General features: G+C 46.9%; 3 protein-coding genes across 3 annotated transcripts in view; 1 reads left to right on the top strand and 2 right to left on the bottom strand.

The window, feature by feature from the left end:
- The window catches only part of alg9 (ALG9 alpha-1,2-mannosyltransferase), a gene marked incomplete in the record, with an annotated part of 39385 nt that extends 37454 nt beyond the window's left edge, over positions 1–1931 (top strand). The window contains 1 exon segment of the mRNA XM_042343911.1: positions 1563–1931. Coding sequence (XP_042199845.1) covers positions 1563–1686 — 124 coding nt within the window.
- A 20052-nt stretch (positions 1932–21983) lies between these two features.
- On the bottom strand, positions 21984–59855 carry ppp2r1ba (protein phosphatase 2, regulatory subunit A, beta a). Its single transcript, XM_007907293.2, has 15 exons — positions 59737–59855; positions 51284–51374; positions 50525–50625; positions 49112–49344; positions 48288–48435; positions 46094–46249; positions 45724–45838; positions 43929–43999; positions 40729–40863; positions 38958–39131; positions 36849–36909; positions 27380–27534; positions 25197–25339; positions 24183–24274; positions 21984–23022 (listed from the first exon to the last, which is right to left on the bottom strand). Exons 1-15 carry the CDS (start codon positions 59812–59814, stop codon positions 23006–23008), a joined length of 1770 nt encoding a protein of 589 aa, XP_007905484.1. The 5' UTR covers positions 59815–59855; the 3' UTR covers positions 21984–23005.
- Positions 59856–83759: 23904 nt separating this feature from the next.
- On the bottom strand, positions 83760–143652 carry sik2b (salt-inducible kinase 2b). The gene is made up of 15 exons (XM_042343855.1): positions 143473–143652; positions 117096–117212; positions 115773–115836; positions 103759–103920; positions 98245–98369; positions 96380–96503; positions 96009–96229; positions 94213–94365; positions 92504–92665; positions 89617–89845; positions 88814–89083; positions 87992–88152; positions 87091–87207; positions 85478–85569; positions 83760–84415 (listed from the first exon to the last, which is right to left on the bottom strand). Exons 1-15 carry the CDS (start codon positions 143605–143607, stop codon positions 83818–83820), a joined length of 2730 nt encoding a protein of 909 aa, XP_042199789.1. The 5' UTR covers positions 143608–143652; the 3' UTR covers positions 83760–83817.
- Between the last annotated feature and the right edge of the window lie 527 nt (positions 143653–144179).

Here is a 144179-nt window from a genome sequence, read left to right as displayed (position 1 = left end):
GCTCTCTCAGCCTGGCTCAGTCAGTAGCTCTAGTGGCTCTCTCAGCCTGGCTCAGTCAGTAGCTCTCTCAGCCTGGCTCAGTCAGTAGCTCTCTCAGCCTGGCTCAGTCAGTAGCTCTCTCAGCCTGGCTCAGTCAGTAGCTCTCTCAGCCTGGCTCAGGAGGTTGTGTGTTCAAAGCTCCCCTTTCCATCTTGAGCTCACTGTTTAGGCTGATGCTCCAATCTGGAGGGGGGGGTGGAGAGCAAAGAGACGTCTCAAAGCGCTTCACAGGACATACTGTAAAGTGTAGTGACTGTGTATTTTGTGGGCGAAATGCAGCAGCCAATTGGGCACAGGAGTGTTCCACAAACATACATTCCCCTCCCTAAAAAAATTAACAGGGCAGTAAAAATAGACAAGACTGTCTTGTCTATTTTTACTGCCCTGCTAATTTTTTCCTGTTACACAGTTGTATAATAATAATAATCCATAATAATTAATCCGCGCTCCCGCTATAATGTAGAAAAGCCTCAAAGAGCGTCCGGGGGCAAATGCGGCTGACAGTTTGCGCACGGCAACAGCAACAATAAATTGCATTTATAGAATAGCTCGAAGGAGACCCCGTTCACCTACTCCCCCCAACCTCTGCCGCTCAACTCCCCTCATCCCCCCCCCCCCAGCACTGCTCTGGAGCATCAGCCTGAGCCTGTGAGCTTTTATTTTATTTATTCTAATGTGTCCCCTGAGAATCTTGTATGAAAATTGGTGATATCGTTTGAAACTGTTTTGTCGGTGTGAGTGTGGTTCCCAGAGATTTCCTGATAATTGATATCCAAGCCGGAAAACGTGTGTTTTTTTTCGAGAGAAATCAAAGGCTTTAATGAGCGTGCGTTAATTAACATTTTATCTTGCAACCGCGAGCTTAATGATGAGCCGGAGACACGCGGCTTCCTGAGCTCACGCACGCTTCTCATTTATAAAACTGAAGAGAATTAGCGTGAGAGAGAGATTTCCCCACAGAGAGGAGGGGGAGAGGGAGGGGGAGGGAGAAGAAATGGTAGTTGCTGTAACTGGCGCAGTTAGCTGGCACAGCGAGCTTCTGTCAAGAGTATCCACTGGCTTTGAGTCATGGTTTAATGTCTCTACCGAAGAGCAGCAACTCCCAACAATACAGCAATAAGATGCATTATATATCTATATTGGGCGTCTGTCACACAGGGTAGCGACTCGGAGTGCGTATACAATGCTACATTGGGGTGTCAGCCTGGACTGTGGGCTCATGGGGTTGAACCCACAACCTTCTGACTCCGAGCCGAGAATGCTACCAACTGAGCCGGGCTGATTCTCCCGTGGCTATTTGTGCAACGTCTCTGTGCGCAAATTGGCTGCCTCGTTAGCCCACAAAATACACAGTCAATTCACTTTACAATATATTCCGTGAAGCGCTTTGAGACTTCTCGACGACTTGATAAGGTGCTGTGTCAAATCCAAGGAGTTAATGTTATTATATCAAATGCAAGGATTATTATTACTATCAATAATATAATAATAGATACTTTTTTTTCCATTTCTTTCTATTGTAGATCTTCAAGATTCTTCCGAGCTTTCTTCATTCCCTTTTTATCTCACCAACACACGATATACGCAAACTATACCATCCTGAAGCCCAGGAGAGCGAAACAGCCCAGAAAAAGGAGTGGAGGATAGATGTCGGGGAGAGAATGGAAACACAATCTCATAGAGTGACTGCATACCACCATCCAATTCATTTATCTCTCGACCACCTTGTCTCCAGATTTATGAATACTTGTTCGCATTCTTCTTGTCTGTTTCGTAATAATATATCGCAGCAAAAAGCATAATAATAATAATAATTCTTCAGTGTGGGCGTGCGTATTTGTGAGCTGGAATTTTATTTGAAAAGAAAATTAAAAATATTATTTTTTAAAAAATCTATCTGTTGGTCGTCTCTCCTACTGAGAGATGAGATGTTTTGGGGCATGAAGGGGTGGGGTGGGGGAGTGAGGTGCAAGATCGAGGGACCATTGGTTTAACCCACAGAGCAAATTTAGAATTTGTTCTGTGATACAGTGCAAGACAAGTGAAGAATAAAGCTGCGCCTGTTATTCTACGTCTCTGCCTGAAGTGATGGAGATTCGCTTCCATCTCCTCGGTTTATCGCAGCAGCTGCAGCATGTTTTAACCAAGTTATTTACCAGAAGCTATTTGTGGGGTCCTGTAGCTCAGTGGTTAGAGCGCTCTCCTGGCCAGCGAGAGGACCTGGGTTCGATTCCCGGTCGGGGCGAACCCTGAGGCAAGTTTCCTTACTCCACACATACACTCCTCTATTTACCTAACGGTAATAACCCCTCCAAAAAAAATAATGTAGTCGCTCAATCCACGACTGTTTGTAGGACGCTGCTGTGTGCAATTGGCTGTCTCCTCGCCGGCCTTCCCGGCCCTCCCTCCACACTGCAGGTCATTCAGAGCTCTGCAGCTCGTGTACTGTCCCACACCAGACACCGCGATCACATCACTCCCACCCTCGCCCTCGCCCTCGCCCTCGCCCTCACCCTCGCCCTCGCCCTCACCCTCACCCTCGCCCTCGCTCGCCTCCACTGGCTCCCCATCCCCCAGAGGATCGAATTCAAGATCCTCATCCTCACCTACAAGGCCATTCACGGCCTCGCTCCCTCCTACCTCTCCGACCTACTATCCCCCTCCCTACCTGCCCGTACCCTCCGCTCCTCTGGCTCCGGTCTGCTCCACATCCCCCGCCCCAACTGCCCGACCATCGGTGGCCTTCAGCCTCTCAGCCCCGAGGCTCTGGAACTCCATCCCCAGTGCCTTCGCCGCTTCCTCCCTTTCCTCCTTCAAGGCCGGTCTCAAGACCTTTCTCTTTGACCTTCAGCCTTCAGCTCCCCTCTCGACTCTCTACCCCTCCTCGCTCCCTCCCTCCCCTCACCCTGACCATTTCCCCCCTCCTCACTCCCTCCCTCCCCTCCCCTCACCCTGACCATTTCCCCCCTCCTCGCTCCCTCCCTCCCCTCCCCTCACCCTGACCATCCCCCCCTCCTCACTCCCTCCCCTCCTCGCACCCTGACCATTTCCCCCCTCCTCGCTCCCTCCCTCCCCTCCTCGCACCCTGACCATTTCCCCAATGCTCGGGTCCTGACCCAACTGTCCATCGCCTTGGGATGTCCTCCCGACGTGAAAGGCGCTCTATAAATGAAATCTTATTGTTGTTGTGTTTCGCCCACAAAATATATAGTTACTGCACTTCACAGTATATTCTGTGAAGTGCTTTGAGACATCTCAACGACGTGCTAAGGCGCTGTATTAAATGTAAGGATTATTTTTATTAAAGCAGAGTTCTGCCTCGCTGGAAATTCACCCGTATTAAGGCGCCGTTCTTGAGCCGAAACCCATTTTGTCCCGGAGTTCCAGAAAAACTCTTTGGGGGTTGGAGGGGTTGGAGATCGAGCAATTGGGGGAAGGGGTTGCAGGGAGAGAGGAGGTGTGAGGGACAGGGCAGAAGGAAGTCTTTTATCTTTCCGAGAACTGCAGAAATCCCCTCCCACAATAAAGGCAGAATGTAAGGATTTTTCAAAATTATTGGCGAATAAATCTCAAATCCTCACATGTTGAGGCTAGGAACATGAGGAATTTAAGGCCTGGGAGGGGATCTGTGTTGACCGATGTTCCTTTTACACTTGAATAATTATTTGTTAATTATTGTGAAGAGCAGTGGGGAATGATGGCTTCCAAATTACAACAATAACTTGCATTTATTTAGCGGCCCTCAGCCGCGTTAGCAGCCCAGAGCGCCCGGGAATTAAGGAAGAAATAAAAATAAAGACTAGAGTTTGAGTCGCAGCAGTGGGGTGGGAGCAGGGGGCATATAATAGTAAAAATAAAAATAATCCTTAGATTTGATGCAGCGCATTTGACTTCACGAAAATGTCTTGAACCACTTCCCAGATTACGTTGTAAAGTGATTGTGTATTTTGTGTGCGAACAAGGTTTTTTTTAACGAAGCAAATTTTGATTTTTTTATATATACGGTGTGTGTAAAAATAAAACCATTTGTTTTTTTTCTCTCTCTCTTTCCCTCGCTCTCTCTCTCTCTCTCTCTCTCTCTCTCTTTCCCTACATTACGAAACAAAATACCCTCCGCACATCAGCTTCAAAGGTCACTGGGGACTTTGGAAACAAAGCGATAAGGGAAATAAGTTAGCGTTGACGTTCAGAGCAAAGCTCTGCCAAATGCAGATTACAGCAGGTGAAAAGCCGACATAGAGATAAAATAATAAAATATAGATTTAGTTTGAAAGGGACGTTGAGATTCCAGCCTCAACAGGAAGTTATGTCAGTTTAATAGCACGCAGGCTGACTGATTCATATACTGGTTCCCGGGCAGCGCGATACCTTAAGCAAGTCTCCTTACTGCAGACACAGCAATGATCCCTGAAAAGAAATGTGGTCACTCAATCCATGACTCTGTGTGAGGACGCTGTGTGTGCAATTGGCTGCCGCGTTTCGCCCAAAAAATACACAGTCACTCCGCTTTGCAATATACCCAGCGACTAGAAAAAACTGATTGTTCCGATGTTTAGGGTGAGGATGTTCTAGTCAATCACTTTGCTGGTGCAAATTGGACTCAAGCCCCAAGGATTCGGGGTTGCAAAGCTGGATGGACACCAGGAAGTATTCCCGAACCCAGAGGGTAATTATCGACTGGACCAGGTTGCCAGGAATTAATTAAAAACAGAAGTTGCCAGGAACTCGCAGCAGGTCAGGCAGCATCTATGGAGTGAGGCGCTGTTCGAAAAGAGAAAGGGTGATTCTCTCGGTGTCCTGTCAAACACTGCCAACCCCCCCACCTCTGCCCCAGTAAAAATAAATCATTCAATTTATGGACTGTTGGACTGTTTGCAAGGTATTGCTTGCGCAAATTGGCTGCTCCGTTTCCCTGCAAAACAAATATCAACCGTGCATTTCATACAGCGCCTTATATCACGTCATTGAAACGTCTCAAAGTTCTTCACAGTATTAACTGTAAAGTGAATTGACCGTATATTTTGCGGACGAAACACAGCAGCCAATTGCGCACAGCAGCGTCCCACAAACAGTCGTGGACTGAGGGACCACAATTTTTTTTCAAAGAATTATCACCCCCTGAAAGTGATCCGTCAATCGACTGACAAGCGGGTTCCTCCTGATTGCTGGGTAAACAGACGTGTGGAGTAAGGAAACTTGCCTGAGGTTTCGGCCTTCCCGGGAATCAAACCTACATTTCACAGTAAATGTGATGAAGGCCTGTGAGACGTCCCAGGCACTGTATCAAACGCGAGGCTTATTATCTTCGTGCAATGCTGGATCGGGTGCAAAGGGTTTTTCTGAGTAACCTCGGATGCATCCCGTCCGGACCGGATGACTTATCTACCTTGAGGATCGACAACCTTTTTAGTACCTCCTCTTGGTTTATTCTTATCTTATCCAATTTCTCTCCCCTCTCTTCCGATACTGCGGCATTGGCTCCATCCTCTTCTTTTGTGAAGACAGCTGCAAAGTCCTCATTCGGTACGTCAGCCACACCCTCTGCCTCCACAAGATTTTCTCCCTTGTCCCTAATTGGACCCACCCTACCTTTGAATGATCTTTTATTCTTTATATGCTTTAAAATACCTTAAGCTTCCCTTTTATATTTCCCGCTAACCTTTTCTCATACAATCTGTTTGCCTCTTATTTCCTTTCTCAGTTCTCCTCTGTACTTTCTATCTTCTATTTGATTATCTTCTGTGTTTGGACCTGAAATTTATCATAAACCTTTTTCTGTTTGATTTTAATCCCAATTTCCTTAGTCATCCAGGGAGGTTTGGATGCCCTCCTTTCCCTTTGTGGGAATGTATTTGTTCTGTCCCTTGATGGTGGAGAGGAAGGGCAGAGCTGATGGTGGAGGGGAGGGTACGATGGTTCGGGCAACTCGCAGGAAGCCCCTGCTCTGTTGGCCAAGCAAAGGGGACGGGGTGCAGGAGTTGGGTGTGAGCAGGTTGGAGATTCTACCAAAATACACAGTCCTGTTGAGTTCTTTAAGACCTCTCAACGACGTGATCAGGCGCTCCATCAACCGCGAGGATTATTGTTACTGTTATTATTAATAAAATCAAGGAAACTGTCCTTTGTCGAGGAAAGCGTCTGTCGGGTTCTGAGGTGTTCTTTGGAGTGAAGTCCAGCAGATGGGGCTCAGGAGCAGCACAATTGTCAGATTTTGTCTCAACTCCAAGTCCGTAGACTCTGAAGGCAAAACCCAACACAATATCTCGGGCTCCAAAACCCAGGACATTCCCTAATACAGCAACAACAACAACTTGCACTTATCCAGTGCCCTCCACGCTTAACAGTGGCAGAGCCTGACTCCGAGCCGGGGGGGGGGGGGGGCGGGGGGAGGTGGCCGTAATCACGGTCGAAGAGGAAGGTTTTCAGGCGGGACTTGAAAAAGGGGAGGGGGCAAGGCGGAGGGACTGAGGGAGAGCGTTCCAGAGTTTCAGGGCGTAGTGGCTGAGAGAACTGGTAATAATAATAATATTCCTCGCATTTGATACAGTACCTCATCACATGTTCGAGCCGTCTCAAAGCGCTTCACAGGATCTACTGTAAAGTAAATTGACTGTATATTTTGTGGGCCAAACGGGGCAGCCAATTGCACACAGCAGCGTCCCACAGACAGCCGAGGAATGAGTGACCAAATTATTTTAAATTATTTTGAAGGAATTATTATCCCTGAAAAGTGATCCGCCAACCGGGTTCCTACTGATTACTGGTAAACAGAGGCGTGTGGAGTAAGGAAACTTGCCCAACATTTCACCCCCTGTCCGGGAATCAAACCCAGGTCCTCTCTCGCTTGCGAGGCGAGTGCTCTAACCACTGAGCTACAGGACTCCACAAAGTCATCACTCCTCAGCTATGAAGAAGCCTCAAACCAAGAGGTCCATCTTCGATGCAATGTTGGACGTTGAAAGACTTTGAGTTTGAGCTCACAGTCCAGGTTGACCCTCCAGTGCTGTTGTGGGGGAGCATTGCATTGTCGGAGGCGCTGTCCTTAGGGTGAGAAGAGAAAATGAATTCCCCCTCCCCCACCCCCTCCCCCTCCCCCTCCACGTCTCAAAGTGCTTCACAGGATACACTGTAAAATGTAGTGACTGCATATTTTGTGGACGAAATGTAGTGTCCTTCAAGTGAGGCAGTTTTTTGGGGAAGCGTTTAGAGATAAAGGGAGCGCACGTGATACCAACCGCCCGTCAATGCACAAAATCAAGGACACTGCTGTCTCTGGTTTTAAGAGGAAAAGCAAATCCTTAACCCCGGGAGGGGGAGGGGGACAGGGGGACAGGGGACTGGGGGTTAGCTCTAACCCTGTCCCAGAGCCGTCCTGCCCTCGCACCGTTACCGATTCATGTTCGGCGGTAACGGATGACCTTGACCTTTTTTTTCTCCCGCAAAACAATAAGCGGCAGCCGTGTGTGTGAGTGTGAGCGAGGCTTGAGGCTTCCTAATTAATTACATCTCGAGGGAGCGAACACGGGCTGGAATCAGGAGCTTCCATTACCCGGCAAAGTAAATCAGCTCCATATAACCTCAGCCCCCCCACACCTCCCCCACCCCCCGCGGGCTCAATAACAGGCACACAAACGGTACTTCAAGTGCTTTACAAGTGTTCGGATTGTTCCCTCTTCATTATTAATTAAGCGCATTCAGCAGCGATGTGTGTGTGTATTTTGCTGCGGTTTCGTTCACTCGTTTCTGCGCCGTTTCAATTCAATTACTCCCTTCCTCTGCCTCACCTCTCGCCCCCGGCTCCACACTCCCCCCCCCCCCCACACCCCCCACACACCCCACACACACACCCCCACACCCCCCCCCACCCCCCCCCACACACACACCCACACACACACCCACACACACACCCCCACACACACACCCCACACACCCCCACACCACACACCCCCCACACACACCCCCACACACACACACACCCACACACACACACCCCCACACACACCCCACACACACCCCACCACACACACCCCCCACACACACCCCCACACACACACCCCACACACCCCACACACACACCCACACACACCCCCCACACACACCCCCACACCCCCCCACACACACCCCCACACACACCCCACACACACCCCCCACACACACCACCCCACACACACCCCCACACACACACCCACACACACCCCCACACACACCCCCACACCCCCCCACACACCACCCCCACACACACCCACACACACACACCCCCACACACACACCCCACACACACACCCCCCACACACCCCCACACACACACCCACACACACCCCCACACCACACCCCCCACACACACACCCACACACACACCCCACACACACACACCACACACACCCCCCCACACACACACCCACACACACACCCACACACACACCCACACACACACCCCCCCACACACACACACACCCACACACACACCCCCACACACACCCCCCCACACACACACCCACACACACCCCCCCACACACACCCCCACACACACACCCCCACACACCCCCACACACACCCCCACACACACCCACACACCCCCCACACACACCCCCACACACACACCCACACACACCCCCACACACACCCCCACACACACCCCCCCACACACACACACCCACACACACACCACCCCCACACACACACCCCACACACACCCCCCACAGACACCCCCCACACACACCCCCCACACACACCCCCACACCCCCCCCACACACACCCCCACACACACCCCCCCCACACACACCCCCACACACACCCCCCCCACACACACACCCCCACACCCCCCCCCACACACACACCCCCACACACACCCACACACACACACCCCCACACACACCCCACACACACCCCCCACACACCCCACACACACACCCACACACACCCCCACACCCCCCCCCCACACACACACCCACACACACACCCCCACACACACCCACACACACACCCCCACACACCCCCCCACACACACACCCACACACACACCCACACACACACCCCCCCCACACACACACACCCACACACACACCCCACACACACCGCCACACACCCCACACACCCCCACACACCCCCCCACACACACCCACACACACACCCCCACACACCCCCACCACACACCCACACACACCCCCACACACACCCACACACACACCCCCCAACACCCCCCACACACACACACCCACACACACCCCCACACACACCCCCCCCACACACACCCCCACACACACACACCCCACACACACCCCCCACACACACACGTACCCCCACACACACCGCCCCCACACACACAGGTACCCCCACACACACACCCCCACACACACACCCCCACACCCCCCCCCCCACACACACCCCCACACACACCGCCCCCCTCACACACACCCCACACACACCGCCCCCCACACACACACCCCCACACCCCCCCCCCACACACACACCCCCACACACACCGCCCCCCACACACACCCCCACACACCCCCACACACACCCCCACACACACCGCCCCCCACACACACACCCCCCCACACACACCGCCCCCACACACACACCCCACACACACCCCCACACACCCCCCCCACACACCGCCCCGCAAACACACTGCCCCCACACACACACCCCCTCCACACACCGCCCCCAACACACCGCCCCCCCACACACACACCCCCACACACACACCCCCACACACCGCCCCACACACACTCCCACCCACCCCCACACACCCCCCACCCCCAGGTGGTGGGGGATGGAGGGGGTGGGGAGGGGGTGGGGGGGATGGAGGGGTGGGGAGGGGTGGGGGGGGATGGAGGGGTGGGGAGGGGATGGAGGGGGTGGGGGGGTGGGGGGGGATGGAGGGGGTGGGGAGGGGTGGGGGGGGATGGAGGGGTGGGGGGGGTGGGGGGGGGTGGGGGGGGATGGAGAGGGTGGGGAGGGGGTGGGGGGTGGTGGGGGGGGATGGAGAGGGTGGGGAGGGGTGGGGGGGGGTGGGGGGGGATGGAGAGGGTGGGGAGGGGGTGGGGGGGGTGGGGGGGGATGGGGAGGGGGTGGGGGGGGTGGGGGGGATGGAGAGGGTGGGGAGGGGGTGGGGGGGGGTGGGGGGGATGGAGAGGGTGGGGAGGGGGTGGGGGGGGTGGGGGGGGATGGAGAGGGTGGGGAGGGGTGGGGGGGATGGAGAGGGTGGGGAGGGGGTGGGGGGGTGGGGGGGGGATGGAGAGGGTGGGGAGGGGTGGGGGGGGTGGGTGGGATGGAGTGGTGAGTGTTGGTGGTTTTCAGTCAATGCTAAAACAGCAATTGCTGATCGGAAACAAAGGTGAATTTACATCACGAAAATGCCCTGAGCTTTGGCTTTGCAATCAGTACAATAACAACCACAGTGCCCCTCACACAGTGGGGTGTGGGGGGTGGGGGGGGGGGGTGACCGAGGGTCTTCTCAGGCACAACTTGAAGATGGGGAAGGAGGTGGGGGTGAGGCGGAGGGAGGGATTGAGGGATTGAGGGAGAGTGTTCCAGAGTTTCGTGGCCTAGTGGTTGAAAGTGCGGCCACTGATGGTGGACAGAGGTCTCGAGGGACAGGGAGGAGGCAGTCGTGAGGCGGCAGCGGTTAGTGGGATGGGGAGGGAGCGGTTAGTGGGAGCCATTGAGCTCAATGCTGTGTGCGATCCTGGCCTTGGGCCGCACCGCTTCCTCAGTGGGGTTGAGGGGTGTTTAACCTGTGTGTAAGTGGACGCTCAGTGCACTATTTTCTCTGTATTTTCCGCTCGGCCGACTCTCTGAAAATGGCCGCGATCGCACAAGGCTCAACATGGCCGTTGTCCTCTGCGACTGTTAATGGACTTTATCTGGAGGTTTGTTGCTGTTGACGAAATCTCTGACGGCAGCGGTTCCCTCGTGAACGCAATAATAATAACCCTCACATTTATTTGATGCAGTGCCTTATCACGACACGTCTCAAAGCGCTTCACAGACTAGACTGTGAAGTGCAGTGACTGTGTTTTGTGGGCAAAACATAGCAGACAATTGCGCACAGCAGCGTCCCCACAAACAGCCGTGGATGGAAGTGACCAATTTATTATTTCTTTCGGGCGGGGGATGGATTATTACCTGTGGATAAGTGAGCTGCCAATCGACCGTCGATGTTGGGATGGGTAGGGCGGGGGACGTGGAGGAGACCGGAGCCGCTGAGCGGAGGGGATGGTCAGGTCAGGATGGTATACAGTCAGGAGTCACCTTGAACTTCTGGACCAAATAGGGAGTGACTCAGAGACCTCGGAGCTTGGCCTTCACTGGGGGGGGGTCACACAACTGCAATTTGGCGCAGATTTACATGAGAGAGAGAGAGAGAGAGCGATGTCCTTCGGGGATGTCTGATCGCTTTCCAAGACTGAAGACTGAACTAATTACATTAATGAACAACAACAACTTGGATTTATATAGTGCCCTCCACACCGGACGGCGTCTCAGAGCGCTTCACAGTAATGGGTCCCGGGGCCGAGCCGGGGGGAGGGGGAGCACCCGGGGGGAGGGGGGGAGCACCCGGGGGGAGGGGGGGGGAGGGGGAGGGGGAGCACCCGGGGGGAGGGGGTGGGAGCACCCGGGGGGAGGGGAGGACCCGGGGGGAGGGGGAAGGGGAGCACCCGGGGAGGGGAGCACCCGGGGGGAGGGGAGCACCCGGGGGGAGGGGGAGCACCCGGGGGGAGGGGGGGAGCACCTGGGGAGGGGGAGCACCCGGGGGAGGGGGGGAGCACCGGGGGAGGGGGAGCACCCGGGGGAGGGGGGGGGAAGGTGACCAAAGGCACCGTCGAAAAGAAAGGTCTTGATCCAAGACCTGAAAACGTGAAGAGAGGGGAAGGGAGTGAGAAGGGAGTTCCAGAGCCTCGGGGCTGAGTGGCTGAAAGCCTCAAAGTTATAATAATAATAATCCTCTCATTTGATACAGTGCCTTATCACATTGTTGTGATGTCTCAAAGCGCTTCACAGGATATACAGTAAAGTGGAGTGACTGTGTATTTGGTGGGCAAAATGGCCACAGTCGTGGATTGAGTGACCAAATTATTATTATTTATTTTTGGAATTTGATTGATCCTGAAAGTGCGCACATACACACACACACACACACACAAGGCACATACACACACACACACACACACAAGGTACATACACACACGCACACACACACACACAAGGCACATACACACACAAGGGGCACACACACACACAAGGCACACACACACACAAGGCACGTACACACACGCATACACACACACACACACAAGGCACACACACACACACACAAGGCACACACACACACAAGGCACACACACACAAGGCACACACACACACACACAAGGCACACACACACACACAAGGCACACACACACACACAAGGCGCACACACACACAAGGCACACACACACACACAAGGCACACACACACACAAGGCACACACACACACACAAGGCACACACACACACAAGGCACACACACACACACAAGACACACACACACACACAAGGTGCACACACACACAAGGCGCGCACACACACACACACACACAAGGCACACACACACACAAGGCACACACACACACAAGACACACACACACACACACAAGGCGCACACACACACATTACACACACACACACACACAAGGCACACACACACACAAGGCACACACACACACAAGGCACACACACAAGGCACATACACAGCAGCACACACACACACACAGACACACACACACAGACACACACACACACAGACACGGACACGGACTCGCGTGGACTCTCGGTAGAAGGGGTAACAGACGGTGCTTGAACTCTGAACTCTTTGGCAAGAAGCACCAATACTTAGGCACTGACCGTGACACATCCTCTCGCCATCGCTCCGCCGCTGGTGAGGCTCTGATGCCGACACACACACACAGATCAGCTGAACACTGAGGGGGACACAATCTGCTCACTTTATATTTAATGAGCCGAGCAGTCGAGTGGAACTTTTCGGTCCAGCGTCAGTTGTTTCGAGCACTTTGGGGAAGTGTAGAATATTGGGTGTCATACAAAATTACAAAATAAAATAAAAATAAAATACCAAATAAATTTGGTCACTCACTCAATCCACGGCTGTTTGTGGGGACGCTGCTGTGCGCAATTGGCATTTTGTCCACAATGTTCACAGTATATTCTGTGAAGCGCTTTGAGATGTCACGAAGTCTCGATGAGGCTCTATATCAAATGCAAGGTTTATTATTATTATTACAGCTCCTGTGGGGTGGAGAGGGGGCGGGGGGACAATTTATGGGTTTCGAGCATTTTTCTGTGTACAATAAACACTGGATTGTGTAGGAATTTGGAGCCATTTTGGGGGGGGGTAGCGGTTCGGGGAGTAGCGGTTCGGGGGTAGCGGTTCGGGGGATAGCGGCTGAAGGCGCGGCTCCTGATGGGAGACATCTTCCCGGTGTGAAAGGCGCTGTATCAAATGCCAGGATCGTCATTACAATTTGACGCAAGGAAACTCGTATTTCATGTCAGTCGCAGCAAAGCTCTGCGGTTGATGCAGTCCCAGATACCTTCCGTGCGTCATCCAGCAGCATTGTAATAAATGTACATCTACCCCAGGGACCAGATCCCTGCTCTCACACTATTTCTGTTGAGCTATCTGCCATCTTTTAATTGACACTGATTCACAGCAGGAACCAGTGATAACAGGAGCGGGAGCCCCTGCAGGAACCCGACTCGCTGACTCACGGCACAGCCTGTGACAGGGTTTCACGTTACTCTGCTCGCTCTCTCGCTCTCTCTCTCGCTCGCTCTCTCGCTCGCTCGCCGGGTTGGGCCCCCAACTAAAAGGCTCTATCGCTTCCTTACGAAAGATGCGGCTGCAAATTTGTGACATTTCGCAACGCGCTCAACACGAGATTCAGTCATTTCACATCAAGCTCAAGCTCGTCCGTCTCGAAGGGAGACTTTGTGGAGATGAACAGCACTCGATCAAATAGGAGAATTATTCATCCTGTCTGCCTATCTGTGTGTGTGTGCGCGCGCGTGTGTATGTATGATTGCATGTGTGTATGTATGTCCAAAGGATGAGATCAAATTGGCCAAGGTTAATAATAATAATAATCCTTGCATTTGACCCAGCGCCTTATCACGTTGTCGAGACTCCTGAAAGCACTTCACAGGATTTACTGTAAAGTGCAGTGACTGTGTATTTCGTGGGTGAAACGCAGCAGCCAGTTACGCACAGCAGCGTCCCCACAAACAGCCGGGGGTGAGCGACCAATTTGGGGATTGACACCATGACACCAAAGAGAGAAACTCCCTTCTTTTTTGAACAGCCCCACAGGATCTTTAACGTCCACCTGACCAGGCACAGACAGGGCCTCGGTTTAACATCTCATCCAAAGGACGGCACCTCCGACAATACAACACCACCCCCAGGACTTCATTGGAGTGTCAGCTTAGAACATGTGATACAAGTCCCAACGTGGATGAGAGCAAATTGGCTAAAGGACCTTTTTAATGGCATCAAATGGGCCAAACAGTTTTCTTCAACTGAACCCATTTACGCAGGCACCACAGAACGAATAATCCTTGCGTTTGATCCAGTGTCTCTCAAGTCAGGAGGGAGGACATGGTAAAGCCCTTCACCAGACAGGACTCGCTGTGAAACGTATTGACTGCACGCAAGCGCAGCAGCCAATTTTGTGCGCAGCAATGGGAGGACCAACAGGACCAAGAGAACAATGTTAATCTTACATTGTTCTGGTCTCTGATGAGTGGCCTTTAGGGAGTTTGTGTTTCAGAAAACGTGGAAGAATTTGGGCAACAGATAGATGAACAGATGAAGCTCCCTGCAGAGGCTCCTAAATAGAAAGGTATTTGTTATTCTTTAAGCAGTTGGTTCACCTCCTGTTTGACAACCGCTCTTCCCCCGACTCCAGATGGCAAAAGGGGGCAGAGAGGTCAACAAGTATACGAACTGAAGAAGCCAACTGAGATAGGCCAGCAGCTGTGTCCCATTGACTGGAGCACCGTTTAACAAACACTGAGACACGGAAAGGATCATTAGTGACGCACACAGCCACAGCTCAGAGACCCGCGAGCCTGCGGGCGGAGAAATGGTTTAAGACACGACACGAATAACGGATAAAAAGTGGAGACTCCAAGGCACAAAAGTTGTTAAACAATGTTAGCTCAACAACCTCCACCTCAAAGGTTGTGAAAGCTCAGGCGAGAGGTAAAGAATAATTGATAACAGACGGGCTGTGGTGTGAGGGTGTCATCCGATACAGGAGTTTAACTGAGGTCACCAAAGTTAGTCCCAGTTTTCATCGCAGTCATCTGAACCCACAGATAAAATTACATACAGCCCTTAAAGCTGTTAGTTATTTATAATATACATTGTAGTTTCTCATTAAGTTTATTACAGTTTTAAGCTTTACCTGGAAGCAAGCCGGTGTCAGGGCATAGAACACAACCGTGCAAGTCGCTTGTGATAAACTGGGAACCGTGTGAAAGAATAAGAGATTGGATGAAGGTATCAAAATAGGAGCAGAGGAACTTCTGGACAAAAAGAGACCAAAGTTCATCTGGTTCACCTTCTACCATCCTGGTAATAATATTAATCCTTGCATTTGACATAGCGCCTTATCACATCATTGAGACGTTTCAAAGCGCTTCACCAAATACACACAATATACATAGACTATACATTAAAGTGAAGTGACTGGGTATTCTGTGGTGAAATGCGACAGCCAATTGCGCATAGTGGTGTTTCACAAACCGTCGTGGATTGAGTGAACAAATAGTTATTATTTTAATTCCCCCCGGAAAGCGATCTGCCACTCGACTAACAACCGAGTTCCTACTCACTGTGAGGTAAACAGAGGCGTGTGTGTGGAGTAAGGAAACTTGCTTAAGGTTTCACCGTGTCTGCCCGGGAATGGAACCCGGGTCCTCTCGCCTGCGAGGCGAGTGCTCTAACCACTGAGCTACAGGGACTCCACGATAATCACATGCTACAATAATGGAGATGTTGGTAGCAATTAACCTCTTTCTCCAGCCCGCAGCTCGGGTGCAAACCCTGGAGTGTTCGGCGCCTTGAGACGTCCTCCCAATATGAAAGGTAATTTATTGTGTTATTCAGAACTCCCAGTAGTTTGGTTTGGAGACTCTCAAGCCTGGCGAGGGGTTTCAGTGGGCCTCAGACACTCGGTCGACCAAAAAATAAATCAGGTTGTGGAGAAAGCAAAGGGTTAAGCCGTATATGTTTAATTTCCCTGGTGAGCAACTTGAGCCGAATACTATCCAGTGAGCAGAATTCATCGCCCCGGGGAGAGAGGGCACATTCCATTCCAATAATTCCAATCATCCAACAACTTGGGTTTACCCAGTGCCCCTCACTCACACAGGGGAATGTCCTGGAGAGCTTGACAGTGGCGGAGCACGACTCCGAGCTGGGGGGAGGGGGAGGTGACCATAGACCTGGGCGAATAGGGAGGTCTTCAGGCACGAACTGTGAATGGGGAAGGAAGGGACAAGGTGGAGGGACAGAGGGAGAGCGTTCCAGAGTTCCCAGAGTTTAATCTACGATATTTATATTTCAAAATTTATAAATCTATCTCTGGGATTTCCCTGTGTCAGTGGGATGGATGGAATTCTCAGTTGGGTTTGGAGACTCTTAAGCAACGGTGACAGGTTTCCGTGTGTGTCAGACACCCGGCTGGTCACGGTGATGGGTTTCCGTGCGTGTCAGACACCCGGCTGGTCACGGTGACGGGTTTCCGTGTGTGTCAGACACCCGGCTGGTCACGGTGACAGGTTTCCGTGTGTGTCAGACACCCGGCTGGTCACGGTGACGGGTTTCCGTGTGTGTCAGACACCCGGCTGGTCACGGTGACGGGTTTCCGTGTGTGTCAGACACCCGGCTGACCCTCAAAAATCAAGTGAATATCACACTGCACAGAAAAACTGCTTCATTTGTGTATCCTTCGTATCATTTTGCCCACAAAATATACAGTCACTACACTTTACTGTGAAGCACTTTCAGACGTCTAGAAGATGTGATGAGGCTCTAAATAAAATACAAGGATTATTATTATTATTATAATTATCCTTCACGTAGACACGTAGAGACCCTGTCGAAGAGAAATTGTAAAATATCACTTTTTTTTCCCCCTCTTAAGATTGTGTAGAATCTAATGGGCTCCAACAGTCATTTGAAAACTCCCTGTGGGATTCCTTCCTTCTTTTTTTTCCCTTTCTCCAAACGTCTTCAATTAAGCGCGGCTGAAAACATATTAAGGCCCAGGAGTTGGTTTGCAGAGATTGACGTGTGTTCAGCGATGTGTTGTAATTGCATGACTGGGAATTTGCAAAACGCTTTAACGTTAAGAATCAGAGCCCAGATTTCTCTCCAAATTACCTGCAGTGAGACTTTGCGGAGCTGATGTTCTGTTTTGATGGGTCCTCGCGGTAAAAGGCTTAATTACCAACAGCTCCGGAAATGGGAACAAATCTATTTGCTCTTTTCAACGCTGTTCATTTTCAGAATTGTGACTGTCTCTCCTCCCCATCTCCCCCTCCCTCCCTGCGCACCGCACCCCCCCACCCCCACCCTCTCACCTTCATCCTCACCCCCCACCTCGAGGTGCAATCGGGAGCTGTTATTTGTGTCAGACTCACTGTGTAAACCTCCACATCAGTTCCTGAGTGTCAGTAAAAGCATTTATATTAACAGGAATGACGTTCTTGATATGCAAAGAGCAAAGAGAACCGAGAGAAATAGTAATCCTTCTTGCAGTTCACAATTCAGAGTCCTGTGGCTGTTTGTGGGACACTGCTGTGCACGACTGGCTGCCAGGTTTTGCCCACAAAATACACAGTCACTACACATTACAGCATATGCTGTGAAGCACTTTGAGCCATCTCGACGACCTGCTAAGACGCTATATCAAATGCAAGGCTTATTATTATTCACGTATGAAAAGCACTTCATAGGATTTGCTGCAAAGTATAGTGGCTGTGTGTATCGCACGTGATTTTGTACACAAACTGTCAAATGCATTGATCTCTCTCACTTTGTCATATTTGGTTGCAAGAGTGCAGTAGAACATAATTTCCCTTTGAATGGACTCTCTCTCTCTCTGTTTCTCTCTGTCAGTTCCCCTTAGGAGAAATTGCACAAATACTGTGTCCCGTAGCTTGTTACTTAAAGCTTTGAATAACGTGTCTCGCAATTTTATTTTCACAACAGGTCTGATGGTTTCTAAATCGGACTTGTAACTTTCGCCCTTTCAGTAATAAGCAAACAAGGACACGATGCGACTCCTCGAGGTATGAAAAGATCAAAGTGTTGGCAATTTGTGTCTTTATACAGCCAAGACGTTAGCTCTGGATAAAGAAAAATTCAACTCTAAAAGACGTTTGAAGCAACTTTGTCTTGTGTAGTGTTGTGCATTACACAGACCCCAAGAACATCAACTAGTGTCACTGAATTAATCATTCGGGCCAAACCCGTCATGGAAATACAGGGGTGAATGTGTCCCCTGCCCTGCCCGCTCCAACATCGGAGGTCAAGCCTTCAGCCTTTCTGCCCACACCCCCTGGAACTCCACCCCTCCACCTCGTCCCCCCCCCCTTGACTTCAAGGTCCGTCTCAAAACCTTTGTGTTCGACTGTGCCTTCGGTCACCCTCCCACCACCAATAACCCCCAACCCACCCCCACTCCTTGCCCTCCACCCCACCCTGAATCCAGCCTGCAACTTGGATGCAAACGCTTCACTATCCAGCGCCTTGGGGGACATCCTCCTGATGTGAAGGCGTTGTGTAAACGTAAAGTTGAATGAGTTTCCTGGTTTTAACCAACATAGAAACTTGTGGAGGAAAAAGTTTGCTCCATGGAAACATTTCCGCACAAAGGGATAAGTTGGGTCAGTGGCTCTGCTCAGATGCAAGTGTCTAATTGACTGCTGTAACCAGGTGGAATGAACGTTAGCCTTTGATTTAATGCATCTTTCAAACTCGATTACTCAAGGATGAACTCACCCTGTTTCCATGTGCGACACAAACCCCTGACTCATTGCAGACGTTATTTCCGGGCACAGACCAAGATTATTTTGGTAAAATGGAACAGCCTAGGGAGACGTCAGAAGCAGAAAGTGTCAATCCTTTCAAGGACGAATGAGATAGATTTCTGTTAGGTAATAACATCACGAGATACAGCACATAGTTTGGGACACGACATATACAAGCGACTGTGGGATAGTGGAAGGTAAACTTCTTTTGTCTAGCAATTAATAATAAAAATCCTTGCATTCGATATACAACTTGCACTTATATAGCACCCTCCACGCTGGCTAGCGTCTCATTATCACATCTAAGCATCTCAAAGCGCTTCACAGAAACACACCGCAAAATGAATTGACTGTTTATTTTGTGGGCAAAATGATTATGTTATTCTTATATTCTTCCATGAAATGACTGAAGGAAGACTGAACGCAGCTAGGAAGGGATGTTTTAAACATTGCTTGCAAGTTATGCAATAGTTACTGCACTACACCACAGGGCAGTTATCAGGGAGATAACCTTATTATATGCATCACATGAATAGCAAGGAGATTTGTGAATTACCCTGGAGCTCAGTGTTATATTCTGCAGTGAATGTGTAAGGGATGACGTATGCACTTATGTAACTTTTTTTTTAACAGGATGATGCAGTCAAATTGCGCACAGCAACATCCCACCAAGAGCCAGGGAGTAAATGACGAATATACCTGGAGGAGATCGTTGGTCAGGTCACTGGAGAAACTCGCTTCTCTTTCCACATTTGCCCGCACACAGTCACCCTACTTCACCTTAAATCCTGTGAGAGCTTTGATATGTCCTCCCCAAATCAGAGGTGTCATACTAATCTGCAAGGACGATTATTTTACGATTATAGTGTCACTATTTATCCTTAACATCTATCTCATCTAACTGAACAGGCAGACGGGACCTCGGTTTCACATCTTAGCCGAAGGACAGCATCTCTGACAATGCAGCACCCTCTGTGCACTGCAATTGTAATAAAATAATAATCCTTGCATTTGATACGGTGCTTTATCACGTTGTTGAGACGTCTCAAAGTGCTTCACAGAATATAGTGTAAAGTGAAGTGACTGCGCGTGAAACATGGCAGCCAATTGCACAGCAGTGTCCCACTGTAATAGAGAGGCGGCCTGGACCTGAAGCACAAAGTGCTCAATGTGGGAATCTTGCCTACCTTCATGGTATCGCAGACGGTGTTGCGTCTCAGCCAGAGAATGGTGTGGGGAGAAAAGCAACTTTAACAAAGACTCCAAGAGCAACTATTTCTGAAAGAGCGAGTTAGTCACTGACTATGTGCAGTGATTTGATGTGTCCTTAAATTGTAATTACAGAACTTGCAGAGTTTTGTAGCTCCGATCTCCTTTCCATCTAGTAATTGAATTTTGTTTGGCGATAAGAAATATTTATGGTCAAACCAATTAATGGCAGCTGCTTTCATCAATGTCAAATGAGTTCTGTGCCTGCTTAAAGCATTAACTAATAATAATCCTGGCATTTGATACAGCGCCTTATCACGTCTTCAAGACGTCTCAAAGCACTTTACAGAATATACTGTAAAGCAAATTGACTGTATATTTTGTGGACTTAGATTCTGGTTTGACTTATGAACAGTAACCAGCGGCAGAATGACATGCAGCAGCCTCCCCCGTTCCTCTCTTCGGCTCGTGCTAACATTATTGCTTCTATTGTGTACCAGTGTGGAAAATTGTATCTTGTAACAGCTTAACCTCTCAACAGAGGCTTTGGTCAAGGTGCAACTTTGGAGTCCTGTAGCTCAGTGGTTAGAACACTCGCTTTGCAGGTGAGAGACTTGGGTTCGATTCCCGGGCAGAGCAAAATGTTGGGTAAGTTTCCTTACTCTACACTCCTGTTTACCTAACAGTAAGTAGGAACTTGGTTGTTGGTCGATTGGCGGATCGCTTTTCCAGGGATAATAATTCCTACAAAAAATGATTTGGTCACTTCAATCCACGGCTGTTTGTGGGACACTGCTGTGCGCAATTGGCTGCCGCGTTTTGTCCACAAAATACAGTCACTCCACTTTACAGTATATTCTGTGAAGCACTTTTGAGACATCTTGAAGACATGACAAGGCGCTGTATCAAATGTGAGGATTATTATTATTTATTGTAACTTGGATTCTGGTTTGACTTATGAACAGTAACCAGTGGCAGAATGACATGCAGCAGCCTCCCTCGCTCCTCTCTTCGGCTCGTGCTAACGTTATTCCTTCTATATGACTGTCATTGGTTTGCCCACAAAACACAGGGTCAATCTATTTTGCAATACATTCCGTGAAGCACTTTTTGAGATTTTTTCTCAACGACGTGATAAGGTGCGATATCAGATGCATGGATTATTACTACTACTACTCTGGGCCCAGAATACCAAAACTGAGGTCAGTTTTATATGAATGATCATACTGTATACACATCACCTCTTTAATCTTCCAGTTCCTCCCACCCCTACTCTAACCTGGACATGAACTCCCCCCCTCCCACCCCACTGTTCATGGACAAGCCCTCAGCCGCTTTGTGCCTGCTCTCTGTTACTCATCCCAAATCCCTCGGTCTCTCACCCTCACTCAACCTATCTACCCCCTTCCCAACTCATGCTCCCATTCAGCCTCTCCAAGGCCCTCCCAGGCCTGGCTTCTCATGATGCGGCTGTACAAGTGGTTGCATGTTCTGCATGGATTACATTGGGGCAGTAGGTAACATTAACCAATTTACTTTGTGGTTTTGCTTTTAGTTGATGAGTAATCCAATTCAGATGCTTTTTTTTATATACACAGCGAGTCATTGAGAACGTACAACAAAAGACAAACGTTTCGCATTTTCCACTTTATTTGGAGTATTCCCGAAATAACTGCCCGTATAATAACGAGGAAACAGATATAAAACAAAGCCTTTTGTGGGGAACAAACACGACCAACAATTATTCACAAGACTTCGAACGAGGAATGCAATTCCCAATTGTGATTTTCACGTTATTTCTCATTACTGACGTAGTTGGTGATTAAACTGCCTTTTGCAAACTAATGGATTCCCCGTGGTTACCTTCCACCAGGGAGACTCAATTGAAGAGACTCTGAAAAATATACACTGAGCAAAACACAAGCTACCAGTTACCGAAACGAAGACCGATTCAGCGTGTGACAAGGTAAAAGCATTAATAATATTAATCTTTCATGTCGCCCATTGGCAGAAATGTGGTAAGAGTGATAAGTTACAACTTAATGAAAGTGAACAAACTTAAAAGTTAAATATAAATGCCACCGAGGTCCACTTTGATCACACTGCATCCCAAATCAATGCCTCGGCTCCTTTGATTACAATGGGGGGGGGGGGAAGAGGAGGGAGAGACTTTATCCTGCCAATAGAAACCAAATATCGGTAGCTTTTAAAACAAATTGTTTTGCCACGACTTTTCGTGTGGACTACAATGATTAATGGCAGCTTGTTGGAACTCATTGGGCTGGGGTGTGTCGCTGACTGTTAAAACATAGGTGTTCCATTCCCTCTTTTAAAGAGATCGCAACTTTTCCAATGTTCAGCAGTCAGCAGCTAAATGATGGCGCTCTCACTGGGAGGTGTACAGCCAATAAGAAATAACTCACAATCTTGAACACTCCACATTTTAGACAGCCAACAAAACACCGATCAATTTTTAAAACATAATACTCATTTCCCAACAGAATCCAGTGACTCTCTCTCTACCAGTGGTAAATCTTAATTTGTTAAATACAGATATATTTAATTATGCTTGGATGGGACACTTGGAAGTTTTCATCACAACAGCACTTGCAGGCTTACGGCGAATAGAAGCCATTTTCTTTAGCTCTTTTTTTCTATGCCAGGGAGAGCCCTACACATGGAAAAGAGAAACCAGTATTAGCACACAGATAAATTCAATACGACTTTCGAACCATTTTTACACCAAACGCCATTTGCTTTACGTTTTGGGACAACAACTACAGCAATGTAGCGCCCCAGAACCCTTATACAAGTCAATACTACTACTCATTCCATTTAAGTGACAAACTGGAGGAGATTATATCCGCTGAAATATTTTCACAAATGCTCAGAAAGGTGAAGAGCAGGGAGAATCGTTAGGAAATTGGTGAGCAAGGTCAGTCCAACTGATTCAAGCAGGACACTGATCGAAGTGACCAATTCATTATTATTATTTTTTTGAAGGGATTATCATCCCCGGAAAAGCGATCCACCAATCGACTAACAACCCGGGTTCCTACTTACTGCAAGGTAAACAGAAGCGTGTGGAGTAAGGAAACTTGCCCAACTTTTCAGTCTGTCGGGAATCAAACCCAGGTCCTCTGCTTGTGAGGCAATTGCTCTAACCGGGACTGCAGGACTCCAAATGGTATAAAGTTGTCCCTTGAAACCATTTTGAATTACTATTCCAAAAGGAATGCGTATTTGGCTCTCAATTCTCTCTCTGTTACATCATGGTAGCTATCTCTCAAAAAGACATGTCGAGTCTGAATCATCCACTTCTGTCTATTTTCAAAATACTTTCTGAATATCTTGATACCCAGTGGCAGTTAGCTATTTTGAAATACAGGGGGACAGTGTGTTACAGTAAAACTCACATAAGTCTGATCTGTATAAATGGTATAATGGCCTAAGTCGTACATCGGCCCAAGTCAGGTTCAAGAGTTTATATTCTGTGCAACTTTGGCATAACTCGTACTTTGCAGAAGTCATATTAAACTGATACAACTTACTGTACCAGGAGGGACATGAACACTCCCTTTGAATTGTGTCCTTCAGCAACCTTCAGTTGACATCTCCCAGTTGAGAGGGTTAACTTGCTCTCTGGAACCCAGAACGGATCGGGAACTGTACACTTGGCACCGCCAACATCAAACCGAAGTGCAGTGCGTGCACAACCAGGGTCTCACAGCTTCAAAGAGAAACTACATGCCCACACGCCAGTTTAGTCCATTGACTTCCTTATTTTACCCTCTGTCCTTTAACCCAAGAATGTGACTGCACCAAGCTTACCAGATATGGCCTCCTGTGCAAAATATTTCACGTCCATGTCCTGGTCCTGACTCAGTTTCTCCAGCACCGGCTTGACCTCAGTCTGTAAAGTGCTGCAATTATAACCACAAACAAAAAGTTGCAATTTTTTTTATAAAGAAATATCCTTTTTTGAAAAAAACACAGTAACAACTTGCATTTATATAGCGCCCCTCAAGTGGGGTGGTGTCCCAGAGCGCTTCACAGTGGCGGAGTCTGACACCTAGCCAGGGGTAGAGGGAGGATGCTTAAAAAAAAATTAAAGCCAAAAAAGCGCCGTCACAGCTTTGATTAGATTATCGTGTTAAACGAACAGCCACAATCACAATGAATATAGAATTCAAGGTTAGAAGTGCAGGTCAGGGGAGGTTAGGTTACATTGCAGTTCTGTGGAAACCAATGGAATATAGGAACAGGAGGAGGACATTCAGGCCCTCGAGCCTGTTCCGCCATTCTATTAGATCATGGCTGATCTCTACATCAACTCCAATTACCCACCGTTGCCCCATATCCCTCGATCCTCTGACCTAACGAAAATCGATCCACCCGAGTCTTGAAAATGCGAATGGCCATAGAAAATAATAATCTGAGCATTTGATACAGCGCCTCATCACGTCTTCAAAGCGCTTCACAGAATATAGTGTAAAGGGAATTGGCTGTATATTTTGTGGGCGAAATGCGGCAAACATGGCTCTCAATTCTCATCGTCCCACAAACAGCCGTGGATTGAAGTGACCAATTTATTATTATTTTTTTTTGGAAGGAATTATTACCTCCGGAAAAGTGATCCGCTAATCGACTAATGACCGGGTTCCTACTCACTGCTAGGCAAACAGAGGCGTGTGGAATAAGAAAACTTGCCCAGCGTTTTGCCCTGCCCAGGAATCAAACCCAGGTCTCTCCATAGATCAGTTATCCTCACAGAAGTCTCCAGATCACTTTGCAGTGGAAGCTCCAGGAACAAGAGAATTTATAATCATTTGTAGGAATACTTACTTAGAATCTAAAACGGGTCCTATTTTTTGCAAGGACTTAGCTACGTTGAAGCGAACGTTTGCTACCTGGTCACCTGCCATCTGTAGCACTGTGGGCAACATCTGCTTTGCTGTGATATCCTGCCCGCAGGCTTCAGACAGCACCTGGAATTTCAACAGAAGAAAAAAAGCAACATTTACCGACAAAGTCACTGGCAATTCTGAGACAGAATAGCACACGCATTAACAAATTACATACACGTTATGCACACACACATTACAGAAACGGGAAAAAAGTTGCAGTGCTGTGGGGTAAAGAGTGGGGGAGTGGGTCTAGTCGGGTAGGTCTTTCAAAGAGTTGTCATGGGCCGAAAGTTCTCCTTCTGTGCTGGAAGATTCTATAACAAGAGTCCAAGCCTGTACATGAGTAAATTAATCATTCGAATCATTTACATGGATCACTGACTATTGACGAAGCCAGTAGAGTTCAGAGTATTTATTCAAGTCGCATTTCATTTAAACTGTGCACTCAAACAGCAGCAGAAGGAGCCATCACACAATGGCAGAGCCCTATGGTCCTCACAACGTTCACTTCTCATCTTTAGTTGGAAGAGATGCAGAACCAGAGAGTGATGGGAATGTGGAACTCGCTACCACAAGAACTAGTTGAGGCAAATAGTATAGATGCATTTAAGGGGAAGCTAGATAAGTGCATGAGGGAGAAAGGAATAGAACGATATGCTGATAGGCTTAGCTGAGGAAGGGTTGGAGGAGGATCAGGAAAAGCATAAACGCCGGCATAGACCAGTTGGGCTGAATGGCCTGTTTCTGTGCTGTATATTCTATGTAATTCTATGTAAGAACAGTCAGCCATGAATGGAGACCCCTTGGTACAGATGGCCCTGACTTTCAGTTGCTTCACAAGCGCCACAGTCAGAACACCAAAGGGATTTGGATTTGAGGAAGATGGGGTATAGAGAGGGAAATAGGAGACGATAATAATAATCCTTGCTTTGATACAACAAAAACAACAACTTGGATTTATATAGCTCCCTCCACACCGGACGGCTTCTCAGAGCGCTTTACAGTAACAGATCCCGGGGCCGAGCCCAGGGGGAGGGGGACGGGCCGGGGGAGGGGGAGGAAGGTGACCAAAGGCGCGGTTGAAAAGAAAAGTCTTCAGCAGAGACCTGAAAATGGGAAGAGAAGGGGCGAGGGGAAGGGAGTGAGGAAGGGAGCTCCAGAGCCTCGGGGCATAGTGGCTGAAGGCACAGCCGCCGAGGGTGGAGCGGAGGACTCGGAGGAGGCCAGACCCGGAGGAACGAAGACAACGGGCACTGTTGTGAGGAGAGAGGAGGTCAGAGAGGTCGGGGGGTGCAGAGGAGTGCAGGGACTTGAATACAAAGGTGAGGATCTTGAAATCGGTCCTCTCTGGGACAGGAGCCAGTGCAGTCTGGCCAGGACTGGGGGGATCGGGGAGCGGAGTTTGGTGCGGGTGAGAATGCGGGCGGCAGAGTTTTAAATGATTTGGATTTTGAATGATACAGCACCTTATCATTTCGTTGAGACATTTCAAAGCACTTCACAGAATATATTGTGTTCTATCTCCTAGGCACATTGCAGCCCTCTGGACTCAACACAGATTTTAACCACTTCAGACCTGAGTGAGCCACATCTCCCATATTCTCTCAGCCTTGCCTTCCCCCTCCTCCTCTTCTATAACCATTCACACATCTTTCGAGTCTTAGACACATCTTTCCTTTCTATAATCTCCCACTATTGCCTTCCTTTGTCTTACACCATCAGCATCTCTGTTCTCATCAGCTTCTGTCTTCCACCTCATTTTTTCCTGTCTTTCTTTCCCTGCCCCTCTTCTGTTGGTCCTTATAAACTGCTCCCTTCCAACATCCCCATACCTGATGAACGGTCATTGACTTGAAATGTTAACTCACTTTCCTCTCTCCATAGCCTGAGTGTTCCCAGTGACTTCTGGTTGATCTCTACATCAACTCCAATTACCCACCGTTGCCCCATATCCCTTGATACCCTGATACTGTAAATGAATGACTGAATATTTTATGGTTGAAAATATACATTAAGTAGTTAAAATATAAATATTGTAAATAATGGCACAGGTTAGTTGGCCCACATGAGCTGTTTCTGTGGCATATCACTGTGTAAGCCCCAAACAGGTAATATACTCACGTTGATGCAGAACAAGGTGGTCATCCTGTGAAGATAATTGGGATCGTTGGCCATGGCGAGCACTTTAGGGACAATGGTTGACTGAGCCCAATCTTTGCCGAACTTCTCTACCAGCTTTGTCAAGTTGTTGGTGGCAGCCTCTCGAATGGCGTACACTAGAGAACCGAATTAAGAAAAAACTAGTCAGCAACAACTTTAGTTTATGTAGCACCACTGAGGCAGGGGAGCGTCCCAGAGGACTTAATTGGGCTTAATGACCCAGAGTAACCAATGTTATTAACGCAATTAATTGACCAGATGCATCCTATTGTCCAAGAAAACTTCAAAGATCATTTGTAACTCGCATAAAGTGTTTTCAAACACAAAACTCATCCTTTTTTTGTATTTTAAAAAAAACTTTCCTTGTCTGAACTTCTGACTGATGGCTCTCAAACCCACTAACCTTTCCCATGTGAATTACGTTACACTCACAGTAGGAGAAAACATTCCTTAAATTCTTGGGAAGTAAGAAGGATTAAGAGACCCACTTTAGAGTGAACTGTGCATGACCGCAGTATTTCTATTTCAGTAGTAGCTGTTAAGAGCACTAGAAATTCTCTTTTAAAAAAAACGCTTACAATTGCATTTAGTACAATTGTATTTCTTAATCACCCATTCCTGAATGAAATGCGAAACGCCTGATGTTAAATCACAAAGATGAACTGATTGAAGATTATCTACCCTTGAACAAGCACGTCTCAAATCAGCTCCCAATCTGAACTTGCTTGTATTTGACCAAGGGAAACCCAAACTGTGTTCAAATCCAACACTTTGCCGACAGATTAAAGCTGACATTGTACTAGTAAACCACAGAGATCAAATCACAGCTGTGATTCCCAGTCTGTGTGAACAAAAGGCGCTATACAAATGTAATTTTGTTGTTAGATAATCCAAGCACTATAACTGGGCCCCCTTCATAGCATAAGAAATAAAACATGTGAGTTAGAAGTACAAATTCAGCTTAAAAGGTATGATGTAATAGCCATTACAGAGACCTGGTTACAAGCTGGGCAGGACTGGGAGCTAAATATTCCAGGCGATAAGATCTTTAGAAAAGACACGGACATTGGGAAAGGAGGAGGAGTAGCAATATTGATAAAAGATACGATTACAGCAGTGGAAAGGAAAGATTTCAGTCAGGCAGTGGAAACACTGTGAGTAGAATGAAGGAATAGCAAAGAAGTAAGACTGTTGGGAGTAGTCTACAGACCTCCAGAGAGTTGTGATGCAGTGGGCAAATGTATAAATATGGAGATCATGGAAGCATGTAGCAAAAGCAGTGTGGTTATAATCGGAGATTTTAATTTTCACATAGACTGGGAAAAGCAGGACACCTCAGGTAGTAAAGGCAATGTATTTCTAGAATGTATTCAAGACAGTTTTTTGGAACAATATGTTTTAGAACCAACAAGGGAACAAGCCATAATGGATTTGGTGATGTGTAATGAGCCAGAACTAGTTAACAATCTGACAGTAAGGGAACATCTTGCATATAGTGATCATAATATGATTGAATTTGACATTGGATCTGAGAGGGAGACGGGAGAGTTTTAAATTGAAGTAAGGCAAACTTCAGTGGGATGAGAAATATATTGACCACAGTAAACTGGGCTGAACTGTTAGTGGGTAAACCTGCAGATGAACAATGGGAAGTATTCAAAAAAAGTATTTGACAATACAGTACATACTCCTAAAATGCAAAAGCTCCAATCGTGTAGTTAAGCAACCATGGTGCACAAAACAGGTTAGAGACTGTATCAATCTAAAAGAAAAGGCTGACTCAAATGCAAGAAAAAGTAGGAATGCAGAGGACTGGGAGAACTACACAAGGCAACAAAGGGAAACAAAGAAATTAATAAGAGGAGCGAAAAGTGAATACTAAAAATAACTTGCAAGGGATATTACAACCAATAGTAAAAGCTTTTATAAATATATTAAAAGAAAGAGAATGGTCAAGGGGAACGTGGGTCCGTTAAAGACAGATGTAGGTGAGACTATAACGGAAAATAGGGAAATGGCTGACTTGTTAAATAAATACTTCACTATCATTTTTACACTGGAGGATGAGGACAAAATACCAGCCGCACATGGGAACCTAAAAATAAGTCAAAGAGAAATGCTTAATAAAATTAATATAAATAAAAAAAAGTAATGGGAGAAAATAATGAGACTCAAGATAGACAAATCTCCAGGACCTGATAGTTTCCACCCCAGAGTGTTAAAGGAAATAGAAGAGGAAATTGCAGATGCATTCGTCATAATTTTCCAAAACTCACCAGATTCAGGAATTATGCCCTTAGATTGGAAAATTGCAAATGTCAGCCCTTTATTGAAGCAGGGAGGGAGAAACTAGGAAACTTCAGACCTGGCAGCTTAATGTCAGTTGTAGGGAAAATATGGAATCCATCATCAGGGACAGAGTGACTGAATACTTGGACAGGTATGAGCTAGTCAAAGGGAGTCAGCATGGGGTTGTGAAGGGTAGGTCGTGTCTGACTAATCTAGTTGAATTTTTTGAGGCAGTCTCTAACATGGTAGATAAGAGTGTGTCTATGGATGTCGTTTATATGGACTCTCAGAAAGCATTTGATAAGGTTCCACATAAAAGATTATTAGTGAAAATTTTCATGGAGTCAGAGGTAACCTTGTGACGTGGGTTGGTAATTGGATGGGAGGCAGGAAACAGAGAGTAGGGATAAAGGGAACGATCTCTGATTGCGGGTCGTGATAAGTGGTGCCCCCAGGGGTCTGTATATATTATAGATATAATAAAAATGTCTTGGATGAAATAATAGAAAGTTTTATATTCAAGTTTGCAGACGATACTAAGCTAGGAATGTGCTGTGTAGATGAGAGTAGGAAGTTACAAGGGGACTGGATGGATTAAATGAGTGGGCAAAGCTGTGGCAGATGGAGTTCAAGGTAGGGAAGTGTGAGGTCTTCCACTATGAACGGAAAACAGATAAAGCAGAATGTTTTCTTAATGGGGAGAACTGTGGAGGAGCAAAGAGATATGGGTGTTCATATCCACATCACTAAAAATTAGCTCCCAGGTGGAAAAAGGTAATCAAAAAGGCGAATGGAATGTTGGCTTTATCTCAAGGGGCTCGGAATACAAAGGGGAAGAAATTATGCTTCAGCTGTATAGAGCGTTAGTCAGAACCCATCTGGAGTACTTTGGTCAGCTTTGGGCACCACACCTCAGGAAAGACATATTGGCCCTGGCGGAGGTGCAGTGCGGGTTCACCAGAATGTTACCAGACGCCAAAGGGTTAAGTTACAGGGGAAAGTCTGCATAAACTTGGATTGTATTCCCGTGTGTTTAGAAGGTTGAGGGGTAGTTAAGGTAGTTAATTTCATTAGTAGTTAAGATGATAAAGGGATTTGATAGGGTAGATGTAGAGGAGCTATTTCCCCTGGGGGGGGAATCCAAAACAAGGGGGAAAAGTCTTAAAATTAGAACCAGGCCATTTAAGAGTGAAATGAGTATCATTTTTCACTCAAAGGGGGGGGGTTCTCTCCCCCAAAAGGCCGTGGATCCTGGATCCATCCACACCTTCAAGAGTGAGGTTGATATATTTTTGGTAGGTCAGGGTATTAAGGGATATGGAGAAAAAGAGGGAAACTGGAATTGATGGGATTAGTTGAGGTACAGATCAGCCATGATCTAATTAACTGGCGGAATAGGCTCGAAGAGCTGAATGGCCTCCTCCTGTTTCTATGTTCCTATGTTGAATGTCTCTGGGTCAATAGGAAATTACTGATCCATTAGAGAGTGTGCTATACGTGAACCTCAGGTGAGAACATGATCAGCCTCAAATGTGATGCCCTTATAGCTAAACAATGCTCCATCCTGTCCATTCACCCACTGCCATTCCTGCACATGTAGAATAGACACTAGGTGTGAAGGGTTTCCAATTCATGTGTTTGTGTCTTCAGTAGAAAATGAGGCAAGAAATTCAGGAGCTCATGAATTGATAAGAGCCCACAATAGAGCTATTTTGAAAACTATATAACAAATACTTATGCCCCCTTCCCCGCCTGCAAAATTATTTGGTTGACATGAAAATGGACGCACAATAACATAATGAATGTGCATAGCAATTACAGTCCAAATTACCGTGGACAGCCTGCATTGATGACCATCGCTTAAAACTGTATTCTAGGGAATTGAAAGCCTGTTACACAGCCAGCATTTCAATATTTCCAAGCCAAAGTATATTATAGTTTTTCATGCATTAGTACAGAACTTCTGTATTATATAGGAATTATAGTAGAAGGAATTACACCACATTCTGCCTTAGGCAAGTCTGCCCTGGGATAACCTTCATTGAATAGCCTAATCCCCTACTCTTGCATGAACTCCCTTCATATTGTTTTTAATCTAAAACACGTCAAAGTCCCTTTTAAATTTTATGGCCTTGCTTTCAATAACAACAGCTTGTATTTGTATTGTCCCTTTCATGTCAGGAGGACGCCCAAGGTGCTGTTATTTCAAGTTTGGATAACCCTTCGTATGATAAATAACACCTAACCTCGCCCACAACTCTACCAATCACATATAAACCCAATTTGTGAAGTTATCGGCTATGAGGTTATCAAGCTATCAGCTAGCTCGAGTAGCTGATAAGACGACACCAAGTCTGAAGTTCCTGGGTTTACAGCACGCAAGGTTCTACTCTTGCTCCTTTCCCCAAGTTGAAAACAGTATAGAGGTTCCAGTAACAATCATCAACAGATTTACACATTACAAGCAACACAAACCAGAGAAAACAAAATGCCTGTTAATTACAGAATGATAAACTGGGCCTCGGTGTGAGTGCTGCTATATTATCTAGTTACACATTCAGGCCAATGTTGGCAGTGTCCTTTTTCAGTCTTTCAGGGACTGCTCACAATAATAATCCTTGCATTTAATACAGAGCCTTCCAAGTTAGGAGGATATCATATTGAAAGTGGAGTGATTGTAATTTCTAGGTAAATTCTGTAGTCAATTTGCCCACAGCAATGATCTACTAATAGCCAATTTTATCCAAGGGATTGTTGGCTAATCCTCTTTTCAAATAGTACCAACCCATCTCAGTTTATAGTTATAAATGCCAGATTATTAGTTCCTCTTACAGCACAAAGTAAAACATTGTGGTGTTGGGCTACAGGAAAAGATTTGAAAGGCAGAGTATCAGATAGGACCGTGAAACAGGATTGAGACGGCATTTTCACATTCCTAAACTTTCATAATAATTGCAGAGTATCAGATGGAAAATTCTTCACCCTCGGAGTTACTTCAAAGTGTAGTAATACGTCAGGGCAAACACAGCAGCTAATACATTGCACAAGATTCAGGAAACACAAAATTCAAGTAACAAAAACTTTGAGTAGACAAAAAACAAGAGAGTGGCAAAACAAACGCACAGGAATATCATTACTAATCATATGAGGACATTAAATGTTTAAAGTAGGATATTTGAAGCGTTTCAGTACACTAAGGGACGTGCTTCCAGAGTTCAAGGATGCTGTGGCTCCACGCAGCTCATTCAAGGTCACTGGAATGTAAGGCGAGGTACGGTAGCTGATCGTACAAATTCAGCATTTTTCACTGGTGTGATATAAAAGAGAGACAGAGGTAATTGAGGTGTCAATGTAATACACTGGGAACTAGCCTAGACAGTCTTCCGGGGGCTGCAATACACTTTCAGGGTGGGTTGTCAAGGGAACAACACCGCAATCCAATTATCCCTGAGTGACAGATCACACAGGTTTGAATTCTGCTCCATCTTAAAGCTACACTTTCATTCAATTGAGGTCAAATCCATACAAGGCAAAGACTCAATTATTAATCCTTCTGAATAAGGAGGTAGGGTTCTTGTTTCAAATGCAAAGGAGTCTAGTTGGGATCTTTTCTTTGCTGTGGCAGAAAGCTTGTTTGTGAAACCGTGGAATGAAGATTTTCCCCGGTGCCTGGGCTTGCGAATGTATAATAAATGTTTTTTTTAAAGTTACAATTCAGGTTTTCACTGTACACACGGTACAACAACTTGAATTTATATAGCGCACTCAGAACAGGTGAGATAAATTTAATACAAAATTCTCAAGATTCTTACTGGAATATTCAACAAGTAAATATAAAACTAGTTTTGCCTTTATTTATTTTTAAAAAGCCTACATTTAAGATGCTGCAAGAAAGGCATTCAGTGCCTTACTTCACAGGAAAGGCGATAGTCACTCTCCAAACATTGACCACTTTCCGAGTAGATTTATTGCTATACTCGTGATCTTACTGCCAATTAAAAGTGAACCTTAGTAACCAGATTCAAAGCTAAATCATCCCTCATGTTAAATCGCTCCCTTGTTCACACAGAATCTGCACACTTTATTCTATGGGGAACACTGAGCAATGTTTTTTGAGTAACATTATAAAAAAACTCTCTCTTGCAAACTGTATTTGTTTTATTAACTGCTAAAACTTTGAGGGTGCCACATTTTTCATTTTATGAATCTCGATGGCATATTAAAACACTATATGCTGCAATAATAAAATGTCACAAGGTATTCCCTGTCTTGTGAGCGCAGGTAACCTCCTTCCCCCGTGCCTCAGGCTATTCCAGTCAGCGATAAACACAGAACAGACCCTCAGATTTCCCCCCCTGAAGGTAACTCACCTTTCTTCACCATCCCATTAATATTCACCTCCTCCCCTCTCCCCCCCCCCCCACCCCATCAGGAGAAATTGAGAGTCTGTTGCTGTGTTAAAAAATCATAGCATGTAATTTTGGTACCTCTACTCATGAAATTTTAAAAATGATAATGTAATAATCCTTTCATTTGATATAGTGCCTTATCACGTCTTTGAGATGACTCCAAAAGAGCTTCACAAAATATACTGTAAAGTGAATTGACCATATTTTGTGGACAAAACGTAGCATGTGGAGTAAGAAAACTTGTCTAATGTTTTGTCCTGCCCAGGAATCAAACCCAGGTCCTTTCACTTGGGAAGTGAGTGCTCTGACCAATACTCTACAGGACTCCACTCCTAAATTAATCCCATCAAATTAATTCTTCCCAGGAAAATAAGCACACATGGCAAAATAACAACTGCCTGACAGGAAGGCTCGAGTTGTCTAAACAGAGACCCTTGAACGAAAGCTGCAGTTTTGCACGTCTCCCCAGCCTTGTTTATGGTTATGCAAAGTGCTGAACTGGAATGGCTCCTCCTAGACTCCGTGCAATTCGAGCCTCGCTCCTTGGATTGCTGCCAGGATCTGTGACACATTCCACACAGAAGAAAGATTTCAAGTTTGCTTTAAATTAAACGATGATAATCAGCCAACGACTGGCCAACGTTTGTCCAGAGCCTGGAATTCCAACCACTAGTCAAAGCAGTGAGCTAACAAAGTCTTTGCTTACATGCAGAGGGAGAAAACACACACACCACAGAACGTACAGAATGGCGACATCTGAGGTGCATTGCTCAACTGCGATGTTGCTCAGTTTTAAATGGAAGAAGAATTTTCTTATGGGAAAGAAAAGTATTTTCAATTTGCCATCACACATTTACCCTATTATGTAGTAATTTATTTTGAAAGTGGGCAGTGATGACTGAGAGTTGGTAAAACAAACAAAAAAGAGGACACTCCAGGTAAGAGACAGATTAACCCACCCTTGTAGTTCCTCTCTGATCATACTGAAAAATCATAAGGTCAGGTAATTGCTGCCTTCAATTAGTGAAAACAGTCTGAAATAGCCTGCTTAAAAGAAGTTTGTACTTATTTGCAACAGCTATTTTGCTCTTCCCAAAGGTGAATAGGCTTGTCACTAATGCTAGGAGACATGTCCTCAAAGCCAATGCCTGGGAGCTCTGATCTCCACCAGAACACAATCACTTAAAAAAATAATAATAATGTGGTCACTCAATCCATGACTGTTTGTGAGAGGCTGCTGTGCACAATTGCCTGCAACGTTTCACCCACAAATACAAAGTCAATCCACTTTCCAATATAATCTGTGAAGTGCTTTGAGTCATCTCAAAGAAGTGATAAGGCACTGTATCACATGCAAGGATTATTATTACAAGTTTCCCCTAAAATAATCGTGCTTTTCGCTTTTCAGATTAGCCAGTCGGGCGGATAACGTACCAAATTGGAACAGATTCAGCAATGCTTCTGTTTTCATTATCTGCTCAACCCACAACGTCATGGAATAGCTTGGGAGTAGGAGAAGAACATTGTGCCAGACTTAAAACATCACAAACTATTTGCTCAGGCACATCAGTGTTATTTTTTATTCTAATTCTTAAAAACAATATTGACATGCTGGCTTCCTGATAAGTGCTAGGACAATCAATTGGGAACAAGGTCTTCAAACTGCGCGTCAATCACACGTCACACACAGTAATAATACTAGCATTCGATATAGCATTTCTCATGTCTTCTAGACGTCTCAAAGCGCTTCACAGAATATACTGTAAAGTGAATTGACTGTATATTTGTGGGCAGCCGATTGTACACAGCGGTGTCCCACAAACAGTCGTGGATTGAAGTGACCAATTTATTATTGTTTTAATTGTAAAACAGTAGGACTATTTTTTCTCTGACAATCTTTCCCATCTGCTGAATGAACTTCAACTCTTCTCTACCTGGGTCCAGTCCCACCAATGCCAGTTGCCCTCACCCAAGTGGTCATTATTCATGTGTGAAGCTTGACAGTGAATGTCAGCAGGCTATTTGACTCTCCCTATGTGCTCATTTTTGTACCCTCCAGCTGAGGAAATCACCAGCTAATTTCTCCCTCCATAACCCAGGGTCACTGAGGTCCTTTGTAGTACCTGGAATGCATCCCATCTTCTTTTTAATAAAATCATTCATTCGTCCTTCAGATGAGCTATTAAACCAAAGTTCCGTCTGATGTTGAGGTGGATGTTAAAGATCCCATAGCACTATTCGAAAAGAGACGGGAGTTTCTCTCTCCTTGTGTTCTAACCAACAATCCCCCAGTTGCAATTGGTCACTCACTCCTGTTTGTGGGACACTGCTGTGTGCAAATTGGCTGCCAAGTTTCTCCCACAAGATACACAGTTAAACCATTTTATAGTAAATTCTGTAAAGTGCTTTGAGAGAACTGGACATGGTGACAAGGTGCTATATTATTATTATTTAGTTACTGAACAATGCCTCCTGCAGTTGTATGTGTTAGTGTTTATCGCAAATGTCCCTCCTAAACATTTACATTGTACGGGACAAGCCCATTGGATTCTGCACGGTCAGTATGCTTTAGTGTGCATCGGCTTCAACCCAAATACACAGATACCATACATTTTGCTAGGTTCAATATAAACTAAATCAAGGTCATGGCACAGAGAAGCAAATAATAATACCATTAAACATAAACAATCGCAGTTCTAATTCCAGGGCTTTTGAAAGCATACAGAACTTACCATGGTCCACAAGCCAAGTCATGCACAAGGAGTTCAGCTTCTCATCAAAAAACTCCACCCCCTGAAAAATAAATTTAAAAACATGTTACTGAAGGACTGCCACTTGAGGAAGTTACTTGACATTTCCGCACTTAATTTCCCAAGGCTCTCCATACCCAAATGGCATACCATACCCAAATGGCCATTTTACACATGTGCACTGTTGTGCGCAATTGGCTACTGCGTTTCGCCCACAAAATATACAGTCAATTCACTTTACTGTAGCGCTTTGAGACGCCTCGAAGACATGATAAGGAGCTGTATCAAATACATATTATCATTATGTAATGTGGAGATGTGGCATTTGAGGTAAATAGGTGCCAGCTGCACCTTCCATTGGAGCAGAAGCTGTTAATGTGCTTATAGAGTGCAACACTGGATACTGGCTGGCACTCTGATTGTATTTTCTCCAGGAGAAAAATCCCCACTTCACCTCTCACCCCATTAATGTCAACGCAACAGCAAGCAAAGCATCCCAGATACTCTGAGCCAGGTAGTAAATCTCTATTTGTCAAATGTTCAGAGATAGTATTATCACAACAGAAGCAATTTTTAGTTAATGGGGGGGGGGGAAGAGTGGTGTTTTGGAGTGCTATACAAACGCTCTGGTGCAGGAGGTATGAGGAAAAAAGCGTTGTTTTCTCTTTCACAGCTACTAATACATCATTCTTTAAATAAATATCAGAGTAGACAACAAAAAGGCGCCCCAATTACCTTAGCGTTCTTGGCTAGGTGATGTACAATGGTAGCTCAGATTTGCACTGCTTGCTTCTTTAAGCACAGGACCAGTTTTTGCTGTGGTGGCTCGACTGTGCAATAGTGCACTAGCACTCATTTATCTCAATTAGCCCTGCTACACATTATATGTATAAAAAGGCCACTTGGGTGTGGTATTGAGAGGTAAGCCATCATTAACAGAAGCCTGGTGTTGAGTAAAGGGTGTAACAATGTCTTGCAGGGCATCATCAGGATGTTCCAAAGTTATGGTAGCTATACTTCCTTGTTTAAGCAAGTTTGAAAATCCTTAAGGAGGTCCAGTTGTGCCAGACTAAACACAAAGGAGTAGGTGGGTGGGGGAGAGAAAGATAATAACCCCTTCCCTCTTCACTGGACATGTCACTTTGACCGTAGTGAAATGACTTCAAATATTTTATTGAAATTAACCAAAACTGACAAGATTCAGCAAAGATAATCTCAAAAGCAGCAAAAATACAGGAAGCAACAAACTCAAATGAACTCCAATAACCTTCCCAGCACCGTCCATTCACAGCACTTTAATAGCAGCTATTTGAATTCAGTGCACCTCATAAAGAAAGCCAGTTGAAACTACTATACATTAGACCCCCAAAGTGTATTGCTTTATAACATTCTTCTTGGTTTTCTCAGATTGTACTTTAAATCCAGGCGAAACTGTTGCTTTCTCTGGGATAATCCAAGTGGGATCGCGCAATTCCAAATCACAAATCCCTCCCGGTATCCGCACAGCTGTACTTTTCATTTTCCCTTGGCCGTGTGTCCACTCCACCCTCACTCCGCATGCCAAGTCTCCTTGTAAATACATTAACCCTGAAGCCCCCCCGAACGTCTAGAGGCTAAAGATATGGTCTTGTACAATGTACTATGTAGACCAGAAGGATGCAGTTTTAATTCCTGACCTGTGCTGAATCAGCTCATAGTTAGAGGTGCTGCCATTTACTGCCATGAACTCGGAGGGTGGGGGGAGGGGGAAAGAGGAAAAAGAAATCAATCAAGTTTCTATTTTTGATCACTATCCAGGAACACCTACAAGTCTAATGGCATTGAAGCCTGCTAAAATTGGGAAACACAATCCTAACCCAGATTTGAATCACTTAAGAGCTACACCCATTAGGAGGTAGGAATTTTTTGGGTGGGGCTGGGGTCGGGATAGAAGACAGAGGAAATAGAGGAAAGAAATCAAAGGCACTTGAATATCTTAACCAACCTTTTTTAAAAAGAGACATTTTAAGAAGCAACAGGTACGTTATTGCTAAGCAAGAAGACCAACACATCTTTAACAAGTGGCAAACACATTTGGAAGCTCTCACATACCAGTTGTCCTGCTAGTAGAGGCATGTACTCAATGATTGCCAGCCGCACTCTCCACTTGGCATCCTCTGCCAACTCCACAATGGCTGGCAGAAGGGACTGCGACAGCTGGCGAATCCCAATAACTTCATTCACACAGTCCAGGTTGGAGATAATATTCAAACGGACTTCAGGACACTGCGAAAGAAAATAAATCTTGTAATGTTATTGTTTAGAATAGGCTGGGGGAGGGGGAAGACAGGGAGATACAGCAAATATAAAGAAACCCATGTACTGAAATTGGTTGAAGCAGAAAGCATCATCATATTTAAGAGGAAACAATGCATATCGAGGGAGAATAAAAGTGTATAGGCGAGGGAATTAGGAGGAGTGGAGGCTGATACGGAGTACAAACACTGGCACGGATTGGTTGGGCCGAATGGGCCATTTCCGTGTTTTAATATTCTATGTCAGGGTGGTCCAAACTTTTGGCTGCCGCAGGCCAGGCTCCCCGTTTGAGAAGGTCTGTGGGCCACCTAAGCAGCATTTTGTGTTTCCTTTCCAGAAACATAACGGTGACACAGCATCTTTTTCATTTTAGAAGGATGTCTCAAAGCACTCGGCACTATCAGCCGGGCACCTGAGCTTGAGGTGAAAGTGGGGAGGGGAAAAGATTACTGAAAGAGTGGTCAAAAAGTTAGGTCTTGACGTGCCTTGAAAGAGGGGAGGGACTGGCCCAGTGCAGAGCTTGCAGAGGTAGGGTGGGTGTGGGGCTGTGGGGGGAGAAGGAGAGAGAGGAGAGGTGGAATGAAGGACATAGAGAAGTTTTTCAATGGGGAAAGAAGAAACTGCACGCCACATCGCTCAGTGTCCGTCCTCGGTTTAAGTAGCTGCAATTTTGAGAGGCATAGATAACAATCACAGGAAATCACTTTAGCAAAATACCACAAAGTGTTTTAAAGTGCAGGCAACTAGTTATGAAATCAACACTATTTACATACATATGCATGGTTGCATTAATGGCCTGCACCTTCCTGAGGAACTCGGGCCCCACTGGAGGAAATCCCTCATCAAATTGGATTAGTATCCGATAAATGATTTTTGGCTGGTGAATGGAACACGTATGCAATCCCAAATCTGAATGGGAATTTTTATCTGAAATCTGATAAGAATTAGCATCTTGAGGGCAAATGTGCTGGAGTTTTCAGTTTGGAGGGTCGTGATGCCAATATTCTGAAAACCGCATTGAGATGTCTCAAAGCTTTGCATAAAATATACTGTAAAGTGAATTGACTGTATATTTTGTGGGCGAAACATGGCAGCCAATTGCACACAGCAGTGTCCCACAAATAGCCGTGGATTGAGTGGCCAATTTATTTGTTATTTTTTATATACTCTGGGCATTTCCAGCCCTCATTTATGCGCTTCCAAAGGAATGTGTACCCCACAACACTGTGCAGAAGAGAACTGGGACAGGGACCAACAATTCAAAGAGTAAAAGGGTGCAGAGAGGCAAGAAGAGTCTGCACTTGTGGGCCCCACTTCTTGGCACTGTCCGCACAAAGTATACAGATTTTAAAGAATGACCTGCATTCACCTCCAGTTTAAGGAAAAGTCAGTACTTGAATCAGTTTTCCTAACCACCTGTGTGAGACAGTCTAGTGTAACAGCATTTTATGTATTCCATTGCAGTGATGCAAGGGTGTGAATGACGCCAAAGAAATTTTTTAAAAATAATGAGAGTGAATTGTTGAATGTTGGTTTCATAGTATCATGTAACGTTTCAGGTTATTACCTCATCTTTAAGCTGAGCCAGGAACAGAGGCAGCAAATGTTCAATGGTATTGTCTTTGCCCAGGATGGTTGACAGGCCCATAATGACCGAGGCCAGGGCTGACTTCACATGTTGGTTAGCGTCAGACACCAGCTCCTAAAGAAAACATTAATCATGAAACAAGGGAAGTCAGGTCCAAAGAACCGAAAGCTGTAGTCTTAACCATTACAATTGTGAAAAACAAATAAACCTATATGTCTAAATATTTATTTAAAACACACTCTCTGCAGGTTGGTAACTTGTTAATTTGTCTTCCATATTTCTACACCCCAACAGCTAATTCCCGTTACCTGTACAACTTGAAGCATACCATGCAAGCATGATTAATTCCAATTGCATCCCAGACAACCTAGAGAATCTGGACCAAAAAGTTCGAGGGTTTGCATCCATTTAACTCCTCATCTTCTAAAGGACAATAACGGGAGGCTCATAAAATTCCTTCCCTGTGGGGAAATTAAGAAAGGTCTCTCTGGCACCCTTTGGTGACACCCCATCCACCCTTTGGTGCCAGAGAGTAATCTGGCAAAACTGGAAAATTATTGTGTGTTATGTAGCCCCCAATGAAATGCACTTTTAACTAAGCACAGAGATGAATTTGACAATACAGTGTCTTGTTTAAAAAGCCCCCTTAAAGCAATTTCCATTGCAAGTTCAAGTAGAACTTCATTCTTCAATAATAATCCTTCCATTTGATATAGCTCCTTATCAAGTTTTCCGAGACATCTCAAAGCGCTTCACAGAATGTACTGTAATGTATTTCAATGGAACAGATCGACCACTATCTCCATGTAATTATGCAATGATCTATCAAGAAACCCCCAAGCACACAAAGCAGACTAAGCTGCTAAAATGTGAGCAATCACCAATAAGGACTGGACCACAACCTAACAGTCAAATTGCCAGATTACTTTCAAGGGGAAAGACACTGGTTAAAGCATCAAAAATGAAATGAGTACAGATTAGCATTCACGAGTTCTTTCATTGAATTTCACCAAACCCACTGTCTCTATAAAAAGCAATGAAGCCCATGGCACTTCTTGATGTGACAATTGTAATTATATTCCGGTTAGATCTAGAAGCAACCCGTGTAAAAGGAATTTAATCTTGTGCCCGAAAAGCTGAATCTCACACGCGACCCCTTTAACAGTCACATGTGATGACTCTCCTCTCTTTTAAAAATGTTACTTCCAAACGTTGCTACGTGGCTCTACTAATTGGTTAAAAATTCCTGTTTCAACCAGTTTCAGAGAATTAAAGTATCGCACAAATGTGCAAAAGTGACTGATTTTGCAAAAAAATCACTTGCTGGATTAATAAATTAGAAATACCTAACAGGGAGGTTTAAATGGTGCAGTTGGGTCAAACAAGTATGGCACAAGGAACTATCAGGCCTGTTTCAATTTAAAAAGATTCTAACTTATCATAAAAAACTGAAATGCTGGAAATCTACAGGAGATCAATCAAAAGAGATTGTTATTTGAAGCGTATCACTCAATCACAATGGACAGCTCCAAACAGCAACCCAATCCCTTTCAAATATAATGGGTTTGCTGGCTTGCAGATCTTCCCAGTTCCTTTCAGATTGCCAGCACCTGCAGCTTTACCATCAACTCTACGTATAATTTAGAAATATTCAGCTCAGAAGTACACTTATATACTCACTACGTGTTGTTCAATTGACACTAAATTAATACCTGCTAATTCCTCTCAAGACAGACACTCTCAAAATGAAACGGACAAAGAGCATAGTGCTGTGACTAGCCAAATCTGGGAGCCTGCCTTCGTATTTACACCTACTCAAGTCATTCCTCACTACAATGTTCTTATGAAACCTGAAAAACAAAATCCCTACATGTTCAGATTCCTTGAAATCATTCAGGCACAACACAAAGCATGCGTAAATGAAAGTTAATTCAGAGACTTCAACCCGAGATTTAGTCCCAACACTAAAAAAAAATCAAACTTTAACTTGCCTTACAGCCATTGAGAGAAGCTATTGTGGATTTGTGCAACATTCACAGCATTAAGAACATTGCAAGCTTTTCAGCTAATGAGGTTTACCAGTTCCCACAACGATTCCACAGGTTTTATCGAGCAAGTAGCAGAGCCAGCCAAATCAAGAGGTTCCTATGCTTCACCCCTGGTCTGTACTGAGTTTGCTGATCTTAGCTGGGAAGCGGAAGGAGGAGTGGGGGGGAGAGAATTGACCTCAACAGCCCAGGTTTATGAGAGTAATAATTGCCAGGGAATCCATTCCTCACCACGGTCACCGACTGCTGTTGAAGTGCATGTTCCTGGATGTCAAGCACTCTGCAATGACCACACATGAAGGGACATTTGGCAAGTTACTACCCCCAGCAGAAGGGATATGATTGTGTTTCAAATGTTAAACAGCTGGTCCCCATAATAACGGGCGTGACATTTTTACAAGCACTCTTCCCTTCTCATAAACACACTGGAGTCAGCTCCCACAATGGCTCCCTTGGTAAAGCCAATGCCTTTGTTAAATCAATCTAAACAAGGCCCCAGGTTTGACCTCCAATCTATATTGAGTTAACATATTTCAGTCAAAGGCCGTTCAGTATGGGGTGCCAGAGAGACCATACTGGGCTCAGGCAAGATCATTACCTCTTCACCCATCAAAGCCGTAAAATAGACCCCCAAAAAATCCAAGGCTCTGAGCTTCCTAATTAATCATCGTGTTTCCCATGTTGATCCCTTGAACTTCGAAAATGCTTCACATGTGCTGGCTGGAGTGAGCTAATCAAACTCTTTTTCACACACACTCTGCAGTTTAGGATAAAGCAAAGCTGGACGAGCTGCAAGAGCATGAGAAACTGTTCCAAAACACACTCCAACATTGTAATGTGAACTCGCTAGAGATTTCCCCCAGCAAAATAGATTGTGCCTTTCGCAAGTTTATCCCTTGTTGCTGACAAGAGCCTCAGACATCTGCAAGTTGTTGAAATCCTAAGTATGATTATCCTGCAAGAGTCTCCACAATTCTAAGCAGCACAAAACCAGGGATGAGAGGAAGCAAAAATAGAGAAATACAACTATTATCATCTCCTGCACAGAAAAGAAACACGGTCCCTTCATCTTCCCAAGTGTATTTTTAAACTGCAAATCACGAAGAAACTTAAAAAAAAGGAGGGGGTTACCTTAACACATGGCAAGATGTGGCTCATGATGACAGACTCTCTGCAATCTGCTGGCAGGTTTTCACAGAAGTCTGTGGAAGAAAAATTAATTAAAGGCAAGGCCTGCTCGTACAACTTCAAGGAGTTTTAGCTCCAGTTCCTAAAATCACACACAGATTTACGAGTACCAATTGTCTTCATTACATTAACTTTCATTAACCCTATACATGCCGTCATTACATCTAGGCTCGACCATGCCAACTTCCTGCTTGCCGGCCTTCCCAACTCTTCCCTCCACAAGCTGCAGATCATCCAGAACTCTGCAGCTGTGTCCTCTTCCGCACCAGGCTCTGTTACCCCATCAACCCCACCCTCGCCCGAATCCACTGGCTCCCCACCCCTCAGAGAATCAAGTTCAAAATCCTCGTCTTCAAATTCAAGGCCCTCCACAGCCTTGCCCCCTCCTCCCTCTCTGACCTGCTAACCCCTTATTAACTTGTCCACTTGCTCAGCAGGCTCTGACCTGCTCGATCCGTCCCACCATCGGTGGTCGGACCTTCAGTCTCTCTGCCACCACGCTCTCGGACTTCAGCCCACAATCCCTTCGCCTCACTCCCTCCCTTGCCTCCTCAAGGCCCTCCTCTTCGACCATGGTTTGGCTACCCTCCCCGATTCCAACCCCCTCAATCGCAACACCCCCGGGTATATAATCCCAGACTGTTCAGCGCCTTGGGATGTCCTCCTGATATGAAAGGTGCTTTACAAATGTAATTTTGTATTGTATTTAATTGCCTGCCTGCTTACTTTTAGCTTAAAATTTACTTTGATGAAGGGTCCTATCATGATCATGAATCCACAAGACACACAAGGCCAGTGGAACTGCTCCCAGCAAAAAGGGAAAAATAATGTCAAAATGCTTTAAGAAGAGGTTAAAGCATTTTGAAAAATACCGATGTTTCTATAAACTCAATCATGTTAACACGTTGAACAACAAATTGCATTTATATAGAGCTTTCACATCAGGAGGACAGGCACTGCATAATTGAGGGTTTGCACCCAAGCTGGGGGTTGGATTTGGGAGGGGCGGGGGAACATGACCAAAGGTGCGGCCAAATAGGAAGGTCTTCAGGTGGACCTTGAATGAGGTGAGGGAAGCCACGAGGCGAAGGGTTGGAGTTCCAGAGGGGGCCAGATAGGTTGAAAGCCCGACCACCAATGGTTGGGCATGCAAGGCAGGGGACGTGAAGCAGGTCGGTGCCTGCCAAGCAGAGGGAGCAGGCGGGTTGGTAGGGTTTAAGGTCACAGGGGCAAGACCGTCGAGAACTCTGATCTTTTGGGGGACGGGGAGCCAGTAGAGCGGGGCGAGATGATAGGCTGTATGTTCTATAATATAATTTAGGTTGACATGCACAAACAGGGGCCATATTTTACCCATCTTCTAAGCTTACGTTAAGCAGTCTAGAAAAATAATAAAAGTATTCCCAACACTCCCCTCCCAATGCCCACAACAAACACGTGACCTTTGAGGTAGGTGGGGGAATCAGGGCCTTGAAATGTCCTCCCAATATGAAGGGTGCTATATAAATGCAATTTATCATTGTATAAATTTGAAGGGGATAATAATAGTAATCCTTGCAGTTGATACAGCGCCTTATCACATCGATGAGACGCCTCGAAGGGCTTCACAGAATATACTGTAAAGTGAATTGACTAGTGTATTTTGTGGACAAAACGCGGCAGCTAATTGCTCACAGCAGTGTCCCACAAGCAGTCGTGGAATGAATGGCCAATGAAATGCATTCGCTTTAAAACTCACCTTTAACCTTATTAGCTGCAGCCGCACGAACTTCTGCCTCGCAGTCTTTCAGAAGGTTTTGGAAAGCTGGGACCAGGTCATTTTTTGTAATTTCAGGTCCCACAGCTTTCTGAAGCTGCCAAGCGAGAAGAATGAAATCAGTGATGGATGCAGAAATTCGAGCGCTAAATTAAATTCAATTTAAATTAATTAAATCATCAGCAGTAATTAATTAAATTATCAGCAATCCATTTACCGACTTACAATAAGATGGCTCTCAGTGGAAAGCCCAGCAGCTTGAATCCTGAACACCCTCTGTCCACAAAACCAAGCTACCGCATTAACTCTAGTCTCTCCAGACATTAATGCACCATCAAACATTAATACATACTTCAGAAAACTTGTCTGCAACCATGTAACGAACACGCCAAGATTTGTCCTCTGCTGCTTGTCGTAGTGTAGGCATCACCAGTCCCTCCAAATCTTCCTGAGGCAGGAGCTGGGCTATACTCACACATGCCTCCACTGCCAACAACCTCACTGAATCCTGTTCAATGAAGGAGTTATTCCTATTAAACCTTTATAAATGATACATGTACACAGCAGACAGACTCACGAAGCAGCACTTGTAGGCATCACTTTTTACATGCCAATCAATGGGAACGGCCTCCTTCAAGGCATATCTCATGACCCTCCTCTTCGACTGTGCTTTCAGCCGCCCTCCTGCCCTCCCTTACCCCAGTCCCTCCCATCGCCCCCAATTTGGGTCCAAATCCCTGACTGTCCAGCGCCTTGGGATGTCCCCCCGACGCAAAAGGCGCGATACAAATGTCATATTGTATTGTAAGTGCTACTGGACCAAATTCGTCAATCCTGTTTGAGCCAGCAGCTTGCAACTCTGATGTCAAAAGTATTTTGATTCTAAAGATATTCCTATCTTGAAAGTCGGCAATCAGCAATCACGAGTCAATTGTTTCTAATGAAATGAACATCAACACAGACTGGAAAGATTCCAGCTCCGTTCTGCGTCCTTTAAGTAGAGGTAGGGAAGCGAGAAAATTGGCGAGAGCCACGCTTTCCAGATCTCAATTGAAATTAAATACATGCAATATTAATGATAGCCACAAGCCAGTAACGACAAATTAAGTAACTATAGAATCAGGATCGCACATGGCACCTTATCCATCCTCTTATTTATATTCCAGGTAAGATAAGTATAATAACGAAAGTGAGGGGTATATATTTTAAGTAGTGCACTGATGGATTCAAACTTGGTCACTGTAAAGCAGGTTAATCACAGTACCATGTGTTCTCCATTATGGCATCATCTCTAGGAAATGGGAGAAATATTGCACTTGGATTATGTCAGCACATGTGGTGCAAATTAGAATTTATTGTTGATCTGGGCAATTTGATCCATCAGATTTCGACGAGAGGATAAAAGCAGCCTTGGCAAGTGGGTCTGGGGCAAAGTACACATTCTTAAGCATGCAAGATGCAGTGTGGGAAAAGGACTGCATAACAGAGGATTATATACTAGACTGAATTCAAAAACTAAAAAAAATTGGGACTGAATATATTGGTAGCTAATTGACTTGTAGACTTGAGGTGAACAGTAAAAAGTTTAAAATGATTAGGTTAACCTTTAAAGGCAAGTCAAAAATAAAACGGGTAGAACTGTGGCAAGCAATGAATTCAAACTCCGCATTATTCCCATTTCTAAAATCAAAGGAGCGGAGAAACAGGTCATCTCAAGCAACCTCGATTCCATTCTCAAGTCTAGGGCTTACACAAGGCAGAATTAAACAAGAGGTTGCCTATTTTAGACATAAATGAAACACAAAGGAAGTAAGACTCTCACAGTGTAATGCTCATTTGATCAACAAGCAAGAACAGCCAGATTTTCAAATGTCATTTCAGTGAATCTGAGCAGTCACAGGACAATAGTTTGGAACCTCGGTCTGTCTGCTCACCACTCAAATTACATTTGTACAACGCCTTTCATGTCAGGACAACGTCCCAAAATGCTGGACAGTCACGGATCCGCTCCCGAGTTGGTGGTGGATCAGGAAGGGTGGAGGGTAACCAAAGGCATTGTTGAAGAGAAGGGACTTGAGATGTGTCTTGTAGGAGTTAAGCAAGGGGGCGAGGCAGAGGGACTATAGGATGGAGTTCCAGAGATGGGGACAGAGAAGCTGAAGACCCAACCGCCAATGGTGGGGCAGGCCGGATGGGGGGGCCGGGGGGGAGTGAAGCCGGGCGCAGCCCGCTGAGAGGAGGGAGCAAACAGGTTGTGGTACATTACTCTTCGGAGATAAAATGTAATAAGATAAAGTAGAACTAGTTTTGCTAGTTAGCAACTGACATTTTCTGATGAAGTTCCCGATGTGACCCAAATAATTTCCCTCACTTTTTTTGCTTCAAGGATTTTCACTTCAACCTGAATGGTATTGTGTTGGGCTCTCGCTTCATCTCTGTGAAGGGCTTTTCATATGTTCTCCTCAGTGAAAGGCAATGGGTTCAAAAGGTATATATATGTATATATATATATATGAGGAACAGGAAGCTGTACTATAATCGGGTACCTGTTCATCAGAAGCCAGGGTGGTGAAGAGAGGTATAATGTCATTCTTCACATATTCCAGCTCAAGAACCTTTGCAAATTCACCCAACTTTGATGCAGCAGCACGGCGGACCATTGGAGTATCATCTGAGCAGAGGTTATGGAAATGCCTGTAATAAACAGGTCCGTGTTATCCACAAGCTTCGGTTCACTTTATGAGGTGATTTAAAATTGAACAGTGCAATTTTAGCATAAAACTAAAGGAGAAAAAGCATTTGGAGAATAAAGATTTTATTAGGGAAACAACCGATGACTTATTTGCTCAGAGTCACTATCTAGATTGAAACTAATTGAATCTTGGGGTAAAACAGCTTTTCTGGGGGTAATAATCCTTCAAAAAGAATTGGTCACTCAATCCACAATTGTTTGTGGGACTTACTGCTGTGCGCAATTGGCTGCTGAGTTTCGCCCACAAAATATAGTGAATTTGCTTTACAGTGTATTCTGTGAAGCGCTTTGAGACGTCTGAAAGACGTGACAAGGCACTATATCAAATACAAGGACTATTATTTATTATAAATGGGCAGATTTGGATGGCGACAAATTCACTATTTATTTTTTATTCCTGGAAAGCAATCCACCAATCGCCTGCATTTTCCTACTTGCTGCCAGGTAAATAGAGGAGTAAGGAAACTTGCCTATGGTTTCTCCTCGCCTGGGAATTGAACCCAGGTTAGCACGCTATCCAAAACGCTACAGTTGATTACCATCATACAATTCTAGTTGATACGTCTGATGAACGATTATGCGTTATCTACGACAGTGAAGAAAACAAAATACACTTACTGTCTCAGCTCGGTCTTTACAGAGCTGCATACCTGAGGGTAGCAGACGCTGAAAAGACCACAGGCAGAGGTTCGAGATGTAAACCAGTCGCCACAAGCCAAGCGCTTGACCAGTGGTACAAAGTGAACTTCCAAGTCCACGGCAGAGTGCTCGTGAGAAATAGCACGCAGAGAATCCACAGCCTTGTCACGCACTACAGTCTCTTCCACAGTGGCAAGGCTCTCCAGGGGCGGCTGAGGAACCAGAAACAAAGTCAATACTAAGTTTACTGCTGTGAACTTTCATCCTATGATCATCTCAATTGGTTTCAAGATTAATTTCTCAAGAGGAGAATACACCAAATATGAAGCAATGAAAATGAAAAAAAAAATTTTTAAGGGTAAATTCTCTTTCACTCCTAAGGTCACATACTTTGCTCCAGAGCCCATTACACCCTGAACTAGCAGGAAGCACTTTTGTAAGGAGGGCAGAGGGGAGAGAAGAGCTATAAAATTCCAATCTGCCATTTTGAAGTAAGACGTCAGATTTGGATGGCATGATGTCAGGATTTGGGATTTTTAGGTTAAGAAAATACAAGGTTCCACAACCCAATCGTGTTGTGTTCCAAGTTCTCCCAGATGCTGTCCCACATTAAGGGCACTACATAAATACAAGTTGTTGTTATAAGGGAATCTACTTTAATGGGTTCTACTGTACTTTAGAGAGACAATCTCCCCTTTGGATTTACATGAGATGAAAATCTTATTGAATGCAATAGAAATATTTGCTTTCATCTTGTGAAATCTACACTCCAACCCGTGAATAATGCCTCAATGTACGTCAGAGAATCTGACCAGCATCCGATTTTAATCAAAATCTGTGTTCCACAGCGTCAAAGAGCTCTTTATGGATCTCTCGCTGCTGTGCAGACCACTTCAATTCTTTATGTGGCACTGCATCTTTGTCAGATTTAATTACATTTAGTTAAAGATGACAACATTAACATTACACTGGAATCTGGAGCTTTCAGAGAATCTAAAATATTGCTACGAGCCAACTTTAAAGAAGGTCACTCACATTTGGAATATTGGGGATCTTTTGAGCAAGTGCATTCAAGGTTTAATTTTCTTTTAATAATCAAAATAAGATAGCGAAGATTGCAGTCCTAATAAACCAATAAGATTGGTCCACTGAAAGATTACAGCGGGGAAGGGGATGCACAAGGTAACTGCATCAAGACAAGTTAGGACATTTCATAGCATTACAGACATATCAAAAGCCTTGGAGGAAACCTGCTGAGCTCAGCATACTTAGTAACGCCACCAGAGTCACACTGCTCTACTTTCAAAGCAACTATCAGACAATTCAAAAGACAAACTAATTGCAGTAAACCCGAACACTCGCTTATTTTTGTATGTTGCCATCAGGACCTACCAGCAAACAGTGAACGAATTCTGGTCCTCCCACAAGGACAGTAAAGTTTCCCAGTTGTTCTGCCAAAGCCAACAGCACTTCATCTTCATCATAGATTGTATCTGCACCAAGACCGCAATGAGCAGAAAGAAAATTCAGTTTGAAAAAAACAGGACGGGCGCGCACATATTTCAGAAGCTTTCCATTCTCGTTACCTCTTTATTTTCTAAAATCTAAGTAACAGACGATAATTTATACACCACAAGGGTCTCGAGACATTTGCTAGCACTAATGCAAGGAATGGTATAATTGGTTTCTCGATTCCAATCAAAGGAGTGCTTCGTGGGTTTCTGCACCTCCCACAGGGAAAGAAGGAAACAGTATTAGACAAAGAAGGCTTACTCGTATTTTATTGCCTGGAATCAGGTCATTCATTGCTCTAGCTAGACTCATTAACCACATCAGATCGAACATATTAAACTACGCTTGCTTTAAAATGCAATGCCATTCAGCATTTTTGCCTTTCTACCCCTGTTACAACGTTGTGGTCAGTTCTATGTTAATGACAGAAAGAGTTTTGGTAGAGCCATAGTTCTCAGTAAAATTGAAAACATTCTATAGCTTAGAGAATGGTTCACCACTTTCAGTGTTTGAAACCCATTCTACGGATGGTCCTAATCTTGATATCATTGTCTTATGCTGTACATTTTTAAGACTGATAGGACCTAAAATTGCTGGAATAAACTCAAGCCCAGCAGCAAATACTGGGTTTCTACATACCAGTCAGAAATGGCAGGAGTTCACTCCGGGTCCTTTCTACTCCTAAAGCCAAGGCGATGGTCGAGAGTTTCTTGACACTGTTCAGGCGCAACTGAGGCAGGTGAAAAAAAGCAGACATATAAATATCAACCATGTATTAAATCCCTTTGTGACTTGCAAGATAGCCATGCAAGTATATTCTCTATTTATCAGAATTATGCGAAACGTGCATAATTCAAGTAAAACAAGTAAATAATCTTGAGGAGCAGTTTATTTTAATTGACAGTAGTTAATATAAAGCATACACAAAGAGGGTTGAATCATTGAGTTCCACATGCAAGACCCAATTAAACTTAGGTTAGAATAAATGTGCATTCCCCAGCCACACTGCACATTGTTATACTTTGAAGAGTAGTTATCCTGCATTTATAGATTTCCAACAATTATTCCAATAGACGGAATGGAGTCGTCAGAAATCTATATTCTATTGCTAAGTCGTGAAAAGATTGGCACTATTCAGTTACTTCTCTCCATGCAAATAAATGAACACAGCAATACTAATAATCCTATCATTTAATATAGCGTCTTATCAAGTCTTCAAGACGTCTCACAGCGCTTCATAGAATATACTGCAAAGTGAATTGGCTGTATATTTTGTGGGCGAAGCGTGGCAATCAATTGTGCACAGCAAGCTTAAATATATTAGAATGATTCAGTGATGTCTTCAGCTCATTCATTGAACAGAATGGTAGTCCTTGCCTCTTCAATTGCATAAAACAGGCCAGAAATGTGGTACCGGTGCGGCAAAATACACCAATAATAAATTTAGAAATTCCAATCACTACATCTGGGGCAACTGTTGTAATCAGCTGCTCAAAAGAACATCTCTTCAACCTAAAAGCCTACAAAGGTGAACGTGAACATCGTACTTCAATTCAAGTCCCTAGATAATCTTCAGAACTAACCAGAATGTGCTAAAATATTGAACCAAATTCAACGATCAATTAAATGGTACATATCCAGCACATTCTGGGCCATCCGCCAGAACGCACCCACACAGCATTGCAACACCGATGACCTGTTTAAAAAAATGTTTATGTTCTCAAGCTAGAGATGCCTGTGACACCCTTGACTTATAAATCCTCTACACACAGAACCCCCAAATCAATTGCTGATGCGGTGTTCTATGACTGCTGTACAAGAGTTCGCAAATTGGCCATGCTTGATCTTATAATACCACATTAGTTAAGTTGAGAAGATTCTTGCTTGAACACATGCAATCCTCAGGGTTATCCATTCCCCATCCTTCCAATATCCTAAGGACTGTCCTATAAGGGTAGAGTATATTTGCATTTTACGTTTCAGATCAACATTTCTAAATTGTGACACAATTTGCCATCCTAACAAGAGACTACAAAAGAGGCTATTGATCTGCATGCACTGGCACAGGAGATGTGGATCAATAACACTTTCAGTATGGTTAAAAGAACTAAATACTGTCAAACTGATTGAAATATGACACCCACACATCACAAGATGTAAAGGCCATTATAAATGAGATCTAAAAGCCTGGAAAGAGAGAGAAATTTAAAAAGGGCAAAATGTGGCAACAACACACACATCAAACCAATTATAATCAATGAGGCATTTTTCTGGCCTTTGGTGAACATTTAAAAAAAAACATTCTTTTTTCCATCTCATAGAAATGCCACTTGGCTAAAATGATTCTCTTTAAGCCCCTTGTACAACACAACCACTCGCCTTGGATGAAATGGTCAGATCTGGAGCAATATTATCATAAAAAAGGCAGTAGCTTTTTAAAAAGTTACGTATTTACATATATGCTTTAGATTAAGGAGCTAGGATAATATTTAAGAAAACAAACGAGGAGGGGAGGGGTAACAGCCAACAATTGTTGCAAAATATAACCTGGACCATTGGGATATGAAGTAAATAATGATTTTAGCTATATTCAGAGGACTCTAGCATTCCACAACATTGGAAAAAAAAGTAGAAAAACTAAGTGCAATTAATTTAAGTTTCTGTTGAAGGCAAAGAACCATGTGTTTCGCCCACAAATTATATAGTCAATTTACTTTACTGTATATTCTGTGAAGCGCTTTGAGACGTCTCGAAGACGTGATAAAGCGCTATATCAAATGAGTGGAGTCCTGTAGCTCAGTGGTTAGAGCACTCGCTTTGCAAGTGAGAGACCTGAGTTCCATTCCAGGCAGAGGGCGAAACCTTGGGCAAGTTTCCTTACTCCACACAGAGCCTAATAATAATCCCTCCAAAAAAAAAACAATAATTAAATTGGTCATTTTCAATCTACGACTGTCTGAGGGACACTGCTGTGCGCAATTGGCTGCCGCGTTCGCCCACAAATATACAGTCAATTCACTTTACAGTGTGTTCTGTGAAGCGCTTTGGGACGTCCTCCCGACGTGAAAAGCGCTATATCAAATGCAAGGATTATTATTATTATTATATATATCAAAGGATTATTATTATGAGTAATCCTCCGGAGAAAGATCAGAACAACTAACATTTGGATATGGCTGAACACTGGTCACCAATGGTGGTGCAATGGGGATGGGGACAGGTTGAATTTGCGGAGCAAAGGGAATGCGGCTGGAGAAGATCATAAAGATAGCACATGCCAAGTGTGTGGAGGTATTGAGGTCAGAGTGAGGATCTTGAAATCAATCAGGTGGAAGTACAGGGCATAGAATGGTACTTGTGTGGAACAGACTACTCTGGGAATGATGGAAACAAATTGTGTCAAGTCAAGAGGGGACAAGACAGCTATTTAGTGAAGAATGCAACAGACATAAAGGGTTAACAATTAGTTATTAAAGAAAATTAGGGCAAGCCAAGTTCAGGTGGACCACAAAGGACTTTCCAGCAGACTTTGCAAAAAAAAACCTCTAATTTTAAGACTCAAGGCTAAAAATAAACTCATTTGACTCATCAAATTTCTAATTGCAGTGTTCACATTCTGTCCCACCATCATTTATTTACTAATCAGAGGGAAGCGAACAATCAAAAGCAATATTTTCAAGGAGAGAAAAAACTGGAAATTCCTCTCAAGACAAGAGAGAAATCACCGAATTCAAGAAGGACCTAAATAGATTACAGGTGAAAGAAATAACTGAAAGATAGAATGCATAACATTTTACATTTTGACACAGTCACATGTACTGAAATAGTCCCTTCTGTACATTAAAATTATTCATATATTATTCAAAACAACTTGAACTTTACAGCTGAAATTCTTATGGTGAGAAACATGACTGGACTGTAGAATATTTGATCTCCTATGCTTCTTACCTCACAGTCTTCATAATCATTCCACAATCAAAAATCCATCCAACTACTTTATAACAGCAATCAAACTACCATTAGCCAATTTTAATGACATTCTTCTCTAAATAATCATGGATATCTAAGTTTGTGGGACACTTGTCTATGTGTTCCTGGCCTCTAATAGTCATAACTGGCTAACATGAACTTGCTTAAACTCATAGGTAAACACCTGTTTACCTAGCAGTAATTAGGAACCTGGTGGTTAGTCAGTTGGTAGATTGTTTTGCCGGAGGCAATAATACCGGGCGCTATATCAAAAGCAAAGATTATTATTATCATAAATTTTGCAAGATACAGCTTCTCAATCACCTTCACTCACAAGATTACTACTCTTAGCTTTCAACGTCAGCCTTTACATAGAACATAACCATCCAGAAAGATTACTGTCCATCTCAGAACACAAACAGCTTTTTTAAGCAATTGTCCATGAAAATCTTCCAAAGTTCCCACTTCTGATCACTATCTAGTTACAACTCCTGGACCGCGCATGTGCGTGAATACATCATATGGATATGCAATATCCATATTCAAATAGCCTGCTAACACTCAACATCTCAACTGCAACAAAGATTAGCTGTTTGAGGGTAATATCCTGCACTGGAAATATTCCCGTTCTCACACCTGTGTTCACCCTACAAAAATACACTGCAGCAAATTCCTGTGAAGCACTTTGAGACGTTGATAAGGCACTATACCAAATGCAACAACGACTTGCATTTATATAGCGCCATTCATGCAGGGTAGTGTCCCGGAGCGCTTGACAATGGTGGAGTCTGACCTCCAAGCCAGGCGGAGCGGGAGATGACATTAAGTACGATCAAAACATAGATAGAATGGTAAAATGGGCAGACACATGGCAGATGAGTTTCAATGTAGAGAAATGCGAAGTAATGCATTTTGGTAGAAAGAATGAGGGGAGGCAAAATAATAATAAATAATAATAATAATACTTGCATTTGATATAGCGCTTTTCACGTCGGGAGGACGTCCCAAAGCGCTTCACAGAACACATTGCAAAGTGAATTGACTGTATATTTGTTGGCGAACGCGACAGCCAAATGCGCACAGCAATGTTCCACAAACAGTCGTAGATTGAAAGTGACCAATTTATTATTGTTTTTGGTTTTGGAGGGATTATTATTAGGCTCTGTGTGGAGTAAGGAAACTTAAGGAAACTCCACTGTGTGGAGTAAGGAAACCAAGGCTTCGCCCTGCCTGGAACTGAACTCAGGTCTCTCGCTTGCAAAGTGAGTGCTCTAACCACTGAGCTACAGGACTCCAAATATAGGCTGGTAATACAATCTTAAGGGGGGTAAAAGAACAGAGAGACCTGGGGGCGCAGGTAAATGAATGAATGAATCCTTGAAGGTGGCAGGACAGGTAGATAAGGCTGTAAAAAAGGGCAAATGGGATTCTAGGCTTCATAAATAGTGGCATAGAGTGCAAGAGTCAGGAGGTTATGATTAACCTATATAAACACTGGTTAGGCCTCAGTTAGAATACTGCGCCCAGTTCTGGGCACCACACTATAGGAAGGATGTTAAGGCATTGGAAAGGGTACAGAGGAGATTTACGAGGATGGTACCAGGAATGAGGGACTGTGATGATGAGGAAAGGCTGGAGAGGTTAGGATTATTCTCATTGGAGCAGAGAAGGTTACGAGGACCTGATAGAGGTCTTCAAAATCATGAGGGGATTTGATAGGTTAGAAAGGGAAAAACTGTTCCCACTGGGGGGTGTGTCGGTGACTCGAGGTCACAGATTCAAAATAGCCTCTAAAAGAAGCCGAGGGGAGGTGAGAAGAAATTTTTTCACGCAACGAGTTGTTCGAATCTGGAACTCATTGCCTGAAAGGGCGGTCGAGGCCGATTCGATAACTACTTTTAAAAACGCGGTGGATGGGTATTTGAGGACGGATTTGCAGATTGACATTAATTGCTCTATTCAAAGAGCCGGCACAGACTCAATGGGCCAAATGGCCTCTTTTTGTGCTATACAATTCTATGATTCCATGAAAAAGGTAGGTCTTTAGGCGTGTTTTGAAAGTGGGGAGGGAGAGGACAAAGTAAAGGGATTGAGGGAGGGAGTTCCAGAGCTGGTCGTAGTGACTGAAAGCATGGCCGCCGATGGTGGAGCGGAGGGTACAAGGGACGAACAGGAGGCCAGTGCTGGCCAATCGGAGGCAGCGGGTGGTGTAGTGTGTAGATCCGCACCTTTAAGGCCATCCGTGGCTTTGCCCCCTCCTACCTCTATGACCCGCTGACTCCTTACCAACCTGCCCACTCCCTCCGTTCAGCGGGCTCCGGCCTGCTCCATGGCTCCCGCTTGACCCGCCCTACCATCGGTGGCCGGGCTTTCAGCCTCTCTGCCCCCACACTCTGGAACTCCATCCCACAATCCTTTTGCCTCGCTTCCTCCCTTGCCTCCTTCGAGGCCGGTATCAAGACCCTTCTCTTCAATCGTGCAATTTTTTTTAACACATCAGAGTTCAAAAAGCAAATCTGTTACTCATGTCCAGAGTGGAATATCTAATTATGGTATATTACCAGCAAAATGTCATCACTCCTTATATTTTTTGTAATAGGAATAAACCCCAAAAACAAGGCCACACGGTGCAACTGACATTTTGACGACTTTCTACATTGGATACTGTGCCAACTTGGGTCACTAACAGATGCCAACAGTATAGTATATAAACAGTACAAACTACTCCATCGCTCAGTAGATAGATGTAAACGCTGGGTGTGATACTGAAATAGGCAGATAATGATAGTTCCAGGTTCAATTACTGGTCTGTGCTGAGTTAATTTAGTTAAGATGGCCTCACACACCCAGGTTACAGAGAGGAGATATCACAGCTGTAACTGGTGACCACTGCTGGAAAAAGTACATTTAGAAGTTTGGGCTTTGGTGCCCTCCACAATTGAATAGTCTGATAACAGACACACCAACTAAAGTGAGCTGAGGGCAGTATCAAATGGATGGTTCACGGCTCCACTTCCTTGTGTATACATAAATAACTTGGATTCTTAAGACTCAGCACAAGATAGTCAAATTCGCAGGTGGCACCAAACTAGGGAGAACTGGAATCTGCCAAGATTTCTGGACGAGAGACAACTTTCTTCAGCTCAACGTGCGAAAAACCGAGGCCCTCCTGATTGGCTCACGTCAGCGCCTCCGCACCTCAGGCGCTGACACCATCAGCATCCAAGGCTGCACTCTCCACCTCTCAAAGCCAGTCAGGAACCTCGGCGTTTTGTTTGACCCTGAGCTGTCCTTTCTCCCTCACATCCGCACTACAACTGGCACCGCCTTCCATCACCTCCGGAACATCGCCAGACTACGGCACTACCTCACCCCTCACGCTGCTGAAACCCTGGTCCACGCCTTTGTCACCTCAAGGCTGGACTATGGGAACTCTCTCCTCGCCGGCCTTCCCGCCACCTCCCGCCACAAGCTGCAGGTCATTCAGAACTCTGCAGCTCGTGTACTGTCCCGCACCAGACACCGAGACCACATCACTCCCACCCTCGCTCGCCTCCACTGGCTCCCCATCCCCCAGAGGATTGATTTCAAGATCCTCATCCTCACCTACAAGGCCATTCACGGCCTCGCTCCCTCCTACCTCTCTGACCTACTATCCCCCTACCTACCTGCCCGTACCCTCCGTTCCTCTGGCTCTGGTCTGCTCCACGTCCCCCGCCCCAACCGCCCTACCATCGGTGGTCGGGCCTTCAGCCTCTCAGCCCCCAGGCTCTGGAACTCCATCCCCCAGTGCCTTCGCCTTGCTTCCTCCCTTTCCTCCTTCAAGGCCGGTCTCAAAACCTTTCTCTTTGACCATGCCTCCCTCTCGACTCTCTTCCCCCTCCTCGCTCCCTCCCCTCACCCTGACCATTTCCCCCCTCCTCGCTCCCTCCCTTCCCTCACCCTGACCATTTCCCCCCTGCTCGGGTCATGACCCAACTGTGCAGCGCCTTGGGACGTCCTCCTGACGTGAAAGGCGCTTTATAAATGGAATCTTGTTGTTGTTGTTGTTGTATTGTACAAATGCAACTCAAAAGGGGTTTGGAATGCGTGTCAATCTTCCAGATCAGAAATGTTACTTAATACTAATGGAACCATGTTAACCATTCCATGTGGGAATTTCTGTCAGAAATTCCATGTGATAAGATGCTATATCAAATGCAAGGATTATTTCCTCACATCCCCTTCTCACAAGCAGGGAGCTGTTCCTGGCCCCCTGCACCCCCCACCACCGGAGAGGAGTCGGGGTCAAAGCCACAATCACTTCCAAACCACCCACCCTCTCACTGGTGGTGGCAGAGGAGGGGGGGTGATGTTACCGTGGAGGCAGTGGGAGCAACTGCAGCCTTGTCGCCCTTGTGTTTTTCCTTACTAATGCCACCACCGAAAAGCGACATGGTAGCTCAGAGAGAACAACAACAAAGAGGCCCATCCTTCTCTTCCCTCCTCTTCTCTCGCCAAGCCCCACCAAAAACATTTCATCTCACCCAATGTTGCAGGATTCGGCATGTTTTTTGATGTGACTACGTGTGAAAAAAGGCCTATTATTATTTTGGAAATTTTCAATTCGAAAACGGTCTAAAAATCTGTCCCCTCCCTCCTTCCTCTGTCACCGCTCCCTCCCTGTCCCCCACTCCCCCCCCCCCGTCCTCCTCCCTCCCTTTGAAGACTCTTTGCTTTAAACGCCATTTCAAAATGCACACAATAAAGAAACCCTCCAAACGGGCGGCTTGGCTTTCCGACAGGAGACTACCCATCATCTTACGTTTATTAAAAAAATGTTGGGGTGGGGGGAGGGAGAGGGAGAGCTCGTGTTTTTTTGGGGGTTGACTTTAGGCGTCAAAGACTATTTATTAAAATAGTGACAAATCCCTGAGAAACCCTGACCCGAGCAGCAGACAGACAGAGAGACAGACAGACAGCTGGGGCCTAGCCCGCGGGTGAAGCCTCCTCAGCGCCCCGCGAGCTTATTATTATTATTATTGTTGTTATTTCCGACTGGATATTCTCTCAGTCTGGACGTCGTTAATCACTCTGACATGCTCCCCACGTTCGCGCCGACAATCCCGCCACCCCGCACCCACCTGCACGTCCTCGTTCCGCAGCTCGTCTATTAAAACCGCGATGGGGTACAGCGAGTCGTCTCTGTCCGCCGCCGCCATTTTGGGCTGTGTTTGCGCTGCTGCCGGGCCCGGCCTACGGGGTCGCTCGGGATCCCAGGCAAGGAGCGGTGTGACGCGCAGGCGCACTCAGCCAGGCGAGCGGCAGCGGCCGCTGCTCAGGTCCTGGCCGGGAGAGGCTCGCGCATGCGCACCCCGTGTCTCCTCCCCCCACCGCCGGACGCCGCCATGTTTGATCAAGGCACGTCTGGGAGGGCGGGGCTTACGCAGGGGATCAACAAAGGGAGTGCTGATACTCAGAGAAATGGTACTCACAGAGTAATCATCTTTGCATTTAATTTGTGTCTTTCTATACTATATATGTATATATATCAATACTTTATAGGATGAGATGCTACACCGAGGTCCCATTTGCCTGATCATGTGGATATTACAGCAACAAATTGCATTTGTATAGCATTCTTCCTGGAGTGAAAGGTGCTGTACAAATGTAATTTTGTTGTAGTTGTTGTTTAAAGATCTCAAGTCACTATTCAATAAAGAGAAGGGAGTTNCTCTCTCTCTCTCTCTCCAGTGTCCTGGCCAACATTCCCCCTGAAATAAAATTGGTCGTCCACTCCATGACGTGTTTGCGGGACATTGCTGCGTGTACCTGGCTGCTGCTGTTCGCTTACAAAATACACAGTACACTGCACTTTACATCCTGAGAAGCGCTTCGAGGCATCTCGACCACTTGAAATGTGCTATATTAAATGCAAGGATTATTCTTACATTATTAGTCAGGAACCTGGGTATCTTGTTCGACCCTCAACTGTCTTTTCTCCCCCACATTCAAGCCATGACCCGTTTTGTCTTCCCTCACCTCCGTAACATTGCCCGACTTCGGCACTACCTCACCCCTCAGGCCACTGAAACTTTTGTTCATGCCTTCATCACCTCCAGGCTCGACTATGCAAACTCCCTGCTTGTCGGCCTTCCCAATTCATCCCTCCACAGCTACAGATAATCCAGAACTCTGCAGCCCGTGTCCTCTCCCGCACCAAACTCCGTGACTCTATCTCCCCCACTCTCGCCCAACTCCATTGGCTCCCTATCCTTCAGAGGATCGAGTTCAAGATCCTGGTGCTCACATACAAAGCCCTCCATGGCCTCACCCCATCCTACCTCTGCGACCTCCTAACCCCCTACCAACCTGCCTGTTCCCTCCACTCAGCCGGCTCTGGCTGCTCCACGTCCCCCGACCCAACCGCCCCACCATTGGCGGGAGAGTTTCAGCAACTCTGCCCCCAACCTCTGGAATTCCATCCCCCAGTCACTCCGCCTCGTCCCCTCCTTATCCTCCTTCAAGTCCTGCCTTAAGACCCTCCTCTTCGACCATGCCATCGGCCACCCCCCTTCCCCTCCCCTCCCTTCCTCTCCTGACCCACAACCTCCCTCTGTTCCAGCCTGGGAATCCTCCGCCGGGCTCACCGTGGCACTCGGCGTTGGCTGTCCAGCAGCAGCCACACCGACTGCCCCATTCCTCACCACTCTCGCCACCCACCCCGGACACAGACCCAGGGAGTCAACCTCTCCTCCCTCATCCCCATCTCCCCCACCCCTGCCTCACAACCTGGACCCCCCTCTCCTCCCACACACCCTTCTGTCAACCGCTCCCTCCACATCGGACTGCAAAATGTCCGCTCCCTCTGCAACAAGGCCCTGGTCATCAACGATCTCATCCTGACGTGAAAGGCGCTTTATAAATGGAATCTTGTTGTTGTTGTTGTTGTTGTTGTTGACCCCACCTTGGGTTTGAAATGCTATATTCTGTCCAGCACCTTGGAGCGTCCTCCCGACATGAAAGGCACTATACAAATGTAATCTTGTTGTTGTATTATTATTTACTGTGAGTGTATTCACTCACAAATTCCACCTCATTGTGTGAAGCGCTTTTAGACATCTAGAAGACGTGAAAAGTGCTCTATCAAATGCAAGGATTATTATTTTTTATTATTATTTCACAGTAAATCCTGTGAAGTGCTTTGGGAAGACCTCCCGACGTGAAAGCCACTGCACCAAATGAAAGAATTATTATTATTATTTCTTTGCGCCCGTATCTTCGTTCACTTCCTTTTTCTCCCTGGCTCGGTGTCAAACTACGTCAATGCACAGCACTCCAAGATTCTATCACTGCTTGAAGGGTGCTAAATAAATACAGGGTGACCAAAAAGTCGTGATACCATTACAATGTCCAATAAGTCTTAAAGAAATGATGATATAGATATATATATTTTAGATAATAGGGTAATTATCACAACTTTTTAGTCACCCTGTATATGTTGTTATATCACACAGCACATCACTCCAGTCATCTCATGTCTCTGCAGCTTTACATGGTTGATGTCCTGTATGCTTGGTTGTGTCTCAATCATGCTGATCACAAATAGCAATTTATTGAAATTCCTGCATGTCAACAATTCCAAATGGGAAATTGGCTGCGCGTTTGCCTACAAGTACACTGTCAATAGACTTCACAATAAAATCCTCTGAAGTGCGTTGAGGCATCGTGACAATGTGATAAATACTTGTCAAGGTACATTATTACGCCACCGAACAAGATTCGAACGTGTGCCTTCTTAATCTCCATGGGCTCATAATGCACATCTGCTCCGAGGCAGGGTGTGTGTTGGGAGGGAATTTATTCATTTCTTATCATTGCCTCTGCAGAGGTAAAGCACGTTTCAAAGCAAATGTGTTCCCTTTACAATATGCAACCATTGATTCCTTCAAAGAAATCACTGACCATCTGGAACTCCCTGCCTTAATCCCTCTACCGTTTCCTTGCCTTCAGATCGCACTTGAAGACTTTCCTCTTCCACCGTGCCTATGGTCATCTCCCTTCTCTCCCGGCTTGGCGTCAAGCTACACCACCTACTAAAAAAAAATTAGGTCACTCAATCCAAGACTCTTTCTGGGACGCTGCTGCGCACAATTGGCTGCCTCTTTTCGCCATCAAAATATACAATCAATTCACTTTACAGTATATTCATAGAGCAAGCGACTCCTTAATTCCACCTTGCCAGAGATAAGCTGTTTTGTCTTCAAATCCAAAATCAAGCAGAAATTGTGAAAATGTCTCAAATTTATAATAATAATAATCCTTACATTTGCTATAGCACTTTATCATATCACTGAGAATATACAATAACAAACTTACATTTGTGTAGCGCCTTTCACGTTGGGAGGACGTCCCAAGGCGCTGGACAGTCAGAGATTCGGACCTAAGCTGGGGGTCAGGATTGGGGAGAGTGGAGGTCAGGGGAGGAAGCAGGATAATCGAAAGCACGGTCGAAGAGGAGGGTCTTGAGATGGGTCTTGAAGGAGGCAAGAGAGGGGGCGAGGTGGTGGGACTGTTAGATGGAGTTCTAGAGTGTGGGGGCATAGTGGCAGAAGGCCCGCCCGCCAATGGTGAGGCGTGTGAGGCAAGGGATGTGAAGCAGGCTGGAGGGAGCGAGCTGGATGGTAAGGAGGTCAGAGAGGTAGGGGGAGCAAGACCCTGTAGGGCTTTGAAGGTGAGGACCAGGATCCTGAACCGTATCTTCTGTGTGATAGGAAGACAATGGAGGTGGGCGAGGATGGGAGTGATAGGGCACGGAGTCTGGTGTGGGAGAGGATACGGGCTGCAGAGTTCTGGATAATCAGCAGCCTGTGGAGGGAGGAGTTGGGGAGGCCGACAAGCAGTGAGTTTGCATAGTCAAGCCTTGATGTAATGAATGTGTGTATGAGGGTTTCGGTGGCCTGTGGTGTGAGACACCGGCAGAGCCGGGTGATGTTGGCGAGGTGAGGGAAGACAGAGTGGGTCATGGCACGGATGTGGGGTAGAAAGAATAGTTGAGGGTTAAACAAGTCGCCAAGGTTCCGGACTGGCTTAGTAAGGTGGAGTGTGAAACCAATGGATGGTGATGCTGTCAGTGCCTGAGGTGAGGAGGTGCTGACGGGAGCCAATCAGGAGCCTCGGTCTTGCTGACATTCAACTGGAGAAAGTTAGCTCTCATCCAGGACTTGATGTCTGTCAGACATTCTGTCGGACAGCAGTGGGTCCTGGAGTCAAGGGTGGAGGCAGAGAGATACAGTTGGGTGTCATCCACATACATGTTGAAGTTGACCCCATGTCTGCGGATGACGTCACCAAGAGGGAGCGGATAGATATTGAAGAGGAGGGGTCCAAGGACAGAGCCCTGAGGAACGCCGCACAAGACTGTCCGGGTGATAGACGAGAAACCGTTTGTGGAGATGAAGTGGAGGCAGTGTGAGAGGTACGATCTGAACCAGTCAAGGACAGAGCCGTGATGGTTGAGATGAGAGGAGAGGCGGTTGATAAGGATACAGTGGTCGTTGGTGTCGAAGGCGCCAGAGAGATCAAGGAGGACGAGGAGGCAGAGGGAGCCCTGATCATAGATGTTCAGAATGTCATTAGTGACTTTGACCAGGGCTGTTTCTGTGCTGTGGGTGGCACGGAAACCCGATGAGGAAGAGGAGAGGAAGGAACGAAGTTGGGAAGCAACAATTTGTTCCAGGACCTTGGAAAGGAAAGGGAGGTTGGAGATGGGGCGGTAGTTTGAGAACAGTGATGGGTCCAGGGAGAGTTTTTAAGGATAGGAGTGATGACGTCCATTTTTAATGGGGTGGGAACAGTACCAGTGAACAGGGAGAGGTTTATAATGTCTGTGAGTAATGTAGAGTGGCAAAGAGATGGAGCTGGAAGGTAAGGAGAGGAGTAGGGATGGGTTAGAGGCAGCAGGTGGTTAGTTTCATGCAGATTTTAGTGGTGGTGAGAGAGGAGTGGGAGAAAGGTTCAAAGGTGTGGAGAGAGGGATGTGCATGGGCTGGGGTGAGATGGGGAGATGGGGAGGGTATAGTAGATGGAAGGGCAGAGGCAGCTGAGCAGATTCTCTTGACATTTTCTTCGAGGAAGTCCAGCATCGCCTCGCAGTTGGCACTGTAGGTGAGAATGGGACTGGCATGAGAGGGTGGGTGGAAGAGTTAGTTGCTGATGGAGAAGAGGAGCCTGGGTTTGTCCTTGGCCTTCAAGATTATCTTGGAGTAAAAGAACGATTTAGGGCAAGGACGGAGTAGTAGGATTTGATAAGGTCCAGCCAGATCTGCTGAAGGACCATTAAATCGGATTTAAGCCAGGTGCGCTCAGTGGCATGTACCTGTGCTTTAAGGGAGCAAAGGTGTCCGGTGAACCAGGGTGACTGAGTAGGAGATGGTTGGGGAAGTGAGGGGAGCAAGGGAATTGAGAGTGGAGGAGAGGGAGCTGTGGAGAAGAATGACCAAAGAGGATAGGTTAGTGCGGGAGGAAGCCCAGAAGGGAAGGAATTCAGATGACTCCAAGGCAGCTGAGAAGGAGCAGGAGAGCTTTATTTCCAGGGCTGGTAGGAGATGGGTGGGTGGTAGTAGGGAGAGGGATTGAGGAGTTAAAGGAGATGAAGTGATGGTCCAAGATCGCTTTGATAATGATGGTAAGATCCGAGACGGTGAGGCTCCGAGTGATCACCAGGTCAAGAGGTGGACTTAATACTTATTAGTATTATTAATAATAATGGAGTCCTGTAGCTTAGTGGTTAGAGCACTTGCCTTGCAAACGAGAGAACCCGGGTTCGATTCCTGGGCAGGGCGAAATTTGGGGAGGTTCCTTATTCCACATGCCTCTGTTTACCTAGAAATAAGTTGGAACCCGGTTGTTAGTTGATTAGCAGATCACTTTTGTGGGGGTAATAATCACTTCAAAATTAATAAATAAATAATAATAATTTGGTCATTCAATCCAAGGCTTTTTGTGGGACAACTGGCTGTCGCATTTCGCCCACAAAATATACAGTCAATTCACTTTACAGTGTATCCTGTGAAGCACTTTGAAACATCTTGTAGACGTGATAAGGCGCTGTATCAAATGCAAGGATTATTATTATTATTAGAATTGACTGCATATTTTATGGGTGAAACACAGCAACCAATTGCATGGCTTTGGGATCTGGTTGGTTTTCCGCAATTCCGCAGTTCTTAAAAGGCTTCCAACTTCTGACTGAAATTTTCCACAGCTCTGCATGACCTTAAAGGCGAAGACAAGATAGACGTTCAGGCTGAGACCAGACGGAATTGCGGATCCATGTCCCACAATGCACAAGGCACCCGTCATTTGGTGCAAAAAGGCTATGAATTGATCTCCCCTTAGAAATCAGTGAGGGCTGTCAGCATGTGGAACAGCTGCACATTAAATTCAGGTTTCCTGTCGACTAATTGCTAGATAAATTTGTTCTGTCTATTAAGTAAGTGAGGCGTGCAGTCTGCGAAGGTCACAGGTTTGTTCAATCATCAGTGTCTGCGCTGAGTTGACTGATGGCCACTGATCCAGCCACACGCAGAGAGTACACCGGTCACCATGACACAAGGAGCCATCAAACCCTGGAAGCATTAGACAACAACAACTTGTATTTATATAGCGCCTTTCACGAGGGGCAGAGTCCTAGCGCACTTCACAGTGGCAGAGTCTGACTCCGAGCCGGGGTGGGGGGGGAGGGGAAAGGCAACCGTAAGCACGGTCAAAGAGGAAGGTCTTCAGTCGTGATCTAAAAGAGGGGAAGGAGGGAGCAAGTCGGAGAGATTGGGGAAGAAAGTTCCAAATCTTCGGAGCGTAGTGGTGAGGGACGAGCAGGAGGTCAGAGCCACCCTTCCATGGGACGCTATGCAGTGTAACTGGTTAGACTCCAGCAGTTACTCCAGCATACATTCTGCACTCTCCCCAAGCCTTGACTCTTGCCAACCTGCACCTAATACTTTCCAGCATTAGGTAAGCAGGACACACCCCTCCAAGGAGAGAGTGTGAGAGAGATTGGGCATTCCATTCCAATAATCTATCTGTGGGATTTCCATGTGTAGGTGGGATGCCTGGAATTCTCAGTTGGGTTTGGAGACTGTTAAGTAGGTATGGGTTTCTGCACGTGTCAGACACCCAGCTGCCAAAACAAAAAAGTACCATCGGGGGGTAGCGTCTCAGAGCACTTAAAATGGGCCAAATGGCCTCCTATTGTGTTGTCAATTTTGGTGTATTTACATTAAGCAAACGTAGAAGGCAATCTGTGTACCCTGAAAAGCCATGAAAGTCAATGAGTGATTTATCTGGACCAATCAGTTTCTGACCTTTGGAGATGTCCACACTTATTGCTAAGTAAACAAAATGGTTCTTGCAGCAGAGGGAGTCAGCTCGGGTCCAAATTCTTGACTGTCCACCACCTTTTTTCCAACGTGAAGGGCACTGTGTAAATGTTTATTTTGTATTGTATTAAACTGAACTGGGCATTTCTGCCACTATAAACGCCAACAATGGTCAATAACACACATTATATTAATAAGAATTTTCCTTGCATTTGATACAGCACCTTATCCCATTATTAAGACATTTCAAAGCGCTTCACAGAATACACTGCAAAGACTGTATATTTTGTGGGTATATGCGGCAGCCACTTAGGCACAGCAGGTCCCACAAACAGTCGTGGACTGAGTGACCAAGTTATTATCATTTTAATTTATTTTTTGGAATGGATTATTACCCCCGGAAAGTGATCCGCCAATTGACTAACAACCAGGCTCCTAATTACTGCTTAGGTGAACAGAGGCGTGTGGAGTAAGGAATCTTGCCTGAGGTGTCTCCCTGCCTGGGAATCAAACCCAGGGTCTCTCGCTTGTGAGGTGAGCGCTCCAACTACTACACCACAGAACTCCACTATTATTTAGAGTAGGATGATAGAAACCCACTTTGAGTGAGAGACTTGGGAATGACTTTTAACAGTTAATGACAGAATCCAAATGCTGGTTGCAAACATCAGGAAGACATTTGCAGTCAGGGAGGAAGCAAATGCTTGCAGATTCCTGTTATATGAAGTGGGGGTGGGGGGGTTCGTCGGGGAGGTGGTGCAGTGGGGGGAGAAACTAGTTCAGTATGATGTATTGCACTGTTAGCCTTCAGCCTCTCTGCCCCCACACTCTGGAATTCCATCCCACGGTCCCTTCGCCTCACTTCCTCTTTCAAGGCCGGTCTCAAGACTCTTCTCTTCGATCGTGGCTTCAGTCGCCCTCCCACCTCTTTGCCTTCCCTCACCCCTACCCACCCCTCTTGGGTCCTCGCCTCAGACTATCCGGCGCCTTGGGACGTCCTCCCGATGTGAAAGGCGCTCTATAAATGTAATTTTGTTGTTGTTGTTGTTAGTGAGTGAGGTTGCAACTGGCCATTGTCACCTTACAGAGAAATCCCAATTCCCAACCCTGAAGGAATGTTCCAAACGAACAGGAGATTTTAAAAACATTTTTAAGAAGTGTTTTATTGAGGATATGTAGTATATATGTTCTTCCACTTTGGAAGCAGGTTTTCCAGATTCAAACTGAATTTGAGAACTTTCAATGCTCTGAAGGCAAAGGCAGGAGAGGCTTCATGTCCTCTGGGGATATGAAACAGGAGGAGGCCATTCGGCCTATCATGCTTGCTCTAGCACAGTCCATCCCATGACCCATTTATTACAGCCTCCCCTAATCCCACCCTCTATATCTCTTAATAGTTTCACTCCGCAAGTCTCTACCTATCCAAAGTCACTCCACTTTACACTAAATCCTTTGAGGCGCCTCAACGATGTGATAAGGCGCTGTATCAAATGCAAGGATGACTATTATTATTACATCTTAATCGAATCGAAATGCACTCGGAAAATATTGGCATCACTTAATCTGCTAAAGTGACAATGAAAAATAATCCTGGTGTTTGTTGCAGGGCCTTATCACGCCGTCGAGATGTTCTCAAGGATGCACTGTACCATACAACTGAGCCTTTCACGTCGGGAGGACATCTCAAAGTGCCTCACACTCCTTGCTGTGAACCCGCACTGTGGAAATGGGATGGGATCCAAAGGGAGGAGTAGGAGAAAGGGTTACTGTGACTTTACTGTGACGTGTAGTGACTGTGTATTCGTAGGCAAACACAACGTGAATGACATTCACATCTGTTTCTAGGGGACGTTCTGGCAGCATTTGTCCTCAGACTCAATTTTTATTCAAGTTGCACAGGGTACGTACGATGATCCTTTGACGAGAGAGCGGATTCCATGGCAACCATAGCCATGTAGAGCGGGTCCCTGCGGTGAAGGAACAGCTGTTGAACTGGTTGATTGCACTGAGCCCTGGCTTCGCAATGCAGAGAGCAGTACCTAACACAGCACACTGCACACAGGACACTGTACACAGGACACTGCACACAGGACACTGTACACAGGGCACAGCACACACAACACAGCACGCAGCACACACTGCACACAGGACACTGCATACACCGCACACAGCACACCGCACACTGCGCACAGCACACACAGCACACTGCACACAGGACACTGTACACAGGGCACAGCACACACAACACAGCACGCAGCACACACTGCACACAGGACACTGCATACACCGCACACTGCACACAGCACACACAGCACACTGCACACAGGACACTGCACGCACTGCACACTGCACACAGCACACAGGACATTGCTCACAGTAGACTGCACATAGCACACGCAGCATACTGCACACACTCATCCTCTGTGCATTCCTCCCCCTCCCTAGTCCCTTCCCAACTAAACTGCTTCAGCGTCAGCGACTTAAGTCTCCGTCTGCTACTGGATTCCTTATGAAATTTGGAAATGACGCTTTGCTTCCAACTGTTATTTTACAATGCGATCCTCCCCCCCCCACCCCGCACCCCCCCTATTCCCTCTGCCCCACCATCAGCTGGGAGGGCTGTCAGCCATTCTCTACAGAACTACAGAATTCGATCCAGATCCCCTCTGCTCTGCCCCCGTTCTCCCCACTTTCGCCGCCTGCTCGCCTCAAATAACTTACCTCTTTGACTGCACTTTTGGTCATCTTGCCCCTCCCCAACTCCCTCCTCAGCTCCCTCCACCCTGTAAAGTGAATTGATTGTATATTTTGTGGGCAAAACACGGCAGCCAATTGCGCACAGCAGCGTCCCACAAACAGTCGCGGATTGAAGTGACCAAATTATTATTATTATTTTTTAAGGGATTATTACCCCCAGAAACAACCGGGTTAGTACTCACTGCCGGATAAACAGATGTGTGTGATGTAAGGAACCTTGCCTAAGGTTTCGTCCTGCCCGGGAATCGAACCCGGGACCTCTCGCTTGCAAGGCGAGCGCTCTAACCACTGAGCTATGGCACTCCAGATCTATGGCAAGGATGTTCTGCTTGAAGAACCTGACAGTTCTTTGAAGCAATCAGCCCACCCCCCCATCCGCCTGTGGTTTTCTCTGCTCCTGATCGAGCTTACGGTCTCCCCGGAGCAGATGGAATTCACGCTTTGCCGAATCAGGGCTGCCTGAGAGATGATTTTTCCCGTCCCCCATGAATTGGGGAGGGAGATGATGGCAATCAAGATGCTGGGGCAATGCCCTTAGCGCTGAAAGAGAAGCTTGATTTTTTTTCAAAAACCGAACCCAATAAACATACTTTTTTGACAGTTTATTGTGAAGGTGACGTGGATTGACTGTGTGTTTGCGAAGTACACCGTCACTCCACTTTATTCTGTGAAGCGCTTTGAGACGTCTCAAAATTGCGATAAAGCGCTATAACAAATGCAAGGTTTATTATTATAAGGTCGGTCAGGGTATCAAGGGGTATGGAGCAAAGCTGCTGTATACAGTCGCCCCTTTAACTGAAGGCTGTTTGCTTGGATGGTTCCTGAGGAGCATGTGTGCTGCTGGCAGGCAATCCACACTGTGTTGGCTCTGCCTGCTGTTCAGTTTCCAATCATGTGTCCTGCTAAGCGGCCTGGTAGGAAACTCAGCAGCTTGTCGCACAAACGCACCAGAAAGATTGATGCCTCAGCGAGAGAGAGAGAGAGAGAGAGGGCGGGAGAGAGAGGAACCCAGCAAGTTGTGCACTAAAAAGAGCATCGCGGGCAAGAGTAAGCTATACGCCTCTGTCACGAGTGGTTGAGCTTTCATAAAACATAGACCATGTTCTGTCTTTACTGCACTCTCCCTAGACAGCTGATCTTCCGTTATGTGTGGCCAATGAGAAGTAGGAACAGGGGAAGGCCATTCAGCCCCTCGAGCCTGTTCCGCTTTTCTATTAAGTCACGGCTGATCGATACCTCAACTTCAATCACCCGCCTTTGTTCCATGTGCCTTGATCCGCTGACCTAACAAACATCTATCCACCTCAGCCTTGAACATTTGAATAGATCCGGGAACCACAGCCTTTTGGGAGAGAATGTTCCAGATTTGCATTATCCTTTGGATGAAAATACGCTTCCTAATTTAAATTATATGGAGTCTTTTATTATAAGACAAAGTGTTACACAGAAAGTGTTGGAGACACAACAACAATAATAACAAAATGACAGTTATAGAGAGCACCTTTCACGTCGGGAGGACATCCCAATAGTCAGGTGTTGGGGCACGAGCATGGGGGAGGGGTGGGGTATGGGGGAGGGGTGGGGTATGGGGGAGGGGTGGGGTGTGGGGGAGGGGTGGGGTGTGGGGGAGGGGTGGTGTAGGGGTGAGGGAAGGCAGAGAGGTGGGAGGGAGACCAAAGGCACGATTGAAGAGAAGGGTCTTGAGACCGGCCTTGAAGGAGGTGAGGGAGGAGCGAGGGGAAGGGACTGTGGGATGGAGTTTCAGAGTGTGGGGCAGAGAGGCTGAAAGCCCGGACACCGATGGTAGGGTGGGTCGGGCGGGAGACATGGAGCAGCCGGAGCCTGAGGAGCGGAGGGAGCGGGCGGGTTGGTAGGGAGTCAGCAGGTCAGAGAGGTAGGAGGGGGCGAGGCCATGGATGGCCTTGAAAGTGAGGACGAGAATCTTGAACTCGATCCTCTGGGGGATGGGGAGCCGGTGGAGACGGGCGACGGTGGGAGTGATGGGGTCGGGCGAGGGTGGGAGTGATGGGGTCGGGCGAGGGTGGGAGTGATGGGGTCGCGGAGTCTGGTGCGTGAGAGTACATGAGCTGCAGTGTTGTGGATGATCTGCAGGTTGTGAAGGGAAGAGTTGGGAAGGCCGATGAGAAGGGAGATTCCGTAATCGAGCCTTGAGGTGACAAATGCGTGGGAGAGGGTTTGTGGGCCTGAGGGGTGAGGCAGTGGCGGAAATACCTATATCCTATTGGTTGCGAGTGGTATACAGTTTACATCAAGCGCTCCGGGACGTGAAGGGCCCTATATAAATCTAAGTTGTTTCTGTTGTTGTTGTACATTTAATCCACAAGTGTTTGTGGGGACGCTGCTGTGCGCAATTGGCTGCTGCGTTTCGCCCACAAAATATTACAGTCAATTCACTTTACAGTGTATCCTGTGAAGTGCTTTGAGACGTCTCAATGACGTGATGAGGCGCTGTATCAAATGCCAGGATTATTATTATTGTTTTATTGTTATTTACAGTATTATTAATGTGCCTTTCACAATGGGAGGACGTCCCAGGTTATTCCTAAGTGCAATGTTGCAGCCGCCCTCTAGGGGGAGCAGGTGACAGACGTCACTCACAATGTGGGCAATGATGGGCATTGGCCAATGTTCTTCCTCTCTGTGGCATGGAATATTGGAGCTGTAACGTACTCTGGCTTTGTGCCAACTTGGATTTGTACAACAAAGAGAGAGGGAATATGAATGGGAGCTCACTGCGAGAGGCATTGGCACAAGCACATTATTATTATTATTATTGCCCTTGTTCCTCTCCTTGTTGTAATGGTTAAGACAGGATCAAGTCCTTGTCACAAGCTCAGTATCAGTTCCAAACCAAACAGAAGACTCACTCCTAATCCCCAATGCCTAATGCATTCTAATTGCGCGTTTCCTTTTCAGTCTGACTGGTTTATATGTGGTTAAAGCCCAAAACCACATTCTCGTCTTTCTCAGTCTTTCACCGTACAGTCTGCAGTAACCTACAAAGCACCGAATGTAATGTGTTGGACCCATATTGTTAGTGTCAGGCTCAGCTCAGGTGGCTTCTTGGTCTCTCTGGCAAAGCAGATCACATTCCCTCTGCTTTCATTCATGGCTTCTCTCCAGAGTCCTTACTTCAATGAGCATTGCAAACAGGAATGAATTCGCTGCTGACAACAATAATGATCAACGAATGCTGTAACACGGAGAATTGTTGTCAAGTGTAGTGACTGTGTCTTTGTGCCGTAGCAAGCGAGAGGACCCAAGTTCGATTCCCAGGCAGGGCGAAATGTTGGGCAAGTTTCCTTACTCCACACGTCTCTGTTTACCCAGCAGTAACTAGGAACTCAGTTGTTAGTCGACTGGCGGATTGCTTTCCGAGAAAAATAATCCCTTCCAAAAATATGTTTTATCACTCAATCCATGACTGTTTGTGGGACATTGCTGTGCGCAATTGTCTGCCTCGTTTCACCCACAAAGTATACAGTCAATCCACTTTACAGTAGCGCTTTGAAGCGCTTTGAGACGTCTCAACGACCTGAAAAGGTGCTATATCAAATGCAAAGATTATTATTATTATTATAATAATTTGAAGCTCAGCTATTTCCCTGGTATTATCTGCCTGATTGATTACTTTGCCCTCTGCAACATTATATCTGGAACTCCTTGACAAAAGAATCATTATATACCAGGCAACCATCTGGGTCAGTAAACCTGTAAACCCCTCCCCAATTTGGGAAACCTATTCCCTTCTCAAACTAGTGTTGAAGATGGGTAGGTGGCCAGGCAGGGCGCAATCATCACAATGATCATAAAAATAAATAATAATAAAAAATAATCATAATCCTTGCATTAGATATATCGCCCCTTTCACATCAGGAGGACGTCTCAAAGTGCTTCACAGGATTTTAATGTGAAGTGTAGTGACTGTTGTGTTTTGCTGACGAACGGAGCAGCCAATTTGCTCACAGCGATGTCCCGCAAACAGCCAGGAAGCAAATAACCAGTGGTCTCGGACGTGGGTAAAAAACAAAAGATTAATCCCTTAACACACCAAAAGCAACATTCGCCAACTGACATACAAGACATCGCGAGTAATAGCTATTTGAAGAAGTGATCGTGGGATTTTCAGGGGGAGGTGAGGAGGGTTTGGGGTGCAGTGGGGGTGGGGGGGTGGAAGCAGCAAATGAGACACCACAACAAGGTGATATTCTTCAAACAGGGGCTCAGTGCTGTATATACACAAGAGAAACACACTCCACACAGAGCCTAATAATAATCCCTCCAAAACAAAAACAATAATAAATTGGTCATTTTCAATCCACGACTGTTTGTGGGACATTGCTGTGCGCAATTGGCTGCCGCGTTCGCCCACAAATATACAGTCAATTCACTTTACAGTGTGTTCTGTGAAGCGCTTTGGGACGTCCTCCCGACGTGAAAAGCGCTATATCAAATGCAAGGATTATTATTATTATTATTATCTCGAAGAAGTGAAAAGCACTATATCAAATGCCAGGATTATTATATTATTATTATTGTTATTATTATTAAACACAGTCAACACTCAGTGACAGCTGACACCGCTGACCTCCTTCGCTTATCTGGGTCACACCGAGTGGAATCCCAGATACCTGCAGAATTCTTGAAGTCGCATTCCAACATTTCACACACAGCTGTCGTGAAACGTGAGTTAATAATGTCAATGAGAACGTGCTGGAAATAAGTGGCGATCGTGCAACACGTGGGGTTTGAGGCTGGGAACAGTCTGGATTTCAGGCCCTCCCCCCCCCCCCCCCACTCGGAACATCAGGCTTACAGTCTGATAACTCCAGTGCAGTGCTGGGGAAGAGGTGAGCAAAGGAGATGGGGGCGCGGGGAGAGAATGCACTGTTTTAGTTATTAAAGATCAAGTTCCATCTACCTACATAGGGACGTAGGAACAGGAGGAGGCCATTCAGCCCCTCAAGCCTGTTGCTCCATTCTATCAGATTAGGGCTGATCTGTACCTCAACTCCAATTACCCGCCTTATCCCTTGATCCTCTGACCTGACAAACATCTCTCCACCTCAGCCGTGAGAACGTGAATGGATCCAACTGTAATCCACAGCCTTTGGGGAAGGGAGAGAGCAAGTTCCAGATTTCCACGACCCCTTTGAGTGAAAAAATACTCCCTGATTTCACTCCTTAAATGGTCTAAGTTCCAATTTTAAGATGTTGTCCCTTTTTTTGTTGAACAATTCAAAATTATATGACCAGACACGTAATCTTAGCCCCAGACAAACCCTGCTCCCCCACCCCCACTCCCCTCCCTCCGGAGGTCACTATTCATTGAAATGGCTGTTATACGGCTCTATCTACCTTCCATGGTTAAGACCCTAATTTTAAAACAAAACGCGGTTATATAACACTGACATTAAACTGATCTACTTCAATAAAAGTCAACTTTGATGAATGTCACTGGTTATATAGAACACTTCGCTGGGAACTCACTCCATCCTCACGTGGGAAAGCCGTACAGTAAAGCTTTCGATGAGAAATAATGTCTGTGCTTTGGCCACGGCAGTGACTCATTTAATCCGCCCACAGTTTTCGATTCAGCCACGCCTGCTCCACTCTTACCCAACCCAGAAGCATTCCCTGCCCCCCCCCCCCCCACCCCCACACACCACATAATAACAACAATGATAAATAATAATAATCTCGGCATTTGATACAGCGCCGGATCACATCGTTGAGATGTCTCAAAACGCTTCGCGGGAAATACCGTAAAGTGAATTGACTGTGTATTTTGTGGGCGAAACGCGGCAGCCAATTGCGCACAGCAGTGTCCCACAAACAGCCGTGGATTGAGTCACCAATTTTTTTAAAAAGGGATTATTACTAATGATTCTTATTCTTATTACTATCCTTCTACACCAGACCTAAGTCATTCCCACATCTCCCAGTCAACTAATAACAGCGTGGGTAGAATTGAAACCTTACGGAGAATTCTTTTAATGTGAGTTGTTTTTTAAAAAAAGTCACTAAGGGGTTAAAATTGGATGATAATTGAAAGCCGTGCGAGAAAAGCATGAACAAACATTCCCCGCATCTGCCAGGAGGGAAAAAGGTGAAAGGTTTCCTTTATAATAAGAAAAGCCAAGCCAAATCTCATTAGTTAACTTCTCAACAGCATGAAAACTTGCATTGAGATTTTCTCGCCCCAGGAACGGGCATTATAATATTCATTGCATAAGACATCTCTTGGCAAAAGGCTCTTATTTCCAAGGTGCCACTATTTGCGTCACTCGGAGTCTATTAAATGCTGTCAGCGGTCCATGAATTATTCAAGTTAATCAAAGAGCGAACAAACTTGATCCCTGGCACAGATGGGTATCAGCTGAGCACAGCGTTAGCCGTGTAGCTGTGTGGCTGTGTAGCTGTGTGGCTGTGTGACTGTGTGGCTGTGTAGCTGTGTCACTGTGTGGCTGTGTAGCTGTGTGACTGTGTAGCTGTGTGACTGTGTGGCTGTGTAGCTGTGTGGCTGTGTAGCTGTGTGGCTGTGTAGCTGTGTCACTGTGTGGCTGTGTAGCTGTGCCACTCTGTGGCTGTGTAGCTGTGTCACTGTGTGGCTGTGTCACTGTGTAGCCATGTAGCTGTGTGGCTGTGTATGGTGCTGATTGATGCACCGAGTTGGGAGACTTTTCACGCAGTGTTTTCTTGGTGCTTTGGGCACTGCGGTGGATTGATCACATAGGGACAGAGAGAGAGAGAGAGAGAGAGAGGCGGGGGGAGAGAGAGAGAGAGAGAGGCGGGAGAGAGAGAGAGAGAGAGAGGCGGGGGGGAAAATGAGAGAGAGAGAGAGGCGGGGGAGAGAGAGAGAGAGAGAGAGAGAGAGGCACGGAGAGAGAGAGAGAGAGAGAGAGGCGGGGGAGACAGAGAGAGAGAGAGAGGCGGGGGGGGAGAGAGAGAGAGGAGAGAGAGTGACCAAGTTAAGTGGCGGCTGATTTAGTCAGTGGGGCGTTGGGTATCAGAGATTTTAATCTGAATGTGGAAATAGAGTTAATGGTTTTGTTGTGGTAATCGGACGTTGATAGCGCAAAAATTATCTGTCGTGTTCACCTACATAATAACGCCCGCCTTCTCTCTGGTCAGGTAGAACTGCTCACTTGCTTCATGGCAGTTTGTGGGGACGTTGCCGGGCACAAATAGGCTCCGGCATTGGCCTGCAAAACGCACAGTCACTACACTTCACGGTAAAAGTGGTACCAAATGCACAGTCACTACGCTTCACTTTTCGCCCATCAAACATCACAGTAAATCCCGTGAAGCGTTTTGAGTCGTCTCAACGACGGGATCAGGCGCTGTATCAAATGCGAGGATTATTATTATAATCCTGTGAAGCGCTTTGAGACGTCCTCCTGACATGAAAGGCATGACGCCAATTGCAAGCATTACTATCATCATTATTATTAATGATTAGAGTGAATCTCATTTCGCAATAAGCAGGAAACTCACTAATCAGTCGCGGGTCGGGTTTGCTGGAAACATTGCAATTTTGCGATTTGATTTGCATTTGAGCAGACAGCGTGTTAAAAGTCGCACTTGAGAATTCTACACAGCAGGTTTATCTGAAGGCTAATCCTCTGGCAAATTAAATCCAAATTTTGCAATCTGTAGACGAGGCGGCGAATATTTCCCCAGTCATATTCCTTTCCTTGATTAGCTGAGTTGGCTTCAGATGTCGTAGATGCCTCAATTTTGCACAATCAAAACCAATACAAAACCTCCCCAATTGTGGTTTCACACAAACTCCTCCATGTCGTATCCTTCCCAGCTCTTCCGGGAGCATTCTTGCTTATCCACCACCACCTAACAACAGCAAGAGAGGCTTCAAATAATAATAATAATCATAAAAATAATCCTTGCATTTGATAAAGCGCCTGTGGGGGTGGGTGTGGGAATGGCGGTGGGGGTGGGGGTGGGTGCAGCGGTGGCGGTGGGTGTGGGGATGGGTGTGGGGGTGGGGATGGGTGTGGGGGTGGCGGTGGGGGAAAACATTTTGAAGCGTTCATGCTTGCGCACAGCGACGTCACCCACACAAACAGCCACAAAGTGAACAACTCATTTTCTCCTGGGGCCCGTCAGGTGATGTTCGAACGCTAATCCGATTCCCTTTTAACGGTGGCTATCTGGTTACGGTCTGGCAGTGAGTCATCTGATGAGCCGGTCCAAAGCTACGCGTTCCACCTGGTACCATTGTTCAGAGGGAAACATGAGCGCACAGCTGGCAGCCCAGGCAAACAGCCACGCAAACTGCAGCCACATTGCAATGCTATGAGCTAACCTCGCAACCCAGCCTGACTGGACACAGGGAACTGAACACGCCATTCCCCCCTTTCGAACGAGGGTGTTAATTAACACGCCAGACTCCCTAAACCTTGCCGCTCGGTGTTTTATATCGGCAAAGCGTGTCACATTCCAAAAGCATCATGTAAAGATCACGGCTTTCTTTTTAAAAAGCAATTGCGCAGTTCTGATAATACCCGACTGGCATTGATGTCAAATAACGTCCCCTGAATTCATGCAAGTTATTACTTATTATGTTTGTGGTTTATTATCCCGCACAGCGAAGCGAGCGCATCGATACATATCAACTCTCTGTGCAATGTCTCAAAGTGTTTTTCAAACAGTAAAATCGAGTAGAAATGAAAGAACTGTTAATAATTCTTGCATTCAATACAGCGCCTCATCACGTCGTCAAACCGTCTGAAAGGGCCTCGCAGGAATTTGTTGTAAAGTGTAGTGACTGTATTTTGTAGGCGAATGTCATTATGTCGGGAAAACGTAGTAGCTATTCTGCATCAACAGCAACAAGTTGGGAATTATCCAGGGCTTTTCAGATCGGGAGAATGTCTCCAAGTGTTTTAGGGAGATGGGGTAGGAGCCCCCGAGCTGGGGGTGGGGGGGGGGGGGGGAATAAAGGGAGAGTGGAGGGAGTGGAGGGGGCTGGGAAAGTGTCTGAAGTGTTTGATGGGTTTTATAGCCGAGATGAGGGGTGTTGAAGCAGAGAGATAGCAGAAAAGGTCCAGAGAGACTCTGAGCCAATTCAGCCCAAATAAATCCTGTGTACCTCCCTCCCCTTACCCCTTCCCCCGAAGAGGATAATAATAATCCTTACATTTGATGTAGCGTCTTATCACATCGTTAAGACGTCTCAAAGCGCTTCACAGAATGTATTGTAAAGTGAATTGACTGTATATTTGTGGGCGAAACGCGGCAGCCAATTGCGCACAGCAGTGTCCCACAAACAGCCGAGGATTGAGTGACCACATTGTTTATTTTGTTATTTTGAAGGAAACTGAAAGCCAACTTTGCACAAAACAGCGACTCAGTATTATTGCTCAAAACTCGGTAGCCTTTATTCTCTATCCAATCAAACCAGGGAGAACCACCATTCCATATTAACTGTATTTGGATAGATCCTTAAAGTGTATTCCCTATTTTAAATTATCCTTTGGTAACAGTACAAAGATTGCTTTATCAAACCACTCCAACCTCCTCGGCATCTATTTCTCCCGGCGCTCTATGTCGCGAGAACGCCAGAGAAGTCAAAAAAACGTCAATATTCATATTTTATAGTCATACGAAAACATGTTCGAGGTACTGAAAACTGCTGACATTCTCTTCCTCTCTTTCTCTCTCCTTTTGACTAAAAAGGCAGCTTCACAATTATATACACAGTTCTTAATTGTAACCATAAACAGCATTTTTTTTTCCACAAGTTTTTTTTCCCTAAAGTCTATTCATTTCTTCATTATAGAAACAATTCTACTTTATAATTACCAAATCGTAAAAAAAAAAGCAGCTTTTTAAACGTACATCTAGAGCATATCGACACAGGTGTGATTTTTCTTAAGCATTAAGTAGTCAGCTGAAATGAATTCTAACCTTCCGAAGACATGAAATTAGGTACCACACATATTGCACTTATCTCTTGTGTACAGTTGCACCCCAACATACAGTACACCAAAGCCACTTCAAAGGACTTGTATTATTAAAGGTATTACAAAGGTTAAAAAAAAGGCTTATTGTACATTGAACCCAGACACAGGGCAGAGTGGAACAGTTTACAAAGTATAGAATGAGTCTGAAGTGGTCACGGGTTTAATGACCTACAAACTATTTAGAGGAAAGAACAACACACCACACACACACACAGCGATAGATAGATAACCACTTCAGTCCTTGTGTGCAAGCAGTTTACTTTTCTGTTCCGAGGCTTATCGATGTGGTAGGTTATCACTGAGGGACAGGATGATCGTTCGAGAGGTTTTCCGATGAAGTGCCCCTTCATCCTATTGAATCCCACCCCAACCCCGTACCATCCTGTCACAGCATCGAGCTTCTGTTTGTAATGAATCCCAGTGTCCCAGCCCCAACCGCCCTTCTTGATAACCCTGTTAATTAGCCTCTGGGTAAAATATAAATACTTCCTGGTGTCTGTGCTGTGCTGAAATTTGTCCACCAGATAACCCTGTGAGCCAGAGCCTCAATGCTCAGTGTGTTCTTTAATAATAATAATCCTGGCATTTGATACAGCGCCTTATCAAGTCTTCGAGACGTCTCAAAGCCCTTCACAGAATATACTGTAAAGTGAATTGACTGTATATTTTGTGGGCGAAACGCGGCGGCCAATTGCGCACAACAGCGTCCCACAAACAGTTGTAGATTTGACTGATTATTACCCCCGGAAAAGTGATCCGCTAATCGACTAATAACCGGGTTCCTACTTACAGTGTGACTGTGCTGTCGAGACTCACAATTCCCCACTGGCAAATACCTAACTCAAAGGGGTTTGGGGGAGGGGGGCGGTGGGGGATTGGGGGGGGGGGGGTTGGGAAAGGGGCCAAGAGATCCTACAGGGAAGAAGCGAAACTTGTTACCACTTTCGAGAGATCGGAAGTTGGGACAACAAAGGGAAGATTGTGGCAAAAAGATATGAATATAAAAGTTCATAATAAAGGTGTGTAGAATATTCCTCTCATCGTAAACTATATATTGGAGAACAATTTTTTTTTCCTCTCCTTTTTGGGCTCTCTCCCTCCCCCTCCACCTACCCACAGGATCCCTCCAATTCGCCTGCAAATACACAGTCACTACACTTTACAGCATTCACTGTGTATCTTGCAGGCCAGAGTCCAGCCAGTGAGGTGGAGATGTCATGATATTCATAAAAGTGATTATTCTCTCTCTCTTTGACTGCTTAGTGAAGAGGCCCGAGGTTTGCCAGGATTCTACAGGTGTCCGCAAAGTCCTGTTATCCCCCCTTTACAAAACAGCGATACTGGACTGTGTGGCACTCAACATGGCGACTGCTCATTATCTGCTGTGAGAATGATGGCATTCACACACACACAAATCCTCTGGACGTCTAAATACAGTTTAAACTTATACTGAATACAATCGCCTACTTCTAGATACAATGATCATCATTCTCCCACATGTGTCAGTGTTGGGTCAGCGCCCTGTAGAAAAAAAACATGGGGGTAACAGGACTTTGTGGATATATTGCTGTATCTCTCAGCCATCTGACTGCCTTCACAGAAAATATCCTTGCGTTTGATACTGCGCCTTACATCTTCGAGCCGTACGCTTCACAGGATACACTATGAAGTGTAGTGACTGTGTATTTTGTGGGAGAAACGCGGCGGCCAATTGCGCCCAGCGACGTCCCACAAGCAGTCGTGGATTGAGGCACCAAATTATTATATTTATTTCTTTTTGAAGGGATATATAACAGTTATAACACAAACGCCATATTCCCAGTCCTGTGTCATGTGCTAGACTTGAACTCAAGCAGCATTTATTGTGCTTCTGGGGGTACGATGGGTTAGGGTTGTCTTGTGGATTCTCTGTCGCTTTGGGCATGTGTTGAGGTACAGTGTTCAGCACAAACTATGGTGAGGTTTGAGGTCAGTGCAAGGCTAGGGTCTACTTAATGCTACGTCGCACTGACGAGAATTAGCTGGTCGTTAAATGGTGCATCGTTACGCACACTTCCTAGTGAATTAACACATGCTAAAAAGTTCCTATCAGATCTATTGGTGAAGCTCCTCCATCTATTACCCCCCCCCCATCGATGCCCCCTTTCGCTTTACAAATCATCTGACTATGCAATAATCAAAAAGGGCATCAAAGGACACGGGACCGAACTGTGGCAAATGGCCTTTTAGCGTGTGCTTTTCCTGTTCTACTTTCCGTGTGGAAGAAGTGGGGGGGGGGGGGGGGGGGGGGGAGATAAAAACCTTCATATAACATTCTAATGGCACGTGAAACATCCATCAAGTTAGGTAGAGTTATTGGGAAATAAGTAATAAATATTGCTTTTAATCCTTTACACAGACACACACACACACAGACACACACACGCACATGCAGACACACTCACACACACGCAGACACACACACAGACACACACAGACAGACACACACACACAGACAGACACACGCACACGCAGACACATACACACACACACACACACACACAGATACATACATACAAACACAGGCACAGACAGACGGACAGACGGACGGACGGACGGAGACTGCAAAACGTGACACAGAAATAGATTGACTTGAAGTCCACACAGTGGAATCAGACAACCCTAACTGGGAAGTGACTTTGGTTACTGTCCCTATATGAATGGGGTGCGTCTGTCGATTTATATTCCAGATGTTTATTTTTTCTTTGTTTTTTTTCTCTCAAACAAATTAATTAAAAGAAACCAAAAAATAAAAAGGCATCACACTATAACACTGCACTCTACAGTTTTTTTGTGGTTTGTTTGTTTCATCAAAACACTAAAAGGAATTTTTCCCTCTTCTCTTTGCCTTCAGTTTAAATAACTTCTATTATATTATTATTATTATTAGAATAAAAAAAACCCTAGGTAAGTAAAGTGTACAAAGCTTATTAATAAATCACCGGCAACTGAAATCCGAAATTCAAACGCTGAATTATTCCTTGGAAAAGCAAACACTGAAACGAGTATTGACATTGAGTATCATCTCCGAACACACACAGAGGGAAAGTGTCCCATTGAGGAGATTATTTCTTACTCTTCGGGGCACAAACAATTATCGATGAGGCCTTTTCTTAGTGCTAAACACAAACCCTGCTGCCTGGCATCAAACTGACCTCTCAGTCGTTCAACAAGGGTCGCTCACAAGTCGTAACCCTTTCAGGGGTGAAAAATGACTCAAGTTCTCCCTTGGTTTGGGTTAGAGAGCGATGATGTGAAATCCCCCCTCTCCAGACACACACATACACACACACTCTCTCTCTCTTTCCTTCCGTCCCCTCAAAGAGACGACTCCAAGTGATGCAAAACGGAGGCAGTGAGTTGGGTTGATCAGTAAAAACATGGACTCTCAATGATCCAAACTCTCCAACCCACTTTGCCGTTGCCTATTGCCATGTTATGGGAAGCGGTACCTCCGTCCTGCTTCCATCGCCTTTCCAAAAATAATGTTGCGTGCTTGTCATCTGGTCAGTTGGTTGGGTGGTTGGTTGGTACCGAGTTCAAGACAACACATTCATTCTCTGCTTAAAGTCGCTCCAGTTCCCCTCGTCTCCTCTGAGTACCAACAGACGAGGGCTAACGGTACCTCACACATTAAGTCCAGCAGCACAAACCAGTGCCAAGCACTGGGCTCATTCCCTTCTCCAACAGCTCCGAGAAGGAAAACAAGCCACAACTGTTTGTTGTGTTTGTAAAGCTTCCCCACCCCCCACGCCCGTCTCTCTCTCGCTCTCTTCCCTCCCCCGCCACTTAAAAAAGGAAAGAGACATTCCTTTCTCCATTGCCCTCACAAAAAAAAGTCAGCAGGGCTTTGCCGCTCCTTCCTTCCTCTTCATCACTCTTCTTCAATTCTCTTCGTACTGTCTCTTCCCTTCGGGTGTTTGTTTGTTTGTTTGGTTGTGTTTTCTCTCTCTCTCTCTCTCTCTCTCTCCCTCCCTCTCTCTATCTTTCTCTCTCTCTCTCTCGCTTTCAACGCTCAGAAAAGATGAGGGCGGAGTTCGAGTCAGTTCACAAGCACATAGCCTCCGTGTTGGGAGTCAACAGTTTCCATCATCTCACAGTCAAAGAGGCCGGGCAGCTCGGGGATGGCTATACCCTTGTAGTTGGGTTGCAGGTCAGAGGGGGAAGCCGCGCCGGGGGGCTGAAGATCGGAGAGAGCCAGGGAGCCCTCCTGGGGTGATCCCGCCCCGCTGTACTGACACTGGGCTGGGTAGCCTGGCTGTGATCCCATCATGTCACAGGGCTGGTAAGAGTACTGCAAAGCATGGGGCGGAGGCTGGTCCAGGTGGATCTGGGACTGCAGTGGGGGTACGATGGGTGTTTGGAGAGGGACCAAGGGCTGGGGGAGCTGTAGCTTATAGTGTGGGTTCAGGAAGGTGTCACACTGCATGTGGATCGAGGGCTGCATCACTGGGCTCAGACTGAAGGTCTGTGCCTGCTGCTGCTGTTGTTGCTGCTGCTGTTGTTGTGACTGTGCTTCGGGATGGTTCATGGGCATCTGCTGTGTCCGCTGAGGGTACGAGCCCTCCGCTATCTGCATCTGGTTGAAGTAGGCCTGTAGCTGTGACTGCTTCTGGAGGAACAGGCGTTTCTGTTGTAACCTGGAGGTGAGAGAGAGAGAAAACACACACACACATTTTCAAGGCATGAGGTGGGCAGATGTTTATTAGGTCAGAGTATCAGGAGATATGGAGCAAAGGCGGGTAATTGGAGTTGAGGTACACATCAGCCGTGATCTTATAGAATGGCAGGGCTGAATGGCCTCATCCTGTTCCTATGTTCCAATGATCCAAACTGAGCAAAGGAAAGTCATTGAGCAATAATTCTCCTTGGATCTGATACAGCGCCTTATCACATCGCAAAGCATTCACAGGAGATACTATAAAGTGGTGCTGACTGTATGTGTTTTGTACCAAACTATAGTATATTCCCTCCACAGGCTGCAGATCATCCAGAACTCTGCAGCCCATGTCCTCTCCCGCACCAGGCTCCATGACCCCATCACCCCTCGCCCAACTCCACTGGCTTCCTATCACACAGAGGATAGATCCTGGTCCAAGATCCTGGTCCTCACCTTCAAAGCCCTCCATGATCTTGTTCCCCCCCGACCTCTGCAACCTCCTAACCCCCTACCATCCTTCCTGCTCCCTCTGTTCAGCGAGCTCCGGCCTGCTTCACGTCCCCCACCTTGCTTGCTCCACCATTATTGGGTGGGCCTCTGCCACTCTACCCCACCCTCTGAATCTCCATCCCGCAGTCCTTCCACCTCGCCCCCTCCCTTGCCTCCGTCAAGACCCGACTCAAGACCCTCCTCTTCGACCATGCTTTCGATCATCCTGCTTCCCCCCCTGTCCTCCGCTCTCCCTAATCCCAACCCCCAGCTTGGGTCCGAAACCCGGACTGTCCAGCGCCTTGGTACGTCCTCCCGATGTGAAAGGCGCTGTGTAAATATGTTGTTGTTATTGAGGAAGAGATCGATTTCAAGACCCTCAAACACACATATAAATCACTTCATGCCCTGGTACGTGTTCATACCAGTTGATCTTGTTTTTGTCAAAGTCTTTACAAATGGTCCAGTGAATATATTTAGCCATGTTAATAATAATTAATAATAATACTTGCCGCCCTCTCTCTGAAATGAGCACAATGTGGATGTCTCTCACCTGTGCTCCTGCAGTTGCTGTTCCAGGCTTCTGGGTGTTTCCTTGCAGTACATTGGGCAGCTGTTTTGTGCTTTGCCGAGTAAGCTTGCTTTCTGTGAGGATTAACATAGCGTCACAGGTGCATCTCCCACAAGCCTCGCCCACACTCCACAGCCCAATTCAGTCTCGATTTTGGCCTCCGGTAATTATGAGCAATAATAATAATAATAATAATCCTGGCATTTGATACAGAGCCTCATCACGTCGTTGAGACGTCTCAAAGCGCTTCACAGGATACACTGTAAAGTGAATTGACTGTATATTTTGTGGGCAAAAGCTAATTGCGCACAGCAGTGTCCCACAGACAGTCGTGGATTGAACGACCAGATTATTACCCCCGGAAAAGCGATCCACCAATCCACTAACAACCGGTTCCTCCTTAGGCTTGTGGAGTTAGGAAACGTGCTTAAGGTTTCGTCCCACCCAGGAATTGAAGCCAGGTCGTCTCGCTTGCGAGGTGAGTGCACTAACCAGTACGCTACAGGAATGGAAAGGGATTCTTAGGTTTAGAGAGCAGTGTATGTCAACAGAAGAGGTTTTGCATCCACCGATGGGATCATCTGGCCCCAGTTTTAGAACCTTGCCGGCTTGAATAAATCCAAATTATATTAACATTGCAAAGTGCAGTGAGGGTGTATTCAGTAGGCAATTGGCACTTCCCAACCCGATGCAAACATTGCAAATGACACGCCCGGTCTCTAAACTGAAGCCGGGCGCTACCTCCGGAGCGAGGCAGAGACTTGCAGATCAGTTGCACAGGGTGAGTCAACATCTTCAGGAAGGTACATCCAAGGAAAACACTTTACAAGATCGCAAGACTAGTTTGGATGACTAACGTACTTTGGCTCATTTGATCTCATCCTCCCACAACACCCACCCACCTGCCCAACCGCCCGCCCTAACATCACAGCATTGAGGTGTTTCTTAAATGAGTTCGGATCGTGTCTTAAGAACATAAGAATTTGCTCCGCAAAAGAAGTCCAAGGTCCATCTTGTTCAGCTTCCACCATCCTGCCAGTTGCTTGCACATGTCATGTCCCCAAACTATATACTGTAGCCCCCCAGATATTATTTCCTACCAGAAATCTTTCTAATTTGTTCCTGAAACAAACAACACTTTCTGCTTCCACCATCTCCCCAGCGAGCCTGATCCATACGTTTACTACTTGCTCACTGAAGTTGAATGTAGTTGAAGGCTCCAACTAATTTACTTTGTAACCCTGTTCTAGTCTTTAATTAGGGTTAGGGATACACAATCTGCACATACAATGACCCCATAAACAACCACGGGAGTGAGTGACCTATTTTATTTGGAGTGTTGTTGGCCAAGATACCCGGAGAAATTTTTCTCTCTCATCAGCACCACGGGATCTTTAACGTCCACCTGACCAGGCAGACGGGGCCTCGGTTTAACGTCTCATCCGAAGGATGTCATCTACGACAATGCAACAACCCCCTCCCCCCCAGTGCTGCATTGGAACGTCAGCTCAGAGGTGAGAGAGATAGAGCACTACTGACTAAGTGAGACTAACACACTGGGTCGTGACTGTGACACGACTTGCGAGAGACGTTACCGTTATTCGGTGCTGTAGGTAATGCGTTTCTAAGCTTTGTCGCCGAGAGAGGAACTGTGGATGGACTCCATTTGAGAACACTGTTGTGTCATCTTGTAGCTGCTGAGAAGCCGGGTCCTGTGGAGAGAAGCAACGATGGAGCTTTAAACGCCGACCGATAACTACATCACTTGCCTTCACGGGCGTCGGGTTTTGCATTGTCAGAGGTGTAGTGAGAGACCGATTTTATTTGGGGGATTGTTGGCCAGCGCACCAGGAAAGAGAGAGAGAGAGAGAGAGAGAAACTCCCTTCTCTTTTTGAATATCGCTGCAGGATCTTTAACATCCACCCAAACAGATGGGACCTCGGTTTAACGTCTCTTGCAAAGGACGGCACCTCTGACAATGCAATACTCACCCCAGCGCTGCATTGGAAAGTCAGCTCTGACTGTGCAATTGATTCCAAATCCCGACGTGGGGCTTGAACCCACAAAGTTCACAATCTGAATGAGAAGCGAGAGTGTGTCTGCCAGGCTGACATACAATTTGTAGGTAGACACGGATTGGGAGGGAACACATCAGTGGGGGGGATGGCGGGGAGAGGGCTGTGTGTGTGTGTGTGGGCAGAGGGACGGAGCTTATAAAATTGGGGTAACCAGTAGAAAAGACTTTGAAATAGTGACCATCAGGTAGAACTATATCCTGTATCCCGAGATGCTATTTTCTCACAGAATTCTATCTTATTTGCTTTCTGGAAGGAATAGACACTTTCTGCTCCGCCCGTTAGTCTCTCAAGGGAGCCTGTGTCATCCATTTTTCCTGATAATTCTATCAAAGCCAAACAAGATGGAACTGAGTGCTCCAGGAGGCTAACCGGGGTGATGGCTGCAAGTTGTTGTTGCTGTTGAGTGCAGAGCTTTACCTGCTGGGGGTGGTGGAGGAGGCCTTGCAGATGTGACGACTGTAATGGATCGGGGTCTTCGTTGGATCCCAGCTGCTCGTACAGCATCTGCACCTTGTTCAGCTCCAGGATTCCTTTGGTTCTCGCCAGGTTCTGAAGATGCTGCCGGAAGGCGACGATGCCTGGCCAGAGAATGAACCGAGATTAGAGACTTCACAGGCGCGTACACACACACATACACACACACAGACACACGCACACACAGACACGCGCACACACATAGACACACTCACACAGTCACACACACACAGACACACTCACACACACAGCCACATTCACACATTCACACACACACCCAGACACTCACACATACACACTGAGACACTCACACACGCGCACAAACACACATAGGTACACTCACACACACACTCACACACACGCACACACACATAGACACACTCACACACACAGTCACACACACACACTCACACATAAACACACACACACCCACACACATTCACACACACACCCAGACACTCACACACACACACACACACACATATACCCAGACACTCACACACACGCGCACGCACACACATATAGATACACTCACAGACACACGCGCACGCACACACAGACACACTCACACACACAGACACACTCACACACACAGACACACTCACACACACAGACACACATACTCACACACACATACACTCACACACACACATACTCACACACACATACACCTCCACACACACTCACGTCACTTCGAGGCGTCTCAAAGCGTTCACAGGATATACTGTAAAGTGTTTGCCAGCGGCGGGTGCGGGCAGGTGGTACCTTGAGTCAGTGAGGTGTCGGACGCCCTCCTGCCCTCTCGGAAGCTGACCGGAGAGCGGTTGTGCGTCTCGCGTTTCTGCGAGCTGAGCGCCTGCATGGTGGGGTTAGCTGGTCTGATGCCCATGATGGGGGCCAGGGGCTGGCTGGTCAGGACCACCTCCTTCAGGGAGTGTGCGTTGTCCAGCACGCTGAGCTCGCTCTGCACAGACCCCATGTCGTATTCCGAATCCACGCTTCCCAACGACGGGTTGCCCACGTTGAACAGCTTCCCTATGTTGGGGAAGGAGCCGGGTTAGTGTCAGACTGACGCTAAATTGCTCCTCGTCATCGTGGTATGAAAGCCTCAGAGAAGGTTCTCCTCATCGCTCAGCCCTCAGCAGAACCACAGAGATTTATAACAATAATTATTATAATAATAATCCTTGCATTTGATCAGCGCCTCATCATGTCTTCGAGACGTCTCAAATTGCTTCACAGGATATAGTTAAAGTGTAGTGACCGTGTATTTTGTGAGGCAAATGCGGTAGCCAATTGCGGACAGCAGCGTCCCCACAAACAGCCATGGGTTGAAATGACCACATTTTATGAAAGGGGTTATTGTGCCCGGAGAGCGACCCGCCAATCGACTAGCAAGTGGGTCCCTATTTACTGCTTGGTAAATAGTGGCAACAACTACAACAATTTGTTTTTATTTTGCGCCGCTCACGCAGGGTAGCGTCCCAGAGCGCGTGTCAATAGAGGCGTGTGTGTGGAGTAAGGAAACAGCTAAGCTACAGGGATCTGGTTTGAGAGCTTGTCTTTACCTGGGTTGGGTACGAGGATGGGTTGGTTGGTGACCTCGGTCAGCGTGTGCCGCCTCTGCCCACAGCGCGTGGCCTGGAATGTGGCATAGACCTGGGCCGGATCCTCCTCGGAATCGTCCTCGGTCTCTATCCCCTCATCGATGGACGTCTCCATCATGTTGCTGGGAGACGGAGGGCAGCCTTTCCTTGTCAGCACAGGAGGCAGCGGATCCAACAGGCAGCCATTCACCTGGGAAATAACAGTGCGGTCAGTCGGTGACTGCTGGGTATTTTGTGGGCGAACGTGGCAGCTGGTTTGTGCAGGGTAGACACTGAGGAACAGCTACCGTCAGAGACGCAATGACCAGAAGACTCTTCCCCCCATCCCCACCTCTCCCACCACCACCGCACTTGCCCTCCACGCCTCTTGACTCGAACCCCCAGCTCAGGTGCAAACCCTTCACTGTCCAGCGCCTTGGGACACCCTCATGAGATAAAAGGTGCTGTGTAAATGCAATTTGTTGTTGTTGTTGCTATTGAGCGAGGTTCCTCCTCCTCCAGATCCTGGCTCCTCTCTTCGCTTCCAGCACTAAAGGCTTCCCACGTTCTGGCACGCTGACAGGTTAAACCAAGCCTAATATTTCCACCTCCTCGTGAATCAGCCTGTTCAAGTCTCCGCATGTCAGTCAAAGTCCCTGACGTGTCATAATGTTTTGAGAGCTTCCTACGACTCTCAGAGAGGGGAGTTTCCTCGTAAAACACGACTCCACAGAGAACCAGATGAACATCTTATTGCTGTCACCGTAAATTATTGTGCATGTGGGGTTGAAGCCAAGGCATTCTTTCTTTCAGGATATACTGTGACTGTGTGTTTTGTGGGTGAAACACGACAGCCAATTGCGCACCGTGACGTCCCACAAACAGTCGTGGATTGAGTGAGCACACTTTCTTTGTTTTGAAGGGATTATTAACCCCGGGAAAAGCCACTCGCCAATCGACTAACAACGTTTCGCCCTGCCCGGGAATCAAACCCAGGTCCTCTCACTTGCGAGGCGAAAGCTCTATGATAGGGGAGTCTGTGTATGTGGGGGCGGGGGGGCGGGGGGAGGAGGGAGTGGTGGTGGGGGAGAGGCAGAGAAGGAGGCTCACAGGGTAAAAATGAGTGTTCAGGGCTATGGAAGTGCTGTTTGACCCAGCACTGGGTTGGCCCGTGTGAGGAGGTGTCCTGAGCTTGGTGACAAGAAAGGTTTGGATGAAGGAGGTTCCTTCAGCCCGTTTGATCTCTTGTCTCTCCAGCACATCAACCCCATCACAGCATCCAGCTGTGAATGCAGCCCACCTTCCCTGGTAGCTAGCTGCGGTTGTTAATTACCCGCCTGGTAGAGAAATACTTCCTGGTGTCTATTCTGAACTTGTCTCCCACATCCCTGAAACCGTGCCCTTCAGACCTGCTTTGGCTCATTTGATCTCATGCCACAAGACTACAACAATGACGACAATTAGACATTTCTACAGTGGCTTTCGCATCGAGAGCAAATCTCAGAGCCCTTCATCGAGGAGATGACGAGCCTGGGCTGCTGGGGGAGGGGTGGGTGGGTCGGGGGAAGAGTTAGTGATGGTGTGGGGGGTGGAGGAGAGAGAAATGGTGATCAAAAGTGTAGTGGAAAACATAAGTTTTAAGGTGTTTTTTTAAGAAGGGATTGGCAAGACAGATGGAGTTCCAGAGAGCGTGGGCAGAACGGTTAAGAGCATTAATGGCTAACACCTAAGAAGTGGGAGTGGGAGTGGTGGGGGGGAGATGTGAAGCTGAAGGGAGAGAGCGATCAGGGCTGTGCGGTTGCAGGAAGAAAGATGGCTCTTATTTTGACAGGAACCGACCGATAGTGTCAAACCAGAATGCGAAAGGGAGAGAGAACAAAAAAAGAATAGTGATTAATTCCCGACAATGTCACAATCACACCGCAATCAAACACAGTCTGCATTGCTACGAGCAACACAGGAAGAGCATCTCCCGAACTGCGTCTGAATACATTACAGCTCAATACATATGCTACAGAGATTGTTCCACCGTTCTCTCTCACTGCAGGTGAGTCTTTGACTGCTACCGTGACTATTCTCGCTCCCTTTTATATCCTCCGTGGCAAGACATAGAAAAATATTAGAATAAAATAGAATAAAACAAATAAAACAATTCACGACTGTTTGCGCTGTATGCAATTGGCTGCCACAAAATACACAGTCACTACACTTTACAATATATTCTGTGAAGGACTTTGTGACGTCTCAACGTTGTGATAATGTGATAGATGAAATGCAAGAAGTATTATTATTTACTATTAATAATGATAAGTCTTAATTTGATACAGCACCCTTTCACATCGTCGAGATGTCTCAAAGCGCTTCTCAGGGTATACTGTAACGTGGTGTGTGTGGGTCAAATGTCGCAGCCATTTTGCGCACAGCAGTGTCCCACAAACAGCCATGGAGGGAGTGACTGATGTTACTTGGGGGATTTATTGGCCAGGGCATCGGGAGAGAGCGAGAGAAACTCCCTTTTCTTTCCTTATCCATCGTCCTTGTGATTCAGCCCGGCTCAGTGGGTAGCGCTCTCTCTCTTGCCTCTGAGTAAAAGGTTGTGGGTTCAAGACCCCACGTCAGGACATGAACTCACATGGTCTAAGCTGACGCTCCAATGCAGTGCTGGGGGGAGCAGTGCATTGTCGGAGGCGTCTTCCTTCAGAAGAGACGTTAAACCAAGGTCCTGTCTGACTGTCTGTTCAGGTGGATGTTAAGGATCTCATTGCTCATAGCAGTGACCCACAAATAGCTGTGGGTTGAGCGAGTGACCAAATGATTATTATTATTATGACGTGCCGGGGGGGAGGACGCGGCTCGGACAGCAACGTACCTTGGGAGTGTTCACGTCTTCCTCCACGAAGCTGATCTCGGGCTGGCAGGCGGAGGGCAGGAAGGAGAAGGAGTCCACGGCGGTGGGCTGGGCGAGGATGGGTGATCTGATCAGCCGCACGTTCTGGGTCATCAGACCGACCTGGGGCGCCACAGCACCCGTCTGGGGAGCAGAGATCACAGGGAGTCCAGCGTTAGTCACCACGGGAACCAGGCCTCAGCAACGACAACAACAACAACTTGCATTTATACAGCGGCCTTCACATTGGGTAGTTAGCGTCCTGGAGCGCTTGGCAACCACAGAGCAGCGTAAAACCGGAGCCTGTACCGATCCACACGGAATCTAAATTCACGTGTTGGAGGCTGGTCCAAAGGCCCGATAACCACAAAAGGCCACGAGACTTCACAAGATCACATGATAATATATCCTCGCATTTGATACAGCGCCTCACCGCCTCGTTGAGACGTCTCAAAGCGCTTCACAGAATATACTGTGCGGGCAAAACTCAGCAGACAATTGCGCACAGCAGCGTCCCACAAACAGTCGTGGATTGAGTAACCTCAATTTTTTTTTAGGGAATTATTACCCCAGGAAAACAATCCACCAACAAACTAACAACTGGATTCCTACTTACCAGGAAACAACTGGGTTCCTAGGTAAACAGAGGAGTGTTGCGTAAGGAAACTTGCCCAACATTTCTTCCTGTCTAGGAATCGAACCCGGGTCCTCTCGAGTGCTCTAACCACTGAGCTACGGGTAACAGCAAGAGGCGACTGGATTTCACAAGATTATAGGATGGGTTCGGATGAAGATAGCCCTTTGACTCACTTGATCTCATGCCTCCAAACCCTCCCCCCATCACAGCGTCAAACTTTTTTATAAATGAGTCCTGGCCTCAACCACCAGTTGGTAACCTATTCCAGTTGTTAATTACCCTCTGGGTCAAGAAAAACTTCCTGGTGTCTGTCCTGAAATTACCCTTTGCAAACTCTTAAATCCATGTCCTCTTGTTCTACTGTCTTGGTCCATCTGAAAATATTGTTCTGGGTTTATTTAAAACCTTTTATACACCTCTACAGGTTCCCTCTAAGACATTTGCATTCAAGCGTCTTATCATCAGAGAGATTAGGACGTTGATAATAAACTTTGCAATTTGATTTAGCGCTTGGCACGTCATGAGGTTTTCTGTGATTTGAGTATTTGTAGCATCGCACATTAATGTCCGACAAGTAGCCATGAAGTGAGTGAGCAATGATTGTATTTGGAGCATTGTTGGTCAGGACAGAATGTTAGAGACCAAACTCAGAGGCAGGTGTTGTTAATCCAGGCTTCCTGCCTGCCCTGACCAGGCTTTCGTTAAAGATCCTGTGGGGCTATTCAGAAAGAGAAGGGAGTTTCTCTCTCCCGGTTTCCTGGCCGACAAACCCCCCTCCCCCACCCCCCCACCCCAAATAAAACCGTCTATTTCCTTTGTGCGGGACGTCACTGTGCGAAAATCAGCAGCCGCGATCACCTACAAAACACACAGTCACTACACTTTACAGTGAGCGCTGTGAGACGTTCAAATGACAGATTAAGGTACCGTAACGCAGACTTGCACGTCACGGGGGAGCGAGAACCACTAGTGTGACAGGCTTCACCATCGAACGCTTCTAGCCGTGTATAAATACACATCGGCAGACGGCGGATAATTTACTCTGTGCCGTTACCTTAGCAACGGTTTGCTCGGCAATCGTGCTGGGCCGTCTCTGGCACGGGTCGAGCCTCTGGTCCAGCGGGAAGCTGCTCCGGTGGGACTTGAACCTCTCCACCAGCAGGTAGTAGATGGCGGCAAAATGGTTGTAACTCTTGTTCTGGAGAGACTGTGAGGGCAGACAGCGAGAGAACACAGTGAAACACTCCCAGCTCGCCTCGCACTTTGACGCTTTGACCGTCCTCAAGGAACAACAACAACAACTGACAACAACAACTTGCGTTTATACAGTGCCCTTCACATGGGCCAGTGTCCCGGAGAGCTAATCTCGTCGTCAACCCGAGGCCTTGAAACTCCCCCTCGTCTCAGCCTTAAGACCGTGATATTTCAAAATACAGAGACAATTCACTTTACAGCGGGGGGGGGGGGGGGGAGTGAGGTTGGGGGTCCAACCTTGATGGGGACATGGAGGGGGAGCACGTGGGCAGGTGAGACCACCGGTTGAAACTTCTTAAACCCAACGTTAATTTGGAAGCTGAGGTTTTCCTTAATAACAAAAAAAAAGGCTAATGAGTTGAATATTAAATTAAGATTGCAGGGGTGCTGGGCTTAAGGTTAGAACTGCACTGCAAAAGGCACAATGATTGAGCACACAGTGTTGACCCATTGCCAACTGTCAGCCTGTCACATAGAGACTGTTGACTTCAAGTTTCTGATACAATTCACGGGACGTCAGTCGAGCTCTTCTCAGAAAAAAAAAAAAAAAGTCTGAGATCTCGGGAGAATGTTTACACAGAGAGAGAGAGAGTGAGAGAGAGAGAGGCCATTCAACCCACAGTGCCATGTTACTGAAAAGTCCCCAAATCCACACAACTGTCTCTTTTGTTCAGAATTCCCCGCTCATTCCCAATAATAATAGTAATAATAATCCTCGCATTTGATACAGCGCCTTATCTTGTCGTTGAGACGTCTCTAAGCGCTTCACAGAACGCTTCACTGTAAAGTGGAGTGACTGTGTATTTCTTGTGGACGAAACGCAGCAGCCAATTGCGCACGGCAGTGTTCCACAAAGTCGAGGATTGAACGACCACATATTTTTAAGGGTTTAGTATCCCTGGAAAGCGATCTGCCAATCGATTGTAACCTGGTTACTATTTACTGCTAGGTGTGTGGAGTAAGGAAACTTGCCTAAACTTTTGCCCTTTCCCAAGGAATCAAATCTGCGTCCTATGGCTTGTGAGGGAAGCTGTGCTAAGTACTATCTACTGAGTTTGTGGAGATAAATAAGAAAGGCGATTCCATTTGACCTGTTCCCCAATCGGCCTCGATACCAGGATGGTACCAGGGATAAGCGACTTTAGTTATGTGGAGAAACTAGAGAAGCTGGGATTGTTCTCCTTGGAGCAGAGAAGGTTAAGGGGAGATGTAATAGAGGCGTTCAAAATCAAGAGGGATTTTGATAGAGTAAATAGTGAGAAACTGTTTCCACGGGCGGGTGGGTCAGTAACCAGGGGACATAGATTTAAGATAATTGTCAAAAGAACCAGAGGGGATTTTTTTTTTTTACACAGAGTGTTGTTACGGTCTGGAACGCACAGCCTGGAAGGGTGATGGGAACAGATTCAACAACGACTTTCAAAAGGGAATTAGAGAGGTACTTGCAAAGGCAAGACATGCAGGGCTATTAGGGAAAGAGAGGGGGAGTGGGACTGATTGGGTAGCTCTTCCAAAGAGCTGGCACAGGCAAGATGGGCCAAATGGCCTCCTTCTGTGCTGGAGCATCCTACGATTCTATGACGCTGCGTCCGTTACCTCGATGGTTTTTTGCTGGTCGATGCCGAGAGTCTGCATGAGCCGTAAAACCTGCTCGTTGTACTCGCCCACGGCGGACTCGCTCTCGCTGGGCTGTGGGTAGAGGATGGGGCGCTGGATGGGAACCTCCACCAGCATCCACTTGTGCTCCTTTATCTGGGCGATAGTCAGCCGCTTGGAGGGATCGAGAACCAGCATTCGGCGGATCAGATGTTCACAGTCTGGAGGGGACAAACTGTGTGTGAGGCTCTAGCATCCAGGACCAGTGAAATAACTGAGATGATTAAACGATAATAATAATAATAATTCGTCCAACGCAGGTGGAAAAAAAAAGGAGTTAAAACACAGTAATAGTTGAAATGTATTCTCACCTTCTGACATGAAGTACGGAATTCTAAACCTGCCTTCCAACACTCTCTGTCTCAGGATGGGCAGTGATGGACCATCAAAGGGCAAAGCTCCACAAACTAATACATACAGGACAACACCAAGGCTCTGTACAGAGACAAAAAGGATGAAAACACCCTCAGACCCCATTGGAGAGTTCAACATTTCAAGCTCCTCTCACTCGTCTTCAAATCCCTTCATGCCCTGACACCTCCCTAACTTGCCGACCTGCTCACTCCCCCAATCCACTACCCGTTGCCTCCACCTCGCTGGCTCCGGCCTCCTGCCCTGCATTCCACCATCGGCGGCCGCGCTTTCAGCCACTAACGCCCTGAAACTCTGGAACACTCTCCCTCAATCCCTCCCTTGCCCCCTTTCCTATCTGCAGGTCGTGCTTCACCATTGTCAAGCGCTGTGGGACTCTATCCTGTTTGAAGGGTGCTGTATAAATGCAAGTTGTTGTTGTAGATGACTTCTAGTGGGAACCTTTCTGTCCATGTCCTTAAAATCAGTCCATGCCACAAAGCTCTCACTGTGCAGCTATTTATTTATCTCTGGGGGAGAGAAAAAAATTCAATTTGCCGCTGCGTTAATTCCCAGTGACAGACGCATGCCGTTAAGAGGAAATAAAATGCATTCACACAAATTGCTCTTATGATCGAGTGTGGCGACGTGTTCAAATCAATCAGGGAAACAACTGTTTTTAAGAACTCAACTGGTCTGATGTGTGCCACTACGTCTCAAAGCTTTTTCATCGAATGTACTGTAAAGTGAATTGACTGTGTATTGTATGGGTGAAACGCAGCAGCCAATTGCGCACAGCGGCGTCTCACAAACAGCCGTGGATTGAGTGACCGATACATTTTTTTAAAAAAATGTTGAAGGGATTATTAACCCTGGAAAGCGATCTGCCAATCGACTAACTACCTGGTCCCTGCTTTCTGTGAGGTAACCAGAGACGTGTGGAGTAAGGAAACTCGCCTCAGGTTTCGCCCCACCTGGGAATTGAACCCGGATCCTCTCATTTGCGAGGTGAGCGCTCTAAACACTGAGCTACGGGACTCCGCAAACCACTATAAACCAGTGGATTCCATCCTTACTGAAATAGTAATGTAATAGGAAATAAACAATGACCCCATTACCAGAGTTGCTTGCAATGATTAATGGATCTCACAGTTCTGCTAAGCTCAATATAAACCAGGACTCGAGAGAAACTTACGTAAGAAGTAAGTTTATTCCTCTAGTATTTGTATCAAATCTCTGCCTGAGAGAGATGGATTTATGCCAGTGATAGAAGCAATAATCAATAAAAGTGATCCACCAATCAACTACTTACTGTGGAGTAAGGAAACTTGCCTAAGGTTTCTCCCCGCCCGGGAATTAAACCCGGGGCCTCTCGGCTTGTGAGGTGAGTGCTCTAACCACTGAGTTACAGATCTCTCATGCGAGATGCAACCAGGAGGAAGTTATATATACACATGGGGGAGAGGGGAATAGAAGGGTGTGGGAAGGAGTAAGGAGTGGGGGGAGACTTGCGTGGAGTACAAACACCGTCATGGTTGATCAGGACAAATGGCCTATTTCTGTGCTGTACACTCCATGTCATAGGAATATAGGAACAGGAGGAGGCCGTTCAGCCCCTCGAGCCTGTTCTGCCTCTAGGCTGATCTGTACCTCAACTCCAATTACCCACATCCCTTGACCCCCTGACCTAACTGATCTAACCACCTCAGCCTTGAAAATTTGAATGGATGTCATTCTATGTAAATCTATGTAAATCTTTAACATCCGTTCGTGATTAAGGCACATCGTAAATTGTTTAGTTTTAGGGTTAGAATAAACATGGTACCCAAATGTCCAGCTGTGGTCCTTCGTATCGCTGCCCTTCAAAAACCTCTGGAGCTGCGTAGGGAGGGCTTCCACACCATGTAGCGAGGGGCTCCCCGAGTGTGTAGAAGTTCCCGAAGCCAAAATCTGTTGAGGGAGACAAAGAGCAGAGGTGAGAAGCACGGAGGAAGATTCGCAAGGCGTCTGTCACACGTTGGGTCGAAAGGCCTTTTTCTTTAAGCCGCAAACGTCTAGCGTTCTGTGGTCGATCACTGACCCTCTAGCACTGAGTATCTCTTTATGATGGGATTCCCCACTCCGGCAGGTCAGGGCGAAACCTCAGGGAAGTTTCCTTACTCCACACGCCTGTTTACCTAGCAGTAAGTAGGAACCTGCCTGTTAGTCAACTGGGGGAGCGTGTTACGGGGGTAATAATCCCTCAAGAAAATAAAAATAATATATAATAATTTAGTCACTTATTTGGCGTTCTGTTCGACCCTGAGCTGTCCTTTCTTCCTCATATCCGCACCACAAAACCTGCACCGCCTTCCATCACCTCCGAAACATCGCCAGACTACGGCACTACCTCACCCCTCCCCCTCCCACCCTCACCCCCCTCCCCCCCCCCCCCCCCCCCACACCAGAACCTGCAGCTGTACGCCCGCACCCACCAACCACTCCCCCCCCCCCCTCCCCTCGCCGCCTCCACTGGCTCCCCATCCCCCAGAGAATCCAATTCAAGATCCTCATCCTCACCTACAAAGCCATTCACGCCTCGCTCCCTCCTACCTCTCCGACCTACAATCCCCCTATTACCTGCCGTACCCTCCGTTCCTCTGGCTGCGGTCTGCTCCACTTCCCCCCCCAACGGCCTACCATCGGTGCCGGCTTCAGCCTCTCAGCCCCGAGGCTCTGCAACCATCCACCAGTGCCTTCGCCGCCTCCTCCCTTTCCTCCTTCAAGGCCGGTCTCAAGACCTTTCTCTTTGACCTTCACCTCACTCCCCTCTCAACTCTCTACCCCCTCCTCGCTCCCTCCCTTCCCTTCCCTCACCCTGACCATTTCCCCACTGCTCGGGTGCTGACCCAACTGTCCAGCGCCTTGGGACGTCCTCCCGACGTGAAAGGCACTCTATAAATGAAATCTTGTTGTTGTTGTTGCTGTGGGACGCTGCTGTGCGCAATGGCTGCTACGTTTCGCTCACAAAATATACAGTCACTCCACTTTACAGCATTTTCTGTGAAGCGCTTTGAGACATCTCAAGGATGTGATAAGGCGCTGTGTCAAATGCAATTGATGGAACGGTGGGACGGGCTCGGTGGCTGGGCCGGTGTTCTGGAGGAGGTGAGATCAAGCAGAACCGGATTCTACCAGACCGGGAAGCTCCCTTGCGATGCCATCTTTACACCTGGACCACACAGGGCATGGTTATCCAGGGGGGTTGGGGGGGGGGGTGGGTGGAGGAGGTGAGACAAGGGTGGGGGGTGGGTGGGAGAAGAGTGGGGGAGAGAATGGGGTGGGGGGGGGAGAAAAAGGGATGGCGGGAAGAAGAGAGATGGTCGAGAAACAGAGCAAAATAAAAGGGGTCAATAAATTTGTTTCTGCTCCGTACACTTCCCGATTTGTTTGTTGGGCAAAAAACAACTGAGCAAAAAGTTCAATGAAAGCCTGTGACCTGCGGGAACCCACGTGTGCACAAGGCTACAGCCTCGCAGACAGAACAGGCTGTTTGTTATGTTCTGTCCCATGCTCAGCAGCCATATGTCTAACATGTGCCATCCATCAGCACATTGCAACTAACAATGGCCCACATTATTTAAGCACTGACTTTCCTGTGTGTGTGCGTGTGTTTGGGGTGGAGGAGGGGGTGGGGAGGGGGGGAGAGTACGATGGGGAGTGAGTGACCAATTTTATCTGAGGGATTGTTGACCAGGTCACTGGGAGAGAGAAACTCACTTCTCTTTACCATTTAGTGTCACACACTTAAGTGTCTCAAAGCGCTTTACAGAATATATTGCAAAGTGGAGTGACTGTGGATTTTGTGGGCAAAACACGGCTGCCAGTTGCGCACGGCAGTGTCCCACAAACTGTCGTGGATTGAAGTGACCAAATTACTGTATATATATGTATTTCTTTGAGGGATTATTACCCCAGAAAAGCCATCCGCCAATCGACTAACAACCAGGTTGCTATTTACTGCTGAATAAACAGAGGCGTGTGTGTGGAGTGAGGAAACCTGCCTCGGGTTTCACCACGCCCAGGAATCGAAACCAGGTCCTCTCACTTGGGAGGCAAACACTCTAACTACTGAGCTACTGGACTCCAAAAGGGTAAAAAAAGGAGAATAAAGAAATTCCGCTCCTCTAACAGGCTGAAAGGATTAAAAGACGGACATGATTGCCCGAGGCAGAACGGAGAGAGAGAGAGAGAGAGAGGGAGTGAGCGAGTGCGGTGCGGAGAGGGCTAATACGCTCTCCGGCTGATACTGAACCGCTCAGAGCAAAAAAAAATCAGCGTCTCTGTGCGTGAAATAAATTGCTTTCAGCTTTTTTTAAAAAAACGTATTCTGTTCTTAATGTGACCTTCATGGTTCTCTGCGGGGAGAAGCAATGGAAGATTCCCTCCCCAACTCCATCCACCCTCACACACACACACACACACACACACACATACACGCACACACATTCACGCACACACACACAAACACACACACAAACACACACATGCACACACATGCACACACATGCGCGCACACACACACACACGCACACACGCACACAAACACACACACGCACCCACACACAAACACACACACAAACACACTCACAAACATGCACACACAAACGCGCTCAGATACACACGCGTGAACACACACACACACAAACGCACACAGATACACACACATACACACACACATACACACACACACACACACAGACAGACACACACTCCGACTCAATCAAAGTGAGAGAAGAGAATAATTTATGCACTTAAGCAGCCGAGACGAGGGGAAAGAGAGAGGAGGCCTGTGGTGATTTACTAATTGTCTGAGCTGACCCATTTCATGAGCTGAATACTGATCAGCCGTGTTTGACGTCAACCGTCCTCTGTTATCCAGGAGCCAGAGGCAGCTCTGGGCACAGGCAGCTTCACAATAAAAGCCGGATTGCGGGCAGATAAAACAAACTTAAAACGTTTACATTACACGCTAGGCTTTTCACTCCCCCCTCCTCCCCCTTTTCCCTCCCCCCCTCCCCTCCATCCCTACTTAAATTTCACTTACAACAACTTGCACTTAAAATAATAATAATAATAATAATCCCTTCCATTCAATACAGCAGCCACAAGGCAAAAATGCCTCAAAGTCCTTGGCCAAGCTCTCAATGGCAAGCTATGCAGTTACCCCTGCGCCTAATACTCTCCAGAATTTGGGAAGCAGGACCCACCCTCCGGGGAAAGGAGGGAGGGAGAGAGAGAGAGAGAGAGAGAGCATTCCATTCCAGCAATCCATCCTTGGCATTTCCATGTGTTGGTGGGAGGCAGGGAATTCTCAGTTGGGTTTGGAGACTCTTTTGCAACGGTGATGGGTTTCCGTGTGTGTCAGACACCCGGCTGACCCTAAAAATAGGGGGTGGTGGGGGGGAAAGACAGAGGGGAGAAAGGGCAAAGTGTTCTCTCTGATAAAAACCAGAGGTGGTGGGGGGGGGGAGATAGGAAAAGCAAAGAGAGCAATTTTTTTTTGCCTTTAACTCACTCAGTGTTGAATCAAAGAAAGAAATCTGAAAGCGAGGAACTTTAGAAGTTAAAAGCTCCTTTTAAAAAGCAGAAAGGTTCGGCTTTGAAGTGTGGTGTGAAAGGCCGACCCGTGACTCGAACCGTTCACTGGGTAAAGGTCTCTGACTGTCAGGTAGACACACGGCTTCAAACCCCAGCCTTCAGGTGATATCTGCCGCTCAGGGCAAACACAGCCGAGGGTTTTTGGAGTCTTGTCTGTCTGTCTGTCTGTCTGTCTGTGGGAGGGAGGTTGTCTTTGTGTGTGTGTTTGTGTGAGTGTGTGGTGGGGGGGGGGGGAGTGAGGTTGTGAGCATGTGGGGGGGAATTAGGTTCTGTTTGTGGGGGGTTTGTAGGGGGAGTGGGGAGGTTGTGTGTGTGGGGTGGGGGGTTCGTGTGTGCATGTGTGTGGGGGTTGTGTGTGTGTGCCTGTGTGTGGGGGTGGGGGTTGTGTGTGTGCGTGTGTGTGGTGGTGGGGGTTTTGTGTGTGTGTGTGCGTGTGTGGGGGGGTGGGGGTGTGTGTGCGTGTGTGGGGGGGTGGGGGTGGGGGGTTTGTGTGTGTGCGTGTGTGTGGGGGGTGGGGGTTGTGTGGTGTGTGCGTGTGTGGGGGGTGGGGGTTGGTGTGTGTGTGTGTGTGTGGGGGTGGGGGTTGTGTGTGTGTGCGTGTGTGTGGGGGTGGGGGTTGTGTGTGTGTGCGTGTGTGGGGGTGGGGGTTGTGTGTGTGTGGTGTGCGTGTGTGGGGGTGGGGGTTGTGTGTGTGTGTGCGTGTGTGGGGGTGGGGGTTGTGTGTGTGTGCGTGTGTGGGGGGTGGGGGTTGTGTGTGTGTTGTGTGTGTGGGGGGGTGGGGGTTGTGTGTGTGTGCGTGTGTGGGGGTGGGGGTTGTGTGTGTGTGCCTGTGTGTGGGGGTTGTGTGTGTGTGCGTGTGTGTGGGGGTGGGGGTTGTGTGTGTGTGTGCGTGTGTGGGGGTGGGGGTTGTGTGTGTGCGTGTGTGGGGGTGGGGGGGGTTTGTTATGTGCTTTCTGGTATAATCCACATTTCTAGCAAAATTATGGCAATTCCCAACAAAGCATTTAGGTCCAACTCCCTCCCCCCCAACCATCACCATCACCATGCGTAGGAGCGACCTCTCTCTTTCTCTCGCACTCACTCCATCTTTCACTCCCTCCCCCTCTTTCTCTTTCTCTCACTTTGCCCTCTCTCATTCTCTCACTCCCTCCCTCTCTCGCTCACTTTCTCTCTCTCGATTACTTCCTCCCTCTGCATTACTCCTCGTCTCTCCCATCCCTGACTCCATCCCTCCCTCTCCCCTCTCTCTCCCTCCCCCTCCCCCTCTCTCTCCCTTCCTCTCCCATTCACTCTCTCTCTCCCTCTCCTCCCTCTCTCTCCCCCTCCCCCTCTCTCTCTCCCTCCTCTCCCATTCACTCTCTCTCTCTCTCCCCTCCCCTTCTCTTCCTCCATCTCTCTCTATCCCTCCCTCCCTCTCCCACTCACTCTCTCTGCCTCCCCTCTCTCTGTCCTTCACTCTCTCTCCCTCCCTCCCACTCCCCCTCTCTCCATCTCTCCCATTCCCCCTCACTCTCACTCCCTCTCTCCCACTCCCTCTCTCTCCCTCCGACTCCCTCTCTCCCCCACTCTCCCTCTCTCCCTCCGACTCCCTCTCTCCCCCACTCTCCCTCTCTCCCTCCGACTCCCTCTCTCCCACTCCCTCTCTCTCCCTCCGACTCCCTCTCTCCCCCACTCTCCCTCCCTCCTCTCACCACATTACCTGCTATTTTGATGTTCATGTTGCCGTCTAACAGGAGATTTTCGGCTTTCAGGTCCCGGTGGACAATCTTGCGGTTGTGACAATATTCCACCGCAGACAACATCTGCCAGAACTTCCGTCGGGCCTCTGCCTCGCTCAGCCGCCCCTGGTTTGCCAGATAATCTGCAAAGATGGGGGGGGGGGGGGGCGGGCGGTGGTGTGGAGGGGGCAAAACAGGAGATAAGTGGCCTGGTCAGACATCAGGAAAAAGAAAAGGCCGGACTTTAACACTGTAGACTAACCGGACACTTGGCAAAGACAATGACAACAACAACAACATCAACAACACGATCTTCAACAGCAACATCATCAACAACAACATCAACGTCGTTAATGTCATCAACAACAGCAATAACATCATTAACGTCAACAAACCATCAACATCATCAACAACAGCAGCAGCAACACCAACGACATTCATCAACAACATCACCAACAACAACAACAACAATATACAGCGAAGGCTCCCCAGCGAAACGGTGGAAGCAGAAACGACAACAAAATTGCAGTTGTAAAGCTTTCACATCAGGAGGCCATCCCAAGGTGAAAGCGTTGATTGATTCTTTCAAAAGCAATTGGATAGATTTCTTTTAGGAAATGTCGTCTGGGGATACAGTATATAGTTTGGGACATGACGACATGTGCAAGCGACGGCCAGGAGGTGAACCAGAAGGTGAACTGGATGGACTTTGGTCTTCTTTTGTCCAGCAGATTCCTATGTCCTATTTTGACCACTGTGCCCAAAACCCTGGAACACTCTCCCTCAATCCCTCTGTTTTGCCCCTTCCTTTCCCATCTTCATTCAGGGCGCGCCTCAGACCTTCCTCTTCGACCGTGCCTATCGTCCCCCCTTTACCAAAGTGCTTCACACAGTCTTTTTTCCGTAAAGTGCAGTAACTTGTCATACTAGACACATAGCCCGAGGTTGGGGCAGTTGGCAAAGTAATTCTCTTTATGTCACTCAGGAAATGCAGCACTTAAACAATATCTCGACGAGGCGATGAGGCACTATATCAAATGCAAGAATTATTATTATTAAAATATAAAAATAAGGTTAATGGAATCCTGGGCTTTATTAATACAGCAAGAATCCTATTACTAGCGGGAAAGTGTAATGGAATGGATTTTGGGCAGAGGTCGGGTGGTTGGGGGAATCGAGCACCAGCTGACTTTCCTCCATGCCATAATTTTTAGGCAAGCTATGCAAGTTATATATCCCTTCAATCAATCAATCAATCAATCAATCAATCAATCAATCAATCAATCAATCAATCAATCAATCAGTCAGTCAGTCAGTCAGTCAGTCAGTCAGTCTAATAATTTGGTCACTCAATCCAGGACTGTTTGTGAGACATTCCTGTGCGCAATTGGCTACCGGGTTTCACCCACAAGATACACAGTACACAGTCACTACACTACTTTCCGGCTGACACACTCACGCACGCTGTCAACACTCCAGCGCCACCGTCTCGCTGTGACTGGGGGGTAGGGGGTGGGGGAGTTTGGGGGGGGCAATGCTGTGGCAGATGGAACCATTTACACCCCCCACACCACCCCCCTCCCCCACCGGTTGTATAACACAACCTCAGAACTCCGCGGGAAGCCGAGCCTTTGAAATGTCACCGCGGTTGGGAACCTTAAAGAGGTAACGGCTATTTTTCCTCGCCGGCTGGTTCGGGGGAAAACAGCGCAAATCTGGAGGTCTGTGGGCCCCGCGAGGTTCCTCTTTTAAAACCCCCGCGGGTTGGCCCGTCCGGATCAGTAGGAAGTCAGCGCTCGACTGCAAATCGCTTTCACAACCCACACATCTGACATCGCGCTTTATCACCTCAAAGCGTCTCACACCGTTTCACAGCAATTATTGTTAAGCGCAACGAGGGTGGATTTTGCGGGTGATCACACAGCGACGTCCCACAAACAGCTACGTCTCTTATTCACACCACTGAGATGTCTCATGTCAGCCACTAATTTTATCTGGGGGGGGGCGGGGGTGGAATTGTCAACCAAAACACTGGGAGACACCCCTTCTCTTTTCCCAAGAGAGCAAATGGGGATCTTTAACAGCCACTGAAACAGTCATCAGCCCGGACTGTGAGATGCTCCAGTGTTACTTGTCATGTTATTTTAGTCATAATTGACGTCGCACTTTCACTCCCGTGTAGTTTTATGTTTAAACATCGCAAAATGTTACGATAGGAATTTATTAATGGGGGGGTGGGGGGGGATCTCAAACTACAGGCTCTACAGGTTACTATAGATCCTGTGAAGCCCTTTGACTGCATCATCAATAATAATAATAATATTAATCCTTGCATTTGATACAGAGCCTTACCACGTCGTCGAGACGTCTCAAAGCGCTTCACAGGATTTACTGTAAAGTGTAGTGACTGTGTAAATAGAAGCCTAATATTGAATATTACGACGACAACAACTTACATTTATATAGCGCCCTTCACATGGGGCAGTATCTCCGAGCACTTATTATGCAAAGGGGCGTAGGGAATGGCATAATTACACACACGCGCGCGCGCGTGCACGTGGAACTCTCAGTCTGGCTACGATTAAGCGCTCTGAGACTCCGTCCGGCGTGGAGGGCGCTGTATAAATCCAAGTTGTTGTTGTTGTTGTTGTTGTTGTAAGCGCGGTGATGGGTTTCTGTGTTTGTCAGAGAACCGGCCGACCTCAAGAGAATTTGGAGCGTCCAGTTTACGGGGAAGATTATCATCGTGAAAAATGGCCACTTGCCCCAGACTGACTGAGATGCTGAGAGGAACCTCATCACACAGAGAGGGAAACGTCCACAAGGGTTTCTGCTGTAAGCAGCCTCGCCGACATGCCGGCTAATTAATTCTGTGCCGAGACATTCTGCAGTTCACCGCGCCTGCATGACGTGCATTTGCACAGGATGTTCCGAAATCTCACAAAGCTAAACGTTCGGAAATATAATAACACAGTCTGCCTCACTCCAGCACCAGCCTGAGTCCCTGCTCTCACACACACACACACACACACACACCAGACAAACAGCCAGCAAGCTCGTGTCTGTGTCTGTCTGTGTGAGACGGACTGTGTGTATGTGCGTCTGTATCTGTCTGTGTGAGACAGACTGTCTGTGTGTGTGTCTTTCTGTGTGTGTGTGTGAGAGACACATCGCATGTGTGTGTGAGAGAAACAGACTACGTGTCTCTGACTGTGAGTGTGTATCTGATTGTGCATACGTGTATCTGCACGTGTGCGAATCTGACTGTGTGTGTATATGAAACAGTTTGTGTGCGTCTCTGACTGTGTGTGTGTTTGTGTACTTGCGTGAGTATGTGTGTGTCTGTGTGCTTGAGTGTGTATGTGTGTGTCTGTGTACTTGCGTGTGTATGTGTGTGTCTGTGTGCTTGAGTGTGTATGTGTATCTGTGTACTTGCGTGTGTCTGTGTACTTGCGTGTGTATGTGTGTGTCTGTGTACTTGCGTGTGTATGTGTGTCTGTGTACTTGCGTGTGTGTATGTGTGTGTCTGTGTGCTTGCGTGTGTATGTGTGTGTCTGTGTACTTGCGTGTGTATGTGTGTCTGTGTACTTGCATGTGTATGTGTGTGTCTGTGTACTTGAGTGTGTCTGTGTGCTTGCATGTGTATGTGTGTGTCTGTGTGCTTGCATGTGTATGTGTGTGTGTGCTTGCGTGTGCAACATAATCATTCTCAGTAAGAATAAGAGGAACCACATCACATAGGCAGCATCAGAGGAATAAGTCTGTGACAAGTTGTAGACACACACACACAAATTTCCAGTCTGTGCCTTCCCAGTGGTGGGGGTGGGGGGGATGGTTTAAGAGGGGGATTGGGAGGGGGAATGGCCGCAGCCCCACCTGCGCTTCACTTCCTTGACAACGTGTCAGCACATTTTCATCGCTGGTGCCATATTCCAATCGCAAATTCACACGGCACCGTCACACAAAACGACGCATTTAACACCAAGGTGCTGCAAATCACCATCAGCGTCCACACAGAGCTCCAGCGCTCACACACAGACATAACACGTACACACAACACAACACAACCCACACACACACAACACACACACACACACACACACAACACAAACACACACACACAACACAAACACACACAGAACACAAACACAACACACAAACACAAAAACGCACAACACACAGCAGTTCAACAAAACACACCAACTTGACTTTTCCATTCCCCCAACTTTCCGCTCTTGGACTCAAGTCCTCAGATGGAAAAACGCTCTCTCCGTATTTAGAAAACAGTAATGCAGTGACAGCTGCTGTGGTTTAAAGGCATTCCAAGTTGTCTGCAGATAATAAATTAAAAGCTTGGCTCGCCTCCAGATGTGCAGAAAGTGCTGGGGTCACCGTGACAATGTGCCGGGCCGGGTCAAGTGACTCCCATTAAAACGCCCGGGGACACAGATTGCGTATCCAGCCACCAGCGAGCCTCTCACGCACACACAGACACAAAGACACGCACACACAGACATACACACACACACAAAGATACAAAAACACACAGACACAAAGACACGCGCACACAAGCAATCACACACACAGATGCAAAGACACGCACACAGACACACACAAAGACACGCATACACGGACACAGAGACCCGCGCACACAGACATGCACACACGCAAAGACACACGCACAGAGATACACACGCGTGCAGACACAAAAATACACACACAGACACACACACACACGGATACACACAAGGTCACACACAAACAAAGACACGCACACAAGATGCACACACACACACAAAGACAAACAAAGATGCACACCCGAGCACGTATGGAAGCACATGTGCGCCCATGTGCACACGCAGCCACACACACAAAGACACGTACATACACTCACAAAGACTCGCACACGAGAACATATGCACGCACACTGATGCACGCGCACACAGACATGGATAAGCACACATGCACATACATTGATAAATAAGTCAAAGATGGAATTAGAATGTCTGGTTTCAAACAGTAAGAAACAATACCAGACCCTAATAAATAGGAAGTGGAGGCCTTTTAGTCCATCAAACCGGGCCTCCGGGTGAAAAGGGACAAAGTGGATTGCTCTGTGACTGGCACAGATACACCGGCTGAATAGCCTCCTTAGATATCAATGGTTCTATGAGTCTGCTATCAACTCTGCTAGATTATTAGATTGTGGCAGATTAATTCATCTTTTATTACTAATAATTTTAATAATCAGATTCTGAGCACTTTGGCCAAACGTCTCAACATTCTTCACGGAAATGATTAAGTTTAGTGATGTCGGACGAACCCGGCAGCCAATTTGCGTAAAGCAACGACCCACAGACAGAGAGCCAGGAGGTGAATGAACAATTTCAATCAGGTGCATTTTGTCAGCCAGGACACAGGGAGAGAGAAAATTGATCACTCAATCCATGGCTGTTTCTGGGCCACTACTGTGTGCAACTGGCTGCCGCATTTCGCCCACAAAATACAGTCACTCCACTTTACGAGATATACTGAGATTTTGAGGTATCTCAACTGTGTGATAAGGCACTGTATCAAATTCAAGGATTATTATTATTATTCTGAAACATTCTCCATCTATCCTTCCTTCCCCCATCTTCAGGTCGCGCCTGAAGACCTTCCTCTTCGACCGAGCCTACGGTCACCTCTCCCCTCCCGCCAGCTCGGTGTCGTGTCTCCCTCAATGTCAAGCGCTCTGGGACACTACCCTGCATGAGGGGGCATTGTGTAAACGCAAGTGCTTGTTGTTGTTTTCTAATTGATTCTGACGAACATCACCGTTAAGAAACACCGTAAATCTCAGAAACTGAAGCTACAACATACAACAGGCTTGAGTAACCCACCCCCCCCATCCCCAGCCCCACCCAATCCCCATCCCAGCCCCCCCTTCCTCATCCCCACACCCCCGCGCCACCATTGAAAGAGTGATTCATTAACACTGAGCCTGGGTTTCGAAAAACATTGATGGAGGAGGGGAGGAAATGCTTTATTGCTGTCTCTTTGTTACCACGGACTGAAACATCTCTCTCTCTCTCTCTCCCTCTCTCTTTCTCTCTCCCTCGCTTTCCTTGGCTCTAAGGTTCTAAGGTGAGATGTTTAATGTTGATTCCCCACAGTGAGATTGCAAAATCTTCAGGGAGCCTCTCACATCACAGGAGCCTGAATGATCTATGCAAATGCTCACTGACAATGCAACCCCTCCCAACCCAGACACAACGTTCTAACAGCGCATCAGTCAGTCGGTCAGTGTGAGAGTGGGTGACCTCTTGTTGGGCAAGTTTCCTTACTCCACACACACACACACACACGCGCCTCTGTTTACCTAGCAGTAAGTAGGAGCCTGGTTGTGAGTTGATCGTCGGATGGCTTTTCCGGGGATAATAATCCCTTAAAAAATCCAAAACACTAATTTAATAATAGCGATGTGATCACTTCAATCCACGGCTGTCTGTGGGGACGCTGCTGTGCGCAATTGGCTGCCGCGTTTCGCCCACAAAATATACAGTCAATTCACTTTACAGTGTATCTTGTGAAGTGCTTTGAGACGTCTCAAAGACGTGATAAGTCGCTATATGAAATGAAAGGATTATTATTATTATTAATAATAATCCTATAATAACACACACAGACAGACACACACACATATAATGGGTGCTATATCGGATGCTTTTTTTTAATAATTATTATAATAAATCTTCTTCCGTCTCTTCACTGCCTGGCTGTCTCAGCTGGTGAATCTATGGGGTGTTTGTGGGAGCTAAACACTGGCATCACATATGTCTAACGAAAACAGGGAGTGAAGAAGTCACAGCTTTCCACTGTAGATCAGGCACATCCGAGCACAGTGTTGAGTATCTAACGCCTAAATCCTCCCGGCTTTATCCAGCTGTCATTTCTTTATTGATTTACTTTTGCGTTGGAATAACGAAATATCTTCTCCCTCTCTCCCTCTCCTCCCCCAATCCCACAAAGACAGCCCCATAGTGTTAAGCTTTACGAGCTGAATTAATCGAATAATGCCTTATTACATTAGCCACACTCTTGCGTACCCGAGACCGCAACGTTGATGTGGGTTTGGTTGAGGTGATGAAGATAAGGTCAAGCTAAGTCAGCTGCTTATAGCCTCATGCATTTTAATAATAATAATAAGCCTTACATTCGATACAGCACCTTATCACGTCTTCGAGATGTCTCAAAGCTCTTCACAGGACATACTGTAAAGTCAATTGACTCGCATCAAACATCTTAACCTCTGAACACAAAAGTTGGCTGATTACACGTGGGGATGTCTTCACAGACTGTCAAAACTTTAGACAATTCCTCTTGCACAAATGCCACAGTCAGCTGGGTTCACATGAAAGGTTTCAGTCTCAGCCAATTAACTAAGCTCTGACTATGAGGAGATGCTGGATTTCTTCGAGTCCAAAATCGAGGGGATCCGTTCAGCTGCCTCCTCCCTCCCAACCGCCACCCCCTCACCAGCTCCCCTACCCCCCGCCCCACTACGACCCCTAACCATCCCTCCCTCCACATTTTCGAACCTGTCTCCCCTTTCTCTCTCATCACCACCATATCCAGCATGAAATGCACCACCTGCTCCCTGAACCCCATTCCCACCCCTCTCCTTACCTCCCAGCTCCATCTCCTCGCCCCTCTACTCTCCGACACCATCAATCTCTACCTATCATCTGGCACCATTTCCATCCCCTTAAAAATAGCTGTAATCACCCCCACCCTGAAAACGTTCCTTGAAAGAGTTGTTGCTTCCCAGCTTCGCTCATTCCTCTCCTACCATTCACTTCACGAAACTGCTCTGGTCAAGGTGACAAACGACATTTTGTCCATCTGTGACCAGGGCTCCCTCTGCCTCCTCATTCTCCCGATCTCTCTGCTGCCTTCGATACCATGGACCACTCCATCCTCCTCCACCGCCTCTCCTCTCATCTCAACCTTCAAGGTTCTGTCCTTGAATGGCTCAGGTCTTATCTCTCACACCGTCTCAAATTTGTCTCCGGCAACGGTTTCTCTTCCAACCCCCACACAGTCTCGTACGACGTCCTTGGTCCCCTCCTTTTCAATATCTATATGCTCCCTCTTGGTGACATCATCTGCAGACATGGGGTCAATGTCCACGTGTATGCGGATGACACCCAACTCTACCTCTCTGCCTCCACCCTCAACTCCAGGCCCACTGCTGTCCTGACAGAATGTCTGTCAGATGGATGAGAGCTAACTTTCTACAGCTGAGTATCAGCAAGACCGAGGCTCTCCTCATCAGCTCCCATCAGCGCCTCCTCACCTCAGGCAGCATCAGCATCCACGGTTGCCCACTCCACCTCACCAGCCAGTCAGGAACCTGGGCGTCTTGTTCGACCCTCAACTGTCTTTTCTCCCCCATCCGTGCCATGACCTGCTCTGCCGTCCCCCACCTCCGCAACATTGCCCGACTCCATCACTGTCTCACCCCTCAGCCGCCAAAACCCTCATACGCACATTCGTCACCTTAAGGCTCTACTACGAAACTCCCTCCTTGTCGGCCTCCCCAACTCTTCCCTCCACAAGCTGCAGATCATCCAGAACTCTGCCGCTCGTGTCCTCTGGCGCTCAGTTACCCCATCACCCCCACCCTCGCCCGGCTCCACTGGTTCCCCATCCACCAGAGGATAGAATTCAAAATCCTCGTCCTCACTTTCAAGCCCCTCCGTGGCCTTGCCCTTCTACATCTCTCACCTGCTAACCCCCTATCAACCTCTCCGCTCCTTCCGTTCAGCAGGCTCCGACCTGCTCCAGGTCTCCCCCCCGACTTGCCCTACAATTGGTGGTCGGGCTTTCAGCCTCTCTGCCCCACTCTTTGGAACTCCATCCCACAATCCCTTCACCTCACTCCCTCTCTTGCCTCCTTCAAAGCACGTCTCAAGACCTTCCTTTTTGACCGTGCCTTCAGCCGCCTTCCTACCCCCTCTGCCCTCGCTCATCCCACCTTGTCCCCCCCACACTCGGGTTGGTGCTGGGGACAAGGGAGCGTGTGTGTGTGTGTGTGTGTGTGTGGAGGGGGGGAGGGGTTTGAGGGGGGAGGGTGCTGCATTGTCGGAGGCGGTAAGACGTTAAATAAATAATAATAAATAATCCTTGCATTTGATACGGTGCCTTCTCACATTGTTGAGGCATCTAAAGCGCTTCACAGGATACAATATAAAGTGTAGTGACTGTGCATTTTGTGGGCGAAACGCAGCAGCCAATTGCACACTGTAGCGTCCCCACAAACAGCCGTGAATTGAGTGACTAAATTTATTTTAGGGGATTGTCGGTCAGGACACCGGGAGAGAGAGAGAAAGAGAGAGAGAGGAACTCCCTTCTCTTTACGAACAGCGCTCCGGGATCTTCAACATCCGCCTGACCAGACAAACAGGAAGTGAGGTTTAACGTCTGGACCGAACGACGTGACTCAAAGCCCCCGTTCAGATCGATGCCAGGAATGCTGTGGCGCTACTGGGAGAAGAGAAGGGAGTTTAAGCCCGAGTCCTGGCCGCCAATCGCTCTCCCTCACAAACAAACCAACAAACAAACAAGACATTAAATGAAATATCAATCCAGCTGCTCCTTCCCTCCTCTCTCACAGTGAGTCAGCGTCAAACTGTAACATCCCTTTTTGCTAATGCTGTGCCCGGTGGTGACTGATACTGAGTCTGCAGCTGCGAGGAGCAGAGCCGACTGGCACGGGACACAAGCCACAGTGTGACTGATCCATTCGTGGCTGTGGGAAGAAAGCTCAGAGCCATTCAGCACAAGAGCACTGCTTTTTTTTTTCTTTCTTTCTTTCTTTCTTTTCCGAGCTCCTGAACTCTCGCCAAACACATGGGGGAGAAATTCCGCCTGGCTTTAGAATTATTCCACGCTCCCATTCCCCCCCACACACCCACACTTAAGTAAACTTTCAAAGCGTTCGGAATCTGGCAGTAGCTGTTGAATGCGCTCGCAAATACTTTGAAGCCGGGTTCCTGCAGCCTCTTAAAAGGGCACTAAACATCACGAGGGCACCAAACAGCAGCTTGGCTTCTTCCTCGCCTCTCAGGGTCAGACCTTAGCGGGTTTTAACAACAGTTCAACAACGACGACAACTTGCATTTACACAGCAGCCCCTACACTCACGCAGGGCAGCGTCCCGGAGTGCTTGACGGTGGTGGAGTACGGTGCCAAGCCGAGGCGGGTGGGGAGGGGGGAAGGAGATGACCGTAGGCACGGTCGAAGAGGAAGGTCTTCAGGCGCGACCTGAAGATGGGGAAGGAAGTGGGTGAGGGAGGGATTGAGGAACTTGGGAAGTTCCAAAATGTTACCTAAATAATAGTATTTACCTGTTTATGTCGGAATGGGGGGCGGGGGGGGAATGAGCAGACTTTTGACGGCATAAGCGGGTTTCGAGATAAACGAACAAACGAACAAACTATCCACCTGCGTTCATTGTGGTTAAAGCATTCGGAAGCCCCAAATATCCTTGACAGTCCTCCCGACATAAAAAATGTCACACAAACATAATGTATTGTTATTATTTTTTGTTGGAACAAAACTGAACAATGTCAAAAGGGCAGAGCGAGCGAGGATCTGCCCAACCGCGGGGAGGAACAATAAATACAACGAGAAAGAATATTAGTAGGAATGAGTGCTGGCAAGGGAGGGCTGGTGCGTGTCAAATGTCAAAACTACAGCCGTCAACGGGCCAGTAAAAATAAGACCATAAAACAATTTAAGTGTTGGTTTGGAGCAACCAATAAAGTCTTTGACGTTCTCACTAGAATCCTTCGCCGCAGCTGACACCTCTGCCCATTAGCACAGCATCGTCAGCTCGAACCTTCCTTCACTGTGTGCCTGGGTTTTCTATCAGGTTAACGAGGAAATTGATCGTGTAATATGATAATAATCCTTGCACTTGATATAGAGCCTTCGTGTCCTCGCAACATCTCAAAAGCGCTTCGCAGAATATGCTGCAAAGCATATGAGAGACTGTGCCTTTTGTGGGCGAAATGCAGCAACCAGTTTGCAGACAACAACAACAACAACTTGCGTTTATATAGCACCCTTCACAATGGTCAGCAGCGTCCCACAAACAGCCATGGAACAAGCGACCAACTTTATTTGGGGGACTGTCGGACAGAAGGGAGCGAGAGAGAGAAACTCCCTTCTCTTTTTGAATAGCGCAGCGGGATCTTTAACATCCACCTGAACAGGCAGACGGTTTAACGTCTCGTCAGAAGTTTGTGGAAGTTTGGGCCTGATGTGAAGCAAATGGGAGCATTGTCGTCCCGTCACCTTCGAGACTAAAAATATTTAGATCCTCCTGACAAGCCAACAACCATTTCCTATCAGTGAGAGTCTCTCCGCCATTGTCAATTGTTGTGAGGCGAGCAGTTTGTCTCTTTCTTTCCCAGATGCAATTACACAAATGTCTTCTGACAAACACCTGAAAAAACATCCACCATTATCGTATCTGCTCATGAAACAGCGATGACAGCAGAGGAACAATAGCTGAAATAGCTGATCCAGCGTAAAGGGCAATATCCTCAGAGAGACGCAAATTCTAAGGCATCAGCCCGGCTCAGTTGGTAACGCTCTCGCCTCTGAGTCAGAGGGTTCTGTGGTCTTGAGCCCCCGCTGTCAGGAGTTGAAGGTGCCATCTTTTTTGGGGGGAGCGGGGGATGGTGGGATCAGGGAGCTTGGTTTAATGTCTCATCGGAAGGGACGGCACCTTCGACAATGCAACACCCCCCACACCACGCCCCCCCCCAGCACTGCTTTGGAGCATCAGCTTAGACTATGCGATTCCAAGTCCCCAATGTATGGGGTACCCACAACCTTCTGAATCAGAGGCCAGAGAGAGAGAGAGAGAGAGAGAGCGCTACCCAGGCTGACTCAGGGTAAAGGTTTGAGATGTGCATAATGTATGAAGTAACTGAGAACTCACCGAATATCTCTCCGTTTTTGGCGTATTCTGTCACAAGATACAGCATGTTTTTGGTTTCCATCACCTGTGGGTACGAGAGACACCAAGTCATGAACTAGACTCCAGCAGTTACCCCCAACTCACACTCTGGGCTCCACCCGAGCCTTGGCTCTTGCCATCCTGCGCCTAATACTCTTCGGAATTAATCAGGAGACTCTCCCTCACCAGGGAGTGAGAGAAAGAGGGAGAGAGCACATTCCATTCCAACAATCTATCTCTGGGATTTCCATGTGTAGGTGGAATGCCATGGGATTCTCAGTTGGGTTTGGAGACTCTTAAGCAATGGTGATAGGTTACCGCATGAATAAAAATCATTACGCGCCCACCGAATGTCAGGAGACAGGAAGTGTTTGTTGGGTGCGGTTTGGGGGCGAGAGGGAAGGGGTATTTTTTTTGCTTTCGATGAAAACAATATCAGGAAGATCTCTGGTAAAAATTGAAAGCGCAAAACAAAGAGGCCGTGGGTCCAGAGTCGCAAAGTTACGACTTCAAAACTGGCACCTGGAAGTGATTCTCTTACCAGAGGGCAATTGACGAGAACAACAGGTGGCCAGGAAGAAAAGCTGAAGCCAGGACTCTGGGAATCAGTTATAAATACAAACAGCTGCGATGGGGAGGATGGTCAGTTGTGAGGGGTGGGGATATCTGGAAGGAAGAGATCAAATTGGCCAAAGGAGGGTCTTCTCCATCCGAACCAGTCTTATAATAATAATAATCCTTGCATTTGATATAGCACCTTATCATGTCGTCGAGACGTCTCAAAGCGCTTCACAGGATATTCTGTAAAGTGAATTGACTGTGCATTTTTGGGTGAAATGTGGCAGCCAATTGCGCACAGCAGTGTCCCACAAACACTTGTGGATTGAATGACCAAATCGTTATTACTGATTCATTTGTTTGTTTATTGAAGAGATTATTACCCCTGAAAAGCGATCCACCTATCGACTAACAACTGGGTTTCTACTTACTGAGAGGTAAACAGAGGCGTGTGGAGTAAGGAAACTTGCTTAAGGTTTCTCCCCGCCTGGGAATCGAACCCGAGTCCTCTCGTTTGCCATGCAAGTGCAATAACCACTACGCTAGATGATCTCAACAGACTCAAATGGTCCTACAGGCTAAGACTGGGTGGAATTTCAGGTGCCAGGGCAGCCAGTGAAGAAGAACTAGGCATTAGGAGATATCAAAGGTTATGTCTAAACCTCTTCTAGAGGAGTGGAGAGAAAGCGGGAGAAGTGGAGCAGGAAGGAAATTGCTTGTGAAAGGCACGCATGGAGATTTAATTACCTGATAGAGTTTGATAATGTGCGGATGGTTCAAGAGCTTCATGATCTGCACTTCCCGGTAGATCTTCTCCAGATTCACAGCATCCAGTTGAGATTTGTCGATGATTTTGATTGCAACCTGTTGCCCCGTTGAGGAAGAGAGGAAAAAAAATGTGTGAAATGCACAAATGAAGCCCCGATTCTTTTTTATCCAGTGAGATATTAATAATAATAATCATAAGCAACTTTGCATTTCATATATCACGTCATTGAAATGTCTCAAAGTGCTTCACAGGAATTACTGTGAAGTGTAGACGAACACACAAGCCAATTTGCACAGAGAGATGTCCCCACAAACAGCCATAAAGTGAACGATCAATAATAATAATCCTTGCATTCGATACAGCGGCTTGTCAAGTCTTCGAGACGTCTCAAAGCGCTTCACAGATTATACTCTAAAGTGTAGTGACTGTGTGTTTTGTGGGCGAAATGCGGCAGCCAATTGTGACAGACAGCCGTGGGTTGAGTGACCAAATTATTTTTTTTCTTCTTGAGGGATTTTACTTAACGTCTTATCCGAAGGACGGCACCTCCGATAATGCAGTGCTCCCCCCAGCACTGCACCGGAGCGTTAGCCGAGACTGTCAGCTCAACAAAGTCTCCAACATGGGAATGAGACTGAACGCAAAGGTCTGTGACAGAGCCGGCACAGGCAGTATAGGCTGAATAACAATCCTTGCACAACACTATAAAATTCTATATAGAAATAAAAAATAGCATTTCGGAGTTAATGCGACCGTGTTTGGTAAGAGATTGTGTTCTGATCCAGCTGGACAAAAACAGCCCACAAATAAGCCTCGTGGACGAAACCCTTCTGGATAGTTCCCTGTCACGTCGTACCTCTCTCCCCATGCCCTCTCTCTCTCCCCCCCCCCTCTCTCTCTCTCTCCCCAGACTTCCTTCGGGACGCTATCCGTTCCTAATAATCCCAACCAAAATCTAATCGCTTAATTGCAAAAATATGTCTGCCTTTTTTTACAATAACTAACAAACAGCTGGGACAAGAGGAGATTTATTGGCAGAACAAAGCAACCATCTACAATTACAACAACAGCAACTTGTATTTATGTAGCGAGCTTTATGCAGGGTATCTCCATCATGTAAAAGAACAGCCACAATCTCACTGCCACAGACTACTGTCCTGAGCACAGTAAACTGCTGATAACTCGTCCCTCCCAGGGGAAAAGGCTCATTGATAAGTTATCAGGAATGGAGAGTTTGGCCCATAAAAACAATAATAATCCTTGCATTTGATACAGCATCTCATCATGTCTTCGAGACGTCTCAAAGCGCTTCACAGGATTCCCTAAAGTAAATTGACTATTTTCTGGGTGAAACCTGGCAGCCAATTGTGCATAGCAGTTTCCCACGTCCAGTCGTGTTTTGAATGACTAATTTTTTTTGAATAGACATATGTATAAATAAATGCGGTCAGGATATTGACAACATAATGAACGTGAGTGATAGTGACTAGTTAAGATCACAGACCTTGAGCTCACAGTCTAGTCTTACTGACATCTGAACATGACTTCCCACAGAGACTTGCGAGTGTGTGGAAATCTGTGCTCCAAAAAGTAGCACAGGAATTAATAGGGAGGTTTTAAGAGAGCGAGACAGACAGACAGACAGACAGGCACAGACAGACATAAGCATATGAGAAGTGGTTAATAATAGAGGTATTAACGGGGTATAGCGAGAGGGCGAAGCAATGAGATTAAAAGATCTGCCAAGATCTAGTAAACTGGTGGAACAGGCTGAATAGGCTGAATGGCTTTGGTCTGTTCCTGTGTTAAAAATAAATATTCCCTACATTGCATATCGAGCCTTTAAATTCAGGAGGACACCACCACCAACACATTACACTTATACAGCGCCTTTCACATCAGGAGGACATCTCAAGGCGCTGAACAGTCAGGGGTTTGGACCCGACCTGGGGGTTGGGATCAGGACGGGTGGAGGGCAGGGAGAGTGGGGGTAGTAGGGTTGACCGAAGAGTCTTGAGATGGGCCTTAAAGGAGGCAAGGGAGGGGGCAAGGCGGAGGGACTGTGGGATGAAGTTCCAAAGGGTGGGGGGGGAGAGGCTGAAGGATGTCACTAACAGGAAAGTGGTGTGACTGCGTGCTTTGTGAAGCCACGATCCAGTCTGCAGCAATGATTCAGTCTCTGAAACAAGGCTAGGCTTTGCCAAGCCTCACAGATGTCAGCAAACCCCAGCGACTGTGAGAACTGATCCACAATTGGAAACAGAGCAATGATTCACTCTCCTCAAGTCACATCACAAGGCAGGGTCTGAGGCCCAGAAGCCCTGAGCGCTGATAGAGTCTTAGTCACCAAGTACCTGCTGAGCTACACGAGGTGTGTGGAGTAAAGAAACTTGCCCAATGTTTCGCCCTGCCCGGGAATGTAACCCAGGTCCTCTCGTTTGTGAGGCGAGCGCTCTAACCACTGAGCTACAGGGACTCCATTGATTGTATCAGCTTCAATCTGATTCCATCAAGGATGGCGTCAGACTACAATAGCAACAGCAACTCAAACTGTCCTCGAGGAATTGGCTTCCTTGTGGAGCGCTGTAGCTCAGTGGTTAGAGCACTCGCCTCGCAAGCAACAGGTCCCAGGTTCGATTGTGGGGGGGGTCAAAATCTTAGGCAAGTTTCCTTGCTCCACATACCGCTGTTTACCAAGCAGTAAGTTGGAACCCGGTTGTTAGTCAATTGGCGAATCACTTATCACATCTTTGAGGTGTCAAAGCGTTTCACAGAGTATACTGTAAAGTGAATTGACTGTAATTTGGGGGTGAAACGTGGCAGCCAATTGCACACTGCAGCGTCCCACAGGCAGTTTTGGATTGAGTGACCCAATTTTTTTTGAAGGGATTATTACCCCCAGAAAAGCGATCCACTAATCGATTGACAAGCGGGCGGGTTCCTACTTACTGCAGGTAAACAGGTGTGTGGAGTAAAGAAACTTGCCCAAGGTTTCGCCCTGCCCAGGAATCAAACCCAGGTCCTCTCACTTGTGAGGCGAGTGCTCTAATCACTGAGCTACTGGCCTCCACGAAGTGACGTTAGGACATTCTGGGGTTAAATGTTATAGTTCAAACCCAGAAAATGCTATGAGTACACCTACGTTGTAACAAGGTTAGAAACTTAGCGATGTTTAAAATCTTTAATAATACAACGCAAAATACCAAATTATATTTGTCCAGCGCCTTTCACTTCAGGAGGATGTCCCAAGGCGCTGGATAGTTAGGGATGTTTGATAAAGGAACCGTGGAAGTCATTGAATGATGGGTTCAATCTTTTATAAAGCTCCACAGCTTTGGTGAGTCTAAATATAACATTTAAACTTGATACAGCGCCTTATCACGTTGAAACATCGAAAGCATTGCAGACAAAGGGAGCTCGGAATAGGCAGGTCACTAAAAATAATCCTTTATATCATCACACCTTTATACCAATAATAATAGTAATAACCCAAACAGTGCTTTCACATTGGAAGGATATCTCAAAGGATACACTGCAACGGGCAGTGACTATGTGTTTTGTGGGCAAAACACAGGCAGCCAATTTGCGCACAGCGACATCCCAGACACAGCCACGAAGAGAGCGACCGGTTTTATTTGTTTGGATTGTTGGTCAGGACCCCGGGAGAGAGAAACTCCCTCTTCTTTTCCAATAACTCCGCAAGATCTTTAATGTCCGGCTGAACAGGTTCGGACTGGTTTTCGGTTGAACGTCCCATCCGAAGGACAATGTAATCGAAATGGGAAGGGGGAGGGGGGGTTAGGGAGGGGGGGTTAGGGAGGGGGGGGTTAGGAGGAGGTTAAGCCATGGCTGTACTCAGGAAGCTTCTCTTGCTTAGATAATGTTCCAGCAAAACAACACTGCTCAGCATTGACCACAAATTGACAGGGGATCTTAGGCCATTGTGGGGAACAGAAAATTGGAGACTAATAGGCAGAAAAGAATCATTTGGGTTTGCGGTCGCCTTCTTGGCAGAGAGCTGGGGGTGGAGGGGGAGGGAGGGAGCGAGTGAGAAAGCTTCACCTCCCGTGGCTGCCTCTAATTAAGCCTGGAAGCCAGATGTTTGCTAACATTCTGGGCTTCCATCTCGAGCTTCGGGCCTACCTACTTCTATAGCCTGTCGCACCGAAAAAAAACTTCCCTTCTGGCTAATAAAATGCACAGTCACTACACAGGCGTTATTCGAAAAGACAAGGCAAGGAGTTCCCCTCTCTCCCGGTGACCTGGGTCGACAATCCCCAAAGGAAATTTGCTCTATCCCACAGTCCCTTCACCTCACTCCTTCCCTCATCTCCTTCAACTTCAAGGCATGTTTCAAGATCCTCCTCTTCGCTCCCGAATTCGGTCACCTTCATAACCCCACCCTCCCCGCCTTTCACCCCTCCTGATCCCAATCCCCCCCACTGGGGTCTAAACCCCTGACTGCCCAGCACCTTGGGACGTCCTCCCAACTAAATGTAGTTGTTGTTCTGAGATGTTGCTGTGTACAAACTGACTGCTGCATTTCGTCCACAAAACACACAGTCACTCCACTTCACAATAAATCCTGTAAAGGGTTTTGAGACGTACTCCCGATGTGAAAGGCTCTGTATCGAGCTACATTATTGTTGTTGGCATCTGCACAGATATAGGTTAGTAAGTACAGGAGATCTTGGGGTTGCAAATGTAAGATGGCCTAACAGTAAAATAATTTAGAAGGTGATTTCCTCCGCGGGATAACAGCTTCTGAAAAAACATTAATAATAATATTCTTTGCATTTGATACAGCGCCTTATCACGTCGTTCAGACGTCTCGAAGCACTTCACAGGACATACTGTAAAGTGAATTGACTATATATTTTGTGGGAAAAATGCAGCAGCCAATTGCGCACAGCAGCGTCCCACAAACAGCTGTGGATTGAGTGACCAGATTATCATTATTATTATTTTGGAAAGATTTATTATGGATTATTACCCCCAGAAAGCGATCCGCCAATCGACTAAAAGCCCAAAGTGTCACCCCGCCCTGGACTTGAACCCGAGTCCTCTTGCTTGCGAGGCGAGCGTGCTAGTCACTACGCTACGCGATGCGGTAGAATTCCAGGGCCGATATGAGTAGCTTACATTCTCCTTTTTGGTTTTAAGACACTCTATAGAGAGATTGACAGCGTTTAATCCTCGATTTTAAATTGAAGGATGAAAAGATTGTGGGGTGTTTACTCCTGGGCCGATGCTGCTTTGACGAGGGCAGCACTGAGCTGTGCTTTTATTTTAAAAATTCCCCGAGTGACTGGAACGAGGATTTGAGCAACATAGCGGGTGGATTTACTCCTTCCCAGAATCGAGAGAAAAAAATTGACATGCTGAGAAAAGGAAGCTTTGAGTCAACTTCTCTCTCGCCTCCTTCCAGTATATTGAGTGTGTCAGTCTGGCTCAGGCCTGAGCCAGGAGGGGCCGCAGTATCCCAGGGCACTCACTGCTGATGGCCGTTTGTGCTCTCGCCTCTGAGTCAGAAGGTTGTGCGTTAATGTCCCCATGTCAGGACCGTCAAGCTCACAGTGTAGGCTGATGCTCCAGTGCAGGGCTGGGGGGTGGGCAAGGGAAGAGCGCTGCAAAGTCAGAGGTACCGTCCCCCCCACCCCCATTTAGGTGGACGTTAAAGATCCCGTGGTTCGATTGGAAGAGAGGAGGGGGTTTCTCTCTCCCGGTCTCCTGCACGACAATCCCCGAGACAAAAGCTGCTCATTCACTTTATTGTTGTTTGTGGGGACGTTGCTGTGTGCCAAATTGTTTGCCGTGTTTTGTCTGCAAAACACAGTCACTACACTTTACAGTAAACCCTAAGACGTCCTCCCGACCTGAACGGCGCTGTATCGAATGCAAGGATTATTATTGATATTATTTTTCAGTTAGGATCACCAAACCTTCTTTCTGCGTTCCCAAAAAAATCCAGCAGCTTACTGAGGAAATGAAAACAGAAACAACAACTTGCTTTTACACCGCACAGCAGAAAACCTTGGAGGCTTCACGGTGGGAGGGTCTCACAGAGATTAAGGTAGAATAGCAAGAGGGGAGAGGTGACATGTTTGGTCACGGAATGTGGGGATCGAGTCCCCCCTCTGTACGGTCTCTAGTCCGGTTCCTGAGCCAGGAGGGGCCGCAGTATCCCGGGACACTCACTGCTGATGGCCGCACAGCCCGGTCCAGCTCATCCATCAGCAGGACCTGGAAGGGCCGACCGGTCACTGGGGGCAGAGAATTCTCCCCCTCAGCTCCTGTTAACCCCGCAACCAAAGCCCTAATGGATAAGAGTGGTCCGAGCTGGACAAGCAGCGGGAAAGCCGCCCAGACAGTGATATCAATACCAAGCTCTGCAGGTGTGACTGGGTAGACTCCAGCAGTGTCCACAAACTGCTATGGATTGAGTGACCAAATTATTTATTTATTTATTTATTTTTAAAAGCGATTATTACACAACAAATGACATTTACACAACTCCTTTCACGTCAGGAGGATGTCCCAAGGTGCTGGACAGTCAGGGATCCGCACCCAAGCTGGTGGTTGGGATCAGGTGGATGAGAGCGGGGAAGGTGGGGGTAGGAGGATGACCGAAGGCAAGGTCGAAGCGGAGGAGGGTCTTAAGATGGGTCTTGAAGGAGGCAAGGGAGGGGGCGAGACAGAGGGACTGTGGAATGGAGTTCCGGAGGTTGGGGGCAGTGAACCTGAAGGCCCGACTGCCAATAGTAGGATAAGCGAGACGGGGGATGTGAAACAGGCCGGAGCCCACTGAGTGGAGGGAGCGAGTAGGTTGGTAGGGTGTTAGGAGGTCGCAGAGGTCAGCGGAGCAAGACCATGGAGGGCTCTGAAGGTGAGGACCAGGATCTTGAACTGTATTGGCTGTGTGATCGTAAGCCAGTGGAGTTGGGCGAGGATAGGGGTGATAGGGTCACGGAGTTTGGTGCGGGAGAGGACACAGGCTGCAGAGTTCTGGATGATCTGCAGCCTGTGGAGGGAGGAGTTAGGGAGGCCAACAAGTAGGGAGTTTGTGTAGTCGAACCTGGATGTGATGAATGTGTATATGAGGGTCTCGGGGGCCTGCGGAGTGAGGCAGTGGCAGAGCCGGGCGATGTTGCGGAGGTGGAGTAAAGCGGAGCCAGACATGGCAGAGATGTGGGGGATGAAGGTCAGTTGAGGGTCCCCGAGAAAGTGACCCCGCAATTGACTAACAAGCGGGTTTCTACTTACTGCTAGGTAAGCAGAGGCGTGTGAAGTAAGAAAACTTACCTAACATTTTGCCTCGACTGGGAATCGAACCCATGTCCTCACACTTGTGAGGCGAGGGCGCTAACCACTGAACTACAGGACTGCTATCCTATTGGGCGTGTAGAACATAACGTTTGCTAAAATTAAGGGAACAAGCGGATAATTGTCCTTTTGGAGGTCATGTGGGCAGAAAATGGACGTGATATTCCCCACCTGCCGTGCTCTGCACAAGGTTAGAATCCTGTGTGCTGAGCTTTGCAGCTGCACAGCACTGAGACGTAGACTTGGTGATTATGTCACGCTGTCTGAAACATCAGTGTTTGGTTAATAAACACACATTCCATCATGTGGCTTTCTCTGGAATCAATTGAATGTATATCTGGGACACATGGAAATCTCAGCTTGATTTGGACACTCTTTAGGTTGGTGGTGGGTGAGATGTGTCAAACACCCGAGCTGACCAAAAAATAAATCACATGGATTTCCATCTAGTCTCAGGCATTTTGTACGTCCATCTCAATAGTCCTGTAGCGTTGTTGTTAGCGCAAGTGAGAGGCCCCGGGTTTGATTCCCAGTCGAGGCAAAACCTTAGGCAAGTCTCCTTACTCCACACGCCTGTTTACTTAGCAGTAAGTAGGAACCTGGTTGTTAGTTTATTGGCGGATCGCTTTCCGGGGGTAACAATCCCTTCAAAAATAATTCGGTCACTTCAATCCACAACTATTTGTGGGACGCTGCTGTGCGCAAATGGCTGCTGTGTTTCTCCCACAAAATATACAGTCACTACACCTTACAATGTGTCCTGTGACGCGCTTTGAGACATCACAGCAGGGTGACGAGCGCTGTATCAAATACACAGATTGTTATTATTATTAAGAACAGGATTGCCTAGTCGGCCTATGACTAATTCACTCCAGACACAAGAAAGTATGACTTGGTTTTCTAGTCTTGTCAGCCCCCTCCACTTAATGGTGAAAAACTCTTTCCAAATTAAGACAAAATCAATTCATTTTCCTGCCTTTCCCATCTACGTTAGAATTTACAGAGAAGGGAGTTTCTCCCACTTTCATGACCGACAATCCCTGGGCCATTCACCTCATGGAACTGTTTGCGGGACGTCGCTGTGCGGAAATTGTCTACCTACAAAATACACCATCACTGCACTTTACAGCAAATCCTGTGAAGCACTTTGAGACGTCTCGACGATGCGCTTAATACGTACTACATGCTGCACTACATGACCGTTGCGTATTATTAGTAATTATTAATAATGCAAAGGCATTCACTGTTATCAAACACTATTAATAATTGTGAAATATTGTGATAATTGTTATGCTATTGTCCACCCGCAGAGAAGCGGTGCTGAGCGTCTGACAGAGCGCACAGGGTGTTGTTGTGATCTGATTTTACGTCTCGCAGCGAGACGGTTGCTAGGCAAAAGATCTGCATTAAGAGCCTTCACTCTCTCCCGAGGATAATCTGTCCCTTTGACTTAGACGAGGCTGGTCCTCGTGCGGGAGGGGGATATGGAGTGAGGAATTAAGCCCTGGCGATTCACAAAGGCACAAAAGTGGAGTCCTGTAGCGTAGTGGTTAGAGCGCTCGCCTCGCTAGCGAGAGGACCCGGGTTCGATTCCCTGGCAGGGCGAAACCTTAGGCAACTTTCCTTACTCCACCGCAGTAGTAAGAACCCGGTTGTTAGTCGGTTGGTGGATCACGTTCCTGGGGTAATAATCCCCCCCAAAATAATGATTACATATAGTCACTCAATCCGCGACTGTCTGTGGGACGCTGCTGTGCGCAATTGGCTGCCGCGTTTTGCCCACAAAATATACAGTCAATTCACTTTACAGTGTATCCTGCAGAAGGCCAGGATTAATCTAACAATGATGTAAGCTCTTGACTACGATATTTCCACTAAATAAAAATAAATAAAGCACAAGATTGTGGTATAAATAAAGAGAGTGTGTGGACGGTCGCAAAGCAGTGTGTAGTAAATAGCTCTGGGCATCAGCGTGAGCGGAGGAGAGGTGCAGGTCACGTCACAGTGACGCAGTCTAAACCTACCAAGTGAACCTGTCAGCATTCCCATCAATTAATTGATTAATTAATTACTCGTGAAACGGCTGCCATCTCGGGGCAGTATTCCCACTGGAAGGGGACTCTTCCCACCCAAATCCCCCCCCTCCCCATTTGCGGAATCAGTTAAGGGATTTTAAACAATAGTAATAGCCATTTTAAAAAAATATCGCAAGTTATATCGATTATATCTGCATTTGGTACAGAGTCGTCTCAAAGCCCCTTCACTGGTTACTATAAAGTGTAGTGACTGTGCACTCTGTGGGCAAAACGCGGCACCCAATTTGCGCACGGCCGAGTGTCCCACAAACAGTCGTGGAGTGAGTGATTGATTTTACCTGGGTGATCGTTAGCCAGGACCTCGAGAGAGAGAGAGAGAGAGAGACTCCTTTCTCTTTTCAAATAGCGTAACGTGGGCATAGTTGATGAGGATTCGAAAAAGGGGAGAGAGAGGGGGGCCGGGGGGAGGGGGGGGGAGAGCCGGAGGGAGAGTGTTCCAGAGTTTTGGGGCACAGTGGCTGAAAGCGCGACCGTGGGGGCGGAGGGTGCGAGGGGCGAGCAGGAGGCCTGTGCCAGTCAAGCGGAGGCGCTGACCGGGTGGTGGATTGGGGGGTGAGGAGGTCAGAGAGGAAGGCAGAGAAGGGCCAGGGAGTGAAGGGATTTGAACACGAGAGTGAGAGGACCTTGAAGTCGATCCGTTCAGTGATGGGGAGCCAGTGGAACCTGGGCCTGTCCAAAATCTAGAGGAATTTATGAGCAGAGAAGAGGGCCACAGGAAAGAGACAGAAAATAGGTCCAGACAGATGGCAACCGTCTCCTCCCAGTTTCTATGAAAACCCTTAAACAAACAGACAGCCGTCCGTCAGGGTAAGCTGATACAAAGTGAAATCTTCTGGGTTGATGTCCTTGGTTGTTGCTCAGCAATAAAAAGAAACAGAGGCTTATCGTGTCAGCTCTGCTCGGTGGGTCAGATTGTAAAATCCAGCAGATAGTTAATTACACTTTTACACGGCTTCAGCTTTCCCTGGGGAGCGAAGAGTTCTGACCCAATTCTAAGCGCTCCGGGACGCTACTCAGCGTGAAGGCCGTTATATAAATTGTTGGTGTTGGAACCTGCAAATCCCAGGCATGAATTTTGAACAGTAAGTAATAATCATAATCCTTGCTTTAATATTGTGCCTCATCAGATTGTGGAGACGTCTCAAAGCGCTTCACATATGTGGAGACTTTTGGCGTAGTGGTTAGAGCGCTCACCTCGCAAGCGAGAGGACCCGGGCAAAACCTTAGGCAAGTTTCCTCACTCCGCACACACGCCTTGGTTTACCCAGCAGTAAATAGGAACAAATAAATAAAATAATAATAATGTGGTCGCTTCAATCCACGGCTGTTTGTGGGACGCTGCTGTGTGCAATTGGCTGCCGCCTTTCGCCCACGAAATTCAGTCACTACACTTTACAGTGAAGCGCTTTGGGACATCACAACAACGTGATAAGGCGTTGTATCAAATGCAAGGATCATAATTATTATTACTCTAAAGTGAGCGGCTGCATATTTTGTGGGTGGAACACGGCATTATTAATTATTATTATTTTAGTGTTGCAGTGCTGCAGTAAGATGCCTGTGTTAAGTGATTTACGGTACTTATCACCTGCTTGACATTTATAACGCAGGGAGACCATAGCCAGCTGAGAGATATCGCAGCCTGACCATTTATCTCTCTCTCGTCCGTGACTCACTCAGGGGAGGCGAGAAAAGAACCCGCACAGTTGCACTTGGCTCAGAGACTGTGTTTTCTGCCTGATCCTTTCCCTCGAAGCCAGGAAACTGTGGGAGGTGCCGTTGGTTATCAGGACTCAAGGAAAGTATTCGCAACTTCCTGAGGTTGAGCAATGCTGACCTCAATGCATCTGAAAACTTCCTGCTCGTTAGCATTTGGTCACTGTGACCGTCAAGCAGTCACAATCAAGTCCCATCGTGGGGAGGGGGGAAGACTACTAACGTGTAACAACTTTGGCCTCCTGCTCGTACCCTCTGCTCCACCATCAGTGGCTGCACTTTCAGCCACTACGTCCCAAAGCCCCACAAAATACACAGTCAATTCACTTCACGGTGTATCCTTGAGACGTCACAAAGACGTGATCAGGCGTAATATCAAATGCAAGGATTATTATTATTATCTCTCTCCCCCAATCCCTCTGCCTTGCCCCTTCCTTCCCCACTTTCAGATCACGACTGAAGATCGGGGTCAGGCTCCGCCAGTATTAAGCTCTACGAGATGCTGCCCTGCGTGAAGGACACAATTTTAAATGCAAGTCGTCGCTGTCATTTGTAAATCAGTGCAAACGCGAGCATAATAATAATAATCGTTGCATTTGATAAGGCGCCTCATCACGTCTTCGAGACGTCTCAAAGCGCTTCACAGGATACACTGTAAAATGAATTGACTGTATATTTTGTGGGTGAAATGCGGCAGCCAATTGCGCACGACAGCGTCCCATAGACAGCTGTGGACTGAATGACCAAATTATTATTGTTTATTGTCTTGAGGGATTATTATCAGGCGTGTGGAGTGAGGAAACTTGCCCAACATTTCGCCCTGACCGGGAATCGAACCCAGGTCGCTCGCTTGTGAGGCGAGCGCTGCAACCACTGAGCTACAGGATTATTATGCATTTTGTGCAAGAACAAAGTGTCCGTGTGGGTGGGAGAGAGAAGAGTTACAGGAAAAAGCCTATGGGTGGGGGGGGGGGGGGGAGATTTTGACGATGAGGTCGTCCTATAGTGATCCTGGTTTGCAATGCCAACAAACCGGCGGTAACAGGCGATACAGATGTTTGTTTGAAAGCCTCAATGTAACCTGAAGGGACAAAATAAAACGAGTGTTTGCGGTCTGGGATTTGTTCCTCCGCTGTGATGGACCTCACGGTGTGGATGTGGGTGTGAATGATTTGTTTTACACTAAGCCCCGAGTCACTGTGTGAACCGATAAGATTCACCCCCGGAAATCAGACCAGTTAAACCCACAGACTGGCCTTCAACCCTCTCCCCCCCCACTCAACCCTCTCTCCCCCCCGCTCAACCCTCTCTCCCCCCCGCTCAACCCTCTCTCCCCCCCCGCTCAACCCTCTCCCCCCCCACTCAACCCTCTCCCCCCCCCACGCAACCCTCTCCCCCCCCAAAGCAACCCTCTCCCCCCCCACTCAACCCTCTCCCCCCCACTCAACCCTCTCCCCCCCCCCACTCAACCCTCTCCCCCCCCCTTAAACCCTCTCCCCCACCCTCAACCCTCTCCCCGCCCCCTTCAATCCTCTCCCCGCCCCTTTCAATCCTCTCTCACCCCTTCAATCCTCTCTCCCCCCTTCAATCCTCTCCCCCCTTCAATCCTCTCTCCCCCCCTTCAATCCTTTCCCCCCCTTCAATCCTCTCCCTCCCCCCCCCTCAACCCTTTCCCGCCCCACTTCAACCCTCTCCTCTTCCCTGTACACACCCCCCTCCCCCAAAACACAAAGTGTAATCCCGGGCAGGGAAAATATTGGGCAAGTTTCCTTTCCTCCACATTCCTCTGTTTACCCAGCAGTAAGTAGGAACCCAGGGGGGTAATAATCCTTTCCAAAAAAATGTTAATAAAATAATAATTTGGTCACTCAAACCACAACTGTTTGTGGGCCACTGCTGTGCGCAATTAGCTGTACCGTTTTGCCCACAAAAACATACCGTCAATTCACTTTGTATTCCGTGAAGCGCTTAGAGACGTCTCAAAGACGTGATAAGGCGCTGCAGCAAATGTGAGGATGATTATTATTTTTACTTAAGAGCCAAATATATTTGTCCCTGTGCAGTTCTTGACGGATTGAGTGGGAACAAAGAGGCAGTGTGAAACTCTCTCATTCGATCGTTCACTTACTGTGTAACTAGTTTATGGGCCTTTAAGTAATCATGACTTAGATAAAGGCAAACTGCTCGGGCGGTTGGGAGGACAAGGCGAAGGGAACAAAGAGGACTTCAGAAAGCTCCACCGACAAGATAAGTGTGTTGTCCAATAATCAGTGCGATGTGAGAGGAGAAGATAACACCACGAATACCTGCAGTGAGGTCTATGGAGTCCTGTAGCTCAGTGGTTAGTCTCTAACCACTGATTGTTATTATTAACTATTATTAATTATCAGTTAGATTTAGCATTAAGTCCTGTTGCTCACCGGCCTGCTTCACATCCCCCGCCTCACTCGCCCCACCATTGGCAGGCCTTCTGCCACTCTGCCCCCATCCTCACAGTCTCCCCACTCGCCCCCTCCGTCGCCACCTTCAAGTTGCATCTCAAGATCCTTCTCTTCGCCTGTGCTTTCGATCACGCAGCTTCTCCCCTGCCCTCCACTTTCCCCGACCCCCAGCTTGGGCCCGAAACTCTGACTGTCCAGCGCCTTGGAACGTCCTCCCGACGTGAAAGGCACTTTACAAATGTCATTTTGTTGTTCTTGTTAGACTAGAGCACTCGCCTTGCAAGTGAGAGGATCTGGGTTTGATTCCCGAGCAGGGCAGAACCTTAGGCAAGTTTCCTTACTCCACACACCTCTGTTTACGTAGCAGTAAGTAGGAACCTGCTATTAGTCGATTGGCGGATCGCTTTTTCGGGGATAATAATTCCTTCGAATAAGAAAAAATAATAATTCGGTCACTCAATCCATGACTGTTTGTGGGACATTGCTGTGCGCAATTGCAATTATTATTAAATCGTCCGACTTTGCCTGCCCGAGCCGGTCGGGGAACCAGTGGTAAGTGTAAGTATTTCAGATTTTCCTGGTTTGGGGTCAATCGATCTAGACACGCCTTTTCATCATCAGATGTGTATGGATTTGACAATGGGTTAAATAGGTAGGATTGCGCTTTGAGGCGTCACGAGGCATGATAAGACGCTATTTCAAATGCAAGCATTATTATTACTATTATTATCTGGTAAAATGGAGGGCCTTCAAACCGGACCTTTGTCCAGGAGCCTCTCTCGCAAGGCAAACGCCTTCACTGGCTGCTCTCCCTCAAGTCAAAGCCTCCGCAAGGTTAGGATGATGGAAGTTCACCCAACTTATCCAATGTAGATGTCAAACTGACGCCCGATGTGTCAGGTACAGACTGAGTGAAGAGCCATTGGGAAAGACCCAGTCAATAACATGTCTCCAGCCCTCCCTTCCCCCTCTATAACCCAACGGTTTGGGTCCATGAACTCAGATCCCGTGTTGTAACAGCTGTGATGTAAAAATGGCGTCCAGGTCACCACTGACATCACTTCCTGTGCGCAGGAAGCCGGCGATGGTTCCGCGGGTTGCTAGGACACCTCGAGATGACGAGGGCCTCGAGGTCAGAGGTCCCCAGGGACGACTGTGCTGTACAACGGTGTCCGTCCCTCACACAGTGACTCACTGTCACCCCAGCCAAGAGGGTCAGACAGACATCGGGAAGTATCTCTTCAGCCAAAGGGTAACTGGCGACTGGAATGAGGGTCACCAAGATTGGGTGGTTGTCCCAAGACTCTGGGATCAGGTTAAGAAACAGCTCGAGTCTGCGATGAGAGAACGGTGGGAATGGGAATTCGGGTGTGGGGTGAGCTCAGGGGTTTCAGCGGTTTACCCTCTGGGTAAAGAAATATTCCTTTCCTCACTTACAAACCAGCCTTGCTAACCTTCTGCCGCTCGACCCATTAATACCGCACGTTTGTTCGAAGTCAGAAATGGTCCCTTGGGAACTTTTAAACTCAGCTGAAATATTTTGCTCATTTCAGGCGCAATAAAAGTCCTGGATCCTCACAGTGCAGTCGGTTCTCCATCAGTGGATTACAAGGCTGGAATTCCATCCATCGTAAACAGTGATTTGTTAACATGCAGTCGGGACTCTTAAAACGCGCCCCGGGTTAGCACGAGTCTGTTTGCGTGCTGTGTAATCTTTGGATTTCCTGTACATAGCGCACAGGAAGTGGTGTCAGTGGCGACCTAATAACCCGGAAGTGGTGATCAGAGGCCATTTTTTTCTCTTTGCCCCCCTCCCCCCCCACCACCCCCTTATAATGTGGGGGGAGGCTGCTTTTGCTATGTTCAGGATCTGATAGCAGCGAGGGGATAAGATGGAAGGGGGGGGGAAGATCATAAGAACAGGAGGAGGCCATTCAGCCCCTCGAGCCTGTTCTGCCATTCTATCAGATTATGGCTGATCTGTACCTCAACTCCCATTACCTGCCCTTTGCCCTGTATCCCTTGATCCCCTGACCTGACAAACATCTCTCCACCTCAGTCTTGAAAATGTGAATGGATCAGCCATAATCCACAGACTTTTGGGACGCCACCCTGCGCGAGGGGGTTATATAAATTATTTGCGGGAAGAGAGTTCCAGATTTCCACCACCCTGTGGGGCAGGGTTCAACAGCACCTGAGAGAGACGTATTTTTATAACACAACACGCCTCTGTTTGCCTGGCAATAAGTAGGAACCTGGTTATTAATCGATTGGCAGATCGCATTTCCGGGGTAATAAACCCTACAAAAAAAAAATCGGTCACTTCAATCCATGACTGTTTGTGGGACGCTGCTGCCTTTCGCCCACAAAAGATACAGTCAATTCACTTTACAGTATATCCTGTGAAGCGCTTTGAGACGTCTCAAAGACGTGATAAGGTGCTGTATCAAATGCAAGGATTATTACTATTTATCCTGCGGCAGGAACGGTCTTGAAGACTGAAACCCGACTTGCTTGTTCAGATACCTAGTGGCCCACTATGGATTTCCAGTGCCCTCAGTCTGGGCATTTGTTGAACAGTTTCCAAGCTCCACACAGTCACTGGGCAATGGACGGACATTACCTAATTGGACTGATTGGGGTTTGGACCTCAAAGCTATGACTGACAACAACTTGCATTTACATCGTGCCCTTCGTGCAGGGTAGCATCTCGGAACGCTGAACTATAAAGTACCGACACTCTCTGATTCCCTCCCACTGCTGTACTGGTAAATAGATTCAGTTTATTTGAATGAAACACCCACACGGCTAATATTATTTGCCTAAACGATGGGTTCAGACCACAAAGCACGGAAAGACAGGCTTCACAATACTACTAACATGTCCTAGTATCTCCTCTCAGACACCACTGTTTCACAATTCCACAAAATAATATTAACAACAATAGGAATTAATAAGGTAATTAGCCTTGCGTTTTGAGATCAGCGCCTTTCAAGGAGCTTTGCACCATTTTGACTGTGAAGTGTAGTGACTGTGTATTTTCTCGGCCAATGCAGTAGCCAATTTGCGCGCAGCAACGTCCCACAAACAGCTGCGAGATTAACGTCCAATTTTACCTGGGAGATTGTCGGCCAGGACACCGGGAGAGAGAGAGGGGATCGCAACGGGGTCTTTTATTTAAAGAGGAATCGGGATTTTTTTTTAAAAAAGCGAGTCAGAATATATTTGACTAATTTGGGGAATTGGGAGGAGAGACAGACAGAGAGAGAGAGAGAGAGAGAGAGAGAGGTGGAGGGAAAATCCTGTTTGAATCTAATGTGGGTCAACATCACTTGCATTTTTTTTGTGTGTATCACGTGAGTCCTTTTGCGTATTGGTTAGCCCACTTGCTCAGGGTGAAACCTCAGGCAAGTTTCCTTACTACACACTCCTCCGGTTACTTAGCAGTCAATAAGAACCTGGTTGTTAGTCGATTGGAGGATCGCTTTTCCGGGGGTAATAATCCCTTCAAGAAAAAAAATGCGGTCACTCGATACACAACTGTTTGTGGGACGCTGCTGTGCTGCCGCGTTTCACCCACAAAATATACAGTCACTACATTTTACAGTCTATTCTGTGAAGAGCTTTGAGATGTCTCGACAACGTGATAAGGCGCTGTATCAAATGCAAGGATTGTTATTATATTTTTAATTGCAGAAAACGTATTTTAGTAAAACAAAAGGAGGGGGAGGGGGGTTAGGGGGGAGGGGGTCGGTGTTCAAAGATTGAACCAAAGTCTGTCCCTTGGATTGGAACATGTGGCTGTGTTATGGGCAGCAATTGGCAGCTCACATCAGCTTGTAAACGGGTTATAAAAAGCATTGCTTTATTGTCCTCTTAGTTTTATTGGAGAGCGAATGAAAGACCGACACGATTAAAGTGCGATCGCCAAAGCCATATATTACGCACCTTTTGTGCCTTGACCACCCCCCTCTCTCTCTTTTGCTCTCTCTCTCTCTCTCCAATTTCCCCCCTTGTCTTCCTCCTCGTCTTCACGTTACATAACGTGACTGACAAACTCACATCACACACCGAGACACAGGGTCTGAAAAAGCCAGTCCATAAAGAAAGGACATTGATCGATCCATCCATCCATCCATCGCAAAGAGACATACTATTTGTTGTCCGGCAGACTGCTTTTGTTGTTGGATAGAAGTGTTTAACAGAAAAGCTGATTTTATTTTCTCTCCCCGGGCTCCATCCACACACTGGATATTTCACAGAGTAAGTCAGAGAGTGCTAAAAGGCAAATCTTTGCGAGCAATCTGCTGTCCTGCCTGCACACATGACGTTATAAACATCACAAAGCCAGCATTAATGGGGAGGTGGGGGCTGCGTGGATGGGGTGGGGGGGAAGGGAATAAAATCAGCGTTTTCCATTAAATACTTCTATGACCTTTTAGCCTGTGCAAAGAGGAAGCCTGGTAAATTTCCACACTTTTTTATTATTTGTGTATGTGTATATAATATATAGATTTATAATTATAAAAATTCTTGTGGAAATGTAACAGGTTTCCTTTTTGCATTTTTATAAACTGTATATATATAATATATATGTGTGTGTATAAAATCCTGCAAATCTGTACAATTATATAAGGTAATACAAAGCCTAGTTCTCTCTCTCTCTCTCTCTCTATATATATATATATACACACACACAAACCCACACAGAGTGACCAAAAAGTCGTGATACCATTACAATTTCTAATACCTCTTAAAGAAATTATGATTTTTTTGTTTTAGATAATAGGGTAGTTACCCTGTATATTTCCCTCTCTATCTCGCCCTATCTCTGTCTATCTCTCTCTCCCTCTCTTCTCTATCTTATCTTTTTCTGTTTCCAGGTTGAGCAGACTTACAGCCAGAGGAAGAAAATGGGAGGACTCATCTGAATGGTGGGTGGGGATTTACAATTGTATGTAGGAATCTATGATCAATCTCTAAGTTGGGCACTTAGTCTGTGATGTCCAGTTTGGCGTTCTCACCAGAGCCAGGTATAGTACATTGCTTAAGGGAACATAAAATTGGTCACTCACTTCATGACTATTTGTGGGACGTCGCTGTGCTCAAATTGGCTGCCGCGTTGGTCCACAAAACACAGTCACTACACGTCACATTATGTCCTGTGATGTACCTTGCTATTTTGCGATAATTACAACTGTCTTGTGTTTTTTTTCTTCTCACAAAGACTTTTATTATTGAACTGATTTCTATCGAGATGGGAGAATTTTCCACCGGGGTCTATTTCATGGCACTTCAGAGAACCAGAATTTGGCAAATTGTCTCAGCTTTGACACAATACAATTTATATTAATAAGAAGAATCGTTCCATTTGATAAAGCACCTCATCACGTCATCAAGACTTCTCAAAGCGCTTCACAGAATAAAAATCTAAAGTGTAGTGACTGCGTATTTGTAGGTAAACGTGGCAGCAAATATGCACACAGCAAAGTCCTACAAACAGCCATAAAGCGAATGATCAATTTTATCTGGGGGATTGTCAGCCAGGACACTGGGAAAGAGAAATTATTTACTTTTTCCAAATAGCACCACGGGATCTTTAACGTCCACCTGGACAGGCACAGATGGGGCCTCGGTTTAACTTCTCACCCAAATGCCGGCACCTGCGACAATACAAAGCTCCCCCCAGCTGTGCCCTTGGCTGTCACTTGAAACCCACATGTATGTTTTGCCCACAAAATATACAGTCACTACACTTTGCAGTATATCCTGTGAAGCGCTTTCAGACGTCTCGAAGACGTGATAAGGCGCGGTATCAAATGTAAGGATTATTATTATTATTGTAACGGCTTTTACGTTGGGAGGAGTTCACAAAGCACTAGTTTTACTGTGGAATTTACAGAGAATTTACTACATCAAAATGATTTAGGAATTTAAAGAAAAAAATTCTGGATGCTTTGAAATTCTATGTAAATAGAGTAAGTCTAGACCTGGGTGGAATTTCACAACCAGTTACTCTAAAGACTCTTCTATTTATTAGAATAATAATAATTATTATTTAATTATTACTGAATTAAATAGACTACAGACTACAACGCACTTCACAGAATATACTGTATACAGAATACACAGAAGGGGCCGCAAACACTGGTGGATTGAGAGACCGAATGGTTATTATTTTATTCATTGTGAGCAAAGTGAGTGAGACACTTGTGGTGTGTAGACCAGGAAGTGGGGAGGAGGGGGAAGGAGGAGAAGGAAGGACATTCCATGGTGAAGTGCCCAGGGTATTCAGAGTAATGTGTGCGAGTCTATCCCCAGGGAAGCTCAGTGAAGCTGTGAGAGACATTGCAGGTGTAAATCCTCTCCTTAAGACTCTCATTACAGTAACTTCCAACCAGAACCTTTATGGATCTGTATCAGTTTCAGTCACTGGTCTGTTAACTCGTGAAGCTCTCCTTTCCTGAAAGGAATCCTGGTCCGAGTTACGGACCTGGGACTTCAGCACGACCCCAATGGGCCTTTTTCTAAAAAACATACGTCTCCCTACGGTGGGGTTGGGGGTGGGGGGATGAGGATGTTCTTTGATTTGGCTTGGAAGCCACTTTTTCGCAGTTCGTGCAAAAACGGCTTCAGAATTTAAGAATTTTCCACAATTCTGTGTGATCGTAAATAATTATTAATTAATAATAAGGTCACTCAATCAATCCCCTATTGTTTGTGGGACGCTGCTGTGCGCAATTGACTGCCGTGTTTTGCCCACAAAATACACAGTCAATTCACTTTACAGTGTACCCTGTGAAGTGCTTTGAGACGTCTTGAAGATATGATAAGGGGCTGTATCAAATCCAAGGATTATTATTATTATTGTTGGAGGTGCCGTCATTTGGATGAGACAACAACAACAAGATTCCATTTATAGAGCGCCTTTCACGTCGGGAGGACGTCCCAAGGCGCTGAAATTGACGTTAAACTGACGTTAAACTGAGAGCCCAATCCATCTGTGCCTGTGAATGTCATGGATCGAATGACATGATTGGGAAACAGAATGGAATTTCTCCCATCTCAGTGTCCTGACCAACAGATAGATTGACAGTCACTGCAGTACACGGCTGTTTGCGGGACTCTGATGGGCTCAAAAGTGAAAGCTGTGTATATCTTACAAATACACAGTCACTAAACTTTCCTACGATGCCTTTCCCAGTTATAATAATGATAATAATCCTCGCATTTGATGCAGCGCCTTATCATGTCTTTGAGACGTCTCAAAGCGCTTCGCGGAATACACTGTAAAGTGAATTGACTGTATATTTTGTGAGCGAAACAGCTATGATCAAGTTTTTTTTTAGATGGTCAGCCAAGAGTCTGACACTTGCAGAAACCCATTAGTGGGCGAACGTAGGATAAAGCATTGAATCGGATGTAGAAAGATTTCTCGAAGGTTGGCTGGGCAGGAGGGTGGGGGGAAGAGACACACAGAGAGAGAGAGGGGGGACGGGGGGGGGACGGTGCTGGAGGGGTCTGTGCTCTTTGGTTTAGGTGATCAGACATCCCCGATTCCCGGGGACACACCATCGAGGAGGTAATATGTCCCTGGGGCCCAAATTGCCCCGTCTCGAGTTCATCAGCAAACTGAGCAAGAACAATGGCATTCTAAAACACAAGCACTCATCACAGACACAGCCATTAATCCAACACACTTCCCCAGCACCGCCAGCAGCAGCAATTGTGGGGAGATCCAATTTTTTTTAACCTGTCCCCTGGATTTGGTTTACAAAATATGGTCACCCTACTTTAGTCTGCTGTTCAGTTGCTCATACACACAGAGAGAGAGGGAGAGAGAGAGACACACACACACACACACCTCAATTCCATCCGAATAATCTCACAGAAATCCCTGGACTGTGTTGCACATTGAGAGTCTGTGTGTGCGTGTGTGTGCGCAATAAAACCAAAATGTGAATATCCTGAGCGTAATTGCCTGCAGCGTTTCGCCCACGAAATACACAGTCACTCCACTTACAATATATCCCATGAAGCGCTTTAAGACATCTCTATATCAAATGCAAGGATTATTATTATTATTAATAAAAGCTGCTGCAGTTCTCAGGCCAACCCTACATTGAAATGTACCAATCTCAGATGCATCGATGCTTTGTGTGTGTATATATATATAAAAAATATAGTATTCTTGGGAACAAGATGGGCAGAAAGAGATGGAGAGAGAAAGAGAATGACCCAGTTTCAGATCACTCCCCAATCTGCCCCCGCTCGACTGGCACCGTCCCCTGCTCGTCCCTTGCGCCCTTCACCCCACCATCAGAGGTCGCACTTTTAGCAACTACGCCCCGAAACTCTGGAACGCGCTCCCTCAATCCCTCCGCCTTGCCTCCCCCCTCCCCTCTTTCAATTCCCGCCAGAGAACTTTCCATTTCGTGCTTACACCTCCCCCCCCCCGCCCCGGCTCAGAGTCAGGCTCCGCCACTGTTAAGCGCTCTGAGACGCTCCCTGCGTGGAGGGCGCTGGATAAGTGCAAATTGTTGTTGTTGTTGTTGAATCGCAAGGAATGAGTGAGCGAGACTGTATTTGTTCAGAACGGACAACAGACAACTTGTGTGTGAGACTGTTCTCATTCAACTGCTCGGGGGGTGGGTGGGGGAAAAACAATGATATGAACAGCACTAGTAACACAATGTGTGTGCGCATGTATGCAATAATCCCTCCTTCCCCCACCCCCCCAAAAAAAAATGTGGTCACTCAATCCACGACTGGCTGCCGCGTTTCACCCACAAAATACACAGTCACTACACTTTACAGTACATCCTGTGAAGCGCTTTGAGATGACTAGATGACCCGATAAGACTCTGTATCAAATGCAAGGATTATGATGATGATGATTATTATATTATTATCATTATACATTTTCAAAATATTAAATGGGATTTACTGAGGAATGGGGAGAGAAATCTGATCCAAACTTTTGTACCACTGCACTAAGATATTTTTCTTCAGAGAAATCATTCACTCAATTTATTTTTGCACTACTCACACAAGATAATTCCATAAGTTATATCAATAATAATCCTTGCATATGGCACAACACCTTATCACTTCGTTGAGACGTCTCAAAGCACTTCACAGAACACACTGTAAAGTGTAGTGACTGTGTATTTTGTGGGTGTATTTTGTGTGTTCCCAATGCTAAGCTGACTTTTTTCCTTACACAAGAAGCTTTCTTGTGTCTCAGGCTGTTCATTTGAGGGGGTTGGGAATAAGAATTTTGCTCAGATAAAGTGGGTCAACTGAAAGGAGGTTTGAACCCAAGTCATCAATTTGCTTGTCACAATCCTAGCTTCCCCCCACCTCCCCCCACCTCCCCCCACCTCCCCCCTTCTCTCCGCCTGAGAAGAAATTCAAGACTCTCGTTATCTAACACTCGGTGTTGAACGACTCCTTGTAATGAATTTACTGTTAATAAAGTTGACAACTTTTCATTTTTACTTGGCGAGAGAGAGAGAGAGAGAGAGAGAGGGAGGGAGGGAGGGAGGGAGGGAGGGAGGGAGGGAGGGAAAGGAGAAATGAGTCAGAGGTATCTAATTTCCAAGATTTTAGTTTGGATTTTCATATTATTTTTTTAAATTCTGCCTTTCTGTTTGCATTTGGTGCTCAGTGAATGGGGGTTTTGGGGGCGAGATGTCAGGAAAGGGGATCGATTCCTCATCCGAACTGCACTTTAAACGCGCCTCTGTTTACTCAGCAGTAAGTAGGAACCCAGTTGTCGGTCGATTGGCGGATCGCTTTCCAGGGGTCACAATCGCTTCAAAAAACATCTGATCACTCAATCCACCACGGTTTGCTGTGCGCAATTGGCTGCTGCATTTCACCCACAAATACAGTCACTACACTTTACAATATATTTAGACATCTCAACGACGTGATAAGGCTCCACATTAAATGATGTAAAGATTATTGTTATCATTATTAAGAGTTAGTACACTAGTCAAGAGACAATCACACAGGTAAGGCAGTTCATAGCTGGCCTTATGCCCATCAGTAACTTAATCCGCAAGCTCCAAAGTTAATATAATATCTCTAACAACGCCTGTTTTTCATTTAAAAAAATTAACCAAAGAAGCATTAAATAAGTGAATTTTTTCCTCAAGCAAAGGTAGCGAGCAGCAGCACAACATTAACAAACTTTATACATTAGATTTCAGTTAAAAAGACCTTTTCTCTATTGACCTGTGTTGTTAACTTTCATCCATAAAATGCACAGTCACTCCACTTTACACTACATCCCGTGAAGCACTTTGAGACGTCTCAACGACGTGATAAGGCCCTGTATCAAATGCGAGGATTATTATTAACATAATTTATGGAACTGGATAAAGGTTGCAATTTGACCGAAAATGTACAGTTTGGCATCAAAACGTGGATCATTTGTAACAAACACTAAAATCTGAAATTAAACAGTTTAACAAATTCTCTTTCTCACTCTCTCAGTCGCTCTCTCTTCCCTGTTACACTGTGATTTATTCCAAAGTTTACTTGTGTCCTAAAATCTTCAGAAAATGAATCACAACTCTTTTTGCGGGGTTTTTTGTTTAAAAAAAACAAAGAAATAAAATTCTAAGCGAAGTCAAAATTGGAAAATAAAAATATCATTCCTCCTCTAACTAAGAAACGAAGGGAATAATAATAAATAAACTAATCCTTTGCATTTTGTTTTTCGTTTTTTCAAAGTCAGTCACTGTTTCGCCCACAAAATACAGTCACCCTATTTTACAGTATATTCTGTGAAGCGCTTTGAGACGTCTCGACGCCGTGATAAGGCGCTGTATCAAATGTGAGGATTATTATTATTAATATAACTACAAAACGGACACAATAACAAAAAGCAAATTCCAAAATAAAAGTTATTTGGAGATTTTGATGTGAAAATGGCTTTGAAATGGACATCAATGGATTTCAATTAGAAACATTGCAACAATCAACAATAATAACATGAGCTACAATAGCGCGGCATTGAAAACACCGAATCCCAAACTATTTAGTACTGTAGCAAACGGTTTCAATAATGTTGCATGTGTTTGCATTCTCATGATGTTAGATAAACAAACACACACATAAAAAGGCCCCACGAGGAGAGACGTGAAACACACTTACGCCAAAAAAAGCTAATAGCAAAGATATGATAACAGTCAAAGCACTATTAATATTCCAAAGAGGACTATTATTCCAGTCGGGGGGCAAGAAATACGGTTTGAAAGGATGTTTGTGAAAGCCTGACTCTGGAACTCCATTGCCAGAATTTTTTTTATATATATACTCATCCACAAAATATACAGTCAATTCACTTTCCAGTGTATCCTGTGAAGCACTTTGAGACGTCTCGACGACGTGATAAAGCCTTATATCAAATGCAAGGATTATTATTATGATATATATATTATATATATAGTTAAAGAAAGTAGACTTGCTACAGTCCTACTAACACACACACACTTTTTTCAAATTTAAATCAATTTACCCCTCAACAAACACTGCACAACCTTTGAAGCTGCGAAAGTTTAACACCAAAGCTATTTTACACTTGAAAGTGAAGTGGGGGAGAGGGGGAGGGGGGAGAGTGGTGGGAGAGGGGAGAGTGTGGGGGAGTGTGGGTGCAGTGGGGAGAGTGTGGGGGCAGTGGGGAGAGTGTGGGGGAGTGTGGGGGCAGTGGGGAGAGTGTGGGGGCAGTGGGGAGAGTGTGGGGCAGTGGGGAGAGTGTGGGGCAATGGGGAGAGTGGGGGCAGTGGGGGAGAGTGGGGGCAGTGGGGGGAGAGTGTGGGGCAGTGGGGGGAGTGTGGGGCAGTGGTGGGGAGTGTGGGGCAGGGGGGAGTGTGGGGGCAGTGGGGGGGAGTGTGGGGCAGGGGGGTGAGGGGGGAGTGTAGGGGCAGTGGGGGGGGGAGTGTGGGGGCAGTGGGGGGGGGGAGTGTGGGGGCAGTGGGGGGGGGGTGAGGGGCAGTGGGGGTGAGGGGGGCAGTGGGGGTGAGTGTGGGGCAGTGGGGGGGAGTGTGGGGGCAGTGGGGTGAGGGGGGGAGTGGGGGGAAGTGGGTTAAATGGTCACATTCACTTTGCACAGCGCCTGTGCCCTGTGTGTGTGGTGTTGTGTGTGTGTCCTGTGTGTGTGTGTGTGTCCTGTGTGTGTGTTGTGTGTGTCCTGTGTGTGTGGTTGTGTGTGTGTGTCCTGTGTGTGTGTGTGGGTGTGTGTGTGTTGTGTGTGTCCTGTGTGTGTCCTGTGTGTGTGTGTTGTGTGTGTGTGTCCTGTGTGTGTGTGTTGTGTGTGTGTGTCCTGTGTGTGTGTGTTGTGTGTGTCCTGTGTGTGTGTGTGTGTGTGTCCTGTGTGTGTGTATGTCCTGTGTGTGTATGTCCTGTGTGTGTATGTCCTGTGTGTGTATGTCCTGTGTGTTGTGTGTGTGTGTCCTGTGTGTGTGTCCTGTGTGTGTTGTGTGTGTGTGCTGTGTGTGTGTGTCCTGTGTGTGTCCTGTGTGTGTGTGTGTCCTGTGTGTCCTGTGTGTGTGTCCTGTGTGTGTGTGTCCTGTGTGTGTTGTGTGTGTGTGTCCTGTGTGTGTTGTGTGTGTGTGTCCTATGTGTGTGTGTGTGTCCTGTGTGTGTGTGTTGTGTGTGTCCTGTGTGTGTGTGTCCTGTGTGTGTGTTGTGTGTGTTTCGGGGTCTCACACACAGTTCCTTCGCTCTTTTTGCTGTAAATCCCCACAAACAGCGGTGACGGCACTGACCTGAGTTCTGGTGATCCGATGAGTCCCCAATTTCACGACCGCGAAGTTCCCTTTCCCCAAAGTGCGTTCTATATCGTAAAACCCCACTCGGACCGGAGCGCGAAGTGCATTAGCGCTGCAATCCGCCATCACCATAGTGTGGGCACTGGGTCACCGGGAACACACTCACTCACTCACACTCACACCGGGAACACACTCACACACACACACTCACACTCACACTCACACACTCACACTCACACCAGGAACACACTCACACACACAGGGAACACACTCATACACTCACACTCACACACTCATACACTCACACCAGGAACACACTCACTCACTCACACTCACACACACACACTCACACCAGGAACACACTCACACACTCATACACTCACACCAGGAACACACTCACACTCACACACTCATACACTCACACCAGGAACACACTCACACACACACAGGGAACACACTCACACTCACACACAGGGAACACACTCACACTCACACACAGGGAACACACTCACACACTCACACACAGGGAACACACTCACACACACTCACACACAGGGAACACACTCACACACACACACAGGGAACACACTCACACACTCACACACAGGGAACACACTCACACACTCACACACAGGGAACACACTCACACACTCACACACAGGGAACACACTCACACACTCACACACAGGGAACACACTCACTCA

The sequence above is a fragment of the Callorhinchus milii genome, unplaced genomic scaffold (genome assembly GCF_018977255.1).
Source record: "Callorhinchus milii isolate IMCB2004 unplaced genomic scaffold, IMCB_Cmil_1.0 Scaffold25, whole genome shotgun sequence".
In the NCBI taxonomy this organism is placed as follows: Eukaryota; Metazoa; Chordata; class Chondrichthyes; order Chimaeriformes; family Callorhinchidae; genus Callorhinchus; species Callorhinchus milii.
This window is presented reverse-complemented; position numbering and strand designations above follow the sequence as displayed.

What these genes read in the sequence shown, in the direction of transcription:
- ppp2r1ba (XM_007907293.2), bottom strand. Translation starts at nt 59,814, where the DNA reads ATGGCGGCGGCGGACAGAGACGACTCGCTGTACCCCATCGCGGTTTTA. An exon ending in ACTCCTGCCATTTCTGACTG is followed by an intron (nt 50,626 to 51,283) that starts GTATGTAGAAAC and finishes GTCTTGGTGCAG; the next exon opens with ATACAATCTATGATGAAGAT. An exon ending in CCACCTTGTTCTGCATCAAC is followed by an intron (nt 25,340 to 27,379) that starts GTGAGTATATTA and finishes TTGAAATTCCAG; the next exon opens with GTGCTGTCTGAAGCCTGCGG.
- sik2b (XM_042343855.1), bottom strand. Translation starts at nt 143,607, where the DNA reads ATGGTGATGGCGGATTGCAGCGCTAATGCACTTCGCGCTCCGGTCCGA. An exon ending in ATCGGATCACCAGAACTCAG is followed by an intron (nt 117,213 to 143,472) that starts GTCAGTGCCGTC and finishes ACGGGGCAACAG; the next exon opens with GTTGCAATCAAAATCATCGA. An exon ending in CGACACCTCACTGACTCAAG is followed by an intron (nt 88,153 to 88,813) that starts GTACCACCTGCC and finishes TTCTCTGGCCAG; the next exon opens with GCATCGTCGCCTTCCGGCAG.